General features: G+C 42.9%; 4 protein-coding genes, 1 long non-coding RNA gene and 1 pseudogene across 5 annotated transcripts; 3 read left to right on the forward strand and 3 right to left on the reverse strand.

Moving 5' to 3' along the window:
- Positions 1-15,633: 15,633 nt before the first annotated feature.
- Positions 15,634-27,065, reverse strand: HIF1AN (hypoxia inducible factor 1 subunit alpha inhibitor). Its single transcript, XM_007530274.2, has 8 exons — positions 26,831-27,065; positions 26,329-26,579; positions 23,965-24,113; positions 20,637-20,782; positions 19,139-19,245; positions 18,654-18,717; positions 18,321-18,431; positions 15,634-17,515 (listed from the first exon to the last, which is right to left on the reverse strand). Exons 1-8 carry the CDS (start codon positions 27,005-27,007, stop codon positions 17,471-17,473), a joined length of 1,050 nt encoding a protein of 349 aa, XP_007530336.1. The 5' UTR covers positions 27,008-27,065; the 3' UTR covers positions 15,634-17,470.
- Positions 27,066-28,040: 975 nt separating this feature from the next.
- LOC132532642 (uncharacterized) lies at positions 28,041-33,034 on the reverse strand. The gene is made up of 3 exons (XR_009544561.1): positions 32,714-33,034; positions 28,711-28,867; positions 28,041-28,645 (listed from the first exon to the last, which is right to left on the reverse strand). It is a non-coding gene; the product is annotated as an uncharacterized LOC132532642 (long non-coding RNA).
- A 135-nt stretch (positions 33,035-33,169) lies between these two features.
- NDUFB8 (NADH:ubiquinone oxidoreductase subunit B8) lies at positions 33,170-39,669 on the forward strand. The gene is made up of 5 exons (XM_007530272.3): positions 33,170-33,319; positions 33,573-33,699; positions 35,185-35,284; positions 36,190-36,345; positions 39,485-39,669. The coding sequence occupies exons 1-5, from the start codon at positions 33,235-33,237 to the stop codon at positions 39,575-39,577; spliced, it is 561 nt and encodes a 186-aa protein (XP_007530334.1). The 5' UTR covers positions 33,170-33,234; the 3' UTR covers positions 39,578-39,669.
- A 3,928-nt stretch (positions 39,670-43,597) lies between these two features.
- Positions 43,598-79,032, forward strand: SEC31B (SEC31 homolog B, COPII coat complex component). Its single transcript, XM_007530294.3, has 26 exons — positions 43,598-44,046; positions 47,330-47,416; positions 47,715-47,838; positions 58,709-58,904; positions 59,311-59,406; positions 60,392-60,535; positions 60,893-61,035; positions 62,116-62,215; positions 62,359-62,520; positions 63,033-63,167; positions 66,723-66,953; positions 68,843-68,917; positions 69,727-69,822; positions 70,146-70,245; positions 70,769-70,947; positions 71,520-71,646; positions 71,978-72,123; positions 72,803-72,976; positions 73,831-73,992; positions 74,750-74,927; positions 75,334-75,639; positions 76,121-76,179; positions 76,471-76,617; positions 76,900-77,019; positions 77,505-77,576; positions 77,760-79,032. The coding sequence occupies exons 2-26, from the start codon at positions 47,338-47,340 to the stop codon at positions 77,937-77,939; spliced, it is 3,531 nt and encodes a 1,176-aa protein (XP_007530356.1). The 5' UTR covers positions 43,598-44,046; positions 47,330-47,337; the 3' UTR covers positions 77,940-79,032.
- Positions 79,033-83,214: 4,182 nt separating this feature from the next.
- On the reverse strand, positions 83,215-114,620 carry WNT8B (Wnt family member 8B). The gene is made up of 6 exons (XM_007530271.3): positions 114,559-114,620; positions 87,610-87,643; positions 85,828-85,966; positions 84,961-85,086; positions 84,126-84,268; positions 83,215-84,012 (listed from the first exon to the last, which is right to left on the reverse strand). The coding sequence occupies exons 1-6, from the start codon at positions 114,615-114,617 to the stop codon at positions 83,467-83,469; spliced, it is 1,047 nt and encodes a 348-aa protein (XP_007530333.2). The 5' UTR covers positions 114,618-114,620; the 3' UTR covers positions 83,215-83,466.
- On the forward strand, positions 89,283-90,261 carry LOC103119952 (small ribosomal subunit protein eS26-like; annotated as a pseudogene).
- Positions 114,621-142,627: the final 28,007 nt, after the last annotated feature.

Below are 142,627 nucleotides of genomic sequence, written 5' to 3' on the forward strand. Positions count from 1 at the left end.
ATTCCACTGCTTCAGGTGGACTTTTTTCCCCCAAGATGGAGGGTAAGAGGAGAGACACAGAAAGTGGAGTTACAAGTAGTCTGTAGGTTTCTTTCCCCTTCTCAATTTTTGTCCTAGCCAATAAAATGAAAAAAAAGGGGAAAATGGCCACCAGGAGCAGTGGGTTCATAGTGCCAGCACCAAGACTTCAGCAGTAATCCTGGTGGCAATAAAAAAAACTTATGAAAGACGTGCTGATAGTTCTCTTGTTTTTTTTAAATAATTTTACTTTTAAAATATTTAAATTGGGAGTCGGGCTGTAGTGCAGTGGGCTAAGTGCAGGTGGCACAAAGCACAAGGACCGGCATAGGATCCTGGTTCGAACCCCGGCTCCCCACCTGCAGGGGAGTCGCTTCACAGGCGGTGAAGCAGGTCTGCAGGTGTCTATCTCTCCTCCTCTCTGTCTTCCCCTCCTCTCTCCATTTCTCTCTGTCCTATCCAACAACGACAACAACAATAATAACTACAACAATAAAACAAGGGCAACAAAAGGGAATAAATAAAATAAATATTAAAAAAATTAAAAAATATTTTTAAATTATTTTAATGAGATACAGAAAGAGAGGTCAGAGAACTGATCAGGTCTGGTTTATGACAGTGCTGGGAATTAAAACAGAGACCTCAGAGCCTTAAGCATAAAAGTCTTTTCCATCCCATCCAATTTTTTAAAATTATATATACAATTTATTTATTTTAATGAGAGGGAAGCCCAAGATCACTGCTCGGCTCTGGATTATGGTGGTGCTGGGATTGAACCTAGGACCTCAGAGCCTCAGTCATGAAAGTCTTTTACATAACCACTATACTCTCTCCCCAGCCCTAGTTCTCTTGTTTTTTGCCACTGAGGCTTTTCTGAGGCTTCAAGTGTGGATAATTCCACTGCTTCAGTTGGACTTTTTTGCCCCAAGATGGAGGGTGAGAGGAGAGACACAGAAAGAGGAGATTGCTCCACTGCCCCTGAGGCTTCCCTTTGCATGCTGCTCCCATATGGTGGCTGGAGGTTCAAACCTGGGTCTTCACACATTTAAAGTGTGTGCTCTACTGGGGTGAGTCATCGCCTGACCCTGCCTGTAGCTCTGATTTGATACATGGTTGGCAACCTTAACTACTGTCAGCTGCATGGTATTTGGGGAGGCTAAAGTGACTTGAATCTGTGGATATATTAAACTTATTATTTATCTACCTACTTTTAACCAGAACACTGCTCAACTCTGGTTTATGGTGGTACAGAGAGATTGAACCTGGGACTTCAGAGCCTCAGGGATAATGTCTTTTGCATAACCATCATGCTATCTGCCCCACCTTCATATTAGATATGTAACATTCCCTGTGAATTTTTATGTGCATAAGAGTACCTTTTGTGCGGAAATAATTATCTAGAAGTGACTTATACTAAAAGTTATTCAATTTTCAAAATTACAAACTAAAAATCCTAGTTCTTATAAGTCTAGCTACCAAAGTTTAATGTTTTGATTATAAAAACAAAGTGTGGGTGGTCCAGGAGGTGGTGCAGTGGCTAAGACATTGGACTCTCAAGCATGAAGTCCTGAGTTCAGTCCTTGGCAGCACATGTACCAGAGTGATATCTGGTTCTTTCTCTCTCTCTCCTGTCTCATTAATAAATAAATAAAATCTTAAAAAAAAAAAAAAAAAACAGCGTGGGGTGTAGGGCTGTAGCACATCAGGTTAAGCACACATGGTGTGAAACTCAAGTCCCCTGCTCCCCACCTACGGGGGTGGGGGGTGGGGTCACTTCACAAGTGGTGAAGCAGGTCTGCAGGTGTCTTTCTCTTCCCATCTCTGTCTTCCCCTCCTTTCTCCATTTCTCTCTTTCCTATCTGGCAACAACATCATCAATGACAATAATAATAACCACAACAATGATAAAAACAAGGGCAACAAAAAAGGAAAATATTAAAAGTGTGTATTTAAGGTTAAATTTCCTGAAGTATTTCAATTATCTGACTAAAATATACCTCCCCAAGAACTTAACTTTATATCTCCAATAAGGTGACACAGAAAATATTTTCCTAGAATAATGCATTTATTTTTTAAATCTGACTTTTTCTGTAAATAAGAACCTTAGTTATTTTTGAATGTTCCAAAATCTGTGAGGCCATGTACAACAGCTCAGCAGAGATAAGATATTGGACAACAAACTGACATAATACAGCCTACATATGACTCACCAGCTTTACCTGTGCACACCGCAAGGATTGCACCAACCCTGGAAATACTGATATCAGTCAATGAATCACAAACAATGGCAGTGGTACTCAGACATTCCTTCCAATCCAGAAACTCCCCATTCTCCATTTCTGAGGTGGGGGGAATGAGGGCAGTGTATTCTTAGTCTAATAAATTTCCTTTTTTTTTTGCCTCAAGGGTTATTGCTGGGGCTCTGTGCCTGCAGTTCAAATCCACTGCTCCTGGAGACCATTTTTCCCATTTTGTTGCCCTTGTTATCATTGTTATTATTGTTGTTGTCATTGCTGTTGAATAGGACAAAGAGAAATTGAGAGAGGAGGGGAGACAAGAGTGGGAGAGAAAGACACCTACAGACCTGCTTCACCACCTGTGAAGCAACCCCCCACCCACCGCAGGTGGGGAGCCCAGGGCTTGAACCCGGCTCCTTACTCCGGTCCTTGCGCTTTGCACCATGTGTGCTTAACCCGCTGCACCACCACCCAACCCCCTTTTAATTACTTTCTAGTCAATCTGCTTTCAGCATGCTGGTGGTAAAAAAAAAAAAAAAAAAAAAGTAAACAGGGAGTCGGGTGGTAGCACAGCAGGTTAAGCGCAGATGGCACAAAGCACAAGGACCAGCATAAGGATCCCAGTTCGAGGCCCCGGCTCCCCACCTGCAGGGGAGTCGCTTCACAGGTGGTGAAGCAGGTCTGCAGGTTTCTATCTTTCTCTCCCCGTCTTCCCCTCCTCTCTCCATTTCTCTCTGTCCTATCCAACGACAACAATAATAGCAATAAAACAATAAGGGCAACAAAAAGGGACTATTAAAAAAAAAAAGTAAACAAATGTTCCAAAACTATATAAACTTAGCAAGATTTGACTTAGTGTCTAAATAAAGTACTCAACACTTTAGTTGATATTACAAGGTCAAGCTGTTAAGCCTAACAGGTAAATTCTCTTCGTCATGTCAAGAATTTAAAATACTGCCTCCATTCTCTTTTTAATGGGAAAGTGAAAAATTGAGAGGGGAGAGCAGATAGGAAGACAGACAGACATCTACAGACCTGCTTCACTATTTGTGAAGCATCCCCCCTGCAGGTACGGAGCAGGGGCTCAAACCCATGTCCTTGCACACGGTAAGGTGTGCTTAACCAGGTGCGCCATCACCTGGCCCCTGCCTAGATTTTTTTAAAGCTAACAAGGTAATGCTGTAGGTTTCAGGTCTCTTCTTCACTATTTTTTTTTTTTTTTTGCCTCCAGGGTTATCGCTGAGGCTTGGTGCTGGCACTATGAATCCACTGCTCCTGGAGGCTATTTTTCCCCTTTTGTTGCCCTTGTTGTTTATCGTTATTATTGCCATCATTGTTGCTGGATAGGACAGAGAGAAATCAAGAGAGATGAGGAAGACAGAGTGGGTGAAATATAGATACCTACAGACCTGCTTCACCATCTGTGAAGCACCCCTCCCCCCGCAGGTGGGCTCCTTACTCCGGCCCTTGCGCTTTGCACCATGTGTGCTTAACCCGCTGCACCACCACCCACCCCCTTCTTCACTTTTTTAAAATATATTTTTAAGTATTTTATTTATTTATGAGAAAGATAGGAGAGAAAGAAGCAGGCATCACTCTGGTACATATGCTGCCAGGAATGGCACTCAGGACCTCATGCTTGAGAGTCTAATGCTTTATCCACTGCACCACCTCCCAGACCACTCTCCTTCACTCTCACTCTGTTAAAACCTGCCTAGCTATTAAAAACTTGGAAGTGTGGTCTGGGAGGTGGCGCAGTGAATAAAGGATTGGATTCTCAACCATGAGGTCTCGAGTTCGATCCACAGCAGCACATGTACCAGAATGATGTCTGGTTCTCTCTCTCCTCCTCTCTCTCTCATGACTAAATAAATTCTTAAAAAAAAAAAAAAAAAAAAAAACTTGGAAGTGAAATATACCTACCTTATGACCCTGCAATTCCTCTCCTGGGGATATATCTTAAGGGACCAAACACAGCCATCCAAAAAGATCTGTGTACACCTATGTTCATAGCAGCACAATTTGTCATAGCCAAAACCTGGAAGCAACCCAGGTGTCCAACAACAGGTGAGTGGCTGAGCAAGTTGTGGTCTATATACACAATGGAATACTACTCAGCTACTAAAAATGGTGATTTTACCATTTTCAGCTCATTTTGGATGGAGGCTTAAAGAAACCATATTAAGAGAAGTCAGAAACAGAAGGATGAACATGGGATGATCTCACTCTCAGACAGAAGTTGAAAAACAAGATCAGAAGAGAAAACACTGAGCACAACTTGGACTGGAGCTGGTGGACTGCACCAAAGTAAAGGACTCTGGGGTGGGTTGGGGGGAGGGTTCAGGTCCTGGAACAGGATGACAGAGGACCTAGTGGGGGTTGTATTGTTATGTGGAAAACTGAGAAATGTTATGCATGTACAAACTACTATATTAATCCCCCAATAAAGAAATCAAAAAATTAAAAATTAAAACTTTCACTCTCAGGCAGAAGTTGAAAAACAAGATCAGAAGAGAAAACACAAGTAAAACCTCAACTGGAATTGGCATATTGCACCAAAGTAAAAGACTCTGGGGTGGGTGGGGGAGAATACAGGTCCAAGAAGGATGACAGAGGGCTGGGGAGACAGCATAATGGTTATGCAAAAAGCCTTTCAAGCCTGAGGCTCTGAGGTCCCAGGTTCAATCCCCAGCCCTACCATAAGCCAGAACTGAGCAGTGTTCTGATGTCTGTCTCTGTCATTCTCTCTCTGTATCTTTCCCTCTGTATCTACTCTTTCTCATTACAATAAATAAATTTTTTAAAAAAGATGACAGAGGACCTAGTGGGGGTTGTATTGTTATATGGAAAACTGAGAAATGTTATGCATATACAAACTATTGTATTTACCATTGAATGTAAAACATTAATTCCCCAATAAAGAAAATAAATTTAAAAAAAACAAGGGCAACAAAAGGGAAAATAAAAATTAAAAAAAATGAAACTTGGAAGTACCTGTGAGATAGCTCACCTGAGAGGGCACCTGCTTTGCCAGGTGCGTTACCCAGTTTCAGTCCTCAGTACACCAAATGGGAGTACAATCACACTGGGGGAAGCTTTGGTGCTGTGGTGTCTCTCATTGAGTCTATCTAAAAAAGATGAACTGGGGGGCCAGGTGGTGGCACACCTGGTTAAGTGTACACACTACACTGCACAAGGACCTAGGTTCGAGCCCCCAGTCCCTACTTGCAAAGGGAAAACTTCACAAATAAGACAAGCAGGTCTGCAGATCTCTCTCTCTCTCTCCTCCCTCTTCCCTCTAAATTTCTGTCCTATAAAATAAAGTTTTAAGGAAGTCGGGCAGTAGCAGCAGGTAAACACAAGTGGTGCAAAGTGCAAAGACCGGGTTAAGGATCCCAGTCTGAGCCCCCAGCTCCCCACCTCCAGGGAAGTCGCTTCACAAGCAGTGAAGCAGGTCTACAGGTGTCTGTCTTTCTCTCCTCCTTCTTCCCCTCCTGTCCCCATTTCTCTCTGTCCTATTCAACAACATCAATAAAAATGACAACAAAAAGGGAATAAATATAAAAAATACATACAAAATAAAAATAAATGTAAAAAATGACCTGGAGCAGTAAAACCCTGGTGATAAACTGAAGAAAGTGGGGGGGGGGGGCAACTAATGCTCTCCCTTCTGTTTTGTAGATTGTCTTCTCAGATGACTGAAGTTGTAAAACCACCAGTAAATACTGGTTGAGTCACTGACTAAATCTAAGAAGAGAAGCAGAAGGCCCTATTTGTGGGCCCTAAACATCCTATCCCAGGGCCTCCACTACTTAGAGATAGTCACTTTGGGTTTGATGCTCTTCAGTATCTCACTGCATTTTCTCACAGATTAAAACCCTATGGGGGGGGAGGTAGTATAATGACTATGAAAAAAAGACTTTTATATCTGAGGCACCATATTCAATCTCCAACACCACCATACACCAGAACTGAGCAGTGCTCTGGAGAGAAAACAAAACTTAAAAAAAAAAAACAAAAAAAAAACACCTTGGTTGTCACATACCTTGATTAGGCCTTGGTCCCAAAACACTCTTGATTTCTTTTCAGTCTTCCTTTCTGGGAGGGCCACACCTCTTACAGACAATAAGATTATAGCTGACTAAAAGGGCTTCTCTTACAACTTTGACCTATAACCTTATTTTCTAAAGCTCTCCTGGCAATAAATTTAGTCTCAACCTCTGTTCACTGTCCTGTTCAGCGCTCACATTTTTGTGACTCTCACCTCTCAAAGCCACACTCTTTGCCCCACTCTCATGCCAGTTAGACGACCAGAGGTTAGCTACTCCATCTGCAATACAGTAGAGTCCTGCTCCCTCCACTATGAAGTCCTGTTGTTTTAGAGTAACTGGCCTCATTCTGGACGAGAAGGAAGTCTAATATTACTTGTTCACACTAAAGCATGGACAACTTCCCAAGGTGTGTGTGTGCGAAAGGGAACGAACAGTAGCCAAGTACTTGCTAGGCACTGGGTTGTTTGACTTGAGATGTTATTCCCAGTAATAAGCTGACAGAACCTGTTAAGAAATCAAGGCACAAAGGGAATACACAAGCTGGCCAGCTCAATATTGGGAATACTGAAATCAAGATTTAAATTCAATCTACGTAATTCCAAAAATCTAGCCCTTCTCATGATACTGCTTTTGCTTCTTAAAATGAAATCCTCACTAAATAACTGCTAGCAGAGTTAAAGAACTGTCTTTGGTAGGAAATTATGTTTTATATTTCCTGTGGAAAATAAGAGTTTTGGTCTATGAACTCCTAGAGTTCCATGACCCAACCACTCTGGCAAAGTTTGCCTAAAATTTTCCATGCCCCAACAACATACAGTGCTCAGTTTACATAGCATTACCACACATACCGTCCCATTAACACAAGAAAGGTACTGGGGAGTAAAGCATAGAGACACAATCATGTTCAGTCACCCAGCCTGTGAAAAGAACATCTAAGATTCACCTGTAGGTTCACTGCCCTGAACCTTGTGTTCTTTCCAATGGACCACAGTGTTCTGAGATACCCTCCCCTCCTGGCCCGAGTTCCTTTGTTCTCGGGAATAGGTGATAACCTAAAACCTAGGTCTCTGCTTCTATTCAAGACCACATCTAGGAAAACCGTTGTTTCCAGCCCTATAATTGAGGGACTTTGTCATTTCTACAACTTACTTGTTCCATTTTGCTCTCCCTACCCAAGTCATTCTCCCTCACACCAGCTCCGCTACCAGTTAGCACATAACCTCGGTGCCTATAGGCAGCAGTAAGTCTGATGTCTTCTGTCCTGGCAGTGAGTTTAGGTATTTTCAATATGTAGAAAACTTAGATCGTTCCTGTTGTGGCAGTGTGATAGACTTCTTGTGAGTCATAGGTCATTGAGAAGGGTAGGGATTAGTAACCTGAGCAGTAAAGGTTATGCTTCTATTTCTGCTTGGCTTATCAGCCAAAAGTAAAATTTACTCTGAGACTAAAAGTAGAGCCTGTTAGAAGGGAAATAAGCTAAAGGGGTTTCAAAGAGCAAAGTGTGGAGGCCACTGGATGCCAATGACAGCTAAACCCCTTGCTAAGACAAGTCACTTGGCTAGTCCTTTTATTTCATACAATCCTTAAATTACCCTCCTACATTTTGAATCCTAGGCAGTTTGTCTTTTGTCCAAGGCCTCACAGAATGGCAGATCTAGAACCCAAAGCTAGACTTCAAAGTCCCTTATTATTCACAACTCTGTATTGCAGTATGTACTTAATTCAAGTGATAAAAACTTAGCTCAGTAAGCCAAGAAAACAGCTTAGCTATAGAGCATAGGGCTTGCATGCCTGCGAATTCTGGTTCAATCCCCATTTCACATACTGCTGTGATGACACGGCTTCTCTCTGTTGAAAGTTAAACTATCTCATATGAAATATACGAATAAGATCTTTACTATTTTTTCACCAGGGTTATTGCTGGCCCCTGCACTTTTGATGTTTTTTTGTTCATTTTTAGAGTGAATGGAATACTATTCAGCTGCAAGAAATGATAGTCTTCTTTTCCAGATCTTAGATGGAACTTAAGAGTCGTGCTGAGATAGCCCAGAAGGATGGACACAGAATGATCTCACTTATAGGAGAAATTGAAGAAACAAAGGAGAGCAGGCTGGTAAATGAACATGAGACAGTATGCTACTTTGCCATGTGCAAGACCCAGGTTTGGGCCCAGCCCCACTGCACTGAAGGAAGCTTTGGTGCTGTGGTCCCTTCCAGTGTCTCTACCTCTTTTATTAAAAAAAGAAAAAATGGGGGGAAGAGGGTGAGGCTTAGACGGGTGGTGGTGCACTGCAGCACAGGACTCTGGGCTAGACATATATATGGGGCAGGTTGTAGAGAGGCATTGGGGACCCAGTGCACAATGGAGAAGAGGGATTTGAGTTGGCAGAGCGGTGTGCAGACACCTATCACAAGCAGATAGGAAATGGTACCCATGTATCAACAACTGCTTTGGATATTATTATTTCCACTAGTAAAATGATCTGGAAAACAAAATGAAAGAGACAGAGAAGAGACATCACAGCACTGCTTCCGCTTTTGTGAAGCTTCCCTCATGAAGGTGCTCCTATGTGGTGGCCCAGATTAGCACATGGCAAACAGTGTGCTCTACTGGCTGGACTATCTCCTGACCCCATAAAGGAGATCTTAAAGGGAAATGAAGTAAGCTGAGATTTTGAGTTCAGGAGCACAGCTTCTCTGAAGGGTATGACTGATCCAAGTAAATAGGCTGTAAGCAAACTAAATAAAATACAGCAAACTTTTCTGGAGCTTAAGAAAAGCTTTCACAGCTGGTACAATAAAAAAAAGCCAGCAGGTATGCGTGACTACAAATTGGCAGCAGTTCAAAGACTGCCTGGCACAAATGAACATTCTTTACCCATGAGATAGGGACAAGGGATAGAAGTCTGAGGACATGTGTGACTAGAGGGGAACTAGTGGTGAGAAGATCCTGAAATAAGTGGAATCTCAGTGTGGAAGCAGCTAGAATCCCAGGGAGTTTGAATATAGCCCAGGCTAACAACACCTGAGTAACTGGATCTAGCACCCCTTTCAGTTCAGTTGCAAAGTAGCTTGTGGGTAGAGTTCAGTCTTCTGAGAACAGGACTACAAATGGATGAGTTCAATTTACTAGCACAATCTGGCCCAACAAAGTGATTTTTAAAAATTTCTGTAGCTAGTGGTCCAGGAAGTGGTGCAGTGTATAGTGCTGGGACACTCAAAGCATTAGACCAAACTTAGGTTTCATCCCTGCTATGTTGTGTGGCAAAGTGATACTCTGGGTTCTCTCTCATTAACAAATCTTTAAAATGTTTTCCCTAGACAATCAGTTTTCATTTTGGGGCAGGGGCTCCCTGGATAAACAAAATCCTTAAAGCACAAAGCAGAATGTTTTTTCCTCTAGGGTTATTGCTGGTGCTCAGTCCAGCACTACAAATCCACCGCTCCAGGCAGCCGTTTTTTCTTTTCCATTTTATTGGATAGGACAGAGAGAAATTGAGAGGGGAAGGAAGATAGAGAGGGAGGGAGAAAGGTAAGACACCTGCAGACCTGCTTCACTGCTTGTAAAGCATTCCTTTGCAAGCGGGGGGCTTGAACCTGGATCCTCGTGATTAATACTATGTGTGCTTAACCAGGTGCTTGTAAAGCATTTCCCCTACAGGTGGAAAGTGGGAGGCTTGAACCTGGGTCCTTGCGATTAGTACTATGTATGTTTAACCAGGTATGCTGTGCTACCCGGTAGGCCCCCCAGAATGTTTGTTGAGCTGGGAGAAAGAGAACAAGACAAGTTTATGCCTTGCAGAATTCTGCAGCCCTGCTGGGAGCACATGAGTCTAGTCAGGTGCTGCACCTGCATCTCTCCCCCACTGGCCTGAAAGCAGATGGACAGTGACTTGTTCCTGGCCTGGAGCAGAAACACTGTAAGACCTATCACAAACAGTAGCTATTACAATCCCAGTCTTAACATTTTTCTAAACTCTCTTCAGCATACTGTTCTCCTATATTCTCAAAATCAAACCAAATTAAACCACACTGAATGACATGGAATAAAACTGAATGGTTTGACTGCCAGTGTGAGGTGGCAAAAAACTTCTGAAACTGCTCTCTCCCCTCAGAGCGTAAAAGCTTGCACATGCACCTTTCCACCTGGGCCACAGGCTGTGCAGACATTGGTTTACAAGACACAGGAGACAAGAGGGACCTCCCTGGTTTCCTCCCTTAAAGGCAGGTTTAGGTACCAAAGTTCTTCTGTGTGATCAGAGAATCGTCCTTCTTTTCCCCTCTTGCTTTTTTTCTCCTTTATTTTTATTTTTTAAATATTTATTTATGACAGAAAGTGAAGTGTAGCAGGAAGTCCAGAGCATCACTCTGATGCCAGGATTTAACCCGGAACGTCATGCTTGAGACACCAATGCACCATCCACTGTGCCACCTCCTAGGTTGATCCCTTAGACTTTCTTGAGGAAAGGAATCACTAGAAAGCTGCTAAAAACACTGCAATCATGTTTCTGATTAAGTTATATAATAAATATAACCACCACCACAGGCATTTATTAAGTGCTTGCCAGGCACTCTAAAACTTTACAAAAATGTTTTTCAATTAATCCAACAACCCTGAGGTAGTTATTTTAACACCCATCTCGCCCATTCCCCACTCACCCACCCACCACCCCCCCAAACCATAACAGTTGAGGAAACTGTGGCTCAGAGAGGTTAAGTAAATCAATCAAGGCCAAACTCAGTTGGTAAGTAGCAGTTAAGAAATATGAACCAAAGCCATCTAACTCCCAAAACCCATGCTTTTAAACACAATTGCTTTGTCTTTCCAAAATCTTATCTGAAGACCATATTTTGAGTGAGGCTATTAAACTCTTGGGAGATAAATTTATCTAGTGAGATGAATTAGGTATACATTAGCCACTGCATCTTCTCTCCTGCTACTCCAGTGGCCCTTTCATTTAAGATCTCCACCCCTAAACATCTAAGTACTCAACATATTTTCTCTTCTAGCAACCACTGGAATGCAAAGGACAGCCAAAGGTTGACACGTGAAAATAGGACAGTCACAAAAGGTCCACAGTCCTTGAACTGCTGGACCCTTAGGGCACACACATGCATTTTGATAGTAGTAGAAACACCAAGTTCAGTTCTTCCACCTGGCTGGGCAGCCAGGTCTAGCCTATTTCTTGGGACTGTGGGGCCCAATTCACTGGCTCTTCTTCACTGTCCACCACTTTCTTGGCAGTCTCATCTCACCCACCTTTAGAGAACTCACTGAACACGACCCTCTTAACACAGAGGTTGTGAGTCTGAGGTCTTGTCCTCAGAAATGCACTGAAAGTACTCAAGATCCCACCAAGGATCCCAAGACCTAAGGAAGATTAAAAAGAGCTGGCTGATGACCAGAAGAGACACCAGAGTTAGAAAAGCTAGCCAAGACATACAGAATTAATAAAGGGGCAAGATGACAGAACAAGCACAAGATAGATGAGCTAACACTAGCCAAATAAGTAGCAATACCGCAGGTCATAAAGGATGGCTCTATGATGAACAGACAGTCCTAAGGAGGGGACCCCCCCAAAGAAAACAAGGCTCAGGTCATAAAGGATGGCTCTATGATGAACAGACAGTCCTAAGGATGGGACCCCCCCAAAGAAAACAAGGCTCAGGTCATAAAGGATGGCTCTATGATGAACAGACAGTCATAAGGAGGGGACACCCCCCCCAAAAAAAAAAAAAAAGGCGGCTACCTAGACACTCATAGTCATCGAGTGTAGAGGAATGGTTGGTGTGGTGTGCACCAAAGTAAGGCTCTGGGGTCAGGGGGAGGGTTCAGGTCCTGGAACATGATGGCAGAGAAGGACCTAGTGGGGGTCAAATTATTATGTGAAAAACTGGGATATAGTATGCATGGACAAACTATTTTATTTACTGTCAACTTAAACCATTAATTCCAAGAAAGAAATTAAAGGGGAAAAAAAAGTGCAACTTTTTAGGAAAAAGTGGCCTTGATGAAGGTTCCTGTGCAGGAAGAATCTGAGCAGCAGCTCTGAAACATCTTAAAGACAGCTGAGAGGACACCAAGGAGTGAGTAGCAACTATAAGACAAGGAACTGAAAGTCTCAGCAACAGACAGGAAATGGGCTAAAAGGCGAGGAGTTCTGGAACCTTTTTTTTTTTTTTTTGTCTCCAGGTGTATCACTGGGGCTCAGTGCCTGCACTGCGAATCCACTGCTCTTGGAGGCCACCTTTTTCCCTTTTGCTGCTCTTGTTATTGCCACTATTGCTGTCGTTGTTGTTGGATAGAACAGAGAGAGATGGAGAGAGGAGAGAAAGACAGAGAGGGGGAGAGAAAGATAGACTCCTGCAGACTTGCTTCACCACTTGAGAAGCAACCTCCATGAAGGTAGGGAGCCGGGGGCTTTAAGTGCTACTGCCCAGCCCCCTAGAACCTATTTCTGTGTGTACCTATTTCTGTGTGTACCCCAAGACTGGTCTCTGCAGTCCTACTAAACACTGCACCACTTTTTTTTTTTCCCCTTTTTTTTTTTCCCCCCTTTTCCCCTTTCTTTACAAGAGCACTGCTCAGCTCTGGCTTAGGGATTAAACTTTTTTTTTTTTCCCTTCTTTACAAAAGCACTACTCAGCTCAGGCATGAAAGGCTTTTAGCATAACCATTATGCTATTTCCCCAGCCCTGCATCAAAATTTGAAGGATGTTCCCAGGTTCAGTACTCAGCAGCACCACAAGCCAGAGTTGAGCAGTGCTCTGGTGGGATAAAAAAATAAATAAAAATAAAAATAAAGTGTGTAAGACCCAAAGGTTGGAAATGTACCAACAGCCCTATTTATGGGAATTTGACATACTAGGAGAAAACAAACCAACACCACCTGCAACCCCAACTCTTGAAGGAGCCTAATTTAAAACAGGGGAAAGGCACAATTGGTGCGAAATTAATACTGTTATCAGAGGGAGAAGAGGTAACTCAGGTTGTTAAGAAGACCCAAGCTGGTGCTCTCCACATGTTCAGACAGCTTATTAACCTCAGTAAGAAATCAGCCTCACTCATCTGGGGAAAGAGCTCAGTGCCCTCCCACTGCCGGATGCAGGGGCAGAAAAGCCATCATTACTATGAGGCCTAGAGTGAAGAGTCCTTTCCTGGAAAGCACAGGTCATAGAGGAATCTACAGGCAGAATTTGCTCTTTCCTGATCTTTCTCTTCTCAACAGTCTCTAATCCTGCACATAGGGTACAGAAATACATGGCTTTATAAGCTCTGGTTGTTTGATGTTTCATGTGCAGAAGCTCCAGCACAGATAAAGACTAGGTTTTCTGCATACCATGCAGTGTTGGAATATAGCAGACACTTGCCACACATGAAGTTATCTGGAGCGATTACTACCAACATTTTCCACAAAGAACAAACACATGTCAAAGCTTCTGTTAGTCTTTTTTTCCTATAGCACATCTGACACCTACTTCATCTGTCAGCTTATACTTGTAGATGTTTCATGTTTCAGGTGATTCAGGCTGGGGACTTGGTTTACCTAGCCTTTAAGAAATAACAGCTCGGGGAGTCAGGCAGTAGCACAGCAGGTTAAGCGCACAAGGCACAAAGCACAAGGAACGGCATAAGGATCCCGGTTCAATCCCCCGACTCCCCACCTACAGGGGAGCCGCTTCACAGGCAGTGAAGCAGGTTTACAGGTGTCTTTCTCTCCCCCTCTGCCTTCCCTTCCTCTCTCCATTTCCCTCTGTCCTGTCTAACGACGACGACATCACTAACTGTAACAACAATAAAAAACAACAAGGGCAACAAAAGGGGAAAAAAAAAATAATCGCTCAGGGCAGGGGTAGATAGCATAAGTTATGCAAACAGACTGTCATGCCTGAGACTTCAAAGTCCCAGGTTCAATCCCCTGCACCAACCTAGACCAGAGGTGATCAGTGCTCTGGTAAAAAAAAAAAAAAAAAAAAGAGAAAGAAGTAACAGCTCAGCCTGCTTGTGGGAACAGAGTATGTGGCCCAAGAGTCTCAGGGGCAAAGGAAGAGTCTCCCCACACTGGGTTGGCCCACTGGTAAGGCTCCTTCCCCTCTCTGTCTCCTAACAGATTCAGATTAATGATCTCTCATTCCTAATTGTCAAATTTCTTTTCCTTCATCCTGTGTCTAATCACCAGTGACAGAAACCATTACGCAAATGAGAGCAGACGACTTCCCCCAACTGTTCGCCTTGGTAAAAACCTTGTAATTTAGAGCTCTGATTTGTAGGGGAAGCTGGTCTCCCCCAGGCGTCCTGGGCATCTGCTCAACTGATGCCCAGCACAGCTCCTCCTCCATTCCACAAATTCCAACCCCCCAAAGAAATCTGTGACTTCACATAAGTCATTTCCTCTGTACCTGCTGGTATAAAAATCGGAGTTTATGACATGGCTAACTTCCATACAGAAGCCCAAGCTTCACTTTTTCTGGTGTGTTCTGCCTCCACACTACTGACTGAACAGGGCAAAGTAATAGAACAGAAATGTTTCCTTCACTAGTAGAATATGAACCTGAACAGTTCTAAGCCTAGGTAAGTGAAAGGAGGCAGCCTGCTATCTTCAGCGAAGGGAAAAGGCAGCAGCAAAACATAAATGAAGGTTTTTAGTGATCATCTTAGAATTAGATCTTCAAGTCTACAGATGCAGAAGCACACCGGGAGAAGTTATGGGATCTATTCATGGATATGCAAGTAATACAATGGGATCTAGAACTCAGTTCCCCTATAATCCCTTCCAGTACTCAACTGCCCAGGAAGGTGAGATCTGATGATGGCCTGGAGTGCACGGGAGACAAGAATAGTTCAGTGGAAACAGCAACAAGGGTTTGCAGCCAAACAGCACTAGGTTCAAATTCAAATTGCCATTGAACACTTAACCTCTCTGATCCCATCTCTTCAACTTTAATGACAATACCTACCTTACAAGATGGTAAAGAACAAAGGTAAAAACACTAGGCACATACTAGGTGTCTAATAACCAGGGGGCACTATTATATCACCCAAGGTGTCAGTGAATGTACCTCCTCCTCAATCACCTTACATCAAACCCATGTCAGCACAATTTTGAGCAAAGGCCGGTGCTGAGTGACACATCCCCCCCCCTCCCCACCCACATCCCCCACGTCTAAGGCTGAGTCAGGATTATGACAGACATGAGAATCAAAACAACATGATGAGAATCAAAATAACATTCAGGGTATGGTTGTGGTCAAGGTCCTCTACATCTGCCTTTTCTTTGCTGTATTCCTCTTACCCAAAACAGATGGAGGGATGGAGATCACTGCAATCACGTTTTCCAGCATTGGCTGTATTTGAAAGAACTACACTTGAGAAGGTACCATGTTTGCACACACACACTGCATCAGAGAACCCCAGCATGGGGCAGTGAAAATAAAACACCCCTCCCCTGAAATACTATACACAGGTGCACACGTGCGCACGCATGCACGCACACACACACACACACACACACACACCCTTCTAATCCATCAGTGCACTGTAACTGTAAACTGAGCTTTGGAGTAAAAGCCAGAGCTCAGACACTGGAAGTAAACCTTTGGCAAAAAACAAAACAAACAAAAAAAACCACCCAAACCAGAGACTTCAATTCCTTTCCTTCCAGAGAAGGAGTAGGAGATGGGAACAGAGGGCAGAAGACAGGGGCACTACATCACCCAATTCCAGAGGGCCCCTTTCCACTGAATAGGTGCGAATGATGGCCCTTTGAGTTGTGCAGTGCACAGCTGCTCAGCTGTAAGCAGTAGCCCTGAGACGGAGTTCCCATGAGTAAGCTATGAACAGAAAAGGAAATTCCACTTCTGTGCTCCACCAGTCTGAGCGTGCCTGTGAAATCCTACAGTGGGATCTGGCAGAGGATCTGGCTTTTAGAGAGGCAAGGCTATATTTTGCCCTTGCCCTGAGGTGGATGACAGATGGCGTTAGCTACCGAAGCTTGACTCCACTTCAACTACTCAGGGAGTTCTGCAGGAGTAGATGTGGCATGGGCAGAGGGTGATTAGGACCTGGAAGCTCTGGTCAGTCAGCCTCAGGCAGACTGCAGTGAGACCTGACCAACATACAATGGCTAAAACTGAGTCTAAAAACTTTAGTCAGGTAGTACTTCCCTGTGGCTCCCATTGAAAGTCCTTATCAGACAAGGTTAAGCTATGGAGAACTTGGTAAGCCAGGGCAGGCCAGTGTGTACACACGTGCTCAACACACACACACACACACACACACACGTACACATGTATGTAAACACACACATATACACACATACACACACACAGAGGCTTGTACTCCTAGAACCTAAAGAAGTTGCTGCTAGAACTCCCTTGGTATCCAGCACAGGGAGCAAGAGCTGGTGCTTAAAGATAAAAGCCTTTTGTATCTGTAATTTGGAACATATGTATGATCCTTGGCTCTTGTGTCCCAAGGCTCTATACTATGTATGGCTTGAGCTTGAAGGACCAAGCAAGAAGTCTAATTCTCCCTCATAGGAAGACTGTTGAGGCTCTTAAAAGACAAGCCTTCTTACTCTCCCCATTAGAGTTCCAGATGCCATTCCCCCACTCAATTTACAGCCTGATTCTTCAAAAACTGTAAAGAGGCAAACTGGCCTAATGGTCAGCATAGCCCTGCAAATCAGATGTAGCTGACAGCCACGAGCATCCTCTTTCTCTCAGGCTGAGGCACCAAGGTTGTAGGAGATAGAGCTGAGAGCCAGAAGTGGCACTGTGACCCAAAAAGAGGGAGCAAGGAACAGATACATACATGTGTGTGTACACATACATATACACGCACACACAACCCGAAGTTGACAGATTGACACACAGACATAATGACAACCAGAAACTGGGACTCCACACACTGAATGCAGGACTTGAGGAAGGAGGGGCAGAGAGAAGGTGCTGGGGCACAGAGGCATGGTCCTGTTCCTCCAGATAGGAGTGGAGTACCAATCACCCTGCCTTGCCCAAACACCTGCCTCCGGGGGCCATGGCAAGAGTTCAGTCCATTAAGTGCAGCGTGCAATACTAGTGCTTGGAGTCTCCTGTCCTCATCAATGAAGCGGTGTGGACGGGCTAGCAGTCACCTGGCAGGAGGCCTCAACTCCTGGCAGGTTAGTTGTATCGGCCCTTGATCATTGTGTTCAACAAGGGCCCCACCTGTGAAGAGACATGAGGAGCCAGTCAGAACTGCCTGTCCTCTGGCCCTGGAGCCGGACAGGATGTGTCTGGAGATTTTCAATTAGCCAATCAAAGACAGGAATATGCTTTCATTCAATCTTGTTAACCCTCTAATCATTCTCTTCCTCAAGAACAACCTAGTATTCTGAGGTATGGCCCTCTTCCTTCTCACAATAACATCTATCAATAAGCCTGCACCAAACTGATAGCATAGAGGAGTTAACAACCCTCAAACACCAAGAACCTCTCAACACCCAAGAGTGATTGTTTGCATGTTTCTTGCATGCACTTTAGGAATGTTATCCATTGAAATATATTCTATATTCTGTAAAGGACACCTGTAATTGGGGCTAGTGCCATCTCCCAACCTTCCAGGTCCTCTAAATACAAGGTTATCCACAGGAAGGAGGCAAGAGCCTCCCATTTACCCAGCGGGCCACTGGCACACCTGTGTGGAAAGCCAGTCTCAACATTACCTACAGCAGCCTTGGCACAGCTGGGAGTGTGAATGTTTTACTGTTCGCTTCCTGTTCCAGAAAAATCCCCTCAGGGGTCCCCAGCTGGTACACAAGCCCCATGGGAAACATTACCACTAGCATGGAACAGATTATAATTGATCCACTAGTCAAGCCCAGTTCTCATCAGAATATAAGGATTTCTAAACAAGCCTATAACCTCTATGGAGAGAGGACACTAGATTCTGAAATAGGAGCTACAGAGAACGCAACAACCACCCTGAATTTCCTAGTTGCTCTGTCAATGGAGCTATAGGTATGCCACATACCTCTTGTGGGTTCCCCAAGGCCTCTCCAAGCATCTTCTCAATGTTTCTCATTATGGCCACTTTCTGATGGGCTTTGAGAGGATATTCAATTCTCTTAGGGGTGGGGGCCCCCTGCAAAGGAAGCAACCACTCAAGTGTAAGTGTTACCCTCTATTTCCAGCACCATCCTCATCCTTCCTTCTAAAAAACTCAGTTTAATCCCACTCCTCTTCATTTCCCAAAGTCCTGGGAATCACTTCCCAAGACAGCCAATCTCTTACTCCATCCCCAATAACTGACAACACCTACCTCACCCCTGTACCACCAAAGGGGAAAAAAAAAAATCCTATTCACCTTATACCAGAAGTTCACAGTGATGGTAATGCCCCCATTTAGTAATGACTCTATGTGATGCCACCTGTAAGAAAAAAAGGAAGCTCCTGTTTGCCACCAATACTTTTCAGAGAGAAATGGAAAACTAGGTAGGACTCAAAGGAAATAATGAAGACAGTTATCTTTACACTCATTCTGTCAAACACACCCCAGGGGTTAGATGGAGGCGGTGGTGCTCAGTCTCCAAAGGCCAAAGAACCAACAACAGTTTCTCCAGGACCAAGCCTCCAGAACCGCTCTAGACTTAAGGAATTGTTATCTTGTCCTAGAAAAAGAGCTGTCATTTCCCCCACGTTCTGTGAGCTCATGTCTGGATATGCCAACCTTCCTGTAGATCACTGACATAAGACCAATCCTACCACAATTCAGGAGGGACACAAATAAGGCTTTCTAGAGAAAAGAAAAGAGAGCTTCCAAGAGACCCCCAGCCCTGGTCCTCTGCTCACCAGTACATTGGGATGTAAAGAACATCACCAGGGCCAACCACTGTTTCGTAACCAACCACATTCTGGAAATTGGGGAATCTCTTGTAGTCTGGATTATCAAAGTCCACCTGAGAGGTTCAAGAGAAAGGAAAAATAGATACATAAATCACCAAATCTTTATCATGTAGTTACTTTAGTAGTCAAAAAACATGCATCTTCAAAAAGAAAAAAGAAATTTTTATAGAATTTAGACCCAGCAAAGGACACAAGACACATTGTGCACGTTCAATGTCATCCACTGTTGCCCGCACAATCCTCTAAGAAACTCAGCTCAGTTCTTCTACCCCCTCCATCTTCCCAAAGACACAGGAATCCACTTCCCACCCCACCGCTAAAAGCTAATTACACCTAGCTCACCCAGTCCCAGTTCTCTGAGACCAATCATGCTTGAATGTAATGCTAATGAGCAACACTAGGGCCACATGGCGGCGCCCCAGGCTGAGTACACACACTGTGCAAGGCTTTGGATTCAAGCCCCTGGTGCCCACCTGCAGGAGGGAAGCTTTATGAGCAGTAAAGCAGTGCTGCAGGTGTCTCTCTTTGTCTATTCCTCTTCTCCCCCTTCCCTCTGAATTTGTCTCTATCCAACATAAATTTTAAAAATTAAACAAAACAAAACAAAAAAAACTATTAGCCTCAGCATTTCCTAAAATGTGAAGCCACAGCAACACAGTGTGCAGCTCAGAAAACCTACTTATGGCCTACAGATATGAGGAACTAAGATTCGCTTATTTCACCCAAACAATCAGAGACTTTCTCCCAATTACAGGCTAGCCAGCAAAGATACTTAACTGAGTGGCTTGGCAGCTTTCTACTCAAAAAAAGTTCTCTCTAGCCAAAATCTGTAATTAACCTCACTTTGATCCAAGAAAGAAATAAATGACATAGTTCAGTTCAAAACAAAGTAACATCCCTAACAGAAGATAGCAATGCAGTGGTTTAATCTAATGAAGCTATATACATTTTGTTCCAGGAACTTCCACTAGAATCAATGATGGGACCTACCCTCCAAAGTTAGGCTACAGGGATGACTTTTTTTATTAAATATTTATTTATTTAGTTTCCCTTTTGTTGCCCTTGCTTTTTTTTATTGTTGTGGCTATTATTGTTGTTGTTGTTGATGTTGTTGTTGTTGTTAGGACAGAGAGAAATGGAGAGAGGAGGGGAAGACAGAGAGGGGGAGAGAAAGATAGACACCTGCAGACCTGCTTCACTTCACTGCCTGTGAAGCGACTCACCTGCAGGTGGGGAGCCGGGGGCTCCAACCAGGATCCTTACGGTCCTAGTGCTTTACGCCACCTGAGGCATGTTTACACTTATATACATCTTGGGGACCACCAAAGGGGCCTCACATTGTGAAATCAGCCTGAGTTGGTTCAAACCTTGAATACTACCACAGGAAAGGGCAGACACACCAGCCTTGTATCCCAGGGGAGTTCTTTACCCTCCATACACTCACCTGGCTCTGTCTATCACATGGGTGATGAACAGGATATGGGTAGAGACACTCAAACTGATCCGGAGGAAATAAGATGCATCGCTTGTAACCTTTTATTTGAGCAAAGAAGTTTTGTTGTTCATCGTAGTGAGCAGGTGTCACGTTTCCTATATGAAGAAAAACATTTTCTTACTCAGAGTAGTGGTTCTGTTGCACAGGCTGAATCATATGGTCCAGAGCTGGAAAGAACCTGGTCTTCCCTCTCAGGTAAATATTCCATACCAAAACTCCAAATAGGACCCTAGGAACATACCTAAAATAAACTTCTTAGATTCCAGCCTAGAATCCTTATTTTCTTTTGCTCTATTCATGGTTTTTAGTTCCTGTTTATGAAAAATCTTGTCCTGTTTTATGTTACTGCCTTTCAGACACCAACTTGTAGCTGCTATTATGATTCCATCCTGACCACCTTGAGCAGATGATCTCACCAATGTGTCCCAGAACCTCATCTCTCCAGATCCCTTTCCCCATTAGGGAAAGAAACAGGCTGGGGGTATGGAGCAATCTGCCAATGTACACAGCCAGTGGAGAAGCAATTACAGAAGCCAGAATTCCCACCTTCTGCACCCGAAAAAGAATTTTGGTCCATACTTCCATAGGGGGAGAAATGACAGGGGAAGATGACTAGAGGGTTCTGAACTCCAATTCCATTGGGACCCTGAGAGAGGAGAGGAAAAAAGAAAAGGACTGTCATAAATAGTCAGGGGTGTAGGTGTGACTCAGAAAGGAAGAGAAGGTAGGACCATAGGAAAAATTGAAAAAAAAAAAAAAAAAAATATATATATATATATATATATATATATATATATATATATCCCTCCATATTTGTGACCTTGGGAGAAGTACTACAGTTTTCTCTTTAAGCAGCTTTTAAAAAAATATTTATTTATTCCCTTTTGTTGCCCTGGTTTTATGGTAGTTATTAATGTTGTTATTGATGTCGTTGTTGGATAGGACAGAGAGAAATGGAGAGAGGAGGGGAAGACAGAGAGGGGGAGAGAAAGACAGACACCTGCAGACCTCATCGCTTGTGAAGCAACTCCCCTGCAGGTAGGGAGCCAGGGGCTCGAACCAGGATCCTTATGCTGGTCCTTGCACTTTGCACCACGTGCACTTAACCTGCTGTGCTACTGCCCAACTCCGTACTACAGTTTTCAATTGAGGGAATGGGATTGAAGAACTCTGGTGGTGGGAAAGGCATGGAATTATACCCCTGCTGTCTTATAATTTTGTAAATCAATATTAAATCCCTAATAAAAATAAAACTTCAAACAGAATCACAGAGAATGCAGTTACAACTCTCAGAAAATGAGGAATTACATTTACTTTCAGCTTTAATAGGCAGTAAATCTAACAACTAATACTGGCTAAGGGTACTCACAAAAACTGGGATGTTTATTTTTATTTTTAATGCCAAGGAATGGTACAAACATCCATGCTCCACTATCCATGGAGTTCCCTGTTGCTGTCCATGGTGTTCCCATGTGATGCTGAGGACCAAACTTAAGTGTTTTCCACATAGTAAGACCTGTACTTTATTTGCTGAGCCATCTCCCAACTCTCTTCTCTTTTTCAAAATTAATATATACTTAGGGGACAATGGTTTTACCATTACATGGACTTTAGGAGTATAGGATTATAATTCAACAACTAAATAAACATTAGGACTACCACTAAAAATTTGGGTTTTAGCCAACACCATACATATTGACCTCTTTTTACCAGAGTTGTTCCCCATTTTCCTTATTCCTCCTAGTAATCAATGTTTTGTCCTTATAATTGAAAAGTTTACTTTTGTGCAAATTAGTCATTCTCAAAAGATGATTTGCTCTACTGGAAGCAACAGTACATCAAAATGGTCTCCATCAGGACCAGGAAGGGTGTGTGCCTTGACAAGCATACAACCCAGGTTCGAGCCCCAGCACCACATGGGAAGTACTACACCACAGAAAGCTCTAGGGCTATATACCTCAAGTCTACAGAGGCATTTACAGGCAATTCATGACATGTGGAGCACCTTAAGAAAACTGGGAGGCTGGTAAATGAGAATGGAACAGTGATTTACACTAGGTATCTTTTTTTAATTATCTTTATTTATTGGATAGAGACAACCAGAAATCAAGAGGGAAATGAGTGACAGAAGAGAGAGACAGAAAGCTGAAGTCTTGCTTCACTAGTCTTTTAATACTTTTCTTCTGGGGGGGGGGGGTCAGAAGCTCGAACCTGGGTCCTTTGAGCATTGTAATGTGTGTGCTCAACTAGATGCACCACCACCTGGCCCCTTACACTAGATATCTACAGAGTTTCCAGGAAAGTCATGATATCTTCTATGCAAAAATGCATCATGACTTCTCCTAGCAATTCTATGAATGTTAATAGCCTATGAAACATAAGATTAATACTGGGAAAATAAAATCTCCCAAGCAGGGGAAATAGCATAATGGTTCTGGAAACAGACTCTCGTGCCTGAGGCTCTGAAGTCCCAGGTTCAAGCCCACACACCCCCATAAGGTAGAACTGAGCCGTACTCTGGTCAAAAAAAAAAAAAAAAAAAAAAAAATCTCCCTCAACTGGGATAAAAATCTTCTAAATACTGACAGAAATATCCAAAAGAACAACAGTTTAGAGATCCCTAGTCCATGAGTATATGCATTCACACAGTAGCTTAGAAAGGGGAATTTACTCAATTTAATTTCTTCTTAGTATAACAATAGCTTAAAGACTTAACACAGATGGGGTCAGGCAGTGGCGCACCTGGTTGAGGACACACTACGGTGTGGAAGGACCCAGATTTAAGTCCCTGGTCCCCACCTGCAGAGGAAAAGCTTTGTGAGTGGTGAAGCAGAGCTGCAGGTGTCTCTCTGTCTGTCTCCTCTATCTTCCCAACCCCTCTCAATTTCTAGCTGTCTCTATCCAGTAAGTCAACATTTAAAAAGGACTATAAGAAAAGTAATAGATTTCTTTTACAGATAAGAAGGCTAAAGCTTGGGAAAACTGAATGCGGTTAGGGAGGTGACTCAGCGAGTAGAGTGCAGGACCTACATGTATGAGGCCCCACATCCCATCCCTGGCACCACATATACCAAGTTCTCTTGATTCTATGTCTCTATCTCTCTCATGAGAGGACAGGGGAGAGAAAGTAAAGGGAAGGGAAGAAAGGAATAATTTAAATGACTTACTCAAAATCATGGAGCTAGTAAGTAGAGGAAACAGAATCAGAATTAGGATATATAGATATATATAATTGGGTTTTAGTCCATGCCAGGTTGCCTTCTGAAAGATTCCTTACCTTCCATGCCAATGAGCAGGAGGTTAGAAGTCAACTGCCCCCAGCCACGCTTTCCCTGTTGCTTATTAATCCAGTTCCAATTAAAACCCAAGAAGTCCATGACAATCTTCCTGCCAACAGTGTCATTGAGTGTTTGCTGCAAATACAACCTGGTTCCACAAGACAAAATCTCATTAGTGCACCTACACAGTTCCACGGCATGGCCTCAGTACACCAGGAAACTCAAACCCAAACTCAAACCCATCTCCCACAAACATCATCTCCCAGAGCACAGCTAGTCACTCAATCCTAGCCAAGAGTCTCCCTCTTTTTCTTTTACACACACACACACACACACACACACACAGAGAGCATGTGCACTGCAGACCATAGCACTGAAGCTTCCTTTAGTGCAGGGGTGACCTGGATCAAATCTGGGTCATGCATATGGCAAAGCACACTATCCAAGTGAGCTATTCTGGAGGCCCCAACACAGATTCTCCTGGACTCTACATGTTGTTGTGACCTCCCCCCCTTTAACGAACACTGTTTTAAATATTTATTTATTTATTTACTTTCCCTTTTGTTGCCTTTGTTTTTATGGTTGTTGTAGTTATTGTTGTTGTTATCGATGTCATCGTTGTTAGATAGGACTGCGAGAAATGGAGAGAGGAGGGGAAAACAGAGAGGGAGAGAAAGATAGACACCTGCAGACCTGCTTCATCACTTGTGAAGCGACCTCCCTGCAGGTGGGGAGCTAGGGGCTTGAACTGGGATCCTTATGTCAGTCCTTGCGCTTCGCACCATGTGCGCTTAACCCAATAAGCTACTGCCCAACTCCCAAACGAATGAACATTTATTTTATCTATTGCATGGAGAAGTTTCACATGGCTTCAGGCCTCCAGTCCCCACCTTCAGGGGGGGATGCTTCAGGAGTAAAGCAGAGTTGCAGGCGCGCGTGTGTCTCCCTATTTCCCCTCTCCCTCTCAATTTCTCTGTTCTATCAAATAAATGAACAGAACAGCAATAAATTCAACTCTGTCAAATATGTAATTATATAACTGCATATACATATATATTAGTTAAATTTGAGAAAACTAATGAATGAGAAGACTCAACTAACATAAAGACATAGAAGACATACCAAAGAGATCAAGTGATCTGACAGGCGGAGCAGTGAATAAAGGTTGGACCCTCAAACAGGAGGTTCTGAGTTCAATTCCTGGCTTCATATATGCCAGAGTGATGCTCTGGTTCCCCTCACCTCTTTATCTCATTAAATAAATCATATTAATCATAGTTCGGAAAGTTTTCTTTTTTCCTTCACCGCCAGGGTTTCACTGCTCCAGACTAGCACTTTCTTTTCCATTTTTTTTTTCTTTTACTTTACTGTTTTCTTTCTCTTACTTGTTAATACAGAGAGAAATTGGGGTTGGGGAGAAGGAGAGAGAGACAACTGCAGCACAGTTTTACCACTCATGAAGCTTTCCCTATGCAGGTGGAAACGGGATTTGCAGCTGGATCCCTGAGCACGGTAACATGTACGCACAACCAGGTGTGCCACAACCTGGCTCCAAAGACTGACTTTTTCAGTCTTCATAGAGACAGGGACAGACAGAAAGACAGACAGGGTGAGAGCTGAACTGGAACCCGGGTCTCAAACATGACAACACAAGCACACCATCAGGTGAGCTACTCTGCCACCCCCTTCAGATGATTCTTTTGGTCAAAGTCCTTTTTTCCCCTAAGTACCAGAAAAATCAACGAAACAGAACACATATTTCAAATTCTTCTCATTCAACTACATCCTACTAAGAGGGTAAGAAAAATGAGCCAAGAAGCAAGAGAGAAGTACCAAGGATGGGCACCACATGTAAAACACAGATGAGCATTCACCGTGAAGTACTGTGAAAGCGATTCCCCAGGAGTCTCAATGTTGTGGTGAACCTAGTGAAGAAGTCATCCTAAGTGGTCCCGGAGGTGTCATAGCGGATAAAACCATTAAGACTATCCAGCATGAGGTCCTGAGTTCAATCCCCGGCAGCACATGTACCAGAGTTATGTCTGATTCTCTCTCTCTCCTATCTTTCTCATGAATAAATAAATAAAATCTTTTTTAAAAAAAAGTCTTAACAAACAGGGATAAAACTGAAAACCGGAGTGTCATTCCCTTGTGTGTCCTGTGTTTACTATCACCCTAATTATTTGTGCCCAAATAATTTCACTCATCTCCTTAATTGACAGGCAACTGTGACTCTCACTCACTTTTACAAAAAAGACCATGAAGAACTAGGGTCACAGTCCAATCTAGTCATTCCCAAATCCCTAAATCAGAGAATTCGTTCAACTCCATATCCTCAAGAAAAAGGGATGATATGGATTTACCTCTCTTCCCCTCCTCGCTGTTGGATATCGTGCAGTTTCTCCACAAACTCATGAAACTTCATTTCTTCCCTGTTGGACCTCGGCTTGAAGTTCTGGAAGTTAGCCATCTTCTTCTCATCATAGTACAAGAACTTGTGGGTGCTGGCACTGTACACGGAGAAGTCTCCGTTGCCGATATTCTCTTGGAGGTAATCGAGGTCCCATTTCAGAGCAGGATACACAAGATTTGTGTCGGTCAAAACCACAGGCTCCTAAGCGAAAACACCAGATGAAAAATACAAAGTCGTCCCACGGAGCTGGTAGGCTCTCGTCTCAAGACTCGACCTGCCTCCCAACTTCGGAATCATTGCTCCTGCTGAGGAGCACGAACGCCCCAAGCGCCCAGTCTCCGCGCCGCCCATCCCCGGCCCCCAGGCCCCCGCCACAGCCCCGCGTAGCCGTGACCTCTCCCCGCCTCTGGCCCCTTCCCCTCCCCCCGGCGGCCGCGGCCCCGCCCCCCTACCTCATTCTCGATAAGTTCCTCCGCCCGGGGGTCGCTCTGACTCAGACGCGGGATGTGCCGGGTCGGGAAGTTGTACGTGCGCAGTTGGGAGTCATCCCAGGCGGAGCTGAAAGCTTCAGCCTCTTCTCGGGGTCCGCCGGAGCCCGAGGCCACGGCCTCAGCCGCAGTCGCCGCCATCTCCGCCACTAGGGACGGCCCCCGCCGGAACCGGAAGCTTCGCCTGTTTTGGCTAGAACCACAACGGGAACCATAGAGACTGGACTCCGAGAGAGAGAGAGTGGTCCAGACACACAAACAACATGGAACTGAGACCTGGGGGAATCGCCTCCTAGTGGTCAGCGACAGTTCTTATACGTTGAGCTCAGCCCCTAACAACCTAGGGGATTAGATGTGATGAATAATTTCCCTGAATAAGGGTCATCACACGGTTCCTAATCCACAAAGTATTATTATGGTATCGGTGTGCTCAAGCCTACATACAAGAGGCTAAAGAAAAAGCAAATTTAGAGGAGCGTTGAGCTTCACACTCATGATGGAGAGATGTAAATTTTTTCTTTAATATTTTATTTATTAGTGAGAAAGATAGGAGGTATGCTAAAAAAAAAAAAAGAAAAGAAAAGAAAGATAGGAGGCGAGAGGGAAAGAACCAGAGATCACTCAGGTACATGTGCTGCCAGGGATTGAACTTGGGATCTCATGCTTGAGAATCCAATGCTTTAGCCACTGCGCCAGCTCCTGGACCACGAGATGTAAACTTTTTTTTTTTAAAGATTTTTAAAAGTATTTTATTTATTTTTTCCCTTTTGTTGCCCTTGTTTTATTGTTGTAGCTATTGTTATTGTTGCCGTTATTGATGTTGTCATTGTTGCATAGGACAGAAAGAAATGGAGAGAGGAGGGGAAGACAGGAAGGGGGAGAGAAAGGCAGACACCTGCAGACCTGCTTCACCGCCTGTGAAGCGACTCCCCTGCAGGTGGGGAGCCAGGGGCTCGAAACAGGATCCTTAAGCTTTGCGCCATGTGCGCTTAACCCTCTGCGCTACTGCCCGGCTCCCGAGATGTAAACTTTTAACCTAAGGAGGGCGAAAGGAAATCAGCTGTTGCTTTGATGATGTTGAAAAAAAGCTGCCCTGACCCAGCAAAAAGTAGTTTTTTTTTGTTTGTTTGAGAGAGAGATACCAGAGCACTGCTAAACTCCGGTTTATGGTGATTCTGGGGGCTGAACCTGGAACCTCGGTCAGGAGAGTCTTTTCCATAACCATTATGCTGTCTCCCCAACCTGTGAGTCATTTTTTGAAATAAAAGGGTTTATTTAGCATTATTACTTTTCTGTCTGCATCACCATCTCTCCTCTCTGAAGAGTGTGTGGCCAATGTTATTAGATAACCACATTAATCCTACCAATTTATATTGATTTTTAAAGACCTTATCAATTAACTTATTTCTTTTTTTTCTTTGTTTTATTTATTTAAGAAAGGAGACATTAACAAAATCATAGGATGGGGGGTACAACTCCACACAATTCCCGCCACCCAATCTCCATATCCCATCCCCTCCCCAATAGCTTTCCCATTCTCTATCCCTCTTGGAGCATGGGCCCCGGGTCCTTGTGGGATGCAGAAGGTGGGAGGTCTGGCTTCCGTAATTGCTTCCTGGCTGAACATGGGCTTTGACTGGTCGATCCATACTACCAGCCTTTCTCTCTCTTCCCCTAGTAGAGTGAGTCTCTGGGGAAGCAGAGCTCCAGGACGCATTGGTGGGGTCTTCAGTCCAGGGAAGCCTGGCCGGCATCCTGATGGCATCTGGAACCTGGTGGCTGAAAAGAGAGTTAACATACAAAGCCAAACAAATTGTTGAAGAAATCAATTAACTATTTCTTACTTCGATGACTGTCACTGAAACTTCACTCCAAGCCAACTTTTTTAGGTAGATAGACCCCAGCACCAAAGATTCTTCCAACTCAGTGGAGAACAGGCTGGAACCTTGGTCACATCCATGGAAAAGCAGGCACATTATCCAGATGAGCTATTTCGCTATTCTGATCATAATTTAAAAAGTGTTTATTTTCATGAGAGGGAGAGAGAGAGAGCACACGCACAAGTGCACAAACTGCTCAACTCTGATTTGTGGTGGTGCTGGGGATTAAATCTGGGACCTCTGGGGCATCAAGCATGCAAATCCTGTGCTTTAACACTTAGTACTATCTCCCCAGTCTGATTAGATCATTCTTGTGACTGATTGTTGAATGCAAATTCTGCGATGGATCGATCCAAATATTCTCATCTGATGGTGTACATGGCTTGTAAGTCTTCCCACTTGAATAAGAAAGAGTAAGACTTATGGTTGTAATAGAGTATCACTCCTGTGATGAGGCTACTTAATCTCCTAATTGGGAGGGGGTCGGGTGGTGGCTCAGCAGCCCAGCAGCTAAGCGCACGTGGCGCAAAGCACAAGGACTGGCCAAAGGATCCGGGTTCCAGCCCCTGGCTCCCCACCTGTAGGGGAGTAGCCTCACAAGCGGTGAAGCAGGTCTGCAGGTGTCTGTCCTTCTCTCCCCCTCTCTGTCTTCCCCTCCTCTCTCCACTCCTCTTTGCCCTATCCAACAACGAACAACATCAATAATAACAATAACCGCAACAAAAGGGGAAAAAATGGCTTCCAGGAGCAATGGATTCATGGTGCAGGCACTGAGCCCCAACAATAAACCCAGAGGCAAAAAAAAAAAAAAAAAAGTCTTAATTGGCACCAGAGCCTTGTGCATGGGCTTCTTTTTTTTTATTTTTATTTATAAAATGGAAACACTGGGAGTCGGGCGGTAGTGCAGAGGTTAAGCGCACGTGGCACAAAACACAAGGACTGGCAGAAGGATCCCAGTTCGAGCCCCCGGCTCCCCACCTGCAGGGGAGTTGCTTCATCTGCGGTGAAGCAGGTCTGCAGGTGTTTGTCTTTCTCTGCCCCTCTGTCTTCTCCTCCTCTCTCCATTTCTCTCTGTCCTATCCAACAATGACAACATCAATAACAACAGCAACAATTTAAGAAAAAGGGCAACAAAAGGGAAAATAAACAAACATAATTTAAAAAATTAAAAAAAAAAAAAAGGAAACACTGACAAGACCATAGGATAAGAGAGGTACAACTCCACACAGTTCCCACCACCAGAACTCCATATCCCATCGCCTCCCCTAATAGCCTTCTTATTCTTTACCCCTCTGGGAGTATAGACCCAGGGACATTATGGGGTGCAGAAAGTGAAAGGTCTGGCTTCTGTAATTGCTTCCCAGCTGAACATGTGCGTTGACAAATCGATCCATACTCCCAGCCTGTCTCTCTCTTTCCCTAGTGAGACAGGGCTCTGGGGAAGTGGGGCTCCAGGACACACTGGTGGGAGTTTCTTTCTTTCTGAATCTCATGTGAAGCATTTTCTCCCTCCCCCCCTCATTTGTAATAAATAAAATAAATCTTTAAAAAATAATTGAGGGGTCTGTCCATAGTGTAAATGGGAGATCTCTCCATGCCATACACCAGACAAGAGGTTAATAAGCAAAATATATAAAGAGCTTACCAAAACTCAGCAACAAAAAAACAAATGACCCCACCCAAAAACAGGAAGAGGGTGTGAACACAATATTCACCAAAGAAGAGATACAAATGGCCAATGTTAAACATATGAGAAAATGCTCCAAGTCATTGTTAAAACAAAGCAAATAAAGACAACAATGAGATACCATTTGACTCCTACGAGAATGTCATATACATCAGAAAAAGTAGCAGTAACAAATGCTGGAGAGGGTGTGGGGTCAAAGGAACCCTCCTGCACTGCTGGTGGGAATATAAATTGGTCCAACCCCTGTGGAGAGCAGTCTGGAGAACTCTCAGAAGGCAAGAAGTGGATCTACCCTATGACCCTGCAATTTCCTCTCCTGGGGATATATCCTAAGAAATCAAACACATCCATCCCAAAAGATTTGTATATACCTATATTCATAGCAACACAATTTGTGTAACATCCAAAACCTGGAAGCAACCCAGGTGTCCAACAGCAGATGAGTGGCTGAGAAAGATGTGATATATATACACATATCCATATATATATATATATATATATACATATATATATATATTTAATGGACTACTATTCAGCTATTAAAAATGGTGAATTCACCTCTTCACCTCATCTTGGATGGAGCTTGAAGGAACCATGTTAAGTAAAATAAGTCAGAAACAGAAGGATAAATATGGGATGACCTCATAGACAAAAGTTGAAAAACAATAACAGAAGGGAAAACACAAAGCAGAACTTGGACTGGGTTTGGTGTATTGCACCAAAGTAAAAGACTCTGGGGTTGCGGCAGGGAGGGCTCAGGTCCTGGAACATGATGGCAGAGGACCTAGTGGGGGTTGAACTGTAATGTGGAAAACTGAGAAATGTTACGCATGTACAAACGATTGTATTTTACTGTCACTTATAAACCATTAATCCCCAATAAAGAAATAAAAAAATAAGGGGTGCGGATGGTGGCATATCTGATAAAATTCACAAACTATAGTGCACAAGGACAGCCCCTAGTCCCCACCTGCTTGGGGGAAAGTTTCACAAGCCATGAAACAATGCTGCAGGTCCCTCTCTCCCTCTCTCTCTCTCTCTCTCTCTCTCTCTCCCCTTCCCCCTCAATGTTTCTTCTATCTGTACCCAAAATAAGTAAATAAAACTAAAAAAATAATACTTGAACTCTGCCAACAGTCACTGAACTTGGAAATGAACATAGAACATCTGATGAGATAGCATCCCTAACTAAAACCTTGATTGCAGTTTGGTGAGTTCTTGAGTTGAGATTCAGACAACTTGTTCTTGAACTTCTAACTAGTGGAAAATATGAAACAATAAACTAGTGTTGTCTTATACACCAAGTGAGTAACAGAGTTACTTCTGTGGAGGATTTGGGAGTTGAAAGTATCAGTTAGAGTTTTTGTTTTATCTGAAATGTTTGAATTTTTACAAGACTATAGTGATGTATAACCTTGGGAATAAAAAAAATAAATTATACTGGGAAGGTTCAAATTACTGAAATCAGGAATGAAAGAAGGGACATCACCACTGACTTTACAAAAAAAAAAAGGGCTGGGAGCTAGGAGGCAGTGGCACACCTGGTTGAGTACACACATTACAGTGTGCAAGGACCTGTTCAAGCCCCCTGTCCCCATCTGCAAGGGGAAAACGTCATGAGGGGTGAAGCAGGGGTTTCTCTATATCTCTCCTTATCTACCACCTCTCAATTTCTATCACTATCCAGTTAGTAAATAAAATAGAAAGAAATAAAAATTAAAAAATAAAAATAGGGGCAGGTGTCTCTCTGTCTCTTCCCCTGTCTATCAATTTCTGGCTGTGTCTATCCAATAAATAAATAAAGATTTAAAAAATTTTTAATAAATAAAAACAAAAAAGGACTGTTAGGGAATATTATAAATGATTGCATTCCTGCATTCATATATATATATATATATATGTATATATATCAATTATGGGACTGGGAGATAGCTCATCCAGTAAAGCATACACTTTACTATGTTCTGGGGCTTGGGTTCACATACCTGGTACCACATTGGAGCGCCATGCAAAAGGAAGCTTCATGATCAGTGGAGAGGTATTGTGGTATGTCTCTTCCTTTCTCTCTGTTTTACTCTCTGCCTCTCCTTATCTTTTACAGAATGGGAAAAAAGAGTCTGCCTGGAGCAGTGAAATTATGCAGACACAAAAAGTCCCAGTAGTAAAAATAAAATAAAATAAAATAAAATAAAATAAAATAAAATAAAATAAAAACAATAGCAACAACAACCAGACCTTCAAGTATGTAAAACAGCTCACTTGGACACCTGAATAGTGTACCTGCTTTACCATGCATGTGACCCAGATGTGAGCCCAGTCCCCGGTGCCTTGGAGGAAACTTCAGCGCTGTGGTGTCTTTGCCCCTTCTTTGTGCCTGTAATAAACAGTTGTTTTTTTTTTTAAGAAGCTCATATGACTGTCTCCATGGAGACAGAAAGATTTTTTTGATGACCACCAACACTTTTCAGGATAAAAATGGGAGTCCCTCACCCCCCAAATAAAAGGGGTCCCAGGGGCTGGGTAGTAACACATCTGGTTCAGCACACGCATTACAGTGCGTAAGGCATTTGAAAAATAGGACCCAAAGAGCACCATCAACAAATAATAATATAATCTGCAGAATGGGAGAAAATGTTTCTACCTCCCTTGACATACTCTGGCTTCGCAGTAGTTTAAGCCCCGCCCCGTAGAACCTTGAAGACTTTTCACCGCACGTTCCCGCCCCCAACTAGTTTGACCTAACTCAGCAGCCGTGAGGAGGCCTTTGCGCATGTGCAAAGTCAAACGGGAAGAAGGTGAAGATGGCGGCGGCCAGGGCAAGGGTCCTGGGAGTCCGATGGCTGCAAAGAGCCGCCAGGAACTTGGCGCCTCTGGGTGCACGCACAGGTCCGCGAGAACGGGCGAGGCCTCAGTGTGGGGAGGGCATATCTGAAATGCGGTGTATCTGGATGGGTGGTGGGTATCGTGGATACCGTGGGTGGCCGTGTCCCATTTCGGGAGAAGTGGAGTTGGTATTATTTAGAAAAGAGAGTGAAGAGTGAAGGGTCCCCGTGGACTTGCAAGGTCTCCGGCTCCGACCATAACAGCTTGAAACCTTCTGGAGAAAAGGTGTTTCTGACCTGCCCTTTCTGCGCTTCAGCCTCCCATATTACCAAGGACATGCTCCCGGGACCCTATCCCAAGACCCCAGAAGAACGGGCCGCCGCCGCCAAGAAGTATAATATGCGTGTGGAAGACTACGAGCCTTACCCGGATGATGGCATGGGGTGAGAGAGGTTTTGCTCGCGGGTAGTGACGGGAGAAGAGAGACTGGGATGTAGCTCGACTGACCCTTTTCCCTGAACCTTCACTTGACCCCCACTGAGTCAAATGGTGGTGGGTGCTTTTCTCGGTGGAGGGAGGGGATGAGTGAGCAGCTGCAGCCGAGAGGACTTCAATTTTCTCCTTGGCTCAGACTGTTTCTTCAAATGAGGAAGCCGAGGTTGTAATAGCTCCCCGGAGAATCCCCGAATAACAGGAACCTTCCTTGGCTCCATCCAGAGCGCAAGGTTTCATTTAGATTGAGCATCTGCTGGGCTCAGGTGCTGTCATCTAGGCACGTGACCAGGCTAGCGCTGGACTCCTGTCATAAGAACTATTTGTAGATGGAGTGCTCCATATCTGTGTTTATCTTTCTTTAAAAAAAAAAAAAAGAAGAAAACACACACCTTAGCTGTTCAAACTGTAGAAGTCGCAGCAACTGTTAGATTAAATAATTCCTGTATTACAGTTAATGCTATCTCTTCTAGCCTATCCCCTATAGCCACATGACACCCCTGCGTTTAATTATCTGAAGTGATTACCAGCACTCTCATTTTCTGTCCTCGCATCACTCTTTCAATTGTGGTTTCAGCAGCTCCTATTCTTCTTCTTGTTTTCCAATCATTTTCTGTGACATATGTCTAGTTGTCATCATTTTCTATGTCTTTTATTTGGTCGTCGACAAAAGTGGCCTTGATAGCAGTCTGTAAATTGAACCTGGATTTGTTAAGGGGCAATAACCAGCTTAGCAGGAAATCCCATGAGTTGCTGGAGACATGGAGATGTATGCCAACTTGGTGGTGGAGGAACCATTGCTATGAAAAGAATACATTTCTAATCTGTACCTTTTGTTTTTACTCCAGTTAGTTGGGTTTAGGTTCAAAACATGTTTCATTTTGCTAAATTCCAGCACTGACATATCACTGTACAACTTTTGGTTGAAAAAAAGGAAATGGGAGTCGGGCAGTAGCGCAGTGGGTTAAGCGCACATGGTGCAAAGCACAAGGACCGGCCAAAGGATCCCGGTTCAAGCCCCCAGCTCCCCACCTGCAGGGGAGTTGCTTCACAGGCGGTGAAGCAGGTCTGCAGGTGTCTTTCTCTCCCCATCTCTGTTTTCCCCTCCATTTCTCTCTGTCCTATCCAACAACGACAACATCAATAACAACAATAACTACAGCAATAAAATAAGGGCAACAAAAGGGAATAAATATTAAAAAATAAATAAAGAGTTAAAAATAAAAAAAGGAAAGATTACATGTGTTATGACAGTTTGACATGGATGCTTAGCTACAATTTGAATTTCTCTATTTCTGTGCCTAGTGACTAGAAATCTTAATTTGAAAGCCTATCTGTCCTAAAGTAAGGTAGTTGTCTCTCATTTGGTTTCTCATCACTAATTGTCTAAGTGAGCCTACTCAGAGCCCCTTCCAGAATTTCTTGCTGTCCCACAGGTATGGCGACTACCCAAAACTCCCTGACCGATCACAGCATGAGAGGGATCCATGGTATGACTGGGACCATCCGGACCTGAGAATAAATTGGGGTGAACCGGTAAGATAACCATATCACATTTGACCTTCTTTCTCCCTAATATCTTCTTAGGGGTTCTTTCTAGCTCAAATAGCACGTCTCTGTCCAAGTAACATTTTCTGCCAAGGCAAGCAAGGTCCAGGAATTTGAGATCGTGCTTTCCACGTGTAGCAAGTGGAATACAACTTCTGCAAGTAATCAAAGGTCTATATTATGAAAGTTGTAAATCTCTGTGACCAGACTGTCTCAGTCAGCAGGGATCTACATGTAAACCGTAATTCAGAATAGTAGGGAAGAGTATCTCAAACTCAACTCCCTAAATATTACCTGGGCGATAGACTGCCTTTATGTCAGACTCATCACTCTGGACATGTTGGTATGCATGAGACCCCTTCTGTTTCATTTGGTTTAAATCCCCCCTGCTTAACACTATTCTATTTACATAACCACTTCATTCTATTTACATAACCGCTGTTAACAAGCACCACCCTCCCTCCAGGGCATTGGTTCAATTCCCCACTGTTTCATGATATGTTTTTGCTCCACTCCTTCTCCTTGTCACACCCTGATCCCCTCCTTGTCACACTCTGGTTGTCACCAGTCACTTTTCTCTCCACCCTCTCTATGTCACATCCTGTTTCCACCCTACTTGGCAAGTATATATAAAGACAGCATTGTGAGTTTTACAGTACTTGAGTTTAGCTTAGCTCGTCTTAGATTGTGCTGCGTCCTGCATGAATAAAGAGATACTGCCTACAACCCAGCCATGAGTCCCCGAGTCTCTGTTCACCGCTGCGAAGCTAGCCCGGCCTGCTGGAGCTCCTGAACGAAAACAACATGGACAGACTGCCTTTATGTCAGACTCATCACTCTGGACTTTTGTAGGAGGAGCAGTATGTGACAATTAATGTCTCTTTCTGCCTCAGCTGCACTGGAACCTAGACATGTACATCAGAAACCGTGTTGACACATCCCCTACACCTGTATCTTGGGATATCATGTGTAAGCACCTCTTCGGCTTCGTGGCTTTCATGCTGTTCATGTTTTGGATGGGTGAGAAATACCCCACTTACCAGCCTGTGGTGAGTATCTGAGGAGTGCTCCCTTAGTTATTTAACCCCATTTTCCAAGCAAACAAAGTTTTAGGAGTAGAAATCCACACAGATAATAACAGGCTTGGCTTCCTAGTTAATCAAGAAAGACCCTTGTCCATTAGCCTGGTGCAAGCACTAGAATTCAGCTCCATACTTGATCTTGTATCTGTGTGTTCCTTGACGTGTACTTAACCCACTGTGCTACTGCCCAACTCCCTGGGAACTGTTCTTATCAGTTGCATTTTAGCAGATGATCTCTGAAGATAGCAACATGGACTCTAGAGCTGAAAACTCATGTTGGAAGTATGCAGGATACTGTTCTGGAGGGTGCTGGAGGCAATTAAGTGTTTATTATAAGTATAGACAGTCATATTTGGAGAATGTGAAGGGCAAAAGAAATATTCTATTTAGTGGCTAGGGAGACAGCATAAAGGTTATTCAAATGACTTTTGTGCCCAAAGCTGTATGTGAGTTCCCAGGTTCAATCTCTAGCACTAGCATAAGCCAGACCTAAGCAGTGCTCTGGAGAGGAAAAAAAAAAAAGAAAGAAAGAAAAAAAATAGTTCATATAGTTTTAAGGAAGTTTAATTTGACTAGGAAGAAAATTTAGGTAAATGATGGTGTTCAACATTTTAACAAATATTTGGGGACTTGGCACCATTTATGTACATTCTTGTGTGTATTTAATGTGTGTGCTGTGGAGTATGAGTTACAGTTGAGAAAGGTTAGCTAGATGTTAAAAATATATATATATATATATATATATATATTTTAAAATATTTATTTGATAGAGACAGCCAGAAATTGAGAAGAAGGGGGAAACAGAAAAGGAGACAGAGAGATACCTGCAGCACTGCTTTACCACTTGTGAAGCTTTCCACCTACAGGTGGGGACAGGGGCTTGAACCTGGGTCCTTGCACACTGTAACATATGCACTCAACCAGGTGTACCACCACCTGGCCCCTAAAATATATTTCTATAGTCTTTAGATGGTAGGGATAAATTAAGGGGTATTTAGGAGAAGAACAAGCAATGAAAGAAGGAAAATGAGGTGGATTAACTGAAGTGGAATAGGTATCCAAAATAGTTTCTAGGGCGGGGGAATTGCACAGTGGAAGCACACCAGACTTATATTCCTGAGGCCACAAGCTCAGTACCCAGCACCACCGTGTGCGAGAACTGAGCAGTGCTCTGATCTCTCTAAATTTAAAAGAAAAAAGAAAAAAAATTTCTTAGATACCAACTGCATTGGTTGCATGGAAAGGCAATGAAAATTCAGATTCCTAGGCCCTATTACCTGTTTTGTCTAATTCTGTAGCTTCAGTAGGGTGTGTGTGTGTCTGTGTCTGTGTGTCTGAACAAAACACCAAGTAGCCAGGTAATTCTGATGTCCTGAAAAATCAGGTGTAGGAAAACTGCTGTGTTAAAAAATATATTGTGTGTATAAGGGTGTGTGTGTGGGGGGCTAACTCACCTGGCAGAGCCTGCTCCTTACCAGGTGTGACACCCTGGACTTGAGCCCCTTGCATTACATGGGAGCACCATGGATGGTGTGGCAGTTCTGTGGCATCTTTCCTCTCTTCAAAACTAGAGAATGGAAAATTGGGCCAGATGTGCCATTCAACAGCATTCACGAGACTCTTGAGTTCATGTTCTGGCTTGCCTCAAAAAAGTATAACCAGGAGTTGAACACAGTGGGGTAAGCACACATGGCGCCAAGCGCAAGGACCAGTGTAAGGATCCCAGTTCAAGCCCCTGGCTCTCCACTTGCAGGGGAGTCACTTCACAGGCAGTGAAGCAAGTCTGTAGGTGTCTATCTTTCTCTTGCCCTCTCTGTCTTCCCCCCCTTTCTCCATTTCTCTCTGTCCTATCCAACAACGATGACATTAATAACAACAATAACTACTGTAACAATAATAATAAAAAAAAGTATAACCAAAGAAAGTATTGTGGGAGTCAGGCACATGTCTCAAGTTAGTTGTAAAGGGCATGCCTTGCATATGTGAGGCCCTGGATTTTATACTAACATGACAAGACAGAACATCATATGTACCCCAAAACTACCTTGGCCTCTCTCATAAGTAAATAAGCTCTTATAAATCATCCTTATTTGGTAAGGAAAGTGTTGGGAGGTCGTCAGTTATGTTGGGCAGCTTTTATGCACGCCTAAGGAATTTGCACCTAGTGCTACAGTAACACATTCTGTGAATATTTATGAAGCCCCTACTATGTGTCAGGTGTAATTTGTACTAAAGGTTGAGATACATCAATGACTTGGCCCACAGGGAACCATGTTGAATGTTTGAACATAATGACATAATAAAGGCAACATTTTAAAGAAGATATATCTAGGCATAGTCTACAGGGTCGATTGTAAGGAAAGGAACTGAAAGCAGGGAGTCTGCTATGTTTGCAGTTGGCTGCCCAGTGCTGCCTCTGCAGAGATAATCAATGTCCTGATGGTAGCTGGTATGTCTGTGTGCACTGACATGAGCCTTGCTACCAAGCCCCAGGGGCTGTGGGCTGGAGAGTGCACAGAGGGCTGGTGTGAGCACTAACTTCACTTCAGGAGAGCAAGAAACAGTGTGGCTCTTCCATTTTTCAGTTCTGTAAGCACATCACCCCTTTCTCCTCCCCTTGAGCTGTGTTCTCTGACAGCTGTTTGTTGGTAAAGCCAGCAGCCCCTAAAGCACGTCCCAGCCATGTCTCCTCTGTGATTTCCCCCACTGCTGCTCCTGCACGCCTCATTTACTAGGCCACTTTAGTGGTGGAACCATTAGAGACTGAGTGACTTAAAGGAGATTGAGTCTGTCTCGACCCCGAGAGAGAGAGTAGGATGGATGGATGCATCGTCTCATTTAGAAAGTGCTCTCTCTCTCTTTCTCCCTCCCCCTCTCCACACATGCATGCGCAAACACACACACTGTAGGTACTACTTCTCTTATAATCTAGGTTTTCTGTCTGACTTACACTCAGTAGGGAAGAAGAGTGTTCCTGCCATTCTAACCTTGTTGGATCTAACTAGAGGCTACCATATACCCATTTTCTGTGTGTGACCATCAACTCAGAGTGGGGTGTATCCAGGTGTTGGCTGCATGTTTTTGCTGACCTGTGATTTTTCCTTAGGGCCCAAAGCAGTATCCTTATAATAATCTGTACCTGGAACGAGGCGGCGATCCCACCAAAGAACCGGAGCCGGTGGTTAACTATGAGATCTGAGGAGCTTCATGGGCTTTGCGCCCCCCCCCCCCACTCTCATTTCTAGAAATTTAACCTTAATGAAACCCCTAATAAAACTTAATGTTATGGCATCTTTGCTTCATTTCTGCAGGATCAGTCACTGCTATGAGAAAACATCTTTTTTTCCTGCCTTCTGTCTGTCCCTAACTACCCCTCTTATCAACACTCCCACCCCCCCATACTAGAATGAAAGGGTAGGAGGACTGAGGGTGTTAAGAACAAGATGTTAATGTGTGAATTTCTCTAGGGACTAGAGGTAGCTACGGGTTCCAGTTATACAGCAGGTGGTGGAGGGTGTAACTCCTTTTCCCATTTACAGGATTGAGAAAGCAGGGAAAAAAGTTGTTGCTGATTTCCTAAATTGGGACAAAATTCATTTTCCATAGAAAAATCTATTCTTGCCACGAGGGCTTATTGCTGAGGCCCAGTGCCTGCATAATGAATCCTCTGCTCCCAGCAAATAGATTTATTTGTTTATTTTAGAGACAGAAACTGAGAAAGAAGGGGGGAGACTGGAATAAAGAGAGACATCCACAGCACTGCTTTACCACTTGTAAAGTTGTAAGAGACTGAGGGCCTGAACCCAGGTCCTTTACCTGATGTGCTACCACCACCCCCCATAGAAAATCTTTTTATAATAAAGGAAAAATAAAATCTCTACTATGTCCAGGTGTTTTTAGATTGGTTTAGGGCTGTAGCTGCCTCTAATGTCATTTCCATTATAAGAATAATGTATTCCTTATTTCCAAAGCAATTTTTGAGTCCTTATAAATGACAGTAACTAAATTTATGAATTAGAAGACAGTTCAGTAACTTACTCTGAACCTGTGTATGGCTCTTGTTACTTTAATGATTCATCCAAACTCCTATAATAGCCTTAGAAAAAGGAAAAACATACATGTATACACACACACACACACACATATATACTTTTTCTTAATGGTTTGAATACATCTGTTTTTTTAAAAAATATTCCCTTTTGTTGCCCTTGTTGTTTTATTGTTGTAGTTATTATTGTCCTCATTGTTGGATAGGACAGAGAAATGGAGAGAGGAGGGTAAGACAGGGAGAGAAAGATAGACACTTGCAGACCTGCTTCACCACTTGTGAAGTGACTCCCCTGCAGGTGGGGAGCCGGGGGCTCAAACCGGGATCCTTCTGCCGGTCCTTGTGTTTTGTGCCACCTGCACTTAACCCGCTGCGCTACAGCCCGACTCCCTGAATACATCTGTTTTTTAAGTGAATCAACTCTTCTCCCTTTGGAGATGTTTTCTTAAATTACAACCATGTTGCCTGAAAACATGACCCTTAAAAAAAGAAAAGAAAAGAAAAGTTGTACTGGGGAAACAATGTAATGGTTATGCAAACAGGCTTTCCTGCCTAAGCATAGAAGGTACTGGGTTCAATTCCCTGCACCACCATAAACCAGAGCTGAGCAGTGCTCTGGTGAAAATATAAGTATGAAAAATAGTAATGATAAAAAAAGCATACATTAGGGCAGGGATATAACTCACTGGATGGTGTACTGCTTTGTCATGTATGGGACCCAGGTTAAGCCTGGCTCCTACCACACTGTCTTCCTTGTTACTATGAAAAAGAAAATCAGATTAAGAAAAAGGGGGGGGGGGGCTTGCATTCCACATGACCTAGAGAGACCAATCTGTCCAAGTCACACATGGGTTCCTGTAGTGGTTGCTGGTGTAGCAGTGAAAGATGAGCTAATGCTCTCTGAAGATCTCCACTGACTTTATCTCTATTCTCTGTCCTCTGGCGTGTTGGATAATTTATTTAACAAGCATCTATGTGTCTAACATTACGATACTGAGAGGCCCTGGGGCTATAAAGTTGAACACAACAAAATATGACAGTTATAAAACAAGGAGGAAAAAAACCTAAGAGATGTGTGAGTTCAGAGACTTTACTAAAAACAAAAACCATGTCCTGTTTGAAACTGACCTTATGCCTTTGGTTTAAATTTCAGAGTACTCGGGACAGTTGTGTTTCATTGGCTTTCCTTCATGTTTCATCCGCTGTTAGGATGCAAAGACATGCTGAGGGTTTAGTACACAGAGTGGGCAGGTGTAGCAGTGCCCTAATTTGTCTTTTGTCCTGCGCATAAAATGCCTCCAAGTCTTATACATAAAGGAAGATACATAGGAGATCTAGAATTTTCTCCCAGTGACTTGGGTAGCCCTATCCTGAGGACAGGCTCATCATCAATGGAGGGATACCAGGTAGGAATACAGAACAGTTCATGCACTAAGTGGCATTTATTCATCAGTTAACTGGGCTGTAAGAGGTCACTCAGCTGCCTACAGGCTATTTTTTGAAAGTGAAATAACTTCCCTCAACATTTAAGAAATCTTTTCACGTCCATCTCTCCACCTTCTCCAGTTCTAAAATTAATAGCACTACTGTTTTCCTAGCCTCCCAAACTCTAATGCCTTTACCGCTAACTCCTTTCCTTGATCCTTCACAAGAGCCTGCCTAGTTCTTCTTTGTGTCATTGCTACCTTACCATTACAAGACTAAGAAAAAAAAATTTATTGGGGAATTAATGTTTTACATTCGACAGTAAATACAATAGTTTGTACATGCATAACATTTCCCAGATTTAATTTTTTTTTTTTATAATGAGTAAGAATAAGATTCCAGAGTTCTGCTCAGCTCTGCCTTGTGTGGGAGAAAAGAAAAGACAACACTTCTCCGCTGCTTGTGAAGCTTCCCCCTTGCAGGTGCTCCCATGTGGTAGGTAGTCGGGCTCTGTACTAGGTTCTCCCACAAGTGTATGCTCAACCCAGTATTTTGTCTTCCAGCCTCTGTCTTAGTAAAACCACCCCACAGATATATCTATAAACCTTACCTGACTCACACACACAAAAAATCTATTAGTGACTTAATATTGATTTACAAAATTATAAGATAATGGGTATAATTCCACACCACTGGAAACTGCATTAATTCTTCCAAGATCACAGATATGAGTTAAATATATATATAGATATCCTCCCCCCCCCCCACCATGGTTCTGTCTTTTCCTAAGTCAGCCTACTACTTCTGAGTGTCCTTATCCCCTCCCCCAGTTCCTTGTGGAAGAGCCCTCTGATCATCTTCCCTTAACATTTACTCCTCTGGAAGTATGGACCAAAAAATTATTTTTGGGGTGCAGAAGGTGGAAGGTCTGGCTTCTGTAATTGCTTCTCCGCTGGACATGGATGTAGGCAGGTCGATCCATAACCCTAGCCTGTTTCTGTCTTTCCCTAGTGGCAGTACAAGCTTTCATCACCCGTTTTCTGGTTGTCCCATTAGTCTCCTAATATGAATCCCTGTCTCCAGCTCTGTTCTCTATGCAAGGGAAGCCATATTACTAGTCTCCAAATACAACCTTGAGAAGGCCAAGAAACAATTCACCCACTAGGGTATATACCTTACATGAGCAAGCTCCAGCTTCAGCCCTTAGAGCACCTTTGCACTGGAGGAAAGCTCAGTGGGTGGTAGGGCAGTCTTATGCCTCTCCCTCAAGATAACATTTGCTCTAGAAGGAATAGCGCGGTTGGTAGAGCACAGAATCCGCATGCCTCAGGCTTCGTTTACATCCCTGGCTCCACATGTACCAGCGTTGTCCTCTGGCTTCCCTCTCAGGTGAAACTTAGATGAAATAAAATAAATCATTTTAAAATAAACTTCATTGCATTCCTACTCATCATTTTCATGAACTCCCAATTATGTACAGTATTGAAGTGTTCAACAATCTGTTCAACCTACTCCACTAACCACCGCCTTTTCCATTCACGGTGTGAGACATGCTAGAGAAACTACTATTCTTGGCCCCTTCTTGCAGCTCTACGGAATTAGGCCCATCTCCCTCCCTGGAGCATTTTCAGGAAGTCCCATGGGCTAGTCATCTCCCCCCTGCACACCTATCCTCCTTAATTAGTCTAAACAGTTTGTGAGCACCAGTTGCTGCTGGGCTGCAGTGGGTCACTCGCCCTTGTTTATGTCCCCAGTTACTTTTCTACCTTTTCAACTAAATGGATTCCACTGAGAGCACCTACAGATAGGATCAAATCTTTTCGCTTCAATAAGTAGATAATAAATGAGTATTTTCCCATTTCAGAGGCTGCCCTAGCAGCCTGACTCAAATTGAATAGACCTGAACTGATCGTAGGATTTGACTCACTGAACTGTGCAGCGACCCGACAGGCGAGGGAGACCCAACAAAAAACAAAAAACAAAAAACAAACAAACTAACAAAAGCAATCCTCCAAGAAGCTTCCTCTGTGAGTCGTGGACTCCAGGACTCAGCGCCCGACCCGCCGCGTGAACTGGCTGGGGTGCCCGCCAGGGCGTGACTATTTCTGTCCCTTCGCAGCCGCCGTCCACAGCGCCCAGCTGCGCCCAAAGCCCGTAGAGAGGACGGGCTGACCCCTGACCTGGGCTCTCCGCAGGTTGGTTCCCTCACCTGTCTGGGCCCCTGAAAAGTGACCGGGTTCAGGGGACTCTGCGGGCCGCTCTTCATTGGAAGAGCACTGGGATGGGGTGTGCTGGCTGTCAGTGGCGATCCCGGCCCCCGACAGTTTAGTTTGCCTGCCTCCCCCCCCAAGTCCACCGTCCGGTTGAACATGCCTCCGGTGCAGGGGCCCCCAGCCTCGCCAGGGACCCTCGTGGGCGCTGACCTCGCGCCTCCCGGGCGGTGACCTGGGTGCAGAACCCGCACATCCCCGCACCTGCCCGGGAGGAAAGCTGTCAGTACTGAGCCCGACGCCGCCGAGCTGGCCGCCCGCCCGCGCTGCTAGGGGGCTGCTCAGCCACTTCCAGGAACTCAGTTCTCCCGCCATCACCACCCCACCCCAGCTCCACTCCTTGCCGCCGACATCCCCCACCAACGCCCGCCCCATTCTGACCTCTGCTGGGGCCTTTTTGTTTTTTTCAATGTCAGCAAATATCTATGGACAAAAGATTAGGAGCCCATTTTCCCAAACACTTTACAGAGCTTAGACGAAAGACGCTCAGTCTTTGAAAACTGACTGGGGTTCACAGCCTCACCTAGCCAGTAAATCGGGGGTAGTAGTAGTACTTAATAGTATCAGTGTGAGGATTAAATGAGGTTGTACGCATGGAAGATGCACCATTTCTCCTTTTTTTTTTTTTTTTTTTTTATTGTAGTCGTTGTTGGATAGGACAGAGAGAAATGGAGAGAGGAGGGGAAGACAGAGGGGGGAGAGAAAGACAGACACCTGCAGACCTGCTTCATCGCCTGTGAAGCGACTCCCCTGCAGGTGGGGAGCCAGGGGCTCGAACCAGAATCCTTATGCCGGTCCTTGCGCTTTGCGCCACGTGCGCTTAACCCACTGCACTAGCGCCCTACTTTCCGCATTCCTACTTTTGTTGGGGGCTGGGGCGAAATCTAGAAACGTGAAAATGACTTTGACCAGCAGGTGGCAGTGGGGGAATGTACATTAGCGATTAACACCACCTCCCGTTTTATGAATGAGGTTAGCCTGTTCAACAGGTTAGTTTCCTCCCTCAAATTAGGTGTTAAATTAAAATATCTATTTTTTTCCTATTGCTTTGTTAACCTGTTGGTATAGTGCCTTGACTATGTGTTAGACTTGAGTTGGAAACTACAGAACTACATGTTTGCATGTATTCAGCTAATATCAAAAATTTACATATGCTTGGAGATTTTCTTCTTTTAGTTATAACATGAGCAAAAGCAGACACAATACTAACTTTTGGGGATTTTGCTTATTAGTAGAAGAGACCAACAAGGTAAGTCATTATAATGAAAATTCCTAACAAGTAAATTGAGGTTATTTTTTAGTGGATGTTTCCTCTCTGAGGAAGTAAGGAATGAGCCCAGAGCAGTGTGGTGAGAAGCCAGTCATGCAGAGAAAGAGAGTGTGGGTGGGGAGTTGGGAGGTAGCACAGTGGATAAGTGCAGGTGGCACAAAGCACAAGGACTGGTGTAAGGATCCTGGTTCAAGCCCCTGGCTCCCCACCTGTAGGGGAGTCACTTCACAAGTGGTGAAGCAGGTCTGCGGGTGTCTATCTTTCTCTCCCCCTCTCTGTCTTCTCCTCCTCCATTTCTCTCTGTCCTATCCAACAAGGACGACATCAATAACAACAATAATAATAACTACAACAATAAAACAACAAGGGCAACAAAAAGGGAAATGAATAAATAAATATTTAAAAAAGAACATTTCTCAGCTTTAAAAAAAGAAAGAAAATGTGGGTGGACTAGGATAGCTAAGAGGAGAAAGAAGAGCTAAGGTAAAGGTGGTCAACCAGAACCTTTTTTAAAAAAAAATATCTATTTATTCCCTTTTGTTGCCCTTGTTGTTTTATTGTTGTTGTTATTGATGTTGTTGCTGGATAGGACAGAGAGAAATGAAAAGAAGAGGGGAAGACAGAGAGGGGGAGAGAAAGATAGACACCTGCAGACCTGCTTCACCACTTGTGAAGTGACTCCCCTGCAGGTGGGGATCCTTACACTGGTCCTTGCACTTTGCGCCACCTGCACCACTTTCTTTTTTATTTTTACCAGAGCACTGCTTAGCTCTGGCTTATGTTGGTGCAGGGGGACTGAATGTGAGACTTTGGAGCCTCAGTCATAAAAGTCTCTTTGCATAGCCATTATGCTATCTACCTGCTCCCCCTTTTCTTTTTATAAATGATATTTATTTATTTATTTATTTATTTATTTATTTTTGCCAGAGCACTGCTCAGCTCTGGCTTATGCTGGTGTGGGGGACTGAACCTGGGACTTTAGAGCTTCAAGCGTGAGAGTCTCTTTACATAACCATTATGCTATCTACCCCCTGCTGCCTGCTCCCCTTTTTTAAAAAAATAAAAAGATTTACTTATTTCATGGGACAGACAGACTCAGAGAAACAGAGACAGACTCAGAGAAACAGAGGTAAGAGAGCATCGTTCATGCATGTGTTGTACTCAGGATCAAACTCAGGGCCTTATGCTAAGTTCAGAGTTAGACCTGTGCCACTTCCTGGGCCACACTAGTTATATATTTAGTGTAAATAATAAATATGTATTACTGTGCTATTAGTAAAATACAATTTCTATTAATTATTATTATGTTTTACCAGAGCTCTGCTCAGCTCTGGCTTATGGTAATGTGGGAGACTGAACCTGGGATCTAAGAACTTGAAGTTCTGGGGAGTAGGGGCCTGGGGGTGGGGAACAGCATAATGGTTATACAAATGATTTGTTTGCCTGGGGCTCTGAAGTCACAAATTCAATCCCCTGCACCACTATAAGCCAAAGATGAGCAGAGCTGTGATAATTAATAAATTAATTAATTAACTGGAGCGTAGAGGAGAGACTGGAATTAGTCACATAAATTTAGGAGTCATCAGCACATGGATGATATTTAGCCAAGGGAATGGGTAAAGTCAATAAACACTGTGACAGTTGAATAGCTTTGGGGGGGGTTAAAGCTCTAGATTTTAGTAATTGGGCACATAAACCATTTTACTAGTTGAGCATTTTAGTAGTTGGACATTTTAGTAGTTGAGCAGATAAGCCATCCTCATAGGTTTGCAGATGAGCATGTATTTGTCACACTGTGTTGCCCGGAAATGCCCCTTCTCATAGAAGGTAGAGAAACATGACCCTATGTCCACAGGTACTTCCTGGATCTAGCCCTTAAGCTTGCTGGTTTCTATTTTCAGTGGGCTGTGGACCATGTTAGTTTTCTGCCACCTACAGGACAGACCATGAAGCTGAAAGAACTTGAGCGGCCCGCTGTCCAAGTGTGGAGCCCAGCCAGCCAGTACCCTGTGTGTCTGGCTACAGGTATGGTGATGCTACTGACTCGAATCCACCAAAATTACTTTGACAGTGGGAAAATGTAGCCTCACAGTTCTCTGTTGAGCATGCAAAAGTGTTAGGGACATGGAAAAGTGGGGTTGGCTCATGGCATAAGCAAGGGGATGTCAGATGTATTGTTACCTGGGGCAGCCTTGAATTTTGACTCTTTGTGTTTTCATGCTTTCATTCTTCTCCTGTTTCTCCACCTCTCTAGTACCTAACCCTTTTATATCCCAAGTCCATGCATATATTGTTGCCTCTTCCTGACTCTTCTTGTGTCTAGGAACTTCTGCTCAGCAGCTAGATGCCTCCTTTAGCACAAATGGCACGTTGGAAATCTTCGAGGTTGATTTCAGGGACCCCTCTTTGGACCTGAAACGCAAGGGAGTCCTTTCTGCCTCTAGCAGGTACTATGTCTGAACTGTGGATGGATATGTATGGCATATAGGTCTTGATGGGGAATCCTGGGAGCAGTGAGTGAGGAGAGAAGAGGGTATACTAGATGGGAAAGAAGTTAACTCTGAATTGATTCTGCCAAAGGATGTTAAGAATACTCCCTCTTATCATTCTAGATAGGCCAGGCAGTCAGGTGATATAGATACCTCACACAAGACTGATGCATGAGTTACCTTACCTCTCTCTGAACTTAGACCTAGTGACTCCTTCCTCCCTTGGCTTTTGTGAAAATAACAACTTTATACAATACCTCCCTTTTATGACAAAATGGAGAATAAATGAGGTGTCAGGTACTGACTGGGTATGTGTTTATTTTATGACTCACAGATTCACAGTGTTGCTTATATATTAGACCCTCTGTGATGGGCTCTGTATAGCATGTCCATTCTTCAAATGAAGTCTAAATATTGTTATTCCTACATTATATGGGAGGGAATCCAAACCCTGAAAAACTAGGACTTAAATCTAGTTCTGTCTGACTGGCTGAATCCAGACTACCTTCTTTTTGTTATTCTAATTGTTCTTTTAGAGGTTTTTGCAAACATGGGGTTCAGAGTCTGAAGCAGTGCTCTCCAAATTTTTTTTTTTAATTTTTTTTTTATTTAAGAAAGGATTAATTAACAAAACCATAGGGTAGGAGGGGTACAACTCCACACAATTCCCACCGCCCAATCTCCATATCCCACCCCCTCCCCCGATAGCTTTCCCATTCTCTCCAAATTTTTGTTCCACCAGGAAAGACTGAATACTCACTATGCTGTCTTTTAAATTAAAAAAATTTATTTATTTTTAAATATTTATTTCTTCCCTTTTGTTGCCCTTGTTGTTTTATTGTTGTAGTTATTATTGTTGTTGTTATTGATGTTATCATTGTTGGATAGAACAGAGAGAAATGGAGAGAGGAGGGGAAGACAGAGAGGGGAAGAGAAAGATAGACACCTGCAGACCTGCTTCACCGATTGTGAAGTGACTCCCCTGCAGGTGTTCTGATACTATTTTAGCTTATTCAGCTAGTTGTACTCTTAGCTGAGCTATTTCAGCTTTCAGCTTTCTAATTACCTCGAAATAATTTGTGTTTTCTTTCAAAGTCTCATTTGTTGTTTCCCCATTTCTTATGACTTCACTTGCAAACTCTTTCCTCACTCCTGTGACTAATTTCTCAATTAGCATTTGGGATGCTGACCTCACTCTTCTGTTTCAACCTTTGTGGGGCCTTTAGATGGACTTTTGTCCTGGTTAATTTCTCCAATGTTTCTCCTTGGTTTAACCATTCTATATAGTATGTTATGAGGTCCCTCTCTCAGTACTTTTCAAAGTACTGATCACTCATTCCTGGATTGACCTGTGTCTAAGTAACATACTTAAAGAGTTCACATCTGTGGAAATTAACAGTTGTTTCAATGTTATTTCAGTCCCTGAGTTGAAGCACAGTGGCTGTGAAAGCCTCTTTTGTTCTTTTACTTCCTGGTAGGCTATGGGCTTTTTAACTATAAGTAGGCTTTTTAGCTTAACCACTCACTCCTGACCTAGAGATAAATCAGGGTGGGGAGTGATAACACAGTGGTTATGCACAGAGACTTTCATGCCCCGGGATCCAAATCCCCGGGCCCAATTCAGCTGATCTTCCAGCAGCCAAAGTCAAGCTGGAAGTCCTGTTTATACTCTGTGGGTTCTGTGGCAGTGATTCACCGTGTCTCCCCAATTCATCAGGAGAACAGTGTAGAAAGGTCCCCATTATACTGCCCCACCTCTAGTCCACCACTGTAGAGATCTTCTCCTGAGTTTTCTGGCCAATTCTCTGCCCCCCAATGTCAGCCTTGGGCCTCCTAGCTGCTGCTCCTGCCTTTGAGGGGCAGTAGCAATGGAGACTAGTTGCACTGGGTGAGCCTTGGCGAATTCTCTTCTCCCTTCAGCAGTCTTTTTGTTGGTTAAACAGACTGGAGGTGGCTCCTCAACCAGCAAACTGCTGGACTGTTACCAGCCGCTTGGGAGTAGATATGAGCTTTAGCTCCAGGAGTCTCTCCTTAGGCTCCTCTCTGTTCATGAGCTACATGTGTTTGCACTCACTGGTGGTTTGGTGGGTTCCCAAAGTAGTTCTAGTCCTGTTTTGTTGTGGTCCCAGGTGGTCTCCTTTGATATTCTTAGTTCAGGAATGTACTTTCTATATGCTTACAGAAAGAAAAACATGTGGGCAGAGCAGTCCACATAGGACTTGCATGTGAGGGGTCCCAGATTCTCTCCCCAGCAGCAATAGTAACAGAGGTTAGCCATGTTGTGATTTGTTTATTTAGTGGTCTATGAGGTTGTTCAGTGGAGGGGGCACTGGACTCTCAAGCATGAGGCCCCACGTTCAATACCTGGCAGCACATGTACCATCAGAGTGATGTCTGGTACTTTCTCTCTCTTATCTCTCATTAATAATGAGAGATTTGTTTATTTATGAGAGTAAGACAGAATCAGAGAGCATCACCCTGACACTTTTTTTTTTTTTTTCTTTTTTTTTAAAATAATTTATTACTTTATTGGGGAATTAATGTTTTACATTCAACAGTAAATACAATAGTTTGTACATGCATAACATTCCCCAGATTCCCATTTAACAATACAACCCCCACTATGTCATTCATCATCTTTCATGGACCTGTATTTTCCCCACCCCAGAATCTTTTACTTTGGTGTAATACTCCAACTCCATTTCAGGTTCGACTTGTGTTTTCTTTCCTAATCTTGTTTTTCAACTTCGGCCTGAGAGTGAGATCATCCCATATTCATCCTTCTGTTTCTGACTTATTTCACTCAACATGATTTTTTCAAGGTCCATCCAAGATCGGCTGAAAACGGTGAAGTCACCATTTTTTACAGCTGAGTAGTATTCCATTGTGTATATAGACCCCAACTTGCTCAGCCACTCATCTGTTGTTGGACACCTGGGTTGCTTCCAGGTTTTGGCTATTACAAATTGTGCTGCCAAGAAAATATGTGTACACAGATCTTTTTGGATGGATGTGTTGGGTTCCTTAGGATGTATCCCCAGGAGGGGAATTGCAGGGTCATAGGGTAGGTCCATTTCTAGCCTTCTGAGAGATCTCCAGACTGTTCTCTACAGAGGTTGGACCAATTGACATTCCCACCAGCAGTGCAGGAGGGTTCCTTTGACCCCACACCCTCTCCAGCATTTGCTACTGTTACCTTTTCTGATGTCTGACATTCTCACAGGAGTAAAGTGATATCTCATTGTTGTCTTGATTTGCATTCCTCTGACAATCAGAGACTTGGAGCATTTTTTCATGTGTTTCTCAGCCTTTTGGATCTCTTCTGTGGTGAATATTCTGTCCAAGTCCTCCCCCCATTTTCGGATGGGGTTATTTGTTGTCTTGTTGTTGAGTCTGGCAAGCTCTTTATATATGTTGGTTATTAAACTCTTATCTGATGTATGGCATGTAAAGATCTTCTCCCATTCTGTGAGGGGTCTCTTGGTTTGGGTAGTGGTTTATTTTGCTGTGAAGAAGCTTTTTAATTTGATGTTGTCCCATAGGTTTATACTTGCCTTAGTCTTCCTTGTAATTGGATTCGTTTCATTGAAAATGTCTTTAAAATTTATGCGGAAAAAAGTTCTGCCAATATTTTCCTCTAAGTATCTGATAGTTTCTGGTCTAACATCCAAGTCCTTGATCCACTTGGAATTTACTTTTGTATTTGGTGAAATACAGTTCTTCTTCTAGCTTTTGCCCTTCTTCCATAGCCAGTCAACAGCGTCAGGTTGAAAGCTGTCAGGAGCTGCTTGTTGCTGGCTTTGAAAGTGACTGGGATCCATGTGGATTCAGTCGGCTAGGAAGGATCATCAGTTTCCCCAATGAATGGGTACTCGCGGGATGCACCACGAGAAGGTCGATCCAATGCATCCCAAATACAGTGAAAATACAGTGAAATACAGTGATTCAGTTTCATTCTTCTGCATGTTTCAACTCATTGTTTCCAACACCATTTGTTGAAGAGACTCTGCTTTCCCCATGTAATAGTCTGGGCCCCTTTGTCAAAGATTAGATGTCCATACGTGTGGGGCCTCATTTCTGGACTCTCAGTTCTATTCCACTGGTCAGTGTGTCTGTTCATGTTCCAGTACCAAGCAGTTTTGATGACAATGGCCCTATAATACAGTTTGAGATCTGGGAGTATGATGCCTCCGGTTCTGTTCTCCGGTTCTGTTCTTTTTTCTCAAGATTGTTTTGGCAATTCTAGGTCTTTTCTGATTCCAGATAAACATTTGTAGCATTTTTTCTATTCTCCTAAAAAATGTGCTTGGGATCTTGATGGGGATAGCATTAAATTTGTAGATGGCTCTGGGTAATATATTCATTTTGATGATGTTAATTCTTCCAACCCATGAACATGGAATATCTTTCCACTTCTTTGTGTCTTTTTCAATTTCTTTGAGTAGTGACTCATAATTTTCAGTATACAAGTCTTTCACTTCTTTGGTTAGGTTTACTCCTAGATATTTTATTGTTTTTGTTGCTATAGAAAAAGGAACTGATTTCTAGATTTCAATTTCTTCTAACTTAGTGTTTGCATAGAGGAATGCCACTGACTTTTGAATGTTAATTTTATAGCGTGACACATTACTGTATTGCCTGATGATTTCTAAAAGCTTCTTGCTGGATTCCTTAGGTTTTTCCATGTATACTATCATGTCATCTGCAAATAAGGAGAGTTTGACTTCTTCTCTTCCAATCTGTATGCCTTTAATTCCTTGCTCCTGCCTGATTGCTATGGCAAGAACTTCCAACACTATGTTGAATAGGAATGGTGATAGTGGGCAGCCCTGTCTAGTACCTGATCTGAGGGGAAATGCTTCCAGTTTTTCACCATTGAGTATTATGTTGGCTGTAGGTTTGCTATATATAGACTCCACTATCTTCAGGAATTTTCCATCTATTCCCATTTTTTGTAGTGTTTTGATCATAAAGGGATGTTGTATTTTGTCAAAGGCTTTCTCTGCATCTATTGATATGACCATGTGGTTTTTGGTCTTGCTTTTGTTGATGTGGTGGATCACATTGATTGATTTACGTATATTAAACCAACCTTGCATGCCTGGGATAAACCCCACTTGGTCATGATGAACAATCTTTTTGATATACTGCTGTATCCGGTTGGCTAGAATTTTGTTCAATATTTTCGCATCTATGTTCATCAGAGATATTGGTCTGTAGTTTTCTTTTTTGGTTGTGTCCCTGTCTGTTTTTGATATCAGGGTGATGTTGGCTTCATAGAAGCTGGCAGGCAATATTCCAGTGTCTTCAATCTTCTGGAAGACTTTTAAAAGTAGAGGTATTAGTTCTTCTTTGAAAGTTTTGTAGAATTCATTTGTAAAACCATCTGGTCCAGGACTTTTATTTTTGGGCAGATTTTTGATAACTGTTTCAATTTCATTAGCTGTGATAGGCCTGTTCATGTTATCCACTTCCTCTTTACTTAGCGTTGGAAGTTGGTAGGTATCTAGGAAATCATTCATTTCTTCCAGGTTCTCTAGCTTGGTGGCATATAGTTGTTCATAGAAGCCTCGCATGATATGTGGAATTTCTGCAGTGTCTGTTGTGATATCTCCTCTTTCATTTACTATCCGATTTATTTGGGTCTTCTCCCTTTTTTGTTTTGTGAGTCTGGCTAAAGGTTTGTCTATTTTGTTTACTCTTTTGAAGAACCAACATTTACTTTCATTGATCTTTTGTATGGTTTTCCTATTCTCAATGTTATTTATTTCTGCCCTAACTTTAGTGATTTCTGTCCTTCTGGTTGCTTTAGGATTCCTTTGTTGTTCTTCTTCTAGGTCTTTAAGATGTGCAATCAGGCTGTTTATTTGTGCCTTTTCTTGTTTCCTATAGTGTGCTTGTATAGCTATGAACTTCCCTCTTAGGACTGCTTTAGCTGTGTCCCAAATATTTTGATAGCTTGTGTCTTCATTTTCATTGAACTCTTGAAACATTTTGATGTCTTCCTTGATTTCCTCTTTGACCCAGAAGTTGTTAAGAAGTGTACTGTTGAGCTTCCACATTTTGGGACTGTTACTAATCTTTTGTTGATTGTTAAGTGTTAGTTTAATTCCACTGTGGTCTGAGAAGATGCTTGGGATGATTTCAGTGCTCTTGAATTGGCTGATGCTGTCTTTATGGCCTAACATATGGTCTATCCTTGAGAATGATCCATGTGGATTTGAGTAAAATGTGTATTCCAGTTTCTTGGGATGAATGACTCTGAAAATGTCCAATAGTTCTAGTTTATCTATCTCTTCATTTAGCTACCTTATGTCTTTACTGATTTTCTTCCAGGATGATCTGTCAAGTTGAGAGAGTGGGGTGTTGAAGTCCCCTACTATGATTGTGTTACTGTTAATATATTGCTGTAGCTCTTTCAGTAGAAGTTTGATGTATTTAGATGGCTTCTCATTTGGTGCATAGATATTAATAATTGTTAATTCCTCTTGACTGACTGATCCTCTGAGCATTAAGTAGTGTCCATTCCTATCTTTTTTAGTCTTATCTATTTTAAAATCTACCATGTCAGATATGAGAATAGCATTTCCTGCCCTTTTTTGTGGGCCATTGGCTTGTATGATAGTTTTCCATCCTTTTACTTTAAGTCTGTGTTTGTCTTGTTGAGTTAGGTGGGTTTCCTATAGACAACATATTGTTGGGTTGTGTTTTCTGATCCATCTTCCTACTCTGTGTCTTTTAATAGGTGAATTCAGGTCATTGACATTTATTGATATCAAAGATTGAAGATATTTTAATGCCATTCTTGTAGAGTTTTAGAATGTTTTGATATATGTCCTATTTGTGGTGGTCTGGTTGTTTATAGGAGACCTTTCAGAACTTCTTTCAGGGCAGGCTTGGTGATGGTTGATTCCTTCAACTGTTGCTTGTCTGAGAACGTTTTGATGCCTCCATCTAGTCTGAATGACAGTCTAGCAGGATATAGTATTCTTGGCTGAAAGCCTTTCTCATTGAGCACTCGATAGATATCTTGCCATTCTCTTCTGGCCTGTAGTGTTTGTATGGATAAGTCTGCTGCTAATCTTATGGGTTTTCCTTTGTAGGTGACTCTTTGTTTTTCTCTTGCAGCCTTGAGGATCCTTTCTTTATCCTTATTCCTTTCCATTCTAAGTATGACATGTCTTGGTGTCTTTAGGTCTGGGTTAATTCTGTTTGGGACCCTCTGTGTTTCTTGAATCTTTATGTCTTTGATGTTGTCTAGACTCAAGAAATTTTCAGCTATTATGGCCTGGAGAATGCTTTCTTCCTCTCCTTCTCTTTCTTCGTCTGGTAAGCCAATAATGCGTATATTGTTTCTTTTGAAGTCATCCCATAGGACTCTGTTGTTGTTTTCAGCATCTCTTAATCTCTTTTTGAGATCTCTTACTTTTTTTTTAGTTGTCTCTAATTCATCCTCAATCTTGCTAATTCTGTCTTCAGCCTCATAGATTCTATTCTCTCTGCCCTCTACTGCTTTCTGGAGTTCATCTATTTTGTTGCCCTGCTCTGATACTGTTTTAGCTTGTTCAGCTAGTTGCCTTCTTAGCTCAGCGATTTCAGCTTTCAGCTCTCTAATAACCATGAGATTATTAGAATTTTCTTCCATATTCTCATTTGTTGTTCCTGCATTTCTGATTATACTTTTTTCAAATTCTTTACTCACTTCTGTTATTATTTCCTTAGCTAATGTTTGGATGTTGAACTCGTTGTTTTGTGCTTCACCCTCTGGAGGACTTTTAGCTGGACTCTTGTCCTGGTTCGAGTCTCCAATATTTTTTCTTGTTGTTTTAACCATTTTATATATTATGTTATGAGTTCCCTTTATCAGTACTTTTCAAATTATTGATCACTATTGCCTGGATTGACTTGTGTCTCAGTAATTTAATTAAAGGGTTTACCGTGGTGGAAGTTAACAGTTGTTTCAGTCCCTGAGTTGGAGCTCAGTGGTGTAAAAGCCTCTTTTTTTTTCTTCCCTGTAGGCTATGGGAGCCTGAGGGCTTTTAAACTATCAATAGGCTTCTTAGCTTAATCACTGACTCCTGACCAAGAGATAAAGCAGGGTGTGGCAGAGATAATCCAGTGGTTATGCAAAGAGACTTTCACAGCCCCTCAGCTATGCCACCGAGGTATAGGTCTTCTCCTGAGTATCCCGGTTAGATCTCTGTCCCCTGGTGTCCCTCCCTGTTGCTGCTCCAGATTCTGACGGTAGTAGCAATGGAGACTCAGAGTTGCACTTGGTGAGTCTCTGGGGAGTCCTTTCCTCCCTTCAGCTGTCCCCTTGTTGGTGGAACAGACTGGAGGTGGTGTCTCCACTGATAAACTGTTGAACTGTTAGCAGTCACTTAATCTCTCCTTAGGCCCCTCTCTCCTCTCTGTCACCAGCCACGCGTGTTTGTACTCACGGGTGATTTACTGGGTTCCTGTGGTCATTCTAGTCCTGTCTTGTTTCGGTCCGAGTGGTCTCCTTTGGTATTCCTAGTTGATCCGGGAGAGGAAAGGAGAGGAGAGGACCACCCTGACACTTGTAATGTCAGAGATCAAACTCTAGACCTTATGCTTGAGAGTTTAGAGCTTTATCCACAGCACCACCTCCTGGGTTGCTCGTGTGTAATTTGAACCTAGATCCATCCCTTTGGTGAAATCCTCACCCACCCCCACCTGCCAAGTTCTCTGGTCTGTGTGTCATGTCCTTCTACCATGTGAATTTTTCGTTAACCATTGCCTCCTCAGGTTCCTATGTGAACTACTACATAGCTTCCCTAACTATTCTCGACTCACCCTCTGCTATGCCAGGTTCTAGCCCCCCAGACAACATGGCAGCATCTTGTGCCAATAAGGGTCACATTATCCTGCCTAATAAGATGAGTACAACATTAGATAGTAAAGCCTCTCTGGCATCAGCTTTACAATCACCACTTGCATCAGCTCTGCTATTTTGCTTCATCTGCTGACCTGATCTGAACCCATACTCAGTTCTTTACTTCTGACACGTAGACTCTGCTTTAATGACCTGCCAGACAGGTTCCTGCCCAGTCACCCCACTACATTTCTTTGCTGACTGCTCCCAGTCTGTGGGAATTTTTCATTTTGGCTAGGGACTTGTGACATTATTTGATGTGAAATCTGGCTTCTCTGAAAGGCTGTGGAAATGTCCTTGGCTAGAAAGCTGAGAAATGGAGAGCAGACCAACTCTGAGGCTCTGGGGATTTCATATGCCTTCTCTATGGGGCCCATACATGGTTGACTTTGGGTAACTCTGGCATTGCCTTGTTAAAACTTCCTCAGAGAGCCAGAAAAGTGTTTCCCAAATGGTGCATTAATTCTCCATGTCTCTGTGAGCTGCCACACTGCAACCACTGGGAGAAGTGTAGGGTGGGGAGCCCCTGGGGTCTTTTCTTACTTCCAACTTAAGAGGGAAGAGGGACAGCAGTTGTTAAGCTAGGGAAACTTCAAGTCAGGGGCCCAAGAAACTGGATCATCATCTAAACAGAAGACAGAATTATATGATGTTTAAGTGTTTAGAATAATATGGGCCTAACTTTGAACCTTGAGTGCCACATTCTACCAATAAAATGGGGATAAAACTCCAGAGGATATGCAGAAATTTCATTACTTTTCTCTGTGTCTCAGTTTTCTCAACTGAAGATGAAGTTAATAACAAAACTTCACTGTGATGTTGGATATTAAATCAGTGCACGTAAGGTACTTAATCCAATGCTAGGGGTCCTGGGTAATGCACATCCCTTTGCCATGTGCAAGACTAAGCCCCAGCACCACACCAGCATTGCCATCACTCTAGAGGAAGCTCCAGTGCTGCGGTATCTTTCACTAAGAAAAGTGCTGGGCACATAGGGACTATTCAATATGCTATTGTTATTTTGAGTTTTGAGATTAAGTAATTTTTTAAAAGTATTTATCATTGGACCAATATACCTCAGTTACATTTAAAAAAAAAATCCCCATACACTCTAAGGCTCTGAGCTCCTGGCATCTTATGTAATACAGATGGAATTTAACTAAAAGATTTAGGGCTGGAGATTTCATAATGGTTATGCAAAAAAAAACTTTCATGCCTGAGGTACCAAAAGACCCAGGTTTAAACCCTAGCATCACCATAAGCTAGAGCTGAGCTATGCTTATTTATCTGTTTATTTGTTTGTTTTCTTATTTACGAGAGAGAACCAGAGTTCCAGCCTGACATATGTAATGTTGGAGATCAAACTCAAGACCTCTTGCTTGCAAGTCCAGCATTCTAGCCACTATGAAACCCCCAAAATCACAATATATACAATTTTTTAAAAATGAGAAATGGCAGGACTAGGCAGAGGAGACCTCTGCTTTGTGTCTGGAAAATAAAGAGGGGGGCCAGGTGATGGCACACTAGGTAAAGTGAACATATTACCAAACACAAGTCTCAAGTTTAAGCCCCGGCTCCCTACCTGTGGGGGAGCATGAGAAATTAGGTCTGCAGGGATCTATCTTTCTCTCCTCCATGCTCCCCCTTCTCAATTTCTCTCGGTCCTATATAATAAAAATTAGGGAAAAAACAGAGAGAACGAGAGAGAGAGAGAGAGAGAGAGGAAGGGAGGGAGGGAGGAAGAAAGAAAGAAAGAAAGAAAGAAAGAAAGAAAGAAAGAAAGAAAGAGAGAAGGAAAGAAAATACGACAGACACAGGTCCCAGCTGGGTGTGGGGGTGCCTGCAAAATGGCAGAGGCTGATAGGGTGCCCACCTTCTGCTTAGTACTGTGGATCAGCATTGGTGCTGATGCCAATTCCTCCTCTTTTGCAGGTTTCACAAGCTGATCTGGGGGAGCTTTGGCAGTGGGCTTCTGGAAGGCTCCGGAGTTATTGCAGGTGGCGGGGACAATGGCATGCTTACTCTATACAATGCAGCCCACATCCTGTCTTCCGGGAAGGAGCCCGTGATTGCCCAAAGACAGAAGCACACGGGGGCTGTCAGAGCTCTTGACTTTAATCCTTTCCAGGTACTGCCTTTTAGTTGATCCAACATACCCAAACGATGGAGCAAGAGATGTGAGTGGAAGCACACACTTGTCACTTGTGTTCTATTACTCTGAGTCCTTCCCATGCTCTTTTGAGGGAAGTTTTGGAAGTTCCCAATATAGGTCTCTTTCCCCCTTTTCTGTTCTCATCTTTCTTTTTTTCTTTTCTTCTTCTTCTTTTTTTTTTTTTTTAGATTTTATTTATGTATTCATGAAGGTAGAAGGAGAGAGAGAGAGAGAAAGAACCAGACATCACTCTGGTACATGTGTTGCTGGGGATTAAACTCTGGACCTCATGCTTGAGAATCCACTGTGCCACCTCCCGGACCACTTCTGTTCTCATTTCTTTCTGGGTTACTGCATCTCTGAAGGCCTGTTCTTTGTACAGGGCAACCTCCTTGCTTCTGGGGCCAGTGATTCTGAAATATTCATTTGGGACCTGAATAACCTAAGTGTGCCAATGACCCCAGGATCCAAATCGCAGGTGAGGAGGCTTCTGGAGCCATGACTTACAGTGTACCACTGATTTTCCCAGGGAAAGTCTTGAAATCTCGAGGCAAGCAGAGAGCAGGAGACTTTAGGCTTTACCACTGGAGGGCAATAAAGCGCCACAGGCTAAAGTGCTAACTAGCAAGGATGGGAGGGCAGCTAGTGTGTGTGTGTGTGTGTGTGTGTCTAAAAAAACAGAAATAAAAAAATAAAATAGATATAGAAGAGAAGTAGTGAGAGTACAGTTTATCATAGGAGAGCTGTGATAACATTGTAAAGCCATTAATATGTGTGCTACAGTCCTTGGGCTTAGTGGAAATGGGGACAAGAGTGGGACACCCAGACATATCCTTGTCCTTTGTCATGTGGGAGAGGTCTATGTATGTGGCTCACTCCTATCTTTTCCCTGTGTGTAGTTCTCTCATGTAGTTGGGGGACTCATGTATCTTCTGTCTCTAAGTATAACTGGGACCATCTTTTTCTTCCTGGTTTTTCTGTTTTATGCTTATAGTATCGTGGGGTAAGTTAAATATTAATTTTATAGCATTTTTCACTCTAAAAGTAGTGGTGCCTTTTCTTTCTGTCTTTCTCTAAGTGTGTTTATGTCCTCATCCTTCCTTCACATTTCTTTTTTCTTTTTTATTATTTTTTTCACTTTTTTCTTTTTCTCGTTCCTTTTGTCATAGACAAGAGGGCTTTTTTTAAAAAAAAAAAATCCTGACTCTATTCTATCAGGAGAACCTTGGGAGGAGTAATTCCAAGTGTGCTTGTCACTCTCCACTTCTACAGCAGTTTCCTAAAGGGTCCTCTCTGAAAAGTCAGTACCTACTCCCCCCGCCCCCGACTGCCTTGTAGCTTCACGTCTATCATTGGGTTTTCTGGGGGTGAGTGGGTGGGTAGGTAGGAACAGTAGAATATCAAATGTCTTTTGAAATCAGGAATGACAATTGTCCTACACCTCACCTTTCTTCCTACCTCAGCAGCCTCCAGAGGACATTAGAGTACTCTCTTGGAATCGGCAAGTTCAACACATTCTGTCTTCTGCTCACCCCAGTGGGAAGGCAGTTGTGTGGGATCTCAGAAAGAATGAACCCATCATCAAAGTCAGTGATCACAGCAACAGGGTGAGTCATGGAGACAGGGGACAGGCTTCAGCTCTGGCTTCTCTCACGCCCAGCCACCGTAATGGCTCTTCCCCAGGCCAGGCTCCTGCTTTCAGCTATTGCATGTGTGGGTTCAACTGCTTAGCGGATTCCCACAGAGAGTAAAAGCTTAGGGAAGCTTAACAGAGCCCTTCCAGTAGCTTCTATGCTTCTTTCTTACTCATGGTCTTCATTTATTCTCTGATAGCTGTCATATTCCCAGTCACATAAAAGAGACAAAAGCCTGCCCTCAACGTGATCCCACTCTAATTGGGTAGAAAGGATTTATAACTAGAAGAGTCTGGTTACATTGTCCATTGGGGTCTGCTTTGCTCCCAGATACACTGTTCGGGCCTGGCCTGGCACCCAGACATAGCCACTCAGTTGGTGCTCTGCTCAGAAGATGATCGGCTCCCGGTGATTCAGCTGTGGGACTTGCGCTTTGCCACCTCACCCCTGAAGGTGCTTGAGAGCCACAGCAGGTAGCATCTCAAGCCTCATTCATATCCTTGTTGGAGGGCGAGGGTCTAAGGAACCTAGGTAGGAGATAATGAGTGCCTTGCTTTGCTACCAAACATGCTCTCCTGGTTTCTAAGCCATCACAGTGAATGCATTCATCCAGTCCTAGCTTGAGGCCTCTACCAAGAGGAGTTCCCTTAGACCCTGAGGTTATGGAGAAGAGCCTGAAATTCGATCTTTTTTTTTTTTTTCCAATGTTTCTTTATTAATGAGAGAGTGGAGGAGAAAGAATAAGGGAACCAGACCATCACTTCGGCACACGTGATGCTGGGGTGGATCAGGACCTTTGTTTGAACAGTCCAAGGCTTTACCCACTGTGTCACCTGCTAGGCCGATGAGATTCAATTGGAACTTCACCAGAATGGGGTCATGAGTGGAACCAGTGTTTAGTTTCTCTAGGAGTCCCCAGACTCTGATCTTTTTTAATGTAATTAATAAGGTTTCCTTCTTCAAGAATTCTTCCTAATAGAAGAAGGAGAAGGTCACGAAGAAGAAGAAGAAGAGGAGAAGGAGGAGGAGAAGAAGAAGATGAAGGAGGAGGAGGAGGATGGCAAAAAACACCCTGACTCCTATGTAGCCAGTGAACAGACCTCCCTCTGGGTATAGCCCTTGGGGTCCACAGCAAAGAAAGCAGCCACATTGCCCCTTCTCCCACTCTTCCTGACTACAGGGCTGTGTTTCCTTTGTACCTCCTCCGGGACTTTTGAACATCAGGCCTTCACTACCTTCTTGGGCTAAAAACGCCCACAGAGATGGGTGTGTGCCTGATTTATACTGATTCATAGTCCCTGCTCTATAGCTGGGAAAGAAACAGGCCATCCTTCAGTGTCCAGTGGGCAGCAGAGTGTTACAACGCATAGTGCGGCCTCTGGGATTTGACTTGGCTTCTGGCTGCATGACTGCTCAAAAGTACATAGGGTACAAACTTCACTTGCAAACAGAGGTCAGACTGAGTTGAGATTTATCTTAAGACCTGAAAGGCATCCTTATCTTAGTATGCATCCCCAAAATGTTAGTTCCTCTTCCCTCCTTTTTTTTTTAAGGGGAATCTTGTCGGTGTCATGGAGCCAGGGTGATTCTGAGTTGCTGCTCAGTAGTGCCAAGGACAACCAGATCTTGTGCTGGAACCTAGGGAGCAGTGAGGTGGGTTGGCTATTGTGTGAGGAAGCTGGAATGGGAGATGGAAGGTGGAAGGGTCCCAGCTACAGCTGTGTGTTCTGTGTTATCTTACTGTAATCAGGTTTCCTGGACTGCATGGCCCCTCATGGTCTGTTCCCTCACACTAGGTGGTGTATAAACTACCCACACAGAACAGTTGGTGTGTCGATGTGCAGTGGTGCCCTCGGGACCCTCCAGTGTTCTCTGCTGCCTCCTTTGATGGATGGATCAGTTTGTACTCTGTGATGGGTAGGAGCTGGGATGTCCAGCAATTGAGACAAGTTGACAAGGTTTGAAGGGCTTGGTAGAGAATTATGGGGGTGAGGGGGCTATCTCTGTCTTGGGTGAGGGAAGAGCAGGACATACAGCCTGGGAAGAAGTGAAGAACATTAGAGACAGAGCTATTGGGCCCTGGGTTTGGGACCATCTGCCTGGAAGATGTCATTTCCTGTTACAGTACAAAGAAAACCTTCATCATCACTCTTGTTCTCGATGTTCCTTGTGGTATTTCAAGCCCACTAAACCCACATGCTGGAATCTTTATTTCAGAAGTGTTAACTATCTGAACTTCCTCTCTCTGGTAGATCCATTTTGTCTTACTCCATTGGTAGTCTTCCCAAGAACCTACTGCATGGCACCTTCACCCTCACTATTAGCCCCATCCCTGCTAGAATATGAGATTTCAGCCTCTGTGGGCCATATTGAGCATCTCCAGGATTCCCCCAAAAAACAGAGTGTGTAGATGAGTTTCTAACTTAGCTGCCAATTCAGGCTAGTGATGCAGGTGTCCTTTTGTTCCCAGATCTCTTCTTCCTTCAGCAAAGGCCAGCCTCTCCCACCATTGCAGGTGCCAGAGCAAGTGGCCCAAGCATCACTAATACCTCCTCTGAAGAAACCCCCAAAGTGGATGAGAAGGCCAGCAGGTGTTTCATTTGCAGTAAGCACATAGATTTATATGTGTGGTTCTATGTGAATATTAGTCAAGTATGCCATGCCCAGTATAGAACTGTTTTCTTTCTGTAGGAATTTCATTCCCCATGCCTGTTTCTTTAATCAGGTGCTATTCTGCCTGTTCAAGTGGGGAGTCACTATAGTTTATTTATTTAATTTTTAATTTATAAAAAGGAAACATTGACTAAACCATAGGATAAGAGGGGTATAACTCCACACAATTCCCACCACCAGAACTCTGTATCCCATCCCCTCCCCTGATAGCTTTCTTATTCTTTAACCTTCTCGGAGTATGGACCTAGGGTAATGTGGATGCAGAAAGGTGAAGGTCTGACTTCTGTAATTGCTTCCCCACTGAATATGGGCATTGACAGGTCGATCCACACTCCCATCCTGTCTCTCTCTTTCCCTAGTGGGGAAGGATTCTGGGGAAGCGGAGCTCTAGGACATATTTGTGGGGTTGTCTGTCCAGGGAAGTTTGGTCAGCATCATGTTAGCATCTGGAACCCGAGTAATGAGGGTGAACGGTTCACATTCCGTGCCTGATGTCTCTGGACACAGTCTGAAGTGAAGCATGCTGAAGTGGTACTCATTGGCAGGTAGTTACTATAGTTTCCCCCTCTACCCCTCTACTCTGTTATGCCAGTTCTGCTTGAAAAAATTTAAAATTATTTTGTTTATAGAACTGATGTGTAGCTTAGATTTGTGCCATAGGAATGAAAAGAAGGATTCTGAGTGGGAACACTCATTAAAAAGGAGGTCTTAGGAGGGGAAATAGTGAATGATCAGAGAGTGAAGCAGTAGTCGTTACCCATGACTGTGGTGGGAATAGCCTAAAAAACTTTAAAAAATACTGGTGGCCAGTTCCAACAGATTCTGACTTTATTGTCTAGGGTATGTCTTGGTGACTCTGGGTAACTTGCTAGGTGGTTTCCATGTGCAGCTGAGTTTGAGAACAGCTGAAGGAAGGAGCTTTACTAAGCTCTACTGTTGTGCCAGATTCCTCATAGAAAGTACCTAACCTGCAGAGGTAGATAGCATAATGGTTCAATTCCCCCACACCACCATAAGCCAGAGCTGAGCAGTACTCTGGTATATAACATAAAATAAAATAACAATTAAAAAGAAGAAAGTACCAAACCTGACAAGAAGGATGCTTGGGTGGGGTTGTGATGGGAAGAAGAGAAATGTACTGGGCATTTTGGGACTGTTGGGTGATCAAATAAGTGAGCAGGGAAAGAGACACTGGAGAGGCAGGCTTGGCCTTGATTTGGGAGGGTTTTGTGTAGTACAGGCAGAGAAGCTTAAGTCCTTTCCAGTACCTTGGGAAGCCATTCAGTCTCTTGAGAAGTTGAAGTTATAGGATAGTAGTCTAAGGCTTGGGTTGGAGAAGGAAAAGCAAAGCAAAACAAAATCTAGCAGTCTATTCTAGTAATTTAGGTGTGCTAGCACTAGGAACGGGGCCTGGGGGACTTGCATGAGATCACTGACCAAGAAAAGGAAGGTAAGATTTTCTGTCATTGAGCTACAGTGATAATGCTGAGGTGTTTAGTCTAGATGACTACGACAGTGGGGGTACCAGGACAATTAAGTATGGTGTCACATTTGCTACTAGTTGCTCCTCTTCCACAACCCCCTACAAGTACTGTTACTACGTAACATGTTAAATGATTTAAACCAAAAAGGGCAAATACCAGATGATCTCATCTAATAGGTGGAACTTAAGAAGTAAAGACAGGAAAGGAAAACACAGTGTGATATTTGAACTGAGTAGGATGTATTGCACCAAAACAACAGACACTGGGGGAAGAGAGGAAGGCAGAGGATGGAGAAGACATTGGGGTCTTGGTGTAGGATGGCGGAAAAGGACCTAAATTGGGGGTGAGAGTATTCTGTAGATACCTATCACTGGGAGATTCTTCTTCTTCTCCTTCTCCTTCTCCTTCTCCTTCTCCTTCTCCTTCTCCTTCTCCTTCTCCTTCTCCTTCTCCTTCTCCTTCTCCTTCTCCTTCTTCTTCTTCTAGCGTTTGCCCTTCTTCTGTAGCCAGTCAACAGCGTCAGGTTGAGCCTGATGTAAAGTTTTGAGACCTCCTTTGAATCTGGAGAGGTAGCAGTCGTTGACTATGTGGGTCATAGTCTGTCTGTAGCCGCAGGGGCAGTTCTGGTCGTCTCTGGCTCCCCAGCGATGGAACATAGCGGCGCACCGGCCATGGCCTGTTCGATAGCGATTGAGGAGGGCCCAATCATAATGTGCTAGGTCAAAGCCGGGTTGATGCTTGCAGGGGTCTGTGATGAGGTGTTTGTTCTTTACCTCAGCTGACTGCCAACTCTGTTTCCAAGAGTCTGGAACAGAGAAGTTCAGTGTAGGCATAGGGGACCAGATTGGGTGACGAGACGTCAAGCGTTGGACAGGGTGGGCGAAGATCTCCGCGTATATTGGCAGGTCCGGTCGAGCGTAGACGTGGGAAATGAACTTAGATGATGCCACATCCCGACGAATATCTGGCGGGGCGATGTTGCTAAGAACTCGCAGCCATGGAACCCGGATGGAACGGATGGTTCCAGAAATTATCCTCATGAAGGAATATAATTTGGAATCGACCAAGTGGACATGGGGGCTATGGAACCATACTGGGGCACAGTATTCTGCAGTGGAATAGCATAATGCCAGAGATGATGATCGTAGTGTGGAAGCGCTCGCGCCCCATGAGGAGCTGGCCAGTCTTGCAATGATGTGATTCCTCGCGCCCACCTTTGCTTCAGTTTTTATGAGATGTTTGTGAAATGACAGAGTGCAATCGAGAGTAACGCCAAGATAGACTGGCTGGGCTTCATGCCGGATTCTCGTATCGCCAAGCTGCACATTAAGCTCACGTGAGGCCGAGGCATGGTGTAGATGGAAAACAGATGATACCATTTTTGCAGTGCTAGGAATTAGTCGCCATTTTTCACAGTAATCAGATATCAGAGACATGTCTTTCGTGAGTGTTTCCTCGAGGGTGTCGAACTTGGATGCCTGAGTTACACAGCAGATGTCATCGGTGTAGATGAACTTCCTTGAAGAAGTTTCTGGAAGAAGAAGACTGGGAGATGAGAAATTATACCTGTGTAGCAACAACAACTGTACTATAAACCATAGCCAGCCAATAAGATGATAAAAACAGAGTAATTATGCACTGTACATGGGATTTTAGTATGACATGTTAATGAAAAGAGCATCTAAAAGATGTGAGGCATGTTATAGCTGTAAAATTGTACAAATTCATTGAAGATACTTGAGATGAAACTGAAGTTGAGAGATGAATAACCCACATTTTGCAAAAATTCTGTTCTACTTGTTTCTCAAAATAATTCCATCATTTTGAGAAAGGATCTACAACTCATGGGTTATATCTGACTCCTAGCCTGTTTTGTTAATAGTAGTATTGAAACAAAATGAAGTTTTGTTCTTACTTATTTCTTACGGGATGATTGGGTGACTTGGTATTAATGTTCATCTTGAAGGTATGGTCACAATCTTTTTTTTTTTTTCCTCAACTAGTTTGGTGGGAAGCTGGTTACCTTTGGCCTCCCCAGTATCCCTGCCCATCAGGTGCCACAGTCTCGCCTCCACCTAGTCTATATCAGTCAAGTCACCACAGAATCTGAATTCCTGATGCAGTCAGCTGAGCTTCAGGAAGGTTTGGGGTCAGGAAACCTCCTGAGTTATTGTCAGAATAAGATTCGGCAAGCGTCAACACCAAGCGAGAAGATGCTTTGGCAATTCCTGCAGGTAGGAAACCTGAAGGCTAGCTGTTCCATTGTTTCCCCAAAGTCAGCAGCTCCCAACCTCTGTCCACTCCAGAAGATGCCCAACCACACTGTGAGCCAGATGACAGAGACTCTCACCTCTGTTAGGTTTTCTTCTACATGGCATTCACCCTCTTGAACACAGAATCCTTGTCCTATACCAGAAGCTCAAAGGTCACTTGCAGCTGGGGAGCTAAGGGTCATAAATGACATTTGCCCTTTTTTTTTATTGTGAGTGGTAAAGTCATGGATACTTTATCATATTGAAGGTGAAGGAATTCCTGATACCATGCCAAAGGACATAGGGGAGAAGAAGGGAAGGGAAAGGAAGGAGAAGGCTGACTACAAAAGTACTTTATCATGAGAAGCCTTTGAGTTTGTTTTAAGCATTCCAACACAAGCCATTGTGATGGGATTCAGGGATCAAGTCCTACACTACTCTGGAGGTATGACATCAGTTCTAGTGCTAATTAATTTCAAGTTGCCAGTGATAGTACTGTTGATGGCAATGAGCAAATAAGAGGAGAACGTGAAGGAAGCAAGATAACTAACCAACTTGATAGGTTGTGAAAGGGTTATTCAAATTTTTTAATGTTGAGGAAAATGCAAATAGGACATAGCCTATCCCAAAGAACTGAAGAAGGACTTGGGGGGGTCTTTGTTTCAGACTTAGTAAAATTTATAAAAGTAAACACCAGAAATAAAAGAATGAGACATGAATTTTAGAAAGTTCCTCATTTACAGGGTGAAGCTAGAAAAAGATATAGTAAGAAAAGAATAAAAAATAATGCAGTTGTTGCAACAGGATCCAGCGAATAGCTCCAGGAATGGTGGGGTGGGAAAAAGAACAGGAAGTGGTGGACTGGATAAAGCATTAGAAACTCAAGTGTGAGCCCCAGGTTCAATCTCTGACATTGCATATGCCAGAGTGATGCCCTAGTTCTTTCTCTTTCTATCACTCCGATTAGTAAATGAATTTTTAAAAAGAATAGATGGAGTGATCAGAAGTTTAGCTTTTACTCTGCTGAACAAAGGAGGCAGGGTATCTGATTTAAAAGTTATCCAATAGCTGTCCATTTGATGGTCCTAATGGGTATGAACATTTCCGAGGGAAGAACATGGAAGGAAGGAACACTAAAAGACCATAAAAATGACTGTAGACAGATTTCATGTTTCAGTGTGGGGTTCAGCCCAGGCCTTAACCCAGGTTTGGGTAGGGCTTCAGGAAGCCTTGGCTTTCAGTATCTGGGACATTGTGTGGGTAAGCTGACTTTATGTACTGTAGTCATGCAACTTCATCAGAGTCTAGATAATATAACCAGAGTTGATCAGTGCCATGGTTTAAAAAAAAAAAAAAAGAAAGAAAGAAAGAAAGAAAAGAAAGAGAGAGAAGAAAAAAGAAACCCTCACAAGAACTCATATCTCTTGTTTCTGGAATATCTACAAGGGACCCAGTCAATCAGTCCTAAGAGTTCTTACAGTAAGTGAAGCCCAGCGTATGGTGTTCATATGATCATTTTATAGTTCATATAGTTCTAATCCAGATGCACTTTACCAACCATACACAATGTTGCCTAAAATGTTTCTGACCTTTTACTCTTATGGGCTACTAGGGTAACAGATCTAGAAAATCAACTCATGATCTAATTCTCATCCAAAAGCAGACAAGAGTTTTGACACAATGCCCACAGTCCAGTTGAGATCAAATCTGTGGAGAGAAGGAAAGAGATGACTTTTGTCTCAGCAGTGCACTCACTTCTGATAGTACCGAAATCTCAACGGGAGGGTACACTGGCACATATGGTTAGCTTGTGCAGGAGAGGATCATTTGCATTCATTTCATGGGGACTTCTGTCTTCTGTGGCTCCTTAGGTGACCTTAGAGCAAGACTCCAGAATGAAATTCTTAAAACTGTTAGGATACAGTAAAGATGAGCTCCAGAAGAAGGTATGTGGCTTTCATATCAGAAACATCTACATAGTACAGAGAATAAGAGGCTCTTCTTTTTTTTCACCAGAGCACTGCTCAGCTCTGGCTTATGGTAGTGCGGGGGCTTGAACCTGGGACTTTGGAGCCTCAGGCATGAAAGTCTTTTTGCATAACCATTATGCTATCTACCCCTGCCCTAAGAGGCTCTTCTTATCTGATGAAAGCCAACTACAAGATGGTTTCATTTATATATGGAACCTAGAGAACTGATATGCATGAACTTGCAAAAAAAAAAAGAAAAAAAAACAAAACCCAACCCCAACACAACACAAAGAAGCAAACAAACTGTTTCTAAGATTCTGTGAGACGTATGGTGGTTATCTTTGGGAGGTGGAAAAGTAGGGACACAGAATTTGGTGGTGGGTGTGGTGTGGAACTATACATTGTAATCATAATTTTGTAACCCACTATTAATCACAAGTAAAAATGGGGGAAGAGGTTCTTATCAATGAAAATATCTCTTCCTGGGCTTTCTTTTCTTTCTTTCTTTTTTTTTTAATAGACCTGCTTCACTACTAGTGAAGCTTCCTCCTTGCAGGTGGGGAGCAGGGGCTGGAATCCAGGCCCTTGCTTGGGCCCTTGCACTTAGTTCCTGGGCTTTCTTGATGCATATATGAACAGCTTACCTCCCAGTATTTATCATTTTCCTAGGAAAATAGCTCAAAGATCTCAGAGAGTTCAGTTTGTTGGGTATGGAGGTAGGAAGAAAGTATAATGCTTGCTTGACCTTGTGCGGGGAAGTGGGACTCATCTGTCTCTCCCTACAGGTGGCTACATGGTTGAAGAGTGACTTGCAGGGTGAGAGCCCTCAGCCCAAAGGAGATAACCTCAGTAGTAACAGAGAACATGTCTTCTGCAGCCAGGTATAATAGGAACCAGGCTAGAGTAACACACACAAAAAAATCTGTATTTTGGGTACCTTCCCTTCCTAGTCCTTTGCTTTGCCCTCAGTTTCTGAAGAAGTCTTCAAAGTCCTCATTTTCTTGGATCCAGAGTGAGATACAAAGTCTATAACCTTTCAGGGTATGACTTTATCAAGTATGAGATCCCTTACTAAACCTTACCTGATTAATCTTTCAGAATGGCCCACTAAAGGCTAAATAGAACTTCCCAAAAGAGCTATTCAGCTAGCTCTCTGTCTTTGGGTTTGTTTTCTAAGTAGCCATTTCCATCCCTCCTCATGCAGGGCTCCAAACACACCACTGAGGAAGCCTCTGATTCCTCAACCTTCTTTGACGATCTGGTCCCTCAGAACCTGACTCCATGGCAGATCCCTCTCACAGAAGGTACCCTCACCCCAAGGGAGAGAAACTCTGCTTGTGAGTAGTTGGGCTTTGAGTTAGGCTCGAGGATGGTTCCTTCTTGTTTTCTGCCTCTGCTTCCCTCCTACCATCACAGATGTTACATGAGTCTGTTACTGGTTAGAGGTCTCCCTGCCTGAAGAACTTCATGGGTGGGTCCTTCCTACGGAAGGCCTTCTGCCAAAATACTGTTTTCTATTCTTCTATCTTCTTGTTTAAAGAAGGCTTGACTCTCTACTTACTAAACAACACACATTCATGTATTACACCAGTGATTCTACCCCATGAGCTACTCCATCACCTTGGGATCATCTTTAGAGTGTGACTACTAGGCCAGGGCACCCCCAGGGTACCCCACTCCATTTGTTGCTAAGGAATAATAAAATATGAGAGTTTTGTTTGAGGCAAAGGAGACAGAATGATACAGAGATATTGCAGCAGTGCTGTGGGCTCTGCAGGGGAAGGAAACTGAGGGCAGGCTAATGTGGAGTGGATGCCTCTTCTGCAGATACAGATGGACTCCTGAGCCAGGCCCTCCTGCTTGGAGAGTTGGGCCCTGCTGTGGAGCTGTGTCTGCAGGAAGAGCGCTTTGCTGATGCTATCATTCTGGCCCAAGTTGGGGGCGCAGAACTGCTGAGGCAAACACAAGAACACTACTTGGCCAAAAAGAAAACCAAAATCTCCTCGGTAATTGCCCACTGTTGGGGGTGCGGTGGGAGGAAGGAGGTGACTTGGATGTTGTGAGGTGGATGTTCATATCTTGGGATGTGTTTTTATATATTTATTTATTTATTTATTTTCCCCTTTTTTGCCCTTTTTTTTTGTTATTGATGTTGTTGTTATTGATGTCATCACTGTTAAATAGGAGAGAAATGGAGAGAGATGGGGAAGACAGAGACAGGGAGAGAAAGATAGACACCTGCAGACCTGCTTTACCACCTGTGAAGCAACTCCCTTGCAGGTGTGAGCCAGGGGCTCAAACCAGGATCCTTACACCAGTCCTTGCGCTTCGCACCATGTGCGCTTAACTCACTGCGCTATTGCCTGACTCCCTGGAATGGTTTTTATAGTCAGTATCTCCCCCCGTATCTGTCTCTGTCTCTCTCTCTCTCTCTCTCCATATATATCCCCACTCCTACTTCATCAGTGGCCTAGCAGGAAGCCTGTTCATGAGAGGCTTATCACATCCCTGAGCATGACTCCTTTGGTCAGTACTAGATGCATAGCTGATGGCCTCCTCCTCTCTCTGTCCATCACAGCTTCTGGCCTTTGTTGTGAGGAAGAATTGGAAGGATATGGTGTACGCCTGCAGCCTACAGAACTGGAGAGAGGCACTGGCTCTGCTACTGACATATTCGAGGCCAGAGAAGTTCCCTGAACTCTGTGGTAGGTGACCCTAAACTTTAGTGTGGAGCTGGCAGACACACCGAGGGAGGAGGTGGAGGTGCAGCCCAGGCTGTGGGAGGCCAGGCCATACTGTCAGGGCCTACAGAGTATGCCTCCACTTTCAGTAGTTATCATTTATTCTCAGTTGTATTTGTTCTTCTCACATCTTGGTGCAAGCATTTTGTTATTTACTGTAGAGCAAAGGTAGCCTCAGTGTTATCTAAAGCCGCTAAGGCTACATGTCCCATAGCTCACGATCCTCCACCTACTTCCAAAAAGGAAAAGGCAGAAGAGCATATGTGCATTAAAGAATTTTTCCATCTCTCCGCAGACATGCTGGGTACACGCATGGAACAGGAGGGTGACGGGGCACTAAACTCTGAAGCCAAACTCTGTTATGTGTGCTCAGGGAGTGTGGAGCGGCTTGTAGAGTGCTGGGCAAAATGTCACCAGTCCTCATCCCCCCTGGCCCTACAGGTATCTCTCTCTGCAGGACACTGGGTGCTCCATGCCAAGTCCTTAAGAGAGTCGAGGAGTGGTGATAAGCAGGGACATCAGAGGCATGTTTTTAAGATAAGCAGGCTGGACAGAGCAGTAGGGAAGAGAGAAGAGCCTTATGCATATAGGTCCTTCTTCCAAGGATGTCATTTCCTTCTCTCCTTCTCAGTGTTAGCTGAGTAGTAGTTACTTGGTATTAACCATCGTGATTTTTTTCCCAATTCAGCTTTTGTTATAAATGTTTACTCTTTGAGTGATTGCTTTCTCCTTCTATTTGTGCTATGAAAATACTGTGGTTTTATACATTGTACCATACTTAAGGGACCAGAGAAAGGGTATGTGGAGGGGTCACAGATTTATGGAGAAACAAAGTCATGCATGAAACAATAGTGTAACAGGGTCTGAAATTGTTGATGTATGAGAAGAAAGGGTACAGAAATCAAAAAGAGCATTCAGATGTGTATGAGAGTCTAAGACCCAGATGGACCCAATTGAACCTAAAGCCTGGAAGATGAGGACAGGTGGCCCTTCCTTTTACCATGTTTCTCATGTATCATTGTCAGCTTCCCTCATATCCATACTGGGAAACCCATGGGTGAACTTCCAGGGTTTAGGTGTGCTTTGAAAAGGACTGACTCCCTTCATTCTTGCATTGTAGGATCTGATGGAGAAGGTGATGGTCCTTAACAGAAGCTTGGAGTCACTGCCAGGTCCTGATGGGATGAGCCCAGGTCCTGCCACAACCTACCGAGTCACTCAGTATGACAACTTCCTGGCTTCCCAAGGCAACTTGGCCACTGCCATGAGCTACCTGCCGAATGACAGCGTTCAGGTAAGTAGGGCCAAGTGGAGGGAGCATTCCATTCAATCATAGAGCAGTGACTAAACTCTTCCATGCCCTAGGCACTATGCTAAATGCTGAAACTCCCAGGATGAATAAACTCTGTTCCCTACAGAAGCTCAAAATGTCTGGGGCATGGGGGATTAGCTGTCTACAATTTGCAGTACTATCACAAAAGCTTACATTAAGTGCTGTGGAACTGCAAGGGAAGCTGCTAGTTTTGCTTGGTGAACTCAAGGTTAACACTATGGCTAAAACATTTGAAGTGACCCTTCAAAGAGGAGTAATTTACTAGGGGCTGGGAGATAGCTCATCTCACCAGGTGCAAGAACCTAGAGGTTCAAGCCCCACTTCAAGGCACCACTTGGGAGCACATGGGTGGCACCAAGTGAAGCTCTGTAGGTGGTGGTGGGGGTGGTGCTGTGGTTTCTCTCCTTCTTTCACACACACACAAACTCTCTCTCTCTCTCTCTCTCTCTCTCTCTCCCTCCCTCCCTCTCTCTCTCTCTCTCTGTCCTTCTATCTGAAATAAGAAGAATGAAAAACTCAGCCTAGGAATAGTGGAATCATGAAGGTTCAAGGCTCAAGTCACACACATGCATGCTTGCGTGCACCCCCCCCCACACACACACACACAAAGTAGCATGCCAGCAGACAGACATCACAACAGAATAACAACAAAAAAGGAGGCTTGACAGGTCTAGGAATTTTTAGTCACCTAAAGTGGCTAGAGCATAGGGGGTTAGTTGAAGTTTGGATAGTATATGAAACAGGCTTTTAAGAAAAGGTGCTTGCTTCTTTGGATTTTAGTTAACAATAGTTCTTCATTATTTCAACATTTAAAGCTACCAGTTGAGCAGCTGCGAGATCGACTATATCATGCCCAAGGTTCTAATGTCCTGGGCCAACCACCTCCCCCTTTCCCCTTCCCACGGGTTATTGTGGGAGCTACCTCCTGCCCTAGAGATACAACAGCTTACAGATTGCGGTTCCAGCCTTCTCACCAGGTAAGACTATATTTGTTCATTTAAAAATAAAATGAGAATTCTGGACTCCATAAAACATAGATTGTTATTTGTCTAATAACTGTTAATATAACAACTACTACACTCTTAGAATGATGTGTAAATCATAATACTTGTACTTAGTATTAGCTCCTAATCTAGTGAAAAGATAGATTTATAAAAAATAACTACACCGGGGTGCATAAATGCCTTGAGAGGGGTATGATAATTTTCCATGGCTTACAGAAGAAAACATTTACTTGGGGAGGGGGAAGGAGCAGAGTTTAGGCAGTGCTGCAGAATGAATATGAAACTTGATTTGAGTCTTGAAAGATTAATGTTTTTTTCTTTATTGGGGACATGATGATTAAAAGTGTTTTAAGCAAAGGAAGGGTTAGGTGAAAGCTGGGCAGAGGGAATGGAATATGCAAAGGCACTTAAGTGGGGGTGAGCAAAACAGGTTTGGAGAACTTTTATTTTGTGAACTTTATCATGACTGCAGAATAGTTGTTTGTGGCAGTGGAGTGAGGTTAAATAAAACTACAGGTTCTGTTGTATCTCTTTTTTCATCCCTACACTTGATTACTTGTATCTTCTCTTTTTAGTTTTTTTTTTTGTCAGTTTCTGTAGAGCTTTATTAATTTTATTGATTTCTTGGAAATCAAAATTTATATCACTCATTTTTATCTACTGTTTTTCTATTTTCAGTTACTTACCTTTCATTTCCTGTCCATGTACTAACCCTTTTTTCTCCTCACAGGTACCAACTGCATCTCCAAGGCCAAGGATTTCCACACCTCACTCATCTCTAGTGATGTCCTTGACTCCTTCCGACCCTAGCCCTTCCCAGGGTTCCAGAATGCAGAATATCAGTGACTGTAGAGCACCTGGGCCTCAGGTAGCCCAGTCTTTGTCCATGAGCCCTGGAGTAAGGCCTGGTAAGTGACTAGAGATCTCTCTAGGCAGAGAACAGAGGAAAACTATTGCATGGCCAGGATGGATTTGGGAAGCAATATACCTATCTAGTGAGAAGGTCTTAGCATTTGAAGTCTGAATTATCAGACTGTCATTTACTGGCTTTGTTATCTGTGAGTGATATACTTACCTGCTCACTCTTTTGAAAGATGGAAGTAGTTGTTCAGTTGGTCAATTCAACTCCAAAGGATTGTTTTGAGGATCAAATAAGGAATATAATTACAAGTACTATGTAAATAGTAGGTGTCCACACATGTGCATTAATCATTATTATTTTTAAAAGTTGCTACCATCTTCCCTGCTGGTGTGCTTTGAGTCCCCCAAATTGAAATTTGTTGGAAAATAATTTATTTCTTTGTTCCATTTCAGCTTTATCTCAGCCGCAGCAATTAGATAGGCAGAAGGCACAAACTCTGTACCCTGTCGGGTTCCCTGGAACATGGCCTCTTCCTGTTCCTCCGCCGCCCATGGCACCCCAAGACATCCTGCAGCTCGGCGCCACAGCCCTGCCTGAGACTCCTCAGCTGCTTCCTGTGAGACCATCAAGTCTCACTCCTCTGAGCTCCCAGCCTCCAGCCCCTCCTGTCAGCTTCCCTATTATGCACCCTCCAGGAGGCCCAGGTGGTCCATGCTTTAGTGCCCTCCCAAACACTGGTATCTTGACTCCTCACACAGGTTAGTCTTCTTCCATGGCTCCCCTCTTCTGGGTCATTGCCTTTCACTCCTCCTCTCCTCTGCCCATTTACCACCTTGGGAGTCTCTTTCCCTGAGCCAGTGAACTGGGGCCTGTTGGGTTAGAGACTTAATGGGGGGGGGGGGTTGGCTGGGAGATAGCATAATGATTATGCAAAAAGAGTTTTCATTGCAGTGCTCTGGTAAAGAAAGAAAGGAAGGAAGGAAGGAAGGAAGGAAGGAAGGAAGGAAGGATTTTATGCCTGAGGCTCCAAAGTCCCAGGTTCAATCCCTAGAACCACCATAATTCAGAACTGAGCTGTGTTCTGTAATAATGATCTTATTACTATTGTTGTTGTTCTAGCTGGCCTATAGATGGAGGTGTGGTGTACCCCCAACTAAAATAATTTTGCTGATCTCAGACCAAGAATTTCCAGTGTTTCTGACCATGCTTCTAAATAATTCTGTCTTTTAAACTATTTAGGACTTCAAGATTCCTTGAAAAATGCTCCAGTTCCCAAGGGAAACCGTCAGGAGAAAAAGGTCTGTACATCTCTCTGCACCCACCCTCATACCTTCACCAGTGGCCCACACTGTACTTCCTTACAGAATTTAGCTGGGTGCTACCCATTCTCAGCCATCTGCTCTGTCCTCTCTCCAACTGCTATTCTCTCTGGCCTTGTATTTCCTTCTCACATGCTTACCAGTCTCCCCACCTCCTGGTTCCCCCACTCACTACCCTGTCCCTTTGTTCACTCAGTTTTTGCCACTCCCTCCAAACCAGGACCATAGGAGTCTCTGAGCTAAGCCTTGTGTGCCTTTTTCTCTCTTCAGCTGCCAGAGACATTTTTGCCTCCAACAACAATTACTGCCCCAGTTATGAACCTTACCTCCGAGCCACGAGGGATCCTCTCCTCACAGCCCCCTGTCCCCAGTGTGGGTCATGCTCCCCCTGGAGCACCAGGAGAACACAGTCTGCAGGTGACAGGAAACATGCTTTTACCCTTGAAACCCTCCAGCCCTCCTTCAGAATAGGAGAGCAGGGAGCATGGCAGATAGACCTTGTTCCTCAAGATAGAGAGGTAGATTCTGGGCCAAAGGAGATGCAGGACAGACACCAGTTATCCTTACTGCTGAGAAAGGAGGCCAGCCCTTTCCCCAACTCCATTCTGCTCTAGTGGGAGCTGGGAGATGCTGACTCACTTAGGGCTAGTCCTTGGGAAAGCCAGCTTGCCTGTTTCCATCTCCCTGCTTCTTCCTCAGCCACTTCAGCAACAGCCACCTGAGAAGACAGAAAGGAAGGAGCTGCCCCCAGAGCACCAGTCTTTGAAGACTAGCTTTGAGGCACTTGTACAGCGCTGCGCCCTGTGTGCCACAGACTTAGTGAGTCTGGACCCTCCCCCCTCCACTGCCCTCTTCTTACCCTGCCCTGCTGCTTTCAGGATCCCTTAGCTATAGACCAGTACCTTGTGTGAGTCTTTTCTCACTGCCCCTGCCCCTGCCCACTGTATCTTATACTTATTTGATGTGTGTGTCTGTCTGGTCTGAAGTCCAGCTCTTTGGTAGCAAGATTCAACAACATGAAGACTTAACTCTTGGGAAGACCACAGAGACCACTAGAAAGAGGTTGTAAAACCAGGAGGAAGGGAGCCTGCAATTCGTTCACTGGCTGTGTCAGCTTGTGCAAATCACTTACCCTCTTCTTCCTTCTCTGTGAAATGAAAGAAATGGTATTAACCCATCCTAGCTCTAGTATACTGCGGCTGTTTATAATCCTGTGTAGTATTAGAGTCTAGCGTCAGGATCCAGCTTCTTGGCCTTTTGGCCAAGACCAAATGTGGAGCCAGAATCCATCTCCCTCTCTGCAGAAGACAAAGCGGAAGCTGGAAGAGGCAGCCCAACGCCTAGGTCATCTATATGAGAAGCTCTGTGAGGGGACAGTAAGTACATTTTGTGGTGCTCCCATGCCTTCTGCTCTTCCGCCACTGCCCATGACCAAAGGGACCCTACAATTTCCTCCCAGTCTCACCAGCATGGGTTCTCCAGAGAATGAATGAATATATACATCCTGCCTGGACTGGGTTCTGGAATTTACCCTTTTCATGCTGCCACTCCTTCCACAGCTCTCGCCTCAGGTCCTGGCTGGGCTCCACGAGCTTGCTCGCTGTGTGGATACAGGAAACTTTGAGCAGGGCCTCACAGTGCACACCCAGGTAGTGGGCTGCAGCAGATTCAGTGAAGTCTCCAGCTTCATGCCTGTCCTGAAGGTTGTCCTCACCATTGCTCATAAGCTGCACCTCTAAACCAGACAGCCTCTTTTGTAAAGAGGCACTTCTGCCGTCACTCAACAAACCCTCCAAACGGGGGGCTTAAGAACAGATTGTTTACCCCATCTCTCTTCCCTTGCTGGCAGGTATGTGATGCTGTGGGCTTGGCTCCAAACCTGCTGAGTTTTCACCCCTTTGTGTCTGGGGTCTAGAGTCTATCCAGGGTTTTTTCTACATGGGAGGCAGAGCATCGAGCCAGGCGTTTATAGTTTGTCTAATGCACTCTGACAAGTCCTGGGGCAGGCTATCCGTCTCCCCAGGTATGTTCTGTTCGCTAGCTTCTGAGAAGGTGAGCAGGTGTGCCACCATATCTACCTCTGCCGAATCTACCTTGTGGGCCTTTTTTTTTTTTTCCCCTCTGTGGTTATGAGCCTGAATTTACCTCCTGGACTTCATATTTCCAGATCACTATTTCTCTGAACCCCAAAGGTTGGAGTAAAATTGGGTATTGTTCACTTTTTGAAAGGAAGCATGGGTCTAAGGGATGGTTGCTTAGCAGAAATAAGAGAACGAACTTTGACTTTTTCTTTTCTTTTTTGACACCAGGGTTATTGCTGCATAACAAATCAACTGCTCCTCACAGCCATCCCCCCCCCCCACCCTTCTTTTCCCCTTTCTATTTTGATAGGACAGAGAGTAATTGAGTAGGGGAAGAGAGACACCTGCAAATCTGCTTTACTGCTCATGAAGCGTACAAGTGTTTGGCCCATTTAAAGGCAATCTATCCTACGCCAGCATTTTTAAGGATGGTCTGGGTTAGGTGGAAGGGCTGCACGGCCTTTTGCTGGAAGCTGTTCTGGGCTGTGAGGTAGCAAAGGAACCACTGCCCACGGGGACGGCCCTGACTTGTCTGAACCCTGGGTTGTTCCTCCTGTGATTATAAACTCAATCCTGGGATGAAGCCAGGTTAGCAAAAGACTCTTTCATAACAGTTTTCCTCAAGGGTTGGAGACCCTCCTTCCCACAGCCTCCACATGTCAGGGCTGCCTTCTCCTGAGGCGCTTTCATGGCTGTTCTGCATTTGATGTGCCAGCGTCTGTAATGTGAAATAAAGTAGTGTTGATTTGGTCTCACGACTCATCTCCCAATATTGCTTATTTTACCATTATTTCTCCTTCTAGCCCGCTTTTGTTTTTTCTGCCTGCACCATAATAAAGTAGGAAAGAAACTATGGGGACACAGGGGTCAGCTAGAAGAGAAAGGATATCACTGAATTAGGCTACAAGACTCTCTCTGGCAGCATTTGTGATCGCTCCGCTGTGTATTTCTGTCTGTGTGTGTCTCCCTCCAGGGTTTTCCCCACACCACTTCAGGGCTGAGCTCAACTGCACAAAGGGCCAGGGGGTGCTATCACTAATCCTGTTGTAGATCCCATCATGTCTGCAGGCTAGATGTGTGTGTTTGGGAGGAAGGGATTGTTAGGCAGTATTTGTTTGTAAAGCCACTTGCTCCTCAGATAATACTTGCACTAACTTCTATTGATGAAGCAGTGTGAGCCCCAGCAAAGTCCTTTCCCAAAGTGTCTTTGAAGCCAAGAGCCCATTGAAGGGAAGAAAGGCCGGGAGAGGGGATTAGTTTGTTCAGCAGCTGTGAATTTCAGTGGGAGGTTGATGAACTCTGAAGTCTTTGTTTAAATTAAAGGGGGGAGAGAAAAGCCGCTGCTGGAGCGAGAGCCCCACTTGGGGCCCTGAACTAACACAAGGAGAAGTCTGAGCTGCAGGGAGCTGTGTACTGACTTCCAAGACTTTTCCCAAACACTTCGGAAAAGGTGTTGTGAGAAGAGAAGGGGGCGGAGTGGGGGATTAGCATGTGAAATAAAGTTTTCATTGACTCCAGTGGGGGTAGAAGGCTATTTTAATGGCATTTTGTTCTCTTATTTTCTCCTCTTGTGCTCTTCAGAGATATTGTTTTGCTAAGGCAGGTTTTCTTTCCCCCTTCTTTCCAGTCTGCAGATTGCCTCTATGGGAGCCAACATAAATATTTCTCCTCCAGGAATGCGGGTTAATTAAAAGGAAATGAATGAGTGGAAGCATCCAATCCAGGCCCACAATAGGCGAGTGCCCTGGCCTGCCCTCCCCGCCCACCACCACCAGCACCACCAGCACTGAGTGCGACCCTGTCTCTGTCTTTGCCCCAACCTGCTGCTAAGGCCAATTGAAGTTGGGATTCTTTTCAAGAAAAGAAAGCCCTGCCTGTGTGTAGGCTCACAGGCCAGGGACAGGAAGGAGACAGTGCTTTACCCACCCTGACCAGTGTCCTTGTCACTTCTTGGACCTCCCTCTGTTTCTGTTCTCTGGCAGGGACAGATGGGCTCTTGAAGAACACACAAGAGGAGGTGAGGCCTGAGTCTTAGTACTCACTCATTAGCAACTTACTACTTAGTAATAAACCAGACATCTTTCTCAAACATCAGTTTAAGTCGGGGGGGGGGGGGCTTGACTAATTGACCTCTGTGGTATCTTCTCAGACAGCTGTTTTCAAGCTGTCCACGTTGGTAAAGTAGAGTACATCCCTCGTGACTGAATATGAGAGAGGCTAAATTCCACAAATACAGGGATGCTGGTGTATTATTCACCTGATTTCCATTCCAGTGGTTGTGGAATGAACAAGTGAACAGATAACGCAAGGGGCAAGGGAAGCCATACAGACTTAAGGTAGCTCAGTAATGTTTTCTTTTATAGAACTCAAACAAAACTAGTGTCAGTCATATCCATCTGGGAATACAAAACCGTCTATGAAAGGACTTCCTGGCAGCATGCCATGCTTGAGGTATTGACCTGGAGTTCCTAGTCATGAGGCATGATGCCGAGAGCCCTGGAGAGTATAGCTTTATTTTACAATATTGTACTCCCATATTTTCTAGCTGCTTTGCCAGATTCTCTTACTGTAAACACTGTCAGGTAATTCGGTCAAATGGGATAAGCAGGTCAGTATATGCTGCTGCATGACTAGGAAGAACAGCAAGTTAGGGGTTTAAGAGGTGACCGGATCAAAGTGAAAGGAGGGAGCAAAAGGTCTTTTGCAGAAAGAACTGCAAGTAAAGTACTAGGAGCCCTTGAAGGGAAGTGTGTCACATGGAAAGAAGGAAGAGGAACCTTTCTCTTCAGAGCTGGCAGGATGAGAAGATGCATAGGGATAAGGCCAGGGCATCAGGGTATGACCTGGCCACAGTCTCTGCCCTTCTTCCCCCCCCCCTTTTGTTGCCCTTGTTTTTTATTGTTGCTGTAGTTATTATTGTTGTTGTTATTGATGTTGTTGTTGTTGGATAGGACAGAGAGAAATGGAGAGAGGAGGGGAAGACAGAGATGGGGAGAGAAAGACAGACACCTGCAGACCTGCTTTACCGATTGTTAAGCGACTTCCCTGCAGGTGGGGAGCCAAGGGCTCGAACTGGGATGCTTACACCAGTCCTTGTGCTTCTCGCCACATGCACTTAACCCGCTGTGCTACTGCCCGGCCCCCAGTCTCTGCCCTTCTTACCTGCCTGATGATACATCTCCCCTGGCTCTGTCCTATTATGTTAGGAGGAGGTCATCTATTGTCTAATTAGGTTTGCTTGGAAAGAGCTGATTGACACTGAGACCCAGGGCTGGCCTGGGAAAGGGGAGCTTACTGGGAAGCTCCCTGGGCTACAGAAGGTCTGTCAGGCATGGGTTTCCCTCCCTAGAGCCCTCTTTCCTCTGCACCGCCCTGCCATATTGCTTCTTTCCAGAGGCAGGAAATTTAAGCACTACAAGCAATAAACTCTTAGTTATCAAGTGAGTGTATTAGTGGGAGACTTATGTGGGTGATTCACAAATCCTTGATAAATTAACCTCACCCATGTCAAGATACAGTTATTTTAGACAATTGGGGAATCGAGGTGTGAGGGAAGATGGTAACCTGGCAAGGAAGGCTGGTGTTTATATCTCCTGTTCCCCCACCTTTTGACCCCATTAATTGAGTTTGATACTTGAGAAATAAAAAGGATACATATCACAGTGACTGCAATAAATTACGGTACAAAGTGCTGAGATGCATCTAGTGCCCTGAATTCTATTTGAGAATCAACTTAAAATAACAGGAAAGATCTTAGCTTCTCCTTCCATCCTTCTGAACTGGTTTTATAAGTGCAAGCCTGTATCTGAAAGAGAAATTGGCTTTAGCTCAGTCTTGGCTCAGAGCAATACCTTTGGGGGTAGAAGAGATAAAGTTCATTGTTAGGGGAAAAAACTAAGTAAGAAATTTATTTTGGGGCTGGGGGTGGCACACCTGGTTGAGCGCACATATCACAACGTGCAAGGACCTGGGTTCAAGCCCCCGGCCCCCACCTGCAGGGGGAAGACTTTGCAAGTGGTGAAGCAGTGCTGCAGGTGTCTCTCTGTCTCTCTCCCTCTCTATCACCCCCTTCCCTCTTGATTTCTGGCTGTCTATCCAATAAATAAAGCTTAAAAAAAAGAAATTTATTTTACTTTATTATTTTCCTATTAGGGCTTTGTGACCCTGAGATGCCACCATTAGTGGCAATCAGTCAGCCAGTCAGTCAGTCTCTCTCACTCTCTCTTTTTCTTCTTTTACTTTGAATAACAGAGAACAGAGAACAGCACTGGTCCCACCATTCATGAAGCTTGTCTTGGTGTTCAGTACTCCTGCGTGGTGCCACAGGGCTTGAAGCCAGGTTCTTAGGCATGGTCAAACATGTACTCTATCAAGTAAGCTAGCTCATGACTACAAGAAATCTGCTTCAAGAAGTAAAAGTGACTGGTCATCTTGCTCTACATTGTTACAAATATGGCAATGTCTGGAGCACCGTGAGAGTTATTGTCTAGGAAGGTCACTACCCCATTGGTAAGGTCCATTAGAAACTCACTGTCATAAGGTTGAGTAACACCCTTGGGTTACAGCAAATCAGTATTCCAAGGTTTCCACTTCCTCCATCTTTGATCCTGCCTCTAGTAATCTGCCCTCAAAGACATTATATTTTCCCCCACCAGTTTTCTTACAAAGAAGGGAAATGGAGAGAAAGCATTAGGGATTCCTGGGGAGTTTGTACCAACAGTTACCAGAGATCAGAAGCACTGGAGGAAATCTGCAGAAGGAGCATGCAGCTATGGTAGAGACTTGGCAGCAAGAAAAGGGGGTGGCGGGAAGCAAAAGCCTGGGCCTTGCATATCTGAGCAGCATCCTTTCCCTTCCTACCCTTCCTAAATCAGGCTTTGGGGCAGCTAGAAAAGGGGGAGGAGAGATGCCTGTTTTTAGCATAGTTCAGGGAAAAGCAACAGCTCAAAATCTCAGAACAGTGTTCTGTAGGCTGGAAGGATGATTCTGACAGCTCCAGCGAGCACAGAGAAACTGGGAAGTCAACCTGAAAAGTGAGCCCTGGAGAGATTGTGGTGACTCTTCTTTTGGGACCCCTGGGCTTGGGCGTCTGGGATTGGGGGGATACCCTGTACCCTAGGTTCCTCTAGTACTGAGGGTCTCTAAAAGAAGGCAAGAACAGATGAGGACGGAGAAGAGCTGGCCTTTAGGGTTTTCTCTCGGGTTTGTGCACCGCGCCCTCCTGCGGCCGCTCTGCGCGGCTGCAAAAGTACTTGGTGACGCGCCGGCGGCACTGCTCGCAGCGGACAGCGCAGCACCAGTGGAACTTGCAGTTGCAGCTGGACACCGTCTCGGCGCGACGCTCCTCCACCGCCAGCCCGCAGTCCCCGCATAGCCGGCGGCAGCTGCGGCGCTCCCAGCGGCCCAGGGCCCGCCCGCGCCGCAGGCACTCCCGGCCCTCGGTGCCCAGCAGCCCGAGCGTCTTGTTCTCCAGGCAGTAGTCCGGGGAGTCCTCCAGGTGCACCAGCTCCCGCGTGGAGATGGAGCGGAAGGTGTCTGCGATGGCGCCGCGGCCCGCCGCGCTGTTGCCAGCCCCCTGCAGCAGGTCCACCTTGAGGGCCGCGTGGTACTTCTCCTTCAGGTGCGCGCCCACCTCGCGGAACTCGGGCAGCTGCAGCCAGCAGGTCTGCGTGGTGCAGCTGCCAGACACGCCGTGGCACTTGCACGTGCGTTTCATGGTGCCCTTCACCGCCTGGGGAGAAAGCCGGGTGTGAGCCGGCCGCCCGCGGGCTACCTGCTTATTCCAGTCCGCTAGGTGACCTGAGGTTGGGTGGGGACGGGCCAGTCGCCTGCCCCCAGACTCACCTTGCGGCCCGCCTCGTTGTTGTGCAGGTTCATGGCTGCCCGGGCGTCCTGTCCGGTCTCCAGGGCATCGACGAACTGCTTGGATATGGCCTCTCCGAAGCCCACGTTGTCACTGCAGCCGCCCCACAGCCAGCCTTGGCCTCCTGGAAAAGTTCAGAGGGCGAGGCTATCTCGGTGCTGAGCTCCTCGAAGAACCACCGTTTCTAACTGAATTTGAAGACTCCTTTGGGCGAGTGCCCAATCTTCAGATTAGACTGAGCCTGGGCTTGTTTTGCTACCTTTGCGCGCCCGCTCCTAGCCCCAGCCAATCCCTGGCTCAGGAGTTCATGACGTAAACAGTTGCTGAGTGGAGTCTCTACCAGGAGTGGGCGCGCAAGAGCGTGCACGTGCCTAAACTGAGTGATTGACGTCCAATCCAGAAGTCGCAAAGTAGCGCGAGAAAGTGGAGGGAAGCGCAAACATGGCGAAAGAGGAAGAGACAGGACTGAAATTATATGAAGCAATAAAATTGGGAGGTGAGCTGGAGGTCACAGGATTCGAGATGACAGTGAAGGTAAACACTAAGAACGGGCTAGCTTTCCTCGTGTGTCTGAAGCAGGAACGGAGCGTTGAAACTGCAGGGAATGTTATTTGTTCATTACTGTTGTTTTAATTAAGGAACCCACCCATGAGGAGGGCCCCACACTCAATTCAGCTGTTTGTCAGAGTTTGGGCTCAAACTGGTTTACCTGGGTTTCCCTTAAATTTAAACTGTCATTCTTCACCCCGTCAGACTTCTCATTGTCTAAGTAAACTTGCGTGGTCTTCCCTACCCACCCCTGATAACACTACTCACCCAGTTGCCCGTTACGGGAATCGTCACAGCCACAGTTGTCAAAATCCCCAAGGCTGCAGTTTCTGGTCAGGGTGTACATGACTCCAGCAGAACTGATGGCATGCACAAATGCTGTCTCCCGATTAGCTGGCAGGAATCCAAAATTGGAAGGATTAAGGGGAGGGAGATGCCAGTCTTGCTACTTTACTTGAATGCCTTTGTTACATCCTCCTGCCCCAGCTCCATCCTATTTTCCCACCTTTATAATGTATACCTCTTCCGGGGCTGCCTCAGCCCTACTTTCTTCCTGCCTTTTCAGGTCACATATTTTATGATTACCTGACTTGGTTATTGTTGACTTACATAGTGATAAAGGATTTAAGTGAGAAAGAGCCAGAGAACAAAATGGGGAAGAGATGGACCTAAAGTCTGTTCTGCAAGGAACTTCCTTCTGGAACACTGAAGTCTAAGAGGCATGTGTCAGCTCTGAAAAGAACCTCTGGTTGGCACCTCCTTCGTCTATTGACCTTTATCTTCTGTGTGGAAAACTGGTCTCCAGTACCTTTTTACTGAGTCTGCTAAAGGAAGGGGCTCAGACATGGAGAATGAGGATCCCCACTTACCTTCTGATAGTTTTATATTCTGAGGGAATCTCTGGCTAACAGGGAGGCCAAAGATGGCTTAGAATGGGGAGTGAGAATGTTGGGGAAGAAAGAAAATAAGATTGACAAATAGGAAAGAAGAGCCAGTGAAGGAACAGAGAAATTCCCAGAGGAAGCGATAGCCTGAGGGTACAAACCAAGTGAAGCATAAGGGTGGAGTGGAGGCAGGGACCATCACTTGAGCGTGACCAGTGGGTCCAGGAAGAGTGGCTGAAGCTTTCCTTACCACTTCGGAGGCCACCATGGCTCGACAGCTGCAGGGCTCTCTCTGGGCAGTTCCAGCGGTCCCAGGCAAACTGGTATTTGCATTCTTCAATACCACTCTGGGCACCAGCAGCCACACTGCTAGAATAGATCAGGTAAGCCTGCAGCGACACAGGGGTTACAGTTCAGACTCACAAGTCTCACAGCAACTGCACTTAGAAGACAAGTGTCTCCTTTCCCACCCACTTTTTCATTCTCTCAGAAATAATGACAAGGCATTATAAATATGCCCCCCTATCACACATAATCTTGTTGAGGTGCCTGCCATTTTATAGATTAGGAACCTGAGATTTAGAGAAGTGAGGGAAAATAATTTGCCCAGGATCCCACAGCTAGAATATGGTAGGATTAGAAGTGAAGTTTACCTTAAAAAATTATTTATGGGAGCTGAGTGGTGGTGCACCTAGTTAAGCCCACATGCTACCATGTACAAGGGCCTGGGTTCAAGCACCTGCTCCCCACCTTCAGGGAGAAAGCTTTGAGAGTGGTTTGCCTCTCACCTCTATTAACCCTTCCCTTCCCAATCCTATTAAAGAAAAAATTAAATGGTATTTATTAAAATGACTTATTTATTATGATAGAGAAGGGAGGGGGAGGGAGGGGAAAAGAGAGAGAGAGACTGACTAGCAGGGGTAGATAGCATAATGGTTATGCAAGAGACTCTCATTCCTGAGGCTCTGAAGTCTCAGGTTCAATCCCCCACACCACCATAAGCCAGAGGTAATGAAAATGAATTTTTAGTTGTTCTTATCACATTATTATCTTAGAAAATACCCCTAACCCTATCTGTGCCATCTTTTGTCTATCTGTCCTGGATGCAGCATTTAAAAATATGAATGAATATACAGGGCTGGGTGGTCGCATATTCAGTAGAGTGCACACATCGTAATGTGCAAGGACCCAGGTTCTACCTCCCACTTGCTATGTTCAAGGGAGAAGCTTCAACAGAGGTGGAGGAGTATTGCAGGTATCTCTCTTTCTCTCTTTCTGTCTGTCTCAGTTTCTCACCACTTATTAAAAAAAGAGAGAAAGAAGAGAAAAGGGAAAAGAAGAAAAGAAATATGTAAAACTAAGAAATATTGCATGTGTACAAACTACTGTATTTTACTATTGACTGTAAACCATTAATCCCCCAATAAAGAAAAAGGAGGAGGAAGGGGAGAAGGAGAAGGAGAAAAAGAAGAAGAGGAGGAAGAGGTGGAGGAGGAGGAAGAGCTGGCCATTGGGAGCAGTAGAATCCTAGTACAGGTACCAGACCCTAGTGATAACCCCGATGGCAAAAAAAAAAAAGAAAGAAAAGAAAAGAAGAGGGAGTCAGGCGGTAGTGCAGTGGATTAAGCGCAGGCAACGCAAAGCACAAGGACCCGCGTAAGGATCCCAGTTCGAGCCCCGGGTTCCCCACCTGCAGGGGAGTCACTTCACAGACGATGAAGCAGGTCTGCAGGTGTCTATCTTTCTCTCCCTGTCTTTGTCTTCCCCTCCTCTCTCCATTATTCTCTGTCCTATCCAACAACAACGACATCAATAACAACAACAGTAATAACTACAACAATAAATCAACAAGGGCAACAAAAGGGAATAAATAAATAAAATAAAATTATAAAAAATTGTTTAAAAAAAGAAGAGAAAAGAAAAAGAAAAGCATTAAAAATGTGAACATAATGAAATCAGCCTGTATTTTCTTCAGACAATAAATGAAGTTCAGCAAAATCTAAAAAAACCAAAGGACATTTTTTTTTCTTACCTTTGGACCAGTCATCAGGAAGTTGTTCACTGACCTAAAAGAAACACCACAGAGTATAATGGAGATATGACAACTCATTTCCACTACCTAGAGCTTAAAGAATTACTTCAGCAAAGATAATTGATAGAGAGGAAGGGAAAATGGCTTTGCCAAGGAAAAATTATGTGTAAGAAATCTATTAAAGCTATTTTATTGGGCAGGGATAGATAGCATAATGGTTATTATGCAAAGAGACTCTCATACCTAAGGCTCCAAAGTCTCAGGTTCAGTTCCCCATACCACCATAAACCAAAACTGAGCAGTGCTCTGGTAAAAATAAATAAATAAAATAGTTTTTAAAAGATAATTTATTTATTTTTTTGTATTTATTTATTTTATTTATTTATTTTTTTAATGTTTTACATTCAACAGTAAATACAATAGTTTGTACATGCATAACATTCCCCAGTTTCCCATTTAACAGTACAGCCCCCACTATGTCATTTATGATCCTTCATGGACCTGTAGTCTCCCCACCCACCCACCCACCCCAGAGTCTTTTACTTGGGTGCAATACGCCAATTCCATTTCAGGTTCGACTTGTGTTTTCTTTTCTGATCTTGTTTTTCAACTTCTGCCTGAGAGTGAGATCATCCCATATTCATCCTTCTGTTTCTGACTTATTTCACTCAACATGATTTTTTCAAGGTCCATCCAAGATCGGCTGAAAACGGTAAAGTCACCATTTTTTACAGCTGAGTAGTATTCCATTGTGTATATAGACCCCAACTTGCTCAGCCACTCATCTGTTGTTGGACACCTGGGTTGCTTCCAGGTTTTGGCTATTACAAATTGTGCTGCCAAGAACATATGTGTACACAGATCTTTTTGGATGGCTGTGTTGGGTTCCTTAGGATATATCCCCAGGAGGGGAATTGCAGGGTCATAGGGTAGGTCCATTTCTAGCCTTCTGAGAGTTCTCCAGACTGTTCTCCACAGAGGTTGGACCAATTGACATTCCCATCAGCAGTGCAGGAGGGCTCCTTTGACCCCACACCCTCTCCAGCATTTGCTGCTGTTACCTTTTCTGATGTATGACATTCTCACAGGAGTGAAGTGGTATCTCATTGTTGTCTTGATTTGCATTTCTCTGACAATCAGAGACTTGGAGCATTTTTTCATGTGTTTCTCAGCCTTTTGGATCTCTTCTGTGGTGAATATTCTGTCCATGTCCTCCCCCCATTTTTGGATGGGGTTATTTGTTGTCTTGTTGTTGAGTCTGGCAAGCTCTTTATATATGTTGGTTATTAAACTCTTATCTGATGTATAGCATGTAAAGATCTTCTCCCATTCTGTGAGGAGTCTCTTGGTTTGGGTCGTGGTTTCTTTAGCTGTGCAGAAGCTTTTTAATTTGATGTAGTCCCATAGGTTTATACTTGCCCTAGTCTTCTTTGTAATTGGATTCTTTTCATTGAAAATGTCTTTAAAATTTATGCGGAAAAGAGTTCTGCCAATATTTTCCTCTAAGTATTTGATAGTTTGTGGTCTAACATCCAAGTCCTTGATCCACTTGGAATTTACTTTTGTATTCGGTGAAATACAGTGGTTCAGTTTCATTCTTCTGCATGTTTCAACCCATTGTTTCCAACACCATTTGTTGAAGAGAAAAAGATAATTTATTTAGTAACAACTGTATGTACAGCTCTTGGGTCCTCACTTCCAAAAAAAAGAAGAAACAATGCTGTGCCAAAAAAAGCTGAGGCCACATGCAGCCTATCCACTGCACCAACTGCACTGGATGCGTGCCCAAGGACAAGGCCATTGAGAAGTTTGTCGGGGCAGAGTGGTAGTGCACTGGGTTAAGCTCACACAGGGCAAAGCACAGGGACCCATGCAAGGATCTTGGCTGAAGCAGGTTTGGAAGTGTCTATCTGGGAGTCGGGCAGTAGCACCTTGGGTTAAGCACATGTGGCTTCAAGTGAAAGGACCAGCGTAAGGATCCTGGTTTGAGCCCTCAGCTCCCCACCTGCAGGGGAGTCACTTCACAAGCGGTGAAACAGGTCTGCAGGTGTCTATCTTTCTCTCGCCCTCTCTGTCTTCCCCTCCTTTCTCCATTTCTCTCTGTTCTATCCAACAATGACAACATCAGTAACAACAATTATAACTACAACAACAATAAAACAACAAGGGCAACAAAAGGGAAACTAAATATAAAAAAAAAATTTTAAGTGTCTATCTTTCCCTCTCTCTGTCTTCCCCTCCTCTCTCAATTTTTCTCTGTTCTATCCAATAACAATAGCAGCACTAATGACAATGAAAAAAAAAAAAAAAGGATGACCTCCAGAAGCAGTGGATTGATATGCAGGCGCCGAGCCCCAGCGATAACCCTGGAGGCAAAAATTAATTAAGATTGGATTTGAGATAAAAAAAAAAAAAGAAGTTTGTCATTCAGAACATAGTAGAAGCCACCACCATCAAGGATATCTTCAAAGTGAGTGTTTTACACACTTAAATGCTTCCCAAACTGTATGTGAAATTACATTACTATGTGAGTTGTGCCATTCACAACATGGTGGTCAGAAATCATTCTTGTGAAGCCAGGAAGGACCACACATGCCCATCATGATTTAGCCCTGCAGTCACCGCCCCTCCCCTCCAAAAAAGCCCATGTAAGAGTTATGGCCTGAATAAAAACTGTCTTCTTGAGAAAAAATAAAATGTAAATTACACTAAAGAAAAACTGCTGTATATGCAAAAGGAGCTGGGGGGTCGGGGACTGTCGGCGGTGCACTGGTTAAGTGTACACACTACCATGAACAAGGACCCAGGTTCAAGCCACCAGTCCCCACCTGCAGGGGGGGAGCTTCACAAGTGGTAAAGCAGGGCTTCACGTGTCTCTCTTTCTCTCCCTCTCTATCTCCCTAAGCCCCTTCTCTATTTCCTCTCTTTCTAGTAAATAAAATAAGCAAGTAAGTACCTTTGAAAGAGCAGGTATTGCTATGTCTTTGGATTTTTAAGGTCAGCTAAACATTTAAATTCCTTAGGCAGGGGTAGATAGCATAATGGTTATGCAAAGAGAGTCTCATCCTTGAGGCTCCAAAGTCCCATGTTCAATCCCTTGCACCACCATAAGCCAGAGTTGAACAGTGCTCTGGTTAAAAAAAAAAAAAGTCAAATTCCTAAATGCTTAAATGGTGAGTATATAAATGGTGTTGGATCATAATTTTTGATGTGGGGCTGGAAGAAAGCTAGCATTAACTCACTACTACTACGTGCCAAACACTCTACTTTCAGTATTGACATGTGGATCATGTTAAGTCCTCACTGTCTCAGCATTCCTGAGTACCACTATATTCTGAATAGGAATCAGAGTCTCAGAAAAGTTAAATATATTGTTCCAAGTCCACCTAGCTATTAAGTGATTGAAGCAGGATTTGAATTCGAATACTTCCAACTTCTGGAGATTCTGGACAGGATAGTTTTTTAATCAGAAAGAAGTAGACAATTTAGGGGTTGGGTGGTGGTGCACCTAGTTGATCGCACACATTACCATGTGCAAGGACCTGGGTTCAAGTCCCCAGTCTCTACCTGTGAAGCAGTGCTACAGGTGGCTCTCTGTCTTTCTCTATCATTCCCATGCAATTTATCTCTTGTCCTATTACATTAAAAATAATAATAGATAATTAAAAGAAGTAGACAGTAAACTATCTTTCTAGAGGTTTTCATAACTTAATCCAAAAAGGAATTATCATTCTGGAAAAAATAAAAGCCCATTTGTTCCTTTCAAAACAAAAGACTTGTAATGGGGCTCAGTAGTCTCAGCTTTAGGAATTTATGCAAGAGAAACTAAGGTCTATTTTTACTCATGAACTTGTACAGGTGCTCAAAGCTACTTTATTTATAGTAACCTCAAATTGGAAACTACCCAGGTATACTTGGAAGGTTGTGTGGTTAAAAAAAACAAAACAAAACAAAGGAGGTCAGGCGGTAGCACAGCGGATTGAGCGCACGTGGCACAAAGCGCCAGGACAGGCTTAAGGATCCGGGTTGGAGCCCTGGCTCCCCACCTGCAGGGGAGTCGCTTCACAGGCGGTGAAGCGGGTCTGTAGGTGTCTTTCTCTCCCCCTGTCTTCCCCTCCTCTCTCCATTTCTCTCTGTCCTATCCAACAATGAACGGCATCAACAACAACAATAATAACCACAACAAGGCTACAACAAGGGCAACAAAAGGGGAAAAAATGGCCTCCAGGAGCAGTGGATTCACGGTGCAGACACTGAGCCCCAGCAATAACCCTGGAGGCAAAAAAAAAAAAAAAAAAAAAGCCAAACAACAACAAAAAATTGTGACACACCCAGACTATGAAATACCACTGAGTAACAAAAGTAGTAAACTGTTTTCCTTTCCTCAAAGTTACTTTCTATCTTGCTCTCCTCCTCTCTGTCTTCCCCTCCTCTCGCGATTTCTCTCTGTCCTATCCAACAACAACAACAGCTATGATAACAATAACAACTACAACAAGCGCAACAAAAAGGGCAACAAAATGGGAAAAATGGCATCCAGGAGCAGTGGATTTGTAGTGCAGGCACTGAGCACCAGCAATAACCCTGGAGGCCAAAACGAAAGAAAGAAAGAAAGAAAGAAAGAAAGAAAGATGGTAACAATGGAAGATAGAGTATTTGTTCAGCAAACAGGAATTCTAATAGAACATGATACAGTCAGCATACTCTCTAGATGATACAACCCAAACTGAGTGTCAAAGGGTTAAGACCTTCATATGCTTACTTGATTATTTCCGTAAGTTTTCTTAAAACCCAGACTTTCACATCCAGATATATATATATATATATTTTTTTTTTCCTCCAGAGTTATTGCTGGGGCTCGGTGCCTGCACCACGAATCCACTGCTCCTGGGGGCCATTTTTTTTGTTGCCCTTGTTGTTATTTCTTCTTTTTTTATTGTTGTTGTGGTTATTTTTATTATTGTTTTTATTGATGTCGTTGTTGGATAGGACAGAGAGAAATGGAGAAAGGAGGGGAAGACAGAGGGGGGAGAGAAAGACAACTGCAGACCTTCTTCACCGCCTGCGAAGCGACTCCCCTGCAGGTGGGGAGCCGGGGCCTGAACAGGGATCCCTACGCTGGTCCTTGTGCTTAGCGCCACATGCGCTTAACCTGCTGGGCTACCGCCCGAACAGTACCCCCCCCCCGCCCCAGCTCTCTTCTTTACACACTTCAATTTTTAATAGGCATCTCAAACTTAACACATCCCAAATGAAATATCTTTGTGGTACCATCTAACTTTACTTCTTCTGTAACCTTCACTGATAAAGGATGGTTCTTCCTTCTTTACCAGAAAACACTCTTGGAGACCTTTTATCCCTTTCTTTAACATAAGATATTCAGTCTCAAGAAATTCTGCTAGCTCCAACTCAAAACTAAAATATTATCTACAGTCTAACCAATTCCCAATATCTTCACTGCTTTCACCCTGGTCCAAGCTGTCACTGTCTCTTATTTGAACTATTATTAATACATATTGAATGGTTTCCTTGTTTGTTTCCACCCTGAGGCTTTCCTTGGTTACTCTATTTAAAATTGCAACTTCCACCCCCTTTCCTTGCCTCATTGTTCGCCATGAACCTTTTCATGATTTCAACATCAAATTTTCCATCTTTTCTTTCCCTTTATCTCCTCCCTCTGGAATGTAGGTTTCATTAAAACAAAGTGGGTTTTTTTTTTTTTTCTTTTTTGGTTGTTTTCGTTTGTTTGTTTCCTGGAAGGATTATGTTTTACTCACCACATATTTTAAGTGCCTTGAATAGTGCCGGGGGATAGCAGGCATTTAAAAAATATTAACTGCATGAAAGAACAAAGTAGCTCACATTTCAGTGTAGGAGCAAGAGGTGTCATCTGAAGTGACTCAGATGCTATCTGAGGAGATGAGGGACTAAAGAAAGGCCCTCATTTGTGCTGCGGTCTTAACTGCCATGATTATGCAAGGTCTCTTAATCTCCAGCCCCGGCTCCAATCTTGACATCCAGATAGGCATTTCCAAAGGCGTGCTAGAGGGCTGGTGAAGCAGCTCACTTGAATGGTGTGCTGCTTTGCCGTGCCTGCAGTCTGAGTCCAAGTCTGCCCCCCATGGAAGCTTCAGTGCTGTTATGTCTCCCTTTCCCTCTCTGCCTTTATCTAAAATAAAACAAAACAAAACAAAACAACAAAGGAAAACTAGACTTCCCTACTGGGGATGTTTCAGATTATAAAGACAGTGTGCTTAATTAATTAATTAATTAATTAATTAAACTTATTTACTTATGAGGGCAGAGGGAGCCAGAGCACCGCTCAGGCACACGTAGTGCCAGGGATCGAATTCAGGACCTCATGCTCTGAGAAGGGCAGTATGTATAAAAAAAAGAACTCATCTTCTCTGACAATCTAACCACTTCTCTTGACTTTACTATTTTTAGGTTAATTGAATCATTGTTTTCCTAATTCTCTTCTAATCCAATCTCACTAAACAGTTATTAAAATCTTTATATATTTTACTTTTATTTTATTTTCACTCATCCTTTTTATCTATCACAGCCTTCATTGTAACTTCTTACCACACTGTTGTGGCAGCTCCACTGACTGGCCTCTCTTCTTGAAATTTCACCCCATTCCAATCCAGCATGTAATCTGCAGCTGGAACCGCTTTCTTTCTTTCTTTTTTTTTTAATGTTTATTTTATTTTTTTATTATCTTTTTAAAAATTTTTAAATCTTTATTTATTTGATAGAGACATTCAGAAACTGAGAGGAAGAGGGAGATAGAGGGAAGAGACAGAGAGACACCTGCAGCACTGCTTCACCACTTGTGAAACTTTCCCCTGCAGGTGGGGACTGGGGGCTCGAACCTGGGTCCTTGTGCACTATAACACATGTGCTCAACCAGGTGTGCAACTACCCAGCCCTATTCTTTGATTATCTTTATTTATTTGATAGACATCCAGAAATTGAGAGGGAAGGGGGAGCTAGAGAGGGAGAGAGACAGAGAGACACCTGCAACCCTGCTTCACCGCTTGTGAAGCTTTCTTCCTGCAGGTGGGAACCAGGTGCTTGAACCCAGGTCCTTGCGAACTCTAATGTGTATGCTTAACCAGGTGTGCTGCCACCTGGCACCAAACAGCTTTCTAAAAACCTAATTTTTTTTTTTTTTGTCTCCAGGGTTATCACTGGGGTTTGGTGCCTGCACTATGAATCCACTGCTCCTGGAGGCTATTTTTTTTCCCCTTTTATTGCCCTTGTTGTTTATTGTCATTGTTATTATTGTTGTTGTTGTTGTCATTGTCATTGTTGTATAGGACAGAGAGAAATCGAGAGAGGAGGGGAAGACAGAAAGGGGGAGAGAAAGATAGACACCTGCAGACCTGCTTCACTACCTGTGAAGGGACCTCCCTGTAGGTGGGGAGCCATGGGCTCAAACCAGGATATTTATGCTGGTCCTTGTGCTTTGTGCCATGTGCGCTTAACCCACTGCACTACTGCCCAACCCCCTAAAAAACTAATTCTTGTGTCATCCTTCTCAAGAATCATACTTCTCCAACTCTTTTTTTTTCTTCCCTCTCAGTACTGCCTTAGGTGTGTCCCAAATATTTTGATAGCTTGTGTCTTCATTTTCACTGAACTCTCAAAACATTTTGATTTCTTCCTTTATTTCCTTTTTGACCCAGTAGTTATGAAGTTGAGCTTCCACATTTTGGGACTGTTACTAATCTTTTGTTAATTGTTAAGTGTTAGTTTAATTCTACTGTGGTCTGAGAAGATGCTTGGGATGACTTCAATGCTCTTGTGTTTGCTGATGCTGTCTTTGTGACGTAACATATGGTCTATCCTTGAGAATGATCCATGTGGATTTGAGTAAAATGTGTATTCCAGTTTCTTGGGATGAATGACTCTGAAAATGTCCAATAGTTCTAGTTTATCTATCTCCTCATTTAGCTCCCTTATGTCTTTATTGATTTTTCTGCCTGGATGATCTGTCAAGTTGAGAGAGTAGGGTGTTGAAGTCCCTACTATGACTGTGTTGCTGTTAAATTTCTCCAACTCTTGACCCTATATGTCTATCTAGCCTCATTTCTCCTGAAATATCCCTACATGTCCAGTCTGCTAATCAAACTGAGCCAGTTGCTATTCCAAGATACCCATTCATGCATGCCCTCTCCTCTTTGCTTATGTTGCTCTGTTAAATCTTACCTACCTGCAGTATTTTATTTATTTATTTATTTATTTATTTTTGCCTCCAGGGTTATCGTTGGGGTTCAGTGCCTGCACTACAAATCCACTGCTCCTACACGCCATTCCCCCCACATTTTATTGGTTAGGACAGAGTGAAATCGAGATAGGAGGGGAAGGTAAAGAGGGAGAGAGAAAGGTACACACCTGCAGACCTGTTTCACCACTTGTGAAGCAACCTCCCTGCAGGTGAGTAGCCAGGAGTTCGAACTGGGATCCTTGTGTAGGTTCTTTCGCTTTGTACTATGTACACTTAACCCAGTGCACCACTGCCCAGTATCCTAATTGTAATATTTTTAACTAGTGGTTCAAAATGGCTAGATATTCACACACAAAGAATAAGCCTTTCACCATATAAAAATTAACCTAAAATGAATCATGGACCTAAATTTAAGAACTAAATACCATAAGAAAATAGGTATAAGTTTTCATGATCTGGGATCAAACAGCACTTTTTAAAGATACCAAAAGCACAGGTGTCCAAAGAGAATACTGGTAAGTTGAATTCATTAAAGTTTTAAATTTTGGGGACTGGCAAAATAGGTCACCAGGATAGTGCACCTGCTTTGCACTGTACAAGCCCCAGGTTCAAGTCCAGTCCCTGCCACACTGGAGGGAACTTCAGTGCTATGATGTCTTTCTCTCTCTTTCTCAATCTCTCTTTCTCCATTTCTTTTTCTCTCTTTTCCTTCCTTCTACTCCTTTTTCCTCCTTTTTTTTTTTTTTTGGTTTTGTTATTTTTGCTGGGGGTTCTCTACTCCAGGCTGTCTTTTTTCGGTACAAAGACTCATAGAGACAGGGGTGAGGGTGAGTAGGGGAGATGTCACAGTGTCAAAGCTTCTTCCAATTTCCAATACTCCATATGCCAGAGTGATGTTCTAGTTCTGTCCCTCTCTCCCTCCAACTAAATAAAGACATCCTGTAAAAAAAAATGGTACAGCTGTGATCATGGGAAATTAGTCAGCTGGTAGAGTACAGGACTTGCATGGCTGGTGCTCCTGGTTTGAACCCTGGCACCCGGTGAATGGTACTTTGTCCTCCCTCTCCCTCTCTCTCTCTCTTTTTCTCCCCCTCTCTCTTTTCCTTCCTCCTTCCCTCTCTCATGAAACTCTATCTCATGTGAAATAAATAGAATGCTACAGAAAAAGGTTAAACAGTTACTATATGGCTTGGCAATTCCACTCCTAGGTATTTGCTCAAGAGAATTAAAAAAAAAAGTCTGGGGGCCGGATGGTAGCGCAGTGGGTTAAGTGCACATGGTGCAAAACACAAGGACCCGCCTCAGGATCCCAGTTAGAGCTTCTGACTCCCCATTTGCAGGGAGGTCGCTTCACAAGCAGTGAGGCAGGTTTGTAGGTGTCCTTATCTTTCTCCCCCCATCTGTGTCTTCCCCTGCTCTCTCAAATTTCTCTCTGTCCTGTCCAATAACAACAGCAATAAGAACAATAACAACAAGGGCAACAAAATGGGGAAAATGGCCTCCAAGTGTAGTGGATTCATGGTGCGGGCACCAAGCCTCAGCAATAAACCTGGAGACAATAAATAAATAAATCTTTAAAAAAAAACAGTTCAATAAAAACTTACACATGATTGTATAAGTTCACAGCAACACTATTCTTTACAGCCCCAAAGTAAAAGCATAGCCTAAATCTTTATCAACTGACTAATGGATAAAATGTAGTTTATCTGTACAATATTATTTAGTCATGAAAAGGAATGAAGTGTCCATATGCATTACATCATAGATGGGCCTTGAGAACATATTCTAAATAAAAGAGCCAGAAACAAAGGGCCATAAGTAGTGTGATTCTATTTATATAAAATGTCTGGGAAAAAAACACCACAATGAATTCCATAGAAGCTAAAAGTAGTTTCACAGGTATTAAGGGCCAAGGGGAATAAAAAAATGACTGTTTAAGGAATGGGGGAGTTGTTCCTTTGAGGATGATAAGTATGCTTAAAAAATTATTGTAGTTAAAGTCATACAAGGTTTGTGATTACACTAAGACTATTGGCATATCACTTTAAAAAGTGTGTGAATTGTTTCAATAAAGCTATTATATAAAAATTCTTGTTTTTTTTTTTTTTTTTTTGCAGAGCTGGGACATCACACATGCTTGATTTCACTTCTCTGGGCAGTTCTCTCATCTGGAAAGAGAGAGGGCAGACAGAGGGAGAGGCTCCAGAGCACCAGAGATTCCTTGCACACAGTGCCAACACTCGAATGTGGGCTGCGCACACGACAAGGCAGGCATCCTGCAAGTAAGTGATCTCTCTAGCCTTGGCTTGTTCTTTAAAAAGCATCTAGTTAAAAAACCTCAATCAGCTTTTCTTTCAGTCTTACAATAACTTTTTTCTGTCCCATATTAAAGTTTCCCCTTTATCCCTTATACTTGAGCATAAGTAGGGGGCTGTCTTAATTCTCTTTGTATCCCTCCATCTTGACCACGGTAAGTTCTGCATGAAAGTGGACTGAATTAATGGTTAAAAGTAAGTCCCCAAATCTGCTGCAATAGACCACAGTCCACTTAGATTTCATGCTATATCGTCCTTTGCTTTGTTTCCTAGATCCCGTGTGTGAATGAGGTCATCCAGTATTGGCTCTTCTCCTTCTGGCTCATTTCACTCTGAGTCCCTCCAGTTCCATCCATGTTGTAACAAAAGAGAAGATATATAATTTATTACAACTGACTAGTATTCCATTGGGTTAATAGACCACAACTTCCTTAACAACTCGCTTGTTGTTGGGCAATTAGGTTGTTTCCAAATCTTAGCTACTACAGATAGCACTGCTTTGAACATAGGCGTGTATAGAGCTCCTTGGATAAGTCATATTATTTCTATTGCTCTTATTTCCTCCTGCTAATTCAGGATTTCTGATCATGAAAAGTCCTTGGTAAGCATTTCTTGTAAGATTCAGTGGTGTTTTGCAAGCATTTATATATGAAGTCCAGTTGTCAGGGCTGGGGAGATAGCATAATGGTTATGAAAAAAGAGTTTCATGCCTGAAGCTCTGAGATTCAAGGTTCAATTCTCAGTTTTACCATAAGCCAGAGCTGAGTACTACTCTGGTAAAAACAGACAAACAAATACCAGATCCAGCTGTCACATCATCATTATCTGCTTTTCCCTTCTTCCACCACTCCAGTTCCCTTCTGATTCTTGTCTACCAGGTACTCATGTCAGCCTGGAGTAGGTTCTTATTCCTGTGGCTTCTCCCACCCCCACCCCCATACCCCGGGAACATATTTTTGGGATTGTTGCTGCTCACACTGGGTTCAATACTTAAAAAAAAAAATAGAGACAAAGAGTGTACCATGCTAAGTGAAGATGTTAATAACCAAAAACGTGTGGAGTGGTGTGTGTGTGTGTGGGGGGGGGCTGTGCGGGGAGGAATGAGGACTCCAATTTTTTTTGCTCAATTTTTTTGTGAACTTAAAATTTTTCTTTATAATTTATTACTTTTTAAATGTAAGAATAGATTTATCTAAATCTCTTTTATAATTCTTTTCCACCTGGGTATCAAAACTACCATTTGTGTACTAAGGCCTTCTAAAGTTTCTGCCCCAATAACATGGAAGTGATAAGTTCAAGGGAGTCGGGTGGTAGCACAGCAGTTAAGCACAGGAAGTGATAAGTTCCATTGCTGAATCTTCTTGATTCTCTTCCTCCCTTGCAAAAAAGTGAGTAATGAAGGAAAGTATTGACTAGGGTCAGCAAAATAACTCACCTGGATAGTGTACCTGCTTTGTCATAAGTTATCCATTATTCAAGCCCCACATCCACCATGGTAGAGGAAACTTTTTGTTTTTGGCCTCCAGGGTTATTGCTGGAGCTTGGTGCCTGCACCATGAATCCACTGCTCCTGGAGGCCATTTTCCCCATTTTGTTGCCCTTGTCGTTGTTATTGTATTGTTGCCATTGCTGCTGCTGTTGTTGTTATTGTTGTTGCTGGATAGGACAGAGAGAAAGCAAGAGAGGAGGGGAAGACAGAGAAGGGGAAAGAAATATAGACACCTGCAGACCTGCTTCACCGCCTGTGAAGCAAACCCCTGCAGGTGGGGAGCCAGGGGCTTGAACCAGGATCTTTACACCTGTCCTTGAACTTTGTGCCATGTGCACTTAACTTGCTGCTCTGCCGCCGACCCCCTAGAGGAAACTTTTGAGCTATGGTGTCTTCACACTCATATACACACCCCACCCATCCAGCTCTATTTCTGTCTGAAAAAGAGCCTGCAGTGGTGAGGCCCAGTGATGACAAAACAGGAAGTATTAACTAGAGTCCCTCTCTAGTTTTCTGATAATTCTCTTCCTAGGGTGATAATTTTCTTCCTTGCCCACCCAAGCTAAAAGTGTGTTTGGCACACTCGCCATTACTGATTTACTGCTCTGATTCTCTGAACTAACAACTCTCTGAAAAATAAATGCCAGTGTAATTTCAGATTTCAGGGAAAACAGTATATTGGGAGTTGGTGTTTCCCTAACCTCAGTAGCAAATAGATAAAGATAGTGTCTGGCTTATTATAGAGGAATTCCTCAGTAAGACTATGAAGCTCTAGCCCTGCCCCTGTCTCTAGATGCCAGAGGGTGACTGGCGAGAGTACGTTCCCAAATCTGCCCAGACCTTCTTGTGGTGAGTCCTAGTGGTAAAGGCACAACCAGTAGTCACATTCCACCAACAGCCCTTAATTGTCAAGTGGCCATGATGTTCTCACACTTGAACAGAATGAAATTCTTCTGTTTCCTGTCTCTTGGTGTCTATCTTGGTGTTTTGTTTGTTTGGGTGGATTCCATCAATCTAAGACAGTGGGGTGCAAACTGTAGTCTATGTAAGACTGGTGACATCCGGCCTGGTAGATAGCATACTGGTTATACTACTTAAAAATAAAACAAAAACTCTCATGCCTGAGACTCCAAGGCCCCAGGTTCAATCCCTGGTACCAACATAAACCAGAACTGGGTTGTCCTCTGGTAAAAAAAAATTAATTAAGAGGGCCAGGTTTGGGAGTCGGGCTGTAGCGCAGCGGGTTAAGCGCAGGTGGCGCAAAGCACAAGGACCGGCATAAGGATCCCGGTTCGAACCCGGCTCCCCACCTGCAGGGGAGTCGCTTCACAGGCGGTGAAGCAGGTCTGCAGGTGTCTATCTTTCTCTCCCCCTGTCTTCCCCTCCTCTCTCCGTTTCTCTCTGTCCTATCCAACAACAAAGACAACAACAATAATAACTACAACAATAAAACAACAAGGGCAACAAAAGGGAATAAATAAATAAAATAAAATATTAAAAATGAGTAAAAAAAAAAAAAAAGAGGGCCAGGTTTTTGTGTACCTGGTTAAGCACACATAGTATTATGCATAAGGACCTGTGGAAAGACCCAGGTTCGAGTCCCCACTCCCCACCTGCAGTTAGGAAACTTCACAAGCACTGAAGCAGGTTTGCAGATGTCTATCTTTCTTCCTCTCTGTCGCCCCCTCTGCTCTCAGTCCTATCCAATAAGAAAGAAAGAAAGAAAGAAAGAAAGAAAGAAAGAAAGAAAGAAAGAAAGAGAGAAAGGAAGAAAGAAAGGAAAACAATGGCTGTCATGAGTAGTGAATTCATTGTGCAGCTACTGAAACCCAGCAATAAAGCTGGTGGTTTAAAAATAAATAAATAAATTTAAAGTTGTTAGTGCTGAGAAATGCTGGGGTAGGGTGCAGAAAAACTACTTGTATATTTTGTTGCAGACTTCTATAATCTACATTTAAAAAAACAATAAATGTGCAGCCACAGAGATGTCTCAGTGGGTAGAGCACAGGACTTGCATATGTGAAGCTTGTCATTCCATCCCTAGTACTGCATCTACCAAAGTAACATTCTGATCTCTCTCCTCCCTCCCTCTCTCCCTCCCTCCCTCATAATATAAAAACAATTTTTTTTAGATAAAAAATTTTCTGAGTTAAAGACATATATCTGTACATGACCTAGAGGGCTAACAATCTGGAGAATGGACTTCAGTATAGGCATTTGAAAATTAATCCAAATGTATGACCTTATAGAGTGTATGAAAATCCTCCGTGAAAGAAGGGGTGTAGTTAGCAAGAAAAGTCCTGGGTCCAGACACTCCTGTTGAGGAGTATGGCTTGGAGAGCAGGTGGGAGAGGCTGCATGTACATGTTCCTAGGACAGTTGTATTGCACACAATCCTCAGAGTCCACTTTGAGAAACACTGGTCTAGAGGGTGGAGAGGTCAATGTACACAAGCATCTAGTGCCTGAGTAAGGCTTTGAGGGCCCAGGGGACTCAAATTATAACTATTTCAACTACAACAGTAACACAGTTGGAGGTTTTACTCCTCTGGTTTGCGTAGCTCTCAGTGAGGCTGGATAAGCTGCCTGCTTGCCCTGTGTGCAGCCCAAGTTCAAGCCTTAGCACCCTGTGAGAGGTACTATGCAAAGATAGAAGCCCCATTGCTGTGGTGTCTTCTCTTTTTCTGAATGAAAAAAGCAGCATACAGTGAAATTGTGCTTGTATTAAGCCCTGTACCCCACCCCCAACCCCCCTCCGCCAATACCCTTCACTGCTGAAAGAGCTCTCACTAGTTACTGCTCTGAGGGACTCATTCAGTCTCAGACACTACTACACTACTGGGCATTTCAAATTGTGGGCCTCTCTCCCTTCCTGTAGTTTTCCTTGGTACTAACGGGGTGTTCTTCCTGACAACCACAGCTAACCTACTTATGTCCATCTTCGCCGTGCCAGGAATATATATGTGTGTTGGGGGGGGGGGTATAAAATATACCTCCAAGGATTCTTCGTCTTTGTCTCAGGTCATCTGTCTTCTAGGAAACATGCCAGCTACCTTACTTAACTCATGGAATTCTGTCATTCCATAGCTATTATTTTACATTCATAGACATCTCACAGTCCTGCCATCATTCCTGAAGTAACTCTTGAACTCATTTGGTCTACACTTTTCCCTGAAAACTTCTCTATATCTCTTTTTAAATTGTAATTATTTTTTTCTTATTATTGACAGAGAAATTGAAAGGAGAAGAGGAAATAGAGAGTGAAAGAGACAGAGAGACACCTGCAACTCTGCTTCACCACTCATGAAGCTTTCCCTCTGCATGTGGGGACCAGGGGCTTGAACTGGGATCCCTGCACACTATAATGTGTGAGCTTAACCAGGTGCACCACAGCCTGGCCCCAAAATAGTAATTCTTTTTTTTTTAAAAAAAGACTTTTAAAAATATTTATTTATTAATCCCTTTTGTTGCCCTTGTTTTTTATTGTTGTAGTTATTGATGTTGTCATTGTTATTGATGTCGTTATTGTTGGATAGGACAGAGAGAAATGGAGAGAGGAGGGAAAGAGGGGGGAGAGAAAGACACCTGCAGACCTGCTTCACCACTTGTGAAGTGACTCCCCTGCAGGTGGGGAGCTGGGGGCTTGAACCAGAATCCTTATGCCAGTCCTTGTGCTTTGCACCTCGTGTGCTTAACCCACTGTGCTATATACCACCCAACTCCTCAAAATGGTAATTCTTATCGGTGCTTTTATTATTATTTATTATTATTATTTGATAGAGACAGAAAGAAAATTGAGAGGTAAGGGGGGAGAAAAAGAGTCACCTGAATCCCTGCTTAACCACTTGCAAAGCTTTCTTCCTGCAGGTGGGGGCTGGGGGGGGGGGCTTGAACCTGGGTCCTTGCGCATTGTAATATGTTGCTCAACCAGGTGTGATACTGCCAAGCCCCCAAACTCCTTCCTAATGCCATTTCATCTTTCTCTCCTTTCTCTTTCTTTTTGGAAGAGCAGTCTAATCCTTCTGTCCTTCATGCTGAACTGTCACAGTAATGTTTTTTACTCTAAGAGGCTTCTGCTGTTGCCTGCTTCCTGCCAGGTTGTGGCCTTTTGTTCTTGTCTTCACAGTCTTTGGCCAGTTCCTCTAATAGCAACATTTGTAGATTGTTTGCCCTCTTTTTTAGCTGATGTCTCATTCTTGACATTGAAATAGACCGGAAATGTCTGTTTATCTGATGCCGCAGAGAAATATAAACTATACACTTCAGTCTTGTGTGTGAAGGGCAAAAGGTTTATTTTGTAATATTGCACAACATGACAAGGGGAGGTTTCTCCTTTCAAAGCCTTTGGCTCCATCTTCCTTGTGGTGCCTTCTATTCTTGGGGCAAAGGCAGTGCCTGGAATCCTGACCTCCCTTCCCCACCCCCACCCCCAATCACACACACATACGTTCTACCAATTTAGAAATTTTCCTCTTCTTTCTTAACAAAGAAGTTAGCTCCTTCCCCTCATAAGGGGTGGGGGGAGGGCAAGGGCATGACTTGCTGAGGTTGTCCTATGCTCTGGTCTTTTGTGGTTCAGTATTCTCTGCTTATATCTTTTCAACTATTGTTAAACACCAGCCACAGATGCAGATGCACTGGTAGTTTTGAGGCTTTCAGTAATTGCTAAAACAGTGCCTGATGGATTTCTATCATCTCCCCTTTGCTCTCTGCTCTAGGGACCATCTCACCTTGTAGCATTTCAGGCTAGAATCTAGTCATAATCTAATCACGATTCAAAGGTCTTTGACTTAAGGTACTATAGCTCCTCAAGCACTCACAGCTGCTGGCATCATGTGCCTTTTCTCATGGGCTCTACTGCCTCCCAAATTGGTCAGTCTGATCACCAGTGAAAAATTTTCCCAGGGAGCTGGGACAGAAGGGGAGGGACTTTGGATCAATGCAAATACAAATGCCACAGCTTCTCTCTCAGCTCTTGGAATGTCTCCAAGTTTCTTTTGTCTGTCTTTTCTTACCTAACATTTATTGTCCAAGATCTATATGCTTCCTTCTTTCCTTCCTTCCTTCCTTCCTTCCTTCCTTCCTTCCTTCCTTCCTTCCTTCCTCCCTCCCTTTCTTCCTTCCTTCCTTCCTTCCTTCCCTCCCTCCCCTCCTCCCCCCTCTCAGTCTCTCTTTCTTTACTAACTTCCTCTGTCTTTGTCTTTTATTCTCTTTCTATTTCTTTCTTCCTTCCTACCTTTCTTTTTTTTTTTCTTCTCCGTCTTCAGGGAATCAAACCCAGAGCCTCATCCATGTGACCTATGCACTCTGCCAATGAGTTACACTCCCATCCTCTACACCCTAATTTTCGAAACTTCTCTTTACTTGGTACCATTTGGGGGAAAATGCATTGCTTTACCTCAATAGAGAGTTTACAGAAAACTTGCCAAGTTCCATTCTCTTTTTGCTATATCCAATTGTGGATAAGAAGTCTAAATCATTATCTAGTTTCCATGGCCCATCCCAATTTGGGGGTCATTCTCCAAACCAGCATGGCCAATGAGGAGAGTTGCAGAACACCCCATGTACAGTTAGCAGCTAAGCAGCCCTGTGAAAACACTTACCTGGCTCATGTGGTAAGTCTGTTGTGGCACACAGGGTCATTGGACCAGGAGTGCCCAGCACCATGCAAACCTCAGACTCACATCACCCTTTATGTGAGTTGAACCTTGTGACAAGGCAGCCAAGTTTGATTGTGGGTCTCCCTCTCCCTTCAGTCCCTTCCCATGATGGAACTGTCTTGGCAGCAGGCTCCATGCAGGCCAGACTCACAGCCAGATACATCTGAATCCCAGTGGTTGATAGAGCTTAAGTTAGGATTCCCCTCCCTACATATACCTTTAAAAAGCAAATGTTCTGAATGTCAGTCTCCAGAATTTGACATTTTCTTCACAATACTCAGGATTTTTACTCTCTACTCCCTTCTCTTATGCTGTCTCTTTCCACTTTCCCCCAAAATTCTTTTTTTAATTTTTATTTTTTTTAGTTTCTTTATTGGGGCATTAATGTTTTACAGTTGACAGTAAATACAATAGTTTGTACATGCATAACATTTCCCAGTTTTCCACATAACAATACAACCCCCACTAGGTCCTCTGCCATCATGTTCCAGGGCCTGAACCCTCCCTCCACCTGAGTCTTTTACTTTAGTGCAGTACACCAACTGCAGTCCCCAAAATTCTTTTAATAACATCTTTACCTCTCCCTACCCTTTCATCTTTCTGTTCATGAAATACTTCCAGGTCACGAAGCTCTAGTTATCCTACTTCAAGAAAAGCCACCTGGTTACTGTAATTTGAGGTGGTTACCTGGGGAAAGGGAACTGGTAGTGAATGACTATACTGCAGGTATCTGCTGCCCTCCTGGCACTTTTGAGAACACACGGACAAGGGGCACAAAGGCTAAAGGGAGCTTCCTGAGTACACCAGGGAGGCAAGTCTGTCTCATAATGAATGTCTGACAGCATTCACATCACACAACTCACAAGGTGCCTTGAGCCAAGAGAGCCCAAGACAGATTTTTCTAAACATTTCTTTTACTCTTTCCTTTATAATACCTGAGCCACAACACAGACACACACACACACACACACACACACACACACCCCAACATGGAAGGCAGAGGTACAAGTCCCTGTGAAAGACCATCCCTCCACCTCCAATAATACCTAAGAATATTTCAACTAGAGACAAGTCACCATACAGATAGAGTTAAAATATAAGCACTTTTCTTTTTTTAATTTTTATGTATTTATTCCCTTTTGTTGCCCTTGTTATTTTTTATTGTTGTCGTCGTTGGATAGGACAGAGAGAAACGGAGAGAGGAGGGGAAGGCAGAGGGGGGAGAGAAAGACACCTGCAGACCGCTTGTGAAGCAACTCCCCTGCAGGTGAGGAGCCGGGGGCTCAAACTGGGTTCCTTATGCCGGTCCTTGCGCTTTGTGCCACATGCGCTTAACCCACTGCACTACTGCCCAACTCCCAAAATACAAGCATTTTTCAAAGGTAAGCAGTATAACTAGTTCTTGTTTTTCTGTAATCAGAGCAAAACAAACAAAAAGCACATTAACACACAAGTATACCCAACAAGAAGCAAGGGGAGTATGCAGGCGTGTAACTGTGACCCCCAAGAAGCCCCAAATATGTTAAGTTTAATACCTCCAACAACATTCAGCTAGACAGGGCAGACATTCCTGCTGCTCTCTCTCCCACCCCCCATCTTCTCTGAACACATGCTTTAAAAGAGAGAGGACAGAAACCAACACAGAAAGTATAAGCCATACACCTTGCCCCTGAGGGGAGGGGCATGCTTCTAAAGAGGAGCAGCTGGAACCAGAAAGAGCCATAACTATTTCTTTGTATAACCACTATGCCATCTACCTCCGTCCATAACTATTTCTTACACACTATGAAGCATAAGTAATTAGGGCCGGGGAAAACAGCTTAGTGTTAAAGCACAAGACTTATATGCCTAAAACTCCAGAGGTCCTAGGTTCAATCCCCAGCATCACCAGTATCCAGAACCAAGCAGTGCCATGGTCCAAAATAATAACAACAACAATAAATAAATAAATAAATAAACAAATAAATAAAATTATGCTTTTTACTATTTAGGAAAGGGAAGGGATTAGGGTTAGGAAGTAGAAGGCATAAGATATCTAGTCTCAAAGGGGAGAGAAATAGATTTCACAGACAAATTTCCTTTTAAAAATTTGTGAAGAGGTCACAGAGGTGAAATCAGCGGAGAGATTAATTTTAGTAGAGCGAACAATGGAGCAGAAGCCAGATTACAGGGAATGAAGAGTCATGGAATGAAAGCAGCTACAGGTGGCTCATGGGAGGCATATGGCAGCTAAAGGACAGAGAGAAAGAAAGAAGATTGGGGCCAAGTGCAGGTTTTTCTGAAATGAATCTAAAAGAAAAAATTAAGAAAGCCCAAATTTAAGTCAGATCTTTTTATCATTTTCATTGACTTGAATTCCATTTCATTTTCTTGAAAGGCAATCCAGTCCAAGAAAACATTTTCAAAATGGTTTTTATAAGTATGAATTTTCAATAATAAAACCTTTTACTATATTAAAACTCAGCGACCTAAAACATTAAAAAAAAAATAGTATCATAAACCAACTGACTAAAAAAATGTTAAGTGTGTCAGTTTTAGTGGCAGCCCTAATGGTAAAATTTATATTCAAAATCATGAATCCAGCTCCTGCCAGCTAATTACTGGAAAAGACTATGGGACAGCTGTGTGCTGTAGATCACTACAAAAAATCATGTCAGGCAGAGTCCTTCTCAAGAAAATCACAAATTTTCCCTGACACTGAAATGTAATTTGTATTCCAGGATATTTTATAGAGCAATAGGCAGTCTTTCCTTGTCCTCGTTTCCTTCCTTCTTTATGTATTGTAGCAAACTGCTGAGAAACGCTGAGCTACAAAAAAAGCACTTCAGCACTTAGCATTTAAATGAGGACTAACTGGGAATAAGCTGTACTCATTCTCTGTTCCATGGTGAAAGCTGCTAAGGAACAGCCCAAACCACTGTTCCCAGAAAGCCCGAGACTGCAGGACCTCTTCCAGGATCATTATGGAGGCAGAGAATTTTGTTTTTCGATTTTGTTACCTTGGTCCCAGTAGTGTAGACTTTAGAGAACACTCAAGCTCTCAGTTGTGCTGATGGGCACAACATCAGTTGTTGTCTTCTTTGTTTGTTTTGTTTTTTAATAAAGAATTTAGGTGCACATGGTAACTGTAAGAGTAATCCTACTAAACAACTAGGTGGACCCTTCAAGGTAGGAAAATTGGTAGGTTTTGTGGCACTTTAGTGCTATTTTCACTACTTAATGGAACTATAAAGCCAAAATGATGATAAAAATGTTCTGTCAGTCTGATCCACTTATCAATTCCTATTGCCTTTATTAACCAGCCACAATTCAAAATAGAAATAAACCCGGAAAGGTATTTGGATGAGTCTTCTCCTTTTCACTAATTCATATTTTCTTTTTTATAAGGAGGAGTCTTACCTGTATGATGTTCCCGGAGATTCATTCTACTTAACCAGACTCTAAATCTTACAGATAAGAGTGTCCTTTTAAAAAAATATTTATTTATTTATTTATTTATTTATTCCCTTTTGTTGCCCTTGTTGAGGAGTGTCCTTTTTATATCTCTCTTCTTTCTATTTTGATAGTATGTTGGAGATATAGACAAAGAAAAAAAGTTGAAGGGGTCAGGTGGTGGTGTACCTGCTTAAACACACACATTGCCATGTAGAACCCAAGACTGGAGCTCTCACTCTGCATCTGCAGGGGGGACACTTCACAAACAATGAAACAGACCTACAGATATTTTTCCCACCTCCTGTCTTTCTAAAGTATATTTTCCTTGTTTAATATTTTTATTTATTTTATTATTGGATAGAGACAGAGAAATTGAGAGGGGAGGGAAGATAGGGAGAGAGACCTCTAGAGTTACCTGCAGCTCTGCTTCACCACTCGTGAAGCTTTCCCCCTCCAGGTAGGGACCAGAGGCTTGAACCTAGGTCCTTGAACATTGTAATATAAGTGCTTAACCAGGTGCACCACTGCCTGGTCTCTCTTTCTCTCTCTTTTATTTTATTATTTATTTATTTAGTTATTGCCTCCAGGGTTATTGCTGGGGCTCAGTGCCTACACTACAAATCCACTGCTCCTGTAGATAATTTTTTCCTTTTGTTGCCTATCGTTGTTGTTATTGCTGTCATTGTTGTTGGATAGGACAGAGAGAAGTCGAGAGAGAGAAGGAAAAACAGAGAGGAGAGAAAGATAGACACCTGCAGACCTGCCTCACCACTTGTGAAGCGACCCCCTGCAGATGGGGAGCCAGTGGCTGGAACACAGATCCCTACACCGGTCCTTGCACTTTGTGCCACGTGCGCTTAACCCGCTGAACTAGCGCCTGCCCCCCTTTTTCTTATTTACCTTCCACTCTTAATTCCTATAAAAAACAAAAATGGAGCGGGGGAAAAAGTTGAAAAATGCTACAGAAAGTATAAATGATGAAATGTTAGCCAAGAGTTGGCAAGTTTTGAAGCTGGGTTGTGTGGCTTTGTAATGTATGCTGTTCTATCTTTATGATAATATGAGCACTCCTAAAAAATGATGCTTTCAAAGTCTAATATAGTGAACCCATGGTACCTGAGTGAAGGAATATGACAATAAAGTATGGCTACTGGTAGTGGAGGTAGTGCAGAGGGTTAAGAGCACGTGGCTCAAAGCACAAGGACTAGCAGAAGGATCCCGGTTTGAGCCCCAGGCTCCCCACCTGCAGGGGAGTCGTTTCACAGGCAGTGAAGCAGGTCTGCAGGTGTCTCTCTCTCTCTTCCTCTCTCTGCCTTCTCCTCCTCTCTCCATTTCTCTCCGTCCTATCTAATAATGATGACATCAATAACAACAACAATAACTACAATAAAAAAAATAACAAGGTGGTCCAGGAGGTGGCCCAGTGGATAAAGCATTGGATTCTCAACCATGAGGTCCTGTGTTCAATCCCTGGCAGCACATATACCAGAGTGATGCCTGGTTCTTTCTCTCTCTTCCTATCTTTCTAATGAATAAATAAATAATTTTTAAAAAAGGGCAACAAAAGAACAAAAATAAATATATAAAAATTTTAAAAATAAATATGGCTACTAAGAATATGGCTACAAAAGAGAATTACACTTTTGAATTCAAGATATCATAATGTAGGATATTTTAAGTTTGACCTGGAAAACATAAGAATTTCATCTATGGGATTACATAGACAGACTGAACTCTCTATATTCAGACTGTATAAAGTTCACATTCTTACATTTTACACTTTGGATTTCATAGAGCCTACTGGAACATATAACTCAGTAATGTACTGGTACGAGATGATGCTTAAATTGAGAAAGTAACCTGTTGTTAAAAGTGAATTTCAACTGGCTAGGTAATGGCAATTTAAATGATCCCCTTATGACCCAAAAAAGCATGCAGAAAAATGATAAGATCAATACCAAGAGCCCACAAGAAAGACGGAGAAAAATGAATCGTAAAAGTTTGGCTCATAATGAGACTGGAGAGTCTGTCCAAAACGGTAGTTTCTTTCAAGAGACCCTAGGAGGGTAGGTATATTTCAAACGTGAGGCATTGGGGAATATTATTTATGTGGTTCAAGCTCAGTTTCCCCACAACTAACACAGCCTAATCTTTTCCCTACTAAGAAAAATCTGTCTTCTAAGGGTTTATTCTGAGAAAAAAATTGTATTGCCCTCTCTCTCTCTCTCTCTCAACTCTATGAATTCTCCTCTGCCTTTCTGATGGACATAGAAATGAATCAGTGGAGCCCAGGAAAAGATGGTTTTATTAATATTCCCAAGAGAACACAGCACACTACCCAGTGTAAAGCAGTAGTAAACCAATGGTCCCCAATGGGAAAAAGAAAAAAAAAGTAACCTCTTTTCATGCAAGAGGGAGTGTGTGAATCCCCTTTTGGTCCTTTTTTATATCCCATTTATCACTATATAGTATCACCAAAAGTATATCTCTCTTCTTCTCCCTCTCCCACTCCCTCTCATCTTATACTATCTCTCTCCCTCTCTCTGCACCTTGGAAATTCCTCCTCCTCTCTTACACAAACTAGTTTTGTAAGAAACACTGCAATTATGTATCTCTTCCCAGGTTTTCATGACATTTACAAATTATCATTATCATTTAATGTTATTATTCATGATAGAAGAAATTGAGGCACTGAGAGGGGAAACAGAGGACTCAATTTATTGAGGAAGTCCATGACAAAACTAAGGATTCAAGGTCTATGATTATGTCTCAAGACCTACATATGGCCTTCTACAGTGTAGCTACTAATCTAATCTTCCTCAGAGTTGCTCTAGGAAACTCATGATAACTTTAGTGGACTAGAACCTTCTTTAGTTGATCAGGGAAAAGCTATTAGCATATTATTTTCAAGATTCCAAAGCAGATTCCCTAGTGACTGAAATTTCTCAGTCTCTACAAAGATGAGAAGCCCTATTTAATGTGAAAAATCTTAGTGGGTCCTCACTTGATTACAGTTGCCTTTTTATTTTGTATATGTCAGTGGGAAAAAAAAACTTATTATGATGACAAGTGACCATAAATGCAATATTTTGAAGTGACTGTGTGTTTTATTCATAATGTACATTTAAAAATAATAGTACAGACAATAGTCATATTAACTATGGATGATGCTTGGTGAGAATGTGGATCCAAAGACACCCCATCCCAAACAATATTGAACACTTTGCTAACCCTGGTTTCTGCATATCAATTTCAAGGGCCATTGAAATGTTACTCTAAAACAGAATGACCAAAGAATGATGTATTTCAAAAACTGCCTTCAAACCTAGAATTGCAGAAAAAGTTTTGCTTTGTTCCAGAAAAGGCACTAACCCTGTCTGAATTCTTTGGAAAGAAGTTGAGGCAGTCATCTTTGTTAAAGAGTGAGTGTAGAGCCATAGTCAGCCTCTGTGTCCCAGAACATCTTTCTGATTTGATGCTTGAATTGAAGAGAGAGCAAGAGTGAGTGTGAGAGAGAAATGGACAGAAGTGGGCAAGACCTAATATTATTATGAGACACCATTTAGACTACAATGAAGTCATCAGTTAAAGAAAAATATGTTCTATACTCATTTATTCCAGGCGAGTAAATTCACTGAAAGTGAAAAGTCAAATCAGTTCATCTCTTAGCACGATTATCATTACTGAAGCCATCACAAACTGCTTGGCTGTCTCATAAATTTCCATTTCCTTTCTTGGGAGCCATTAGGAATAAGAAAAGACTCAAAGGAAAAAAAAATTTTTTTTGAGTAACTGTAGAGTAATTCTTCTCAGAAGTGTTGCAATGAGTAGAATATTCAAGAATGCTCCCCTATACCCAATTTCCTTATACCAAGAAACCTAGTGAGACCCATCCAGGTGGATAGCTGTATTCCTTTCTTTTCAAGTCCAAGAATTCTGTTGATGGACTCTCTTTGGACAATAATTTCAGGCAGGCCTACAGTTCAACAGCCAGGCAGAAATTGTGGTTCTCTGTTTGTTAAATGCTTTTGAGATCCTTACATAAAAGGTTGATAATGAAGTATTAGAAACATCTGAAAGGCTGTGGTTAGTCAACTTTCTCTGCATGGCACAAAGGGGAAAATGACCTTATACAAAGCCTGGATGGCTTCATTATAAGAATAAGCAAGATTTTAATGTTATATTTGAAAACTGTGCTTTTCAGATGCTACCAAAAACCAGACTCTTGACCAAGTACAAATGTTGAATTCAAATTAGGGTTTATATGAACAAAGCAATTAAAATCTAATTGCACTAGACAGATTTGTACATTTTCTCCTTGAAGTCAGGCAAGGCAAGAAGGGGTTCTTAAACCCTGTTTTTTAAATTAGAACTTTCTTTCACATCTCTTTTTTTCTTTTTCTTTTTGAACCCAGACACTTGAATTTGGACAGACAAGCAACCCAGCCACCTTTCAGTGTGGCTGTGTCAGTATCAGAATGAAGTGACCATGACCCCCTCCAGCAGGGAAGGGACACACAGTAAAGGTATTTTTTATAGAACAATTCTTCAGACTGCCCTGGTGACTGGAGAAAGGAATCTCGTGTTTCTCTTTTGCTGATACTGAATCAGCTGAAGAATACCGTGAACCTCAGTAGAAACGCTCTGAAATAGTCTCCTCTCCCTTTTGTCTTTTTATTCTCGTGACAGGAGAGAAGAGATATTTTTTGAACATCAACTACTAAAGTGCCGATTAAAACTGACCAATTACTTGATGGTTCAATTTATAATCAGAAATGTTACAAATGGTTGGTTCACTTGCAAACAGCTGCGTTAATTTGGCACCCTCTTTATCAACTCTCTAATAAAGATGGTTATACACTTTTATGAGCACACACCCTTAATTAGCACAGGAAGCTGATTTCAGCAAATAAATTTTTGCTCTTGTTTCCTCAACAGCTTACACAATAATTGGGTTCATATTTTGGTAAGATAGATGGTTAAAATGAGAACTGGCAGAGAGATTGAGCTTCCATCTTAATTGGGAAGAAACCCTAAGCACCATAGCAACACACATTTCCCAGGTCTTCCTTCTGTATGTCATTATGGACTTAGTTATTAACCTTTTCATATATTGAGCTGTAACAATGTGGTTTCGAATAGCTAAATGAAAAATGACAGTATCATCTATCATTTGGACAGTCGTTTATAATTTACAATGCACTTTCACACACATTGTCTCATTTTATGAACTCTTCAGAAAGAGTTGTAAATTATTACATACATTTGGAGAGAAGTTTAGAGTTCAAAAATCTCGATTCAGAAATAGTTAACACAATGCCAACACAGTAACTTGAGTAAAATTTTAAACTCTACAAAGTAATGTGAGCAGTTACCTAGAATATTCAGAAAATTTTAAAAGTTTAGTCAGAAAGTACAAAATAAGATCCTTTTGAGTTTTGTCTCCGATCTTCATCTCAAAGATCAGATTCAAAACACAGAACTTGCTTTGAACCACCTTCCTCCTCACAATGCTGGCATCAGGAGTTGGTTTAAAAGAGTTACTATCCATTCCTCCAAAGCCACTTTACTATCCATTTCTCCCAAATCCACTTAGAATATTTGAGTCACAGCAATCTGTAAAAATAGGAGCCCCCATCTCTTAATCTATTCATAGGGGTCCTAAAAATTCACTGAAATCAACCATACATTTAGGAAGAGGAGCACTCCATAGAATCATTCCTAGGAGAGAGTCAAAGATTGAAAATAAGAATAAGTTCTCTCCAATATATAGCATGTATTTGTCCAGTCCCAGTTTCAGGTGATAGAGGTTACTTACCAGGTGTGGCTGAGTTGGAAGACACAGGTGAAAAGAAGGATGCACACAGAAGGCTTCATAAGAAACATAATCCTCTGGAGTAATAGAGAAAAATCAGAAAATCTGGAGATCAAAGAGGTGAGATGGGGGAGTATTCTCAGAGGTAGAGGGATGGAATTCTCCTCAAACCTCAACTTCCTTGGTGTGTAAGCGATCCCAAACAGAGTTAAGGGGAGGTGAAATGGAGCTGCCAAACTTCCAAAGAAGAGATTATCTACTTAATTAAAGTTTTTTTCACCCTCTAAGTCCTTTAGCCAATCAGAACTCAAGTGCTAGAAAAAGATTGAGTTGATCAAAAGAACACTCCAGGATCCTCCCAGACAAATGCAGAAGAAGGGGACGAGGAAAACGGGACAAAGAGAGGAACACGGAGAAAGAGGACAAAGAAAAAAGGGAGGGGGTAGGAAAAGAGACATAGCAAATCCCCTCCACATAATTACTGCATGGAGTCTCTCTCCTCTCTGTGGCCTGTGCCATCCCACCTCACCACAGCCTCCCCCACCCACGCACGCTGACTAGCAGACACACAGAGGAGAGTCCTCCGGTAGCCCCAATGGGGATTTAGACGGGGACCGTGTTTTCCCCTTGTTGTCCTTTGTAGTGTTTGTGAGACTTAATTCGCATGCAGGGTAGTTTCCTTCAGAGGGAAATAGACTATATGTCAGCGCTCTGGTCTGAAGATGCAGGGATTTGACCCTCTCGTATTCTCTATGTGAGAAAGAAGCTGGGGAATCTACAGAGCCTTATGGTTTTCTCGGACCAACTTTTCTACTGAAAACTTGTTGAGCACCTGTTATCTTCTCAGCCCTCCACTAGGTATGGTATTAAAACTGTAAAAGCAAAACAAAACACAAAGCATGATTTCTACCCTAAGGACATTTATAATCTAGTAAGGAGACAACGTAAAAATGTAGTTTAATGAGGGATTAAATTCCTACAATTTGACTATAAATGATATAGAGTCACTTATAATTCCACCGGCTTTCTAAAGCAGGTAGAATTTGAGCTTCAAAAAAGGATGACACTTAAATAGGCAGCCAAATCTCTATCCTTTTAAGACTCAGAGGGCTGAAATGACTAGGCCTCCCAATCCTCTTGCTCATCCATGGCTGAGTAGTTGTCCCTTCTCTCCCATGCTTGAGGGAGGGCTGCCTGTCACAGTGCGGGGCGTCCTCAAATGATCCCTCTCCCCTGGCTTCCACATGGCCACATCTGCTTTAGCACCTGCATCACCTTTTCTAAGGGCTCCCCAGACATGGAGATCTTTGCCCTGTTCTCTCAGTCCCTCCTACTCAAGAATCCTCTCTTATCTATCTACAGTGTCAAACAACTGGAAAATAAAGCAGTGTGACATGAATTCATTCATTATCTACTTTATTCAAGCCAAACAGTGAAGGAATCTTGTTCTGAATATTTTTTAACCTAGTAGCTTTGTTGTCCACCTGCTCTCTTTAAGATTAATCCCTTGTTTGAAATTCCTTATTTTGATAGGAGTCAGTTTTCACTCCTACACAAACAGCTCTAGGTCCTTCACTCACTCTTTTCTCTGCCCCTGCCCTTGCCCCAACCTTATTGAGGAAGAGTAAACAAAAGTATAAGTGTTTAAGTTATACCAGATGATGGCTTGAAATACATATGTATTGTGGCATAACTGCCACAAGTATGATTCATACCTCCGTCACATCCTATAGTTACTGTTTGTGTATGTGTGGTGAGAACATGTAAGAGCTAATATTAGTAAATTTCTTTTTTAAATATTTATTTATTCCTTTCTGTTGCCCTTGTTGTATTAGTAAATTTCTATACCAATACAGTATTAGTCATCATTGTATACTAGAATGCAAGAACATAATCATCACATAATTGAAATTTTAAGGCCTTTGTAGGTCCTTCTCTCTCATCAGCCAGAAAAGGAAACAACTGTCTATTACAGAACCAAGAGTCAGAGCCAGCAAAATAGCTCACTTGGATAGTGTGGCTGCTTTGCCAAGTTACTGACTAGGTTTGAGCCTAGCCTCCACTGTATTAGAGGAGGTGGGGTGTCTTTCCCTCTCTGGCTCTGTCTCTTTTTATCTGAAAAATTCAGCCTGGAGTGGTGAAGCCCTGGTGAAGACAGAAAGCAAAAAGAAAACCACAAGTCAAATCCTGGAATAATAAGGAGCCAAAATTTCAGCATTTCAAACTTGACTTTTTCCCTGATGACAATAGAAATGGGGTTCTTGGGAGTCAGGCTGTAGTGCAGCGGGCTAAGCGCAGGTGGCGCAAAGCACAAGGACCGGCATAAGGATCCCGGTTCGAACCCTGGCTCCCCACCTGCAGGGGAGTCGCTTCACAGGCGGTGAAGCAGGTCTGCAGGTGTCTGTCTTTCTCTCCTACTCTCTGTCTTCCCCTCCCTTTCTCCGTTTCTCTCTGTCCTATCCAACAATGACAACAACAATAATAACTACAACAATAAAACAACAAGGGCAACGAAAGGGAATAAATAAATAAAATAAATATAAAAAAGTGGGGTTCTTTCCATTTCCTTGACTAAGGAACTCCCAGGGGATGAATTTTATGTAGAAAAAATTAATCCATGTTTCCTCATTCCCCTTCAAAATATTTTCCATAAAGGGAAAATGTAATATCACTATTGTTTAGTATAAATTTAGCTGTGTTCTCACTAGAAAAGTTTAAACATAACATATATATATCTTTCTTAAGGGCCTAAAGATCTATTTCTCTCTCTTCTAATTAAAGGAAGATAGTTTAAATTGACATACACACACATATATACCTTACTAAGTACATATTGGGGTTATTTTCACACTAGCAAATTTGGAAATTTCTTTTTTCTTTTTACCATTGCTGCTTCACCATGCTAAGCCAACATTTTTAGATAGAATGATAGAGACAGAAGGAAGGCAGGAGAGATACCACAGCACCAACCACCCTCCAGTGCAGGGGGCCAAGCTCAAACCTGGGCCAAACGCATTGTTGACTGGCTACGGAAGAAGGGCAAACGCTAGAAGAAGAAGAAATGACAGAGCAGATGTCCTATCCAGTGAGCTATCTTGTCAACTTGAAAATTGAGAACTTTTCCCCATTCCTATCTGAACATAAGTTTTGCTGTCTTAGTCTCTGATACTGGAGAACAGAATTACCTCCCTGTCTTAAGTAGAATGGATTAAGTATAAAGTTGTGAGTTCCATAATACATGAATATTTTAAATATTTATTTATTTATTTATTTTTGCCTCCAGGTCATTGCTGGGGCTCAGTGCCTGCACTGCTCCTGGAGGCCACTGTTCCCCTTTTGTTGCCCTTGTTGTTTATCGTTGTTGTTGTTGTTATTGCTGTCATATATGACAGAAATCAAGAGAGGAGGAGAAGACAGAGGGGGAAAGATAGACACCTGCAGACCTGCTTCACTGATTGTGAATTGACTCCCCCCCTCCCCCGCAGGTAGGGAGCCAGAGGTTCAAACTGGTATCCTTATGCAGTCCTTGCACTTTAAACCTGCTTCACTACTGCCTGACCCCCTATTTGTTTATTTTCATGAGAGTGAGAGAGACCAGAGCACCACTCAGTTCTGCCAGGTACCACCCCCATGTATATAAGCCCCTGCACTTTGTCGCTGACTCATCTCCTGAAGCCCACAATATTTATATTTGTTCACAATTTATACCTTTGTAACCTGATGTCAAAGGATTCACAGGAACAACTTTTTATAAAAGGAGCTAGTTAGTTTAGAAATAACTTAAGTGGTAAAACTGCAAAGCAAGTTTCACAGAAGAGGAGGTGGTTATGTATGTTTTATACCAAGTACAGTTAGAATAATAATCTATACATATGTGGGCATTTTCTGCTGGGCATGCTCAGTAGAGGAAGCATACAATGATCATACAGTGCATGTACAAAAAATGGCAGAAAACATCAGGGGCATATACTATAAGTTTAGGAGACACCATTCACTGGCCAGTTCTGCTCTGCCCAGGCTTGGGGGTCCTTCCAACACACTGGGGAAAGCTTTAGTGCTATGGTATCTCCCTTTCTGTTTCTATATCTCTGTCTCTATCTGAATAAGTTGGCACAGAGAAAATGAGACCCCAGTGACAAAAGAAGAGAGAGCAGGAGGAAGGAAGTGGAATGGAGGACAGGAGAGGGGACAAGTAACTGAAAGGCTGTCACTAATATATATATATAATTTCATTATAAAAAGAAAACACTGACAAAACCATAGGATAACTCCACACAATTCCCACCACCAGAACTCTGTATCCCATCCCCTCCTCTGATAGTTTCCTTATTCTTATTTTATTTTATTTACTTATTCCCTTTTGTTGTCCTTGTTGTTTTATTGTTGTAGTTATTATTGTTGTTGTTATTGATGTCATTGTTGTTAGATAGGACAGAGAAACATGGAGAGAGGAGAGAAGACTGAGAGGGGGAGAGAAAGATAGACACCTGCAGACCTACTTCATTGTTTCTGAAGCGACTCCCCTGCAGGTAGGAGCTGGGGGCTCAAACCAGGATCCTTATGCTGGTCCTTGCGCTTTGCACCACCTGCACTTAACCCGCTGCACTACCACCCATCTCCTAGCTTCCCTATTCTTTATCCCTCCGGGAGTATGGACCCAGGGTCATTGTGGGATGCAGAAGGTGGAAGGTCTGGCTTCTGTAATTGCTTCCTTGCTGAACATGGTGTTGGCAGGTTGATCCATACTCCTAGCCTGTCTCTCTTTTTCCCTAGTGGGGCAGGGCTCTGGGGAAGGGGAGCTCCAGGACACATTGGTGCGGTTGTCTTCCTAGGAAAGTCTGGTTGGCATCATGGTAGCATCTGGAACCTGGTGGCTGAAAAAAGAGTTAACATATAAAGCAGAACAAGTTGTTGACTAATCATGAACCTAAAGGCTGGAATATTGCCGATGAAGATTTGGGGGTCTCCATTTTGAAGATAGCTAGCTAGTAGGCCTATTTTAGTTATATTCCAAAGGGCCCATGACTATACTAGTTTTTTCCTGAGCCTGATTTCTGATATGCAGGTGGACCCAAGTTATTGTCTGGGGAGATGCTGTCATGGCTGGAGAAAGGGCTAGAAAGCTGGATCAAGGAAGATAGTAGCTCTCAAATATGGAAAGGGTGTATAAATAACATTGACTGTAGACCCCATTGATTTGATCTGGAGCCCATATTCAGCTTAGAAGCCTATGTAATCTCTGCATCCCTGTACATCTGAGCTCACATTCTGTGGTCATGAGTAGGAACATTCCAAGCTGCCGCAATTTCAGGACCCATCTTCCTCAGGTGGTAGATAGAGTATGTTACCCAGCCTTCTTTCAGAGGATGGAACATTCTCTACTATTGTTGATCCACATTGAGGGCAAGGTCATATGGGGGCCTACAAAGGGGTCCATCGTGTATTTCCAGCTGTCACTACTTTTATAATCTCCTGGAAGAAATAATAAGTGCTCAAAAGTGCTAAGGGAGAAAATAGAGGCCCCCTGTTGGAATAGGGGAGAGAGGCAGAAATGCTTCCTAGAATATGCAAAGATTTGACTGAATATAAAAAGGAAAAGGAGGGAGTCGGGCGGTAGCACAGCAGGTTAAGTGCACGTGGCGCAAAGCACAAGGACCGGCGGGAAGGATCTCAATTCGAGCCCGGACTACCCACCTGCAGGGGAGTCGCTTCACAGGCAGTGAAGCAGGTCTGTAGTTGCCTTTCTCTCCTCCCTCTGTCTTCCCCTCCTCTCTCTATTTCTCTCTGTCCTATCCAACAACAAATACATCAACAATAATAATAACTACAATAACAATAAATAAACAAGGGCAACAAAAAGGAAATAAATAAATATTAAAAAATATTTCAAAAGGAAAGTGAAAGAAAGGAAAGGGAAGGGAAGGGAAGGGAAGGGAAGGGAAGGGAAGGGAAGGAAAGGAAAAGAAAGGAAAAAGAAAGGAGGAAGGGAAGGTAAGGAGGAAGGAAAGGAAAAGACAAAGTTCATCAGCAGTGACAGAGCGAAATTTAGGTTCCATATAGAAGGCATACAATTATGTGAAGCAAGAGAACAACAAACTCCATTGTGGCTGGAGTGTGCATGGCATGGACACAGAGGAAGATCTGAGACATGAAGATGTAGGTGAAGAAGGGTCTCATGCTAAGCAATTTGGTTTTGATCATGAGTTCAGTTGAAAACCATCAAAAGGATTAAGCATGTATATGACATAAAATTGGTACGTCAGAGGGTTGTTTTTCCACAGTGATGAAAGATGACTTACATAAGACTAAAGGCAGAGATAATTGAGGGCCAGTGTAGAAATCTAGGTGACAGGAGACAAAGACTGAATTATGACGATAAATGAATAATGACATGACAGAGGCTATAAATGAATATTTCCTCAGCTGGGGCCCCATTCGGGGAGTCCTGAGATTCCCAAACAGACATGATGGGCCTAGACCTCGAATAAATCCCTCTCTCCATTGTTACTGGTCATTTCTATCAGGAACAACACAATAGACCCCTTTGTAGGCCCCCATAGGACCTTGCCCTCAACTTGGATCAACAATGGTAGAGAATTCTGTTCTATCCTCCGAAGCAAGGCTGGACGATATACTCTATGTGAAAGATGGGTCCTGATATTGGGGCAGCTTGGAACATTCTTACTGATGACCACAGAATATGAGCTCAGATCTACAGCGATGCAGAGGTCACACAGGCTCCTAAGCTGAATATGGGCCCCAGATCACATCAAATTGATGGGGTTTACAGTCAACAGTATTTATACATCTTTCCCATATTTGGAAGCTACTCTCTTCCCTGATCCAGCTTTCTGGCCCTTCTGCCAGCCATGACATCACCTCCCCAGACAATAATTAGGATCCACCTGCATATCAGATTTCAAGCTCAGGGGAAAAAAAAGAAAAAAAAACCAAACTAGTATAGCCACAGGCCCTTCGGAATATAACTAAAATATGCCTACTAGCTATCTACAAAATGGAGCCCCCTCCCACACTCTTCATCTGCACTATTCCAGCCTTTAGGTCCATGATTGGTCAACAATTTGTTTGGCTTTGTATGTTAACTCTCTTTTCAACCACCAGGTTCCAGATGCTAGCATGATGCCCACCAGACTTCCCTGGACCTACAACCCCACCAATGTGTCCTGGAGCTCTGCTTGCCCAGAGCCTTTCCCCACTAGGGAAAGTGAGAGACAGGCTGGAAGTATGGATACAACCTGTGAACGCCCATGTTCAATGGGGAAGCAATTACAGAAGCTAGACCTTCAACCTTCTGCATCCCACAATGACCCTTGGGTCCATACTCCCAGAGGGATAAAGAATAGGAAAGCCATCAGGGGAGGGGATGAGATAGAGAGGTCTGGTGGTGGGAATTGTGTGAAGTTGTACCCCTTCTATCCTATGGTTTAGTCAATGTTTCTTTTTTTTTTTCCCCCCTCCAGGGTTATTGCTGGGCTCGGTGCCTGCACCATGAATCCACCGCTCCTGGAGGCCATTTTTTTCCCCCTTTTGTTGCCCTTGTTGTAGCTTCGTTGTGGTTATTATTATTGCCCTTGTTGACGCAATTCGTTGTTGGATAGGACAGAGAGAAATGGAGAGAGGAGGGGAAGACAGAGAAGAGGAGAGAAAGATAGACACCTGCAGACCTGCTTCACCGCCTGTGAAGCGACTCCCCTGCAGGTGGGGAGCCGGGGGCTCGAACCGGGATCCTTACGCCGGTCCCTGCGCTTTGCGCCACATGCGCTTAACCCGCTGCGCCACCGCCCGACCCCCCAATGTTTCCTTTTTATAAATAAAAAAATAAATTTAAAAAATGAATATTTCCTTGGCACTTTATTCTTAGTAAGTATTCAGAAATCATTTGCTAATATTGAATCTATGTTTTTTCACCAGACCACTGCTCAACTCAATAATGTATGTGATGCCAGGGATTGAATTTGGGACCTTGGGGCCTCAGACATGAACTTTTTAAAAATTTATTTATTATTTTTTATTGGGGGATTAATGGTTTACATTAAATACAGTTGTTCAGATGTGTAAAATTTCTTCATTTTCTTCAAAACACTCTCACGCCCAGCCCAGGTCCTTCTCCACCATCATGCAACAGGACCTGAAGCCCCCTACCCACACCCACCCCTGGAGTCCTTTACTTTAGTGCAATACACCAAACCAAGTTCTACTCTGAGTTTCCACTTTCTGTTCTTCTTTCTCAAGTTCTGTCTATGAGTGACATCATCCCATATTCATCCTTCTCTTTCTGGCTTATTTCACTTAATATTATGCCTTCAAGTTCTATCCAAGATGAGATGAAGAATGTGAATTCATCATTCTTAATAGTTGAATAATAATCTATTGTGTATATAGACCACAACTTTCTTAGCCACTCATCTGTTATTGGACACCCGGGTGCTTCCAGGTTTTGGCTACTACAAATTGTGCTGCTATGAACATAGGTGTACACAGATCTCTTTGGATGAGTGTGTTTGATTCCTTAGCATATATCCCCACAAGAGGAATTGCCTTCTGAGAGTTCTCCAGACTGCCTTCCACAGGGGCTGGACCAATTTACATTCCTACTGGCAATGCAGAAGTGTTTTTTCACCCCTACAACGTCTCCAATATTTGTTGTTACTATCCTATCTGATGTATGACATTCTCAGAGAGGTGAAGTGGTATCTCATTGTTGTCTTTATTTCCATTTCTCCCAATCAATGACTTGGAGCATTTTTCATATGTTTGTTGGCCTTTTGGATCTCTTCTTTAGAGAATATTCTGTCCATATCCTGTCCCCACTTTTGAATGGGGTCATTTATTTGTTTGTTTTTGCTAAGTATGGTGAGATCTTTATATATTTTGGTTATTAATTTTTTGTCTGACATAGGCATGTAAATATCGTCTCCCATTCTATAAGGAGACTCTGTTTGAATGGTGGTTTATTTTGCTGTGCAAAGCTGAAGGCATCATGCCCCAAGATCTCAAAATATATTATAAGGCCATTGTAATCAAAACTGCCTGGTACTGAAACAAATATGGACTCACTAACCAGTGGAATATATTGAGAGCCTAGGGGGCCAGGTGGTGGAACAGCTGGTTGAGTGCACATGATATAATGTGCAAGGACCCAGGTTTGAGCCCCCACTTGCAAGGGGAAAGCTTTGTGCTGCAGGTTTCTATCTCTCTCTGTCTCTCTCTCTCTGTCTCTCTTTCTGTATATATATATATATATATATATATATATATATATATATATCATCCCTTCACTTTCAATTTCTGGTTGTCTCTATCTGATAGATAAGTAATTTTTAAAAAATTAAAAAAAAAGAATTGAGAGCCTGCACGCCTATAGGTATCTAATTTTTAACAAGGGGACCCAAAATATTAAATGGAGAAAGGAAAGTCTCTTCAGCAAATGGTGCTGGGAAAATTGGGTTGAAACCTGCAGAAGAATTAAATGGAGCAACTACATCTCACCAGACACAAAAGTAAACTCCAAATGGATCAAGGACTTGAATATTAGACCAGAAACTATCAAATACTTAGAGAAAAATATTGGCAGAACTCTATTCCATCTAAGTTTTGTTTTTGTTTTTTCGTGTTTTTTTTTTTTTTTTTTTTGCCTTCAGGGTTATTGCTGGGGCTCGGTGCCTGCACTACAAATCCACTGCTCCTGGAGGCCATTTTCCCCATTTTGTTGCCACCCTCGTTGTTGTTATTATTATTGTGTCATTGCTGCTGTAGTTGTTGTTGGATAGAACAGAGAGAAATCGAGAGAGGAGGGGAGACAGAAAGATAGACACCTGCAGACATGCTTCATCACTTGTGAAGTGACCCCCCTGCAGGTGGGGAGCTGGGGCTCGAACCAGGATTCTTACACTGGTCCTTGCACTTCACACCATGTGCACTTAACCCACTGCGCTACTGTCCAACCCCCTCCATCTAAGTTTTATAGGCATCTTCAGTGACTCAGATCCAGTCACAAGGAATACAAAAACAAAAATAAACCAATGGGACTACATCAAATTGAAAGGCTTCTGCACAACAAAAGAAACTACCACCCAAAGAGACTCCAATGTTGATTTTTATACATGTTTTGCCATTACCAGTGTTTATAACTCGGGCAGGGTAGTGGTGCACTGGGTTAACGAACATACAAGATACAAACGTTTCTGGGAGCTGGGTGGTAGTCCAGTGGGTTAAGCGCACATGGTACAAAGCACAAGGACTGGAGTAAGATACAAATGTTTATGACTGACTTTGTCTTCACTACGGAGTACGTCAGATTCCCTTTCCCTAGGGGCTTTGGATGAGAGAATGAGAGAAGACATGGGATTGGATCTCTGTCAAGTTGAACTTCTCAGTGTCCGGCATACTTCATGTACAGGTGTCCTCTGTGTTGGGCTAGTGTGCTTTTGTGAAACATCTGCATTGGTACCAGTATTCACTGAAAGTCATCCAAAGAGGATTTTCACTTTTAGACTAGGTGCAACACCCTGTGCAGTAAGAGCTGTACCCCCAAACTTCTTCCGCAGGAGCTAGTTTGCACTGGTTGTGCATCTGTGTATTTAGTGTTTTGGTAGAGAAAACTACGTTAATTTTCTTTTTCCATATGTACACCTCTTAATTTGAACAATTATTTGTTTACTTATTTTTGGACAGAAACTGAGAAAAGTAGAAAGAGAAGGAGAAAGACACCTTCAGCACTGCTTTACCACTTGTGAAGCTTCCCCCCTACAGGTGGGGACTAGGGGCTTGAACCCAGGTCCCTGCATGTAGTAACATGTGGCTCAACCAGGTGCACCACCACCCAGTGCCAAGCAAATATTTATATCACCCACACATACCTTAAAGTAACACTTGGCTATATGCCATGCCAGAGATCAAACACAAAGTCTATGCACTGAACCACCTCCCCAGGCACTTAAACTTTTCAAGTTTTTTTTATTGCTTTAAGTAAAATTAAATAAAACACTGGGAGGACTAGTGACCTGTTGGTATGCTTCTGGATTCTGCTGGTGAGACCTTCTGTTTTTATCATCACATTGGGTTCGCTTGTGTTGCTTGCAATGTGTTCTGTTTGCACGTCCACTGCTGGCTGGGCACCCCCCTGCCTCCGGGACATTTGTTTTAGTCCTCGCTGGCTCACGCTTTTTCTTCTCCCCGCCCCCTATCCTACGTATTTCTTTTATTCATGACTCTTCCGCTGGAGGAGAGGGAGGCAGGACAGAAGTGTGTTGTGATTAGAAGAGATTAGTTTTTTCAACTACATCCCCACTCATCAATAAAGAGATACTGCTTCCCAGCTCAGCCATGAGTCTCTGGTCGTCTCTGTCTCCCACCCGCGAAGCCAGCATGGCAGTGACCCTTTTATCCATCCTATTTTAGTGTATGTGTTGCTAATATTTCACCACCATTAATATATTGCTGGGGCTCTCGCATGAGTGATACCACATTCCCACCATTTGTTTTCTTTCATTATTTTAGAGGAGGGAGAGAGAGAAGAGATAGCAAAGCACCATTGCATGGATGACATTGATGGTGCCCTATATGGTGCCAAGGCTCAATCCCAGGGCTCTGCACCTGGTGAGGTGCACAGGCTCTGCCAGATGAACTATTTCCCAGCTCCTAGTGGTTCATCATTAGATGTGATTTTTTAAAATTTCTTTATTGGGGATTAATGTTTTACATTCGACAGTACATACAATAGTTTGTACATGCATAACATTTCCCAGTTTTCCATATAACAATACAACCCCCACTAGATCCTCTGTGATCCTTTTTGGACCTGTACTCTCCCCTAGATGTGATTTTTGTTTTCTGTGGAGGTAGCTCAGTGGTAGGGCACAGGATTTGCATGGGTGGTTTGATCTCAGCACTGCACATGACAGACTGGTACTCTGGTCTGTCTCTCTTGTAAAATAAAAATATTAATTATTTGCTATAAGTGAATATTCTTTATGACCGATGGTTTCTTAATATTTATGCTAAGTTTGAAATTTTTGAAATGGCTTTTGGTCAATCTTAAATTATGTTGGGAATAGATACTGAGATGATGGTCTTCCTCCTTCAATAGGCTTATGTGATAAATTATATTTATTTCTACATTTAAAATCAGTTTTGGATTCCTGGGAGGAATCTTTCTCAGTCATGATATGTTATGATTTTACTACACTGTTGAATTAAGTTGCTATCATTTGGATATTCCATCAGATAGAAAAAAAAAACTTTAAATACAAAATGCTGTCTTGGGGGCTAGGTGGTAGCGCACTGGATTAAGTGCACATAGTGCAAAGTGCAAGGACCTCTGTAAAACTCCTAGTTCAAAACCCCGGCTTGCCACCTGCAGGGGGAGTCGCTTCACAGGCGGTGAAGCAGGTCTGCAGGTGTCTGTCTTCCTTTGCCCCTGTCTGTCTTCCCCTCTTCTCTCGATTTCTCTCATTCCTATCCAACAACAACAGCAATAGCAATAACAATGACAACAACAACAAAATAGCCTCCAGGAGCAATGATAACCCTGGAGGGAAAAAAATGCTGTCTCAATGACTGGCTAAAGAACTTATGGGCTATATACTCCACAGAAAACTACTGTGCGATTGGAAAAGACGACATTGGGTCCTTTGGGACAAAATGGATGGGACTAGAGGGGATTGCCTGAGACTCCTAGCCCCTTAGTTCAGTCCCCCGCATAGTCATAAACTTGAGCTGAGCAGTGTTCTTGTTATAACTAAAGCTCAAAAGAGTCAGAACATGTTTGCCTCCAGGGTTATTGCTGGGGCTTGGTGCCTTCCTGGCGGCCCATTGTTGTTGCTGGATAGGACAGAGAGAAAACAGATAGATACCTGCAAACCTGCTTCGCTGTTTGCGAGGTAACCAGGTGGGGAGGTGGGAAGCCAGAGCTGGGGCCTTGAAGTGGGAACTTTGCACCAGTCTTTGCGCTTCACACTGTGCGCACTTAACCTGGTGCGCAACCACCCGGCCTCCTCTGAAGAAGAATTTTTTTTTAATTTCTTTATTGGGGGATTAATATTTTACATTTGACAGTAAATACAAGAGTTTGTACATGCATAACATTTCTCAGTTTTCCACATAACAATACAACCCCACTAGGTCCTTTGTCATCCTTTTTGGACCTGTACTCTCCCTCCCACCCACCCCAGAGTCACCAACTCCAGTTCTATTTGTGTTTTCTCTTCTGATCTTGTTTTTCAAATTCTGCCTGACAGTGACATCATCCCATATCCATCCTTCTGTTTCTGACTTATTTCACTTAACATGATTTCTTCAAGCTCCGTCCAAGATGAGCTGAAAATGGTGATGTCACCGTTTTTAATAGCTGAGTAGTATTCCGTTGTGTATATATGCCACTCATCTGTTGTTGGACACCTGGGTTGCTTCCAGGTTTTGGCTATTACAAATTGTGCTGTCAAGAACATGTGTGTATACAGATCTTTTTGGATGGATGTGTTGAGTTCCTTAGGATATATCCCCAGGAGAGGAATTATAGGATCATAGGGTAGGTCGATTTCTAGCCTTCTGAGAGTTCCTGGAGAAGAATTTTAAGCAAGCAATTAGACTCTTTTCTTCCTCATATCCACCCATGCACACAGCCATCAGTCTCACAGCTCAGTCTGTGTATTTATCCCACAACACAACAATTGAAACTGCTAATTTGCCCACTAGTCCTTATTTTCTCCCAAAGGGTGCTTAATTGTTCCTCCTTCCAAAGCAAACACCATGAAAAGGTTCATGCAACTGGGAGAAGGACTCTCTTCATTCCGCATCAAGTCAGTACTCTGACTGGGGTTCATACCTTTTCTCTTTATTTTAATAAATACATTTTCTGCTTCTGAGCTTGGAGTCAGATTTTTCTCATTTCACTTTTGGTCTGTGCCTTTTCCTAAATAAATTTATACCTTTTGCTAAAATCTTCTGGTATACTCTATGAGTTATTTCATTGGGTGAACCATCAAACTAGCTGGTTATAAGAGCTGGCTATAATTCCTTTAATTCTTACTGGAGCACAAGAAGTGGTGATTCTTTTCAGTAAATGTCCATGGGGGAAGTGGGGCTGTAGCGCAGCGGGTTAAGCACACGTGGCTCAAATCGCAAGGACCAGCATGAGGATCCTGGTTTGAGCCCCCGGCTCCCCACCTGCAGGGAAGTCACTTCATAGGCAGTGAAGCAGGTCTGCAGGTGTCTGTCTTTCTCTCCCCTTCCCTGTCTTCCCCTCCTCTCTCCATTTCTCTCTGTCCTATCCAACAATGACGACATCAGTAACAACAACAATAACTACAATAACAATAAAACAATAAGGGCAACAAAAAGGAAATAAATATTTTTAAAAATCTTTTAAAAAATATACATGTCCATGGATACTTATATAGTAATCCTTACTAGAACCAAACATTCCACATCTGTCTACTTCACAGACACTGACCCAGCCTTCTTCTCTTAGTATTGGAGACCCCCTGATTTCTCAATGATTGTAAGACCCTGCTGGGGGCTTGAACCAGGATCCTTGTGCATTATAACACATACACTCTAGTATGAACACTACCCGGCCCCTATTGGGCCTTGTTTTAACAGCAGTGGGAAGCCACAGGACGGTATTGATCAGGGAAGTATTGTTATATATCTTAAATGATCACATGTGCCATAGTGATGCTCTAGTTCTCTCTTCTCTCACATGTGCTTGCAATCATTTTTTTAGTTTTCTTTTCTAATTGAAGTCGGTGTGGTTTGAAGTTCTGGGGAAGTCCTGTCTGGTAAAAATAACCTACTTTTTCCCTTTCCCTCCTCTTAGTTCCCTTGTACCCTCACCCTACACAATACTATGTACTTTTCTGTCTGTATCCGTTTCACCCTAAACCAGCTGTAAAATGACAACTAGAACAGCAGCGCCACCTTGTGGAGAGAAGCAATCTAACAACACAGGTCTTCTGAGCTGAGCGGGCCTGCAGTCACCAGTTTGTCCTGCAGAGCGCGCCACTTGCTTACTTTCTCAGGTGAGGACTCCTTGTCTGTTCCACCTGCCTGTAAAGTTCAGTAAATATCTCCTGAGAGACAGTATGGCGTGGGAGTATCTCTGCCAGATCAAAAATCAAAATCCTCCACGTAGAAACTTCTCCATTTTAGTTAAACTGGGGAGAAACAGAGCCATGTGCAAACCTGCTGAGGTTAAAAGCTAGGTTTGGGTTACCACGCCCCGCCTCCTGATAGGAGGGGGGTTTCCGCTTCCGGTAGTGGGGCTGCAGCCTCGCTCTGATCCTGCCGCTGGCGGCCTAGCCACGTGTCTCCGCCACTGCCGACATATTGTCTGTGAGGAGAGGGGAGATAGGAGACGCGGCTGCCGCTTCCACCACAGTTTGAAGAAAATAGATCTGTAACAAGGTCCCATCCCCAACTGCCTCTGAATTCAGTGACTGCCAGATCTCCCAACATCAAGCCCAGCTTTGTCAGTCAACCTGCCTGACATGTCGGGACCCTGCCAAGCAGGGCCAGAATTTACCCATGTTAATAGCACAGACCCCGAGAGTACTGGGACTGAGTCACAGGTGGGGGGGGGGGTCATTGTTTCTGTTTACTTAGCTATACTCTCCCAAAGAGCTAACTTTTCAGAGTTTGTTGAAATTTTTCCCCAAAAAAACACCCAGAGTGTGCATCTACAAACCCCAAAACTGGAACCCAAACTATGTTTTCTGCTATAGAAAAATGGAGTGTGTGTGTGTGGGGGGGGGGAAAGCATAATGGTTATTCATAGAAACTCTCATGCCTGAGGCTCTAAATCCCAGGTTCAACCCCCCACACCACTATAAGCCAGAGCTGAGCAGTGCTCTGATGTTTGTTTCTCACTCTTTCTCTCCCTCTGTCTCTCTCTCTCTCTGCATCTCTCTCAAAAACAAAATAAATAAAATATTTAAAAAAAAAAAAAAAACTATGACTGGGGCCGGCAACACAGCTCACTTGAGTACACTTGCTTTGCCACGTGCAAGACACAGGTTCCAGCCCAGCCCCCACTGCACTGAAGGACGTTTTGGTGCTTTGGTGTCTTTCTCTCTCTTTTTTTATCTCTATTTGAGAAAGAAAAAAAAAAGTTGATCTGAAGCCAAAGGTGACTTTTAAAAAGATAAACAAAATAGAAAAATAAAATGCTAATCTCTGACCATCTTGATTGGGGTAAGGAATGGTGGTCCCCAGATGTGTAATTCTATAAACACACGTCTGTCTTGGCTAGCACCCCGGTCAACAATATCTTGAAAGAGTTCACCTCTATAGTATACAAAGGAGTCAGCCACTATAGCTATGACGTATCTTTTTGGTATTTGCATTGAATGATGTGTTGGTTTATGTTTATGTTTCATTTGGAGGTGCCTTTTGTTTGTTTATGTTCAAGTCTGTAGAGCAGGTTGGGTCACTGTACTGTTGTAGTTATGCATTTCCTTTTTTTTTTTTTCCTGTAGCTAGAGTTTCACTATTCCAGGTTGACATTTTTTTGTTTTGTTTTTACTTTAACATATTTTATTTGTTATTAACATTAAACTGTGAGATTATAAGACTACAATGTAGAGTTCCACACCACACCTGCCACCAAAGTTCTGTATCCCTAACCTCCCACCCCCAAAAAAACACCACCCAAGTTCTCATAAGTCTTACAGTTAGCCTTCTTTTTTTTTTTTAATTTCTTTGTTGGAGAATTAATGTTTTACATTCTATAGTAAATATAATAGTTTGCACATGCATAACATTTCCCAGTTTTCCATATAACAATACAACCCCCACTAGGTTGCCTGTCATTCTTTTTGGACCTGTATTCCCCCCCACACCCCCACCAACCCCAGAGTCTTTTACTTTGGTGCAATATGCCAATTCCAATTCAGGTTCCCCTTGTGTTTTCTCTTCTGATCTTGTTTTTCAACTTCTGCTTGAGAGTGAGATCATCCCATATTCACCCTTCTTTTTCTGACTTATTTCACTTAATATGAATTTTTCAAGGTTGATCCAAAATGAGCTGAGAGGAGTGAAGTCACATTTTTTTATAGCTGAGTAGTATTGCATTGTGTATATATACCACAACTTGCTCAGCCACTCATCTGTTGTTAGGACACCTGGGTTGCTCCCAGGTTTTGGCTATGACAAATTGTGTTGCTAAGAACATATATGTACACAGATCTTTTTGGATGGGTGTGTTGGGTTCCTTAGAATATATCCCCAGGAGAGGAATTGCAGGGTCATAGGGTAGGTCCATTTCTAGCCTTCTGAGAGTTCTCCAGACTGTTCTCCACAGAGGTTGGACCAATTGACATTCCCACCAGCAGTGCAGGAGGGTACCTTTTACTACACAACCTCTCCAGCATTTGCTGCTGTTACCTTTTCTGATATTTGACATTCTCACAGGAGTGAAGTGGTATCTCATTATTGTCTTGATTTGCATTTCTCTGACAATCAGAGACTTGGAACATTTTTTCATGTGTTTCCTAGCATTTCGGATCTCTTCTGTGGTGAATATTCTGTCCATGTCCTCTCCCCATTTTTGGATTGGGTTAATTGTTTTCTTGTGGTTGAGTTTGCCAAGCTCTTTCTATATTTTGGTTATTAGCCTCTTGTCTGATGTATGGCACCTAAAGATTTTCTCCCATTCTGTAAGGGGTCTCTTGGTTTGGGTAGTGGTTTCTTTAGCTGTGCAGAAGCTTTTTAATTTGATGTAGTCTAATAGGTTTATGCTTGCCTTAGTCTTCTTTGTAATTTGGATTCATTTCATTGAATATGTCCTTAAAATTTATGCAGGAAAGAGTTTTGCCAATATTTTCCTCTAAGTATCTGATAGTTTCTGGTCTAACATCCAAGTCCTCGATCCACTTGGAATTTACTTTTGTATTTGGTGTAATATAGTGGTTCAGTTTCATTCTTCTGCATGTTTCAACCCATTGTTTCCAACACCATTTGTTTAAGAGACTCTGCTTTCCTCATTTAATAGTCTGGGCTCCTTTGTCAAAGATTAGATGTCCACAGGTGTGGGAGCTTACTTCTGGGCTTTCAGTTCTATCCTACTGTCAATGTGCCTTTTCATGTTCCAGTGCCAAGCAGTTTTGATGACAATGGCTCTATAATACAATTGGAGATCTGGGAGTGTGATGCCTCCAGTTCTGTTCTTTTTTCTCAAGATTGTTTTGGCAACTGTAGGTCTTTTCTGGTTCCAGATAAACATTTGTAGCATTTGTTCTATTCTCCTACAAAATGTGCTTGGGATCTTGATGGGGATAGCATTAAATTTGTAATTGGCTCTGGGTAATATATTCATTTTGATGGTATTAATTCTTCCAACCCATGAACATGGAATATCTTTCCACTTCTTTGTGTGTTTGCCAATTTCCTTGAGTAGTGACTCATAATTTTCAGTAAACACGTCTTTCATTTCTTTGGTTAGGTTTATTCCTAGATATTTTATTGTTTTTTTGCTATAGTAAAAAGAATTGATTTCTGGATTTCAGCTTCTTCTTAGTGTTTGCATAGAGGAATGCCACTGACTTTTGAATGTTAATTTTGTAGCCTGACACCTTACTGTATTGCCTGATGATTTCTAAAAGCTTCTTCCTGGATTCCTTAGGGTTTTCTATGTATACTAACATGTCATCTGCAAATAGGGAGAGTTTGACTTCTTCTCTTCCAATCTGTATCCCTTTAATTCCTTGCTCCTGCCTGATTACTCTGGCAAGAACTTCCAACATTGTTGAATAGTAATGGTGATAGTGTGCAGCCCTGTCTAGTACCTGATCTGAGGAGAAATGCTTCCAGTTTTTTACCATTGACTATGATGTTGGCTGTAGGTTTGCTATATAGACTCCACTATCTTCAGGAACTTTCCATCTATTCCCATTTTTTGTAGTGTTTTGATCATAAAGGGATGTTGTATTTTGTCAAAATACAACATCTCTGCATCTATTGATATGACCATGTGGTTTTTGGTCTTGCTTTTGTTGATGTGGTGGATCACATTGATTGATTTACGTATATTAAACCAACCTTGCATGCCTGGGATAAACCCCACTTGGTCATGATGAACAATCTTTTGGATATACTGCTGTATCCGGTTGGCTAGAATTTTGTTCATTATCTTGGCATCTATGTTCATCAGAGATATTGGTCTGTAGTTTTCTTTTTTGTTTGTGTCCCTGTCTGCTTTTGGTATTAAAGTGATGCTGGCCTCATAGAAGCTGGAAGGGAGTATTCCAATGTCTTCAATCTTCTGGAAGACTTTTAAAAGTAGAAGTATTAGTTCTTCTTTGAAGGTTTTGTAGAATTCATTTGTAAAACCATCTGGTCCAGGACTTTTATTCTTGGGAATATTTTTGACAACTGTTTCAATTTCATTGGCTGTGATGGGCCTGTTCATATTATCTAGTTCCTCTTTATTTAATTTTGGATGTTCATAGGCATCTAGAAACTCATCTATTTCTTCCAGGTTCTCTAGCTTGGTGGCACATAGTTGGTCATAGAAGTCTCTCATGATATGCTGAATTTCTTTGGTCTGTTGTGATATCTCCTCTTTCATTTACTATCTGATTTATTTGGGTCTTCTCCCTTTTTTGTTTTGTGAGTCTGGCTAAAGGTTTGTCGATTTTGTTCACTCTTTCAAAGAACCAACATTTACTTTCATTGATCTTTTGTATGGTTTTCTTATTTTGAATGTTATTGATTTCTTCCCTAACTTTAGTGATTTCTGTCCTTCTGGTTGCTTTAGGGTTTCTTTATTCTTCTTCTTCTAAGTCTTTAAGATGTGCAATCAGGCTGTTTATTTGTGCTTTTTCTTGTTTCTTAATGTGTGCTTGTATGGCTATGAACTTCCCTCTCAGTATTGCCTTAGCTGTGCCCCAAATATTTTGATAGCTTGTGTCTTCATTTTCATTGAACTCTCGATACATTTTGATTTCTTCCTTGATTTCCTCTTTGACCCAGAAGTTGTTAAGAAGTGTATTGCTGAGCTTCCACATTTTGGGACTATTACTAATCTTTTGTTGATTGTTAAGTGTTAGTTTAATTCCACTGTGGTCTGAGAAGGTGCTTGGGATGGTTTCAATGCTCTTGAATTTGCTGATACTGTCTTTGTGGCCTAACATATGGTCTATCCTAGAGAATGACCCATGTGGACTTGAGTAAAATTTGTATACCAGTTTCTTAGGATTAATGACTATGAAAATGTCCAACAGATCTAGTTTATCTATCTCTTCTTTTAGCTCCCTCATGTCTTTATTGATTTTCTGCCTGAATGATCTGTTGAGAGAGTGGGGTGTTAAAGTCCCCTACTATGACTGTGTTGCTGTTAATATATTGCTGTAGCTCTTTCAGTAGAAGTTTGATGTATTTAGATGGCTTCTCATTGGGTGCATAGATGTTAATAATTGTTAAGTCCTCTTGATTGAGATCCTCTGAGTATTAAGTAGTGTCCATCCCTATGTTTTTTAATTTTATTTATTTTAAAGTCTATCATGTCAGATATGAGAATAGCTGTTCCTGCCCTTTTTTGTGGGCCATTGGCTTGTATGATAGTTTTCCATCCTTTCACTTTAAGTCTGTGTTTGTCTTGTTGAGTTAAGTGGGTTTCCAGTAGACAGCATATGGTTGGTTTGTGTTTTTTCTGATCCATCTTCCTACTCTGAACCTTTTATTAGGTGAATTCAGGCCATTGACATTTATTGATATCAAAGATTGAAGATATTTTAATGCCATTCTTGTAGAGTTTTAGAGTGTTCTGATATATGGCTTATGGTGGTCTGACTGTTTATAGGAGACCTTTCAGAACTTCTTTCAGGGCAGGATTGGTGATAGTTGATTGTTTCAATTGTTGCTTATCTGAGAAGGTTTTTATGCCTCCATCTAGCCTGAATGACAGTCTAGCAGGAAACAGTATTCTTGGTTGAAAGCCTTTCTCATTGAGCACTTGATAGATATCTTGCCATTCTCTTCTGGTGTGTAGTGTTTGTGTGGAGAAGTCTACTGCTAATTTTATGGATTTTCCTCTGTAGGTGACTCATTGTTTTTCTCTTGCAGCCTTCAGGATCCTTTCTTTATCCTTATTCCTTTCCATTCTAAATATGATGTGTCTTGGTGTCTTTAAGTACGGGTTAATTCTGTTTGGGACCCTCTGTGCTTCTTGAACCTTTATGTCTTTGATGTTGTGTAGACTAGCGAAGTTCTCGGCTATTATGTTCTAAAGAATGCTTTCTTCCCCTCTCTCGCTTTCTTTCTCTGGTAGGCCAATAATGCATATATCATTTCTTTTGTAGTCATCCAATAGGTCTCTGTTGTTGTTTTCAGTATCTGTTAATCTCTTTTTGAGATCTCTTACTTCTTTTTTAGTTGTCTCTAATTCATCCTCAATCTTGCTAATTCTGTCTTCAGCCTCATTTATTCTATTCTCTTTCCCCTCTATTGTTTCCTTGAATTCATCTATTTTGTTACCCTGTTCTGATACTGTTTCAGCTTGTTTAGCTAGTTGTGTTCTTAGCTCAGCTATTTCAGCTTTTAGCTCTCTAATAACCTTGAGATAATTAGTGTTTTCTTCCAAAGTCTCATTTGTTGCTTCTGCATTTCTGATGACAATTCTTTCATACTCTTTACTCACTCCTGTGATTATTTCCTTAACTAGTGTTTGGATGTTGACCTCATTATTTTGTGCCTCACCCTTTGAGGGGCTTTTAGCTGGACTCTTGTCCTGGTTCATTTCTCCAATATGTCTTCTTGTTGGGTTAACCATTTTATATATTATGTTATGAGTTCCCTCTCTCAGTACTTTTCAAATTACTGATCACTCTTGCCTGGTTTGACTTGTGTCTAAATAAGGTAATTAAAGGGTTCACAGTTGTGGAAATTGACAGTTGTTCCAGTCGTATTTTAATCCCTGAATTGGAACTCAGTGGCTTAAAAGCCTCTTTTGTTCTTTTTTTTCCTGTAGGCTATGGGAGCCTGAGGGCTTTTAAACTCTAAGTAGGCTTCTTAGCTGAAATCACTGACTCCTGACCTAGAGATAAAGCAGGGTGGGGCAGAGATAATATAATGGTTATACAAAGAGACTCACAGCCTCACCGTTAAGCCACCTAGGCATAGATCTTCTCCTGAGCTTCCTGGTCAATTCTGTGTCCCCTGGTGTCAGCACAGGGCCTCCCTGAAGCTGCTCCAGATTCTGAGGGCAGCAGCACTTGTATTTATTGAGTCTCAGGGGAGTCCTCTCCTCCCTTCAGGATCCTTATGCTGGTATTTGTGCTTTTCTGGTCCTTGTGCTTTGTGCCATGTATGCTTAACTCTCTGTGCTACCGCCTGACTCCCTGGGCTGATATTTTTTAAAAGTCTCATGCTCTACCGACTGAGCTAGCCAGGCACTCCAGGTTGATGCTTTTGAAATGGAGAGATAGATGCAGGGAGAGACACCACAGCACCAAAATTTCCTGGGGTGAGGTAGGTGGTAGGGGTTGAACCTGTAACTGTACATGGAAAAGTAAACACTTCCCTGGCAAGCAGTGCCGATGGCCGTAATTATGCATTTTAGAAATGTGTGAATTTATGAGAGACCAGAATATTGCTGTGGCATATGTAGTATTGAGGATCAAACTTGAGGCACCCACCCATAGAAGTCCTAAACTCTACCCGCTGACCATCTCTCTGGTCACTTGATTAAATTTTTATTTACTTACATTTATTTTAATGAGAGAGAAAGGCCAGAGCACTGCTCAGCTCTGGCTAATGGTGGTGCTGGGGATTGAAGCTGGGACCATGAAGCCATCGGCATGAAAGTTTTTTGCAGAACTATTATGCTGTCTCCCTAGTTCCACCATTAGCCAGATTATACATCTTTTTAAATTAATTAATTAATTAATATGAGAGAGAACCAGAGCATTAGTCTGACACATAGCACAGCAGGGATAAGACTTAGGACCTCTTGCTTCTGAGTCCAAAGCTCTAGCCACCGTATCATATATCCTGGGCCATCTGACTATACATTTTTTTTTTATTAATTTCCACTGAGCTAAGTCTTCTCTTCCTTTTTAAAATTTTTTTAGGCAAAATTTTTGTTTATTTTGCCAGAGCACTGCTCAACATTGGCGTACAGTGGTGCCAAGGACTAAGGAACCTCAGGCATGAAAGTCATTTTGCAGACCGGGAGATAGTATAATGGTTATGCAAAATGATTGAGGCTCTGAGGCCCCAGGTTCAATACCAAGACCACCATAAACCAGAGCTCAGAGCTGAACAGTGTTCTAGTCAGTGTTCTCCCCCGCCATTGAAAATAAATTGAAAAAAACTTCATGCTTGAAGCTCTGAAGTCCAAGGTTCAATCCCTAGTACCACCATAAACCAGAGCTGAGCACTACCCTGATCTTTTCTCTCTGTGTGTCTCTCCTGTATTTTCTTTCATCAAAATAAAATAAATAAGATATTTAAAAATATATATTCAGAATTTTATCACTTTATTATTTTATCACTGTTTATTCTCCTCGCTCTCCTTTTCTCTTGAAAATGGGAGAATGTCTTTAAAAAAATATTTTATTTACTTATTAATGAGAAAGCCAGGAGGAGAAAAAGAACCAGATGTCACTCTGGTCCATGTGCTGCTAAGGATCAAACTCAGGACCTCATGCTTGAGAGGCCAATGCTTTATCCCCTGCACCACCTCCCAGACCACTGAAAAGGTCTTCTTAACTAGGCTATTAACAGGTGATATGTGTGTGTGTTGTTTATTCCTGTCTCTTTAATAAATATGACATATATGACACCTTTAGCCCTACCGCTTTAATAAATGTTATGTGTGTGTGTACATACATAGACATACATGCTTTTAAAAATCATTTTCTTTTTCTATTTTTTATTATCTTTATTTATTTATTGTATGGAGACAGCCAGAAATGGAGAGGAACAGGAGATAAAGAGGAATAGAAATAGAAAGACAGGGCAGGGCTGTAGTGCAGTGGGTTAAGCGCACATGGTGTGAAACGCAAGGACTTACACAAGGTTCTGGGTTTGGCTCCCCACCTGCAGGGGGGTCACTTCACAAGTGGTGAAGCAGGTCTGCAAGTGTCTATCTTTCTCTCCCCCTCTCTGTCTTCTCCCCTCTTGCAATTTCTCTCTGTCCTATCTAACAATGACAACATCAGTAACAACAATAACAACAATAACAACAATAAACAACAAGGGCAATAAAAGGGGAAAAATTAGCTTCCAGAAGGAGTATATTGGTAGTGCAGGCACTGAGCCCCAGCAATAACCTTGGAGACAAAAAGAAAGAGAAAGAAAGAAAGAAAGAGAGGAAGGGAGAACGAAAGAAAGAGAGAGAGAGAGAGAGAGAAAGAAAGAAAGAAAAAGAGAGGAAGAAAGAAAGAAAGAAAGGAAAGGAAAAGGAAAAGGAAAGAAAGGCACCTGCAGTACTGCTTCTCCACTTGCGAAGCTTTCCCCCTACAGGTGGGGACTGGGGGCTCAAACCCAGGTCCTTGAGCATTGTAGCATGTGTGCTCAACTAGATGCACCACTGCCCAACCCTATATATGATACCTTTATCCCTGCTTCTTTATTTTTATTAGTGATTTAATAATGATTAACAAGATTGTAAGATAAAAGAGGTATAATTCCATACATTTCCCACAACCAGAGTTCCCTGTTCCATCCCTTCCATTGGAAGCATCTCTATTCTTTTATTTTTTAATTTTTTATTGATAAAAAGGAAACATTGACTAAAACATAGGATAAGAGGGGTACAACTTCACACAATTCCCACCACCAGAACTCTCTATCCCATCACCTCCCCTGATAGCTTTCCTATTCTTTATCCCTCTGGGAGTATGGACACAAGGTGATTGTGGGGTGCAGGAGGTTGAAGGTCTGGCTTCTGTAATTGCTTCCCCGCTGAACTTGGGCGTTGACAGGTGTATCCATACTCCCAGCCTGTCTCTCTCTTTCCCTAGTGGGGAAGGGCTCTGGGGAAGCAGAGCTCCAGAACACATTGGTGGAGTTCTCTGTCCAGGGAAGTCTGGTGGGCATCATGCTAGCATCAGGAAGCTGGTGGTTGAAAAGAGAGTTAACATACAAAGCCAAACAAATTGTTGACCAATCATGAACCTAACGGCTGGAATAGTGCAGATGAAGAGTTGGGGGGGGGGCGCTCCATTTTGTAGATAGCTAGTAGGCATATTTTAGTTATATTCCAAAGGGTCTGTAGCTATACTAGTGTTTGTTTGTTTGTTTGTTTGCCTGATCCTGAAATCTGATATGCAGGTGGATCCTAATTATTGTCTGGGGAGGTGATGTCATGGCTGGCAGAAGGACCAGAAAGCTGGATCAGGGAAGAGAGTAGCTCCCAAATATGGGAAAGGTGTGTAAATATTGTTGACTGTAAACCCCATCGATTTGATGTGATCTGGGGCCCATATTCAGCTATGTGGCCTCTGTATCCCTGTAGATCTGAGCTCACATTCTGTGGTCATAAGTAGGAACATTCCAAGCTGCCCCAATATCAGGACCCATCTTCCTCAGGTATAGCATAGAGTATACTGTCCAGCCTTGCTTCGGAGGATGGAACATTCTCTACTATTGTTGATCCAAGTTGAGGGCAAGGTCCTATGGGGGCCCACAATAGGGTCTATTGTGTTGTTCCTGATAGAAATGACCAGTAACAGTGGAGAGAGGGATTTATTCGAGGTCTAGGCCCATGATGTCTGTTTGGGATTCTCATGACTCCCGGATTAGGGCCCCAGCTGATGGGTCCCCACCCACGTCTCTTCTAAGTTCAGCTTTATCTCCTTAACGTCCGCTCCCCTGCACTCCCACCACTTTACATACACGCCTTCCTCTCCACTGTCTGGCACATCTGCACCATTCAGTCTCTTCTTGTTGAAGCGTGCATCCTTTTAAATATCTACCATACCCTGTGCTTTGGTCCCTTTATTTAAAAAATAAAACAAAAACTCTGACTGTTATCACTTTCCTCACATCTATTTCTTATTATTTAAATTATTGCTTTCCTGTCTCTTAAATGATTGTGTTAGTAGAAGTATTTCCTATTGTCTGAGGAGAAATAGGTCATTGATTTTAGCAGTATAAGTGGGAAATGGCTGGGATCTGGATCAGTGATTTGGTCGTGGTTGTAAAGAAGAATAAATAAGTCTTAAAACAGTAAAATCTTGGGAGAAAGCATACTGGTTAATTGAGTTTCTGATTAACTACGGGTTAATGAGAAGACACTTTTTGTTTGAAATCTCTCTAAATTGTCCCATTCCATTTTCTTGCTTTAATAAGTAGTCTAATGAACATGATTAAATCTTCTCTTACTGATTCAGCATCCTGCAATGCATCAGGATCATTATGCTGAACATAATGTCCAGTTCCATACTTCACTGTCGCTATACAAATTCAAGATAACTCCTAGACATTTCTGTACTTTTCAAAATAAGTCCCCATGATCTATACATGTCAATTTACATTACTTAACTAAGTAAATGTCTATTACGTAATATAGACTAATGGACTATTTAATACAGATGACTCTGAGATTATGAAATTCATTGCTATTTTCTATAAGAAAATCAAGATCTAGAAAACTAAAGGAGGATTAGTACAGCCAGTCTACAATCAGTGCCATTGATGGCAAATCCAGTGACCTTTTGACTCCAACATACTTTCAAATGATTTGGGACGCTTGTCATGTGTTTCCCTTCCTCCAGAAAAGTGGTGTCCATTTTCACAGTTAGTTATTTGGGATTTAGGGCTATTTAAATGTAAACTCCTAAGGGTTGGGAGTTTAATTTTTTTTTTCCTGATGTATTATCAACACATACAACAGTGTTGGCTCCTAGGGTGGCCCTCAATAAGTGTTGAATGAAACAATAAAATTAAATGAAACTGGAATAGTTCTCCTACAAAGATAATTTGATTTCACACTTATAAACTATACACTGTTCATCCATGCTGCAGCATTCATTGAGGTTAGAACCATTAATTCCTTTATGAATATTATTCATTCATTCATTCATTCATTTGATTGAGACAGGGAGAAACTGAGAAAGAATGAGGAGACAGAGAGGGAGGGAGGGGGAGAGAGACAGAGAGGGAGGGAAAGAGAGGGACAGAGGGAGAGATAGAAAGAGAGAGAGAAAGAGACCCAGTACTGCTTCACTTCTTGTGAAGCTTTCCCTTGCAGGTGAGGACGGGGGTTTAAACTTGGGTCCTTGTGCATAGTAACATTTACTCAACCAAGTGCCACCCAGCCCCTACAGGTTAGAACCATTAAAGACAATGTGCATTTTGGAGTTCATAATTAGAGAAAAAAGGCAATGACAAATGTTAAATAATTGTGATAAGACATCACATCATGAGTGTTTCGATTACATCTTGACTGTGTAACTCAGTTTCAAACACCAAATTTGTGAATTAAGCCAACATTTTTTTTTTTCCTCCAGGGTTATTGCTGGGCTGGGTGCCTGCACCATGAATCCACGGCTCCTGGAGGCCATTTTTCCCCCTTTTGTTGGCCTTGTTGTTGTAGCCTCGTTGTGGTTATTATTATTACCATTGTTGATATTGTTCGTTGTTGGATAGGACAGAGAGAAATGGAGAGAGGAGGGGAAAACAGAGAGGGGGAGAGAAAGATAGACACCTGCAGACCTGCTTCACCGCCTGTGAAGCGACTCCCCTGCAGGTGGGGAGCCGGAGGCTCCAACCGGGATCCTTACTCCGGTCCTTGTGCTTTGCGCCATGTGTGCTTAACCCACTGCGCCACCGCCGGACCCCAAGCCAACATTTTTTTTTTTTAGATAGAAAGAAGCAGGCTGAAGAGAGAGCATAATGTTTATGCAAAAGACTTTCATGCCTGAGGGTCTCAAGTCCCAGGTTTAATCCCCAACATCACCATAAACCAGAGCCAAGCAGTGCTCTGGTCTCACTCTCACTCTTCCTGTTGTTCTCTTTCACTAAAAAGTAAATAGTAAGAAAGAGAGACAGAGATAGGGAGAGGGTAATATAACACAGCACAAAAGCTTCTTCCAGTGTAGCGGGCACC

Source organism: Erinaceus europaeus, chromosome 14 (genome assembly GCF_950295315.1).
Source record: "Erinaceus europaeus chromosome 14, mEriEur2.1, whole genome shotgun sequence".
Lineage (NCBI taxonomy): Eukaryota > Metazoa > Chordata > Mammalia > Eulipotyphla > Erinaceidae > Erinaceus > Erinaceus europaeus.

Bases quoted from the DNA above. Each gene is read 5' to 3' on its own strand.
- HIF1AN (XM_007530274.2), bottom strand. From the start codon at position 27,007: ATGGCGGCGACTGCGGCTGAGGCCGTGGCCTCGGGCTCCGGCGGACCC. The intron at 20,783-23,964 runs GTAAGGAATCTT...TTCTTCATATAG, and splicing joins CCTGCTCATTGGCATGGAAG to GAAACGTGACACCTGCTCAC. The intron at 19,246-20,636 runs GTGAGTGTATGG...TGAACCTCTCAG, and splicing joins CATGTGATAGACAGAGCCAG to GTGGACTTTGATAATCCAGA.
- NDUFB8 (XM_007530272.3), top strand. From the start codon at position 33,235: ATGGCGGCGGCCAGGGCAAGGGTCCTGGGAGTCCGATGGCTGCAAAGA. The intron at 33,320-33,572 runs GTCCGCGAGAAC...TCTGCGCTTCAG, and splicing joins GCCTCTGGGTGCACGCACAG to CCTCCCATATTACCAAGGAC. The intron at 35,285-36,189 runs GTAAGATAACCA...TTTCTGCCTCAG, and splicing joins GAATAAATTGGGGTGAACCG to CTGCACTGGAACCTAGACAT.
- SEC31B (XM_007530294.3), top strand. From the start codon at position 47,338: ATGAAGCTGAAAGAACTTGAGCGGCCCGCTGTCCAAGTGTGGAGCCCA. The intron at 72,124-72,802 runs GTATCTCTCTCT...CTTGCATTGTAG, and splicing joins CATCCCCCCTGGCCCTACAG to GATCTGATGGAGAAGGTGAT. The intron at 74,928-75,333 runs GTAAGTGACTAG...GTTCCATTTCAG, and splicing joins GAGCCCTGGAGTAAGGCCTG to CTTTATCTCAGCCGCAGCAA.
- WNT8B (XM_007530271.3), bottom strand. From the start codon at position 114,617: ATGAAGCCTTCTGTGTGCATCCTTCTTTTCACCTGTGTCTTCCAACTC. The intron at 84,269-84,960 runs GTGAGTAGTGTT...GAACTTTTCCAG, and splicing joins TTCCCGTAACGGGCAACTGG to GAGGCCAAGGCTGGCTGTGG. The intron at 84,013-84,125 runs GTGAGTCTGGGG...CTTTCTCCCCAG, and splicing joins ACAACGAGGCGGGCCGCAAG to GCGGTGAAGGGCACCATGAA.